Source organism: Streptopelia decaocto (assembly GCF_964273445.1).
Source record: "Streptopelia decaocto genome assembly, chromosome: 2".
Lineage (NCBI taxonomy): Eukaryota > Metazoa > Chordata > Aves > Columbiformes > Columbidae > Streptopelia > Streptopelia decaocto.
This window is the reverse complement of record NC_138655.1, coordinates 116,921,447-117,043,342: the sequence shown is the minus strand read 5'-3', so window position 1 is coordinate 117,043,342 and position 121,896 is coordinate 116,921,447. Positions and strand designations below refer to the sequence as shown.

Genomic DNA, 121,896 nt, shown 5'->3' with positions numbered 1-121,896 from the left:
CTGCTTAGAATCTGTTGGACTTATTTACTGTTAACAGGGAGATTTTTGTTGGTTTCCTTTGCATATAATACAGATGACTGCTGGGCTCGGGGGTTAATACTCCCTCTCCATTTACCTACCTAGTTCTTCTTGCCACCTTCTTCACTGGCTCATAAATGGCTGGTTTATGGGACTACTTAGTTTAATGGCTGTTAAAGAAAAGACATTCTTACACAATGAACCCTGTAATTGTCTCTTTGGAAACCCTTTTTCAGGCATTTGCTAAATACAATAAACATTTCCATGTGGATATAGCAGCAAGGCAGAGCACAAATAAAATGGCTGAAATTAGGCACGAGAATGGCTGTGTTTTATCAAAGTCTAATTAATTTTTCAGAAACATGCTGGCTATTTCCACTTAATGAAGCCCCCCAGAAAAATAAATAAAGGAATTTCAATTCAAGTTTTACAATCTAGGCATTACAAGAACTAGCAGCAGAGGCAAAAGCACACTGTCTGCCCTCCCCGCTGCTGCATTTCTAGCAGCCGACTCATCCCTGTCTTGAATCCCCCCGCGAGTCTCTGAGATGGTTCACGCGTGGGAAGTAATGTCAGTTTGGTTCTGTGCAGCAACAACCGCCAGCACTTTGCTGAAGTTGGATCTCTCATGCATGAGCCGACAGAAATATGCCAGCGAGGAAGGAGGATTCTGGCTAAAGCGGGGCTTGGCAAAATGATCTGACCTTTTTCTTGGCTTGGCTCTGAAACATCTGTGAAATGTATCAAACCACCCCATTCTGGCTACCTGCTGTGTGCCCAAGGCCAGTGATGAACAAATCCTTTTTAAACTAAAGCTCTGTAGTAACATTTTCTTATCACTTCAAACGTTAGTTAATGGTAGGCTACCCAAATAAGAGATATGGGGAGCAAAGACTGACTGCACCTAACATTTGGTATAGCACATACTCAAGGCAGTTGTTTAGTCCTGGAATTATATTTGTGCCTCTGCATTTAGCCAAGCCAACTTTCCAATAGGATATATTCCTGACACTAAAACCCGTGTGCTTCGTATCATTTAAATTCTGTTACAATCATTTAGTCCTGTGCTTCCTTATCATTCTCCTGGAGAATATGGACAAACAGCATCTCTCTGTGACCTGATAAGAAACTTTAATTCCATGCATTTCTCCACACTGAAATGAAGATTTAGCAGCAACCTGATTTTAACAACACGTCTTTCCCCATCGTTACATAACCATATCTGGTATTTTTGAATTGGTTTCATCTCTAAAGATTCCAGTTCCCTTTTATAGTCCAGCAGATTCTTTGCTATTCTTGCACTAAGAAGTTGATAAGGGCAGTCCTTGGAGACAGAAAGGCCTTTTTAATGGTTCTTCCTTGGAGATGCTTGGCTCCAAGTTCACTTTGAAGAACTAGCTCGTGGACTTCTTCAAAATTGCGGGCCGCTTGCTGAGGCACAGGAACTTTGCCACAAGCTTTGTTATTGATCTGAAAAAGAGGGACATGCAAGCACGAAAAACAGAAGTTACTAGATTGATTTGCACAATTTCCTGAATCCAATCCAAAGCATGCATCAAACTCTTTGTTCTCCAACACCAGACTTTCCAAGTAGAAGATAAAATGCTCCATACCTCCTGTCCCTCTACTATAAAATAAGAAAACGAAACTCTGACTCATAAAACTCAAGGAAAAATGAAGAAGTGGCCATAAGAAGTCTTAGTTTTGAAGACAGCAAGCAGCATGCGACTATGCAATGCGGCGATCTAAGTTTAAAAACGTGATAGTTACACACGAGCTGAACAATGAGGGTGAACACAATGGTTTGTCACGTGGGAATCCTGGTTTGTACATACTTTCAGGCTGCAATTTGGATTCTTTACAGCTAAGCAATTTCTTACAGATATTCAAATGCAAGATTCATTAAAATAAAAATATTTGTGGCTGAAAAGATATCTGAAAGATTCACCATCGCTCATTTTTAGAAAAATAGGCTTTAAGTCATTATAGGTTGCATTCATACTAAACACATGACTCGTTAAACCAACACCAACCACAAAGATGACAACCACTTACAAGTTAACGCTTTCCTGTGTGTAGCTGGTGTTCAGAGCTGCTTCCATGCTGGTTTTGCGTCAGCAGGGCAGAATCATGTAAGTAAAACTGTGTAAGGCCTTCAGTAGGAAGCACCTTAATTTATAAAATTGTCTTAAAAATATATTCTGTTGTCCAGTAAGAGCAGATAACAGAGACTACAGAGCCTTACTGTGTACCTTTCTGGAACTGGCATAAAATTCATTATTACAAAAGCTTTCAGATTTATATGGAGTACTTTCAGTGGATGAATGGAAAGAATATCAATCCCACACTTTAGTAAATTAAATAATTCAAATTTTTTAATCAAGTTTAGTCAAATTACTTGCATAAAAATCTGCTGCAGGTACTACAGATCTTTGACCTTCAGACAGCATTTTAACGAGTTTTCAATTATCTAAAAGGAGCATATGTTGCTGTATACAACTTGGACATAAAAATGCGCACAGCTTGGTTTTCATCTGGATTTTATCCAGGATACATGTAAGCAATGCACCACAAATGAGACAGACCCACTCCACATACCTAGTTTGTACTTTATTGAAAATAAAATAATCTGTGCAACTCTCAGAGAGAGGAAGTTGGGACAGATTTTTAAGGAACAAGATCAACTCTCACATCATAGAGTTATAAAATCATAGCAGCTGGATGAAATGCAGCTTGGATGAGTAATTTCTGGGTTTTTTTACAAGGCTTTACATGAATTTTCAGTGATAATGTAGGTAGGCTTTTAACTGTTCCTACACACATCCATAATGTGGTCTCATAAAAGGCTGGCTGTGTTAAACTTGCCTTTAGCACCTTGTGCAAAGTAAATCCCTTGAAAAACAAAGAAGAGTTCATTTTTAAAGCTTTTGTGAAAAATAAATACAAGTAGTTCTTTTTGACAGGGCACTTCAGAGAAGAAATACATTCCCCAGGAGAAAAAAAAAAAGCAAACAGTAAAATCCAAACAGATAGGGTTTTAGTGAGACTATAAAGCAAGCTTGTGAGCTCGCTGCTAGGACACCCAGCCTGTAGTTCAAAACTATGCTTGCTTAGTTAAAATGTCATTCACGGTCCTCCACGATGCAAATTAATATGTCCCAGTGGATGGAGGTTGGCAGGGGGAACCTTGCCACAACCAGCCTGCTTGGTGCTGTTCTCCACAGAAAAGCCGAGCGGTCTCACTCAGCTCAGTAAATAACTGACTGCCAGCAGTCGTGTTTTCCTAGAAAGGTCGAGGAGCCCGGGCGACCTGACACTGTGTACCTTCCCACAGCGTCTCTCCTGATCTTCCCACACCACGCTGCGAGCCGAGTCCAAAAGCCCCCTCCAACGGGTGATGATTTCAGCACACGTTTGCAGCATGGCTGTCATTATGTCGTAGCTATCCCAATGGAAAGCTAAATGCACTAATGCCATTCTTAAAATAAGCATCTGTGTAATAAGCATCCTATTCACATATTCTTTTAGTCGAGGGGTTAGATTCTCAGCAGGACAAATATCTTCTGCTGTGCTTCTGTCTCCCTCCAGATCAGCATAACCCTTGGCAGCTCCAGGTAAAAGTGCCAGTACAAGAAACTGGCAGCTTTGTTGCTCTGCAAAACCACAGCAAACTGCAGGAGGAGAAACAAGTGAGGCTTGGGTCCTTTGCTTCACTAAGGAAGAAAGCTGGTTTTTTTAATTTTGTTTTTCCTTTTTCTTTTTTAACATTTGACATTTTATACTATTTTGGATATAGAGGGAGCTAGAGGGAACTGGAGAGGTTATGAAGGATTAAATGAAGTTGCAGAAGACTGAAAAATAAGCACCTGGAGGCTGCAGAGAGGAATTTTCAGTTCAACTGAAATATTTTTTTTACCATTGATGCATAAGTCTTCTGAGAAGTAAAAAGGAAAATAAATATCTGTGAACTTTTAGGCCTTCCTCATACGCCAAAGCAAGAAAAATGACACCAACTTTTTTTCTTATTTTATAAAAACATTATACGACCATAGCTGCTAACAGTTCTGCACCACCTACAAAATGTGAGAAATGCTAGTCAGAAGGGTGTTTATAGGATGAAATGCACACTACGTGCAGGTCAGATTTTTCACAGCATTAACAACATAGGGTATGATTAAAAATATTCAACTTTGCAGTAAGATCTAGAATAACAGATACTATGCACATTTAGTGAATCTAAGTGTCTTTGTTGCAGGCAAGATACAGATCTGTGTTGTATCAGCCAAGCACGCAGTGAGTTGGTTGATTCTGCTGCTTTGGGTTAAATATGGAAAGACATAACTCCAGCACAGACAGGAAATAATGAGGTATTTTGTGTCAAGAGAAATGAAACCATAATGTCTCAGCAGGCAAATCCCTGGCAGCCTGAGGCAGTTTGATGTCTTGAGAAGAACAGGGTTGTGGCCCGAAGACTCAGAGTGACTGTGCAGCCTTGTGAAGAGACACGGCCTCTTCACAACCAACTAATTCCTCCATGTGTCGAGTGTTTCTTGGCTTAATGAGACCCATTCTGTTTTACAGCCATACAAAAACTTACAGTGTCCACAAGATTTTAAAATATTCACATTTTTGATGATTTCTCTCTGCTCCTCTGTATTGCCCTTTGCTCTCTTACAGTAGAAAGCCAGTCACACCCTCCAGGCACTGTTTTTAAGAATGATTCGCAGTTTAAAAAAGGAACCTGTCTCTCTGGTCTTCCAGTCACTTGCTTTCTCAAAACTCAGGAAGGTGTTTACATACATCATATTCTTCCATGAATATATGACTGAGAACATAGGGGTTGCTTTTTTTCTTATTACAAGATTTCTACACGAAGCTATGTCTTTGACAAAGTAAAACAGGAAAGGAAACAAAAATAATTTTCATAATGGTTGTTTCAACGAAAATTAATTTTTATTCTTCTGTTTTCTTTTTTTTTTTAGAAGGAAGTTTTAATGTCAGCAGAAAAATATCAGTGAAATATTTAAGCATTTTTGTGTTCAGTTGTAGTCTTAAAAACATTAAAACACTGAGTTCAGAGTTTTCCCTGTACTGCTGAAGCTTTTATTTTAAATATATATTTAATAACATGTTTGCTTTAACCACAACTGCAATGAAGTTTCTCTAATTACACTATTTCTCATTCATGACTTCCTTATAAACTGAACACTGGAATTTAAGATGTTTGCTAGCTGCGCTTGAAGGTGGAGGTTTATTTTAGGCTGAAGCAAAGTGATTATACCAAAGCAAAGCTTTTTGTGGATATATGACCTTTTTATTGGTATAAATAAATACTTAATCACTTAAGAAAGGAAGAAAGAAAAAAAGGCAATAAACCCACAGTGAATATTAGGCTAAGTCTGCTATCAACCCCAGGCTGGCACTTCAGTCCTTCTCCTTGGTTTGGGAAAAGATGCCAATTGAATTTTAGAAAAAATAGGTTTTTAGCAGCATTCCTCCCTCTGTTCAAGTGACTGTGGCTGAGAGATCTGGCAAGATATGACATTATTTGCAAAGATACTTGGATTAAGGAAATCTACAGCAACATAACTTCCCCTAAAGCCAGCCAGTCTCTTCCCTGTTCAAAAAAAACTAGCTGAACAAAAGTAACTGAACTTAATCCTCATACCCAAAGGAGCTAACATAAAAAAGTATATAAAATACAGATGAAATGCACTGCTTCCGCTTCCCTTACACACACACGTGCGGGCACACGCACAGAGGATGAAGTTTTACATGACCAAATGACATTTTTTCCAGAGGTGCCATCCCCTTCAATGCCCAGAAACACAAAAAAGTGTTGAAGTTGAAACATTTAATTTAAAACATTTAAGTTTACAACGTCTGCATGGTATATTCAAGGTTATTCTTTGGTGAACAGTCAAAAAGGCAGGAGCCCTGCAGATCCAGTAGGATGCAGCTACGTAATTCCAGGCTGCCACAATGCCTGAGCATGAAGCACTAGAACGCAGGTTGACCAGGAGCCAGTTGATGGAAGAGCTGGTGGATCCCACCCCCTGGCTCCAGGCCCCACAGCCTCTCCACGGCCTGCAGTGGCACTTACTGCTACTGTGCTCCATGTAACGATAAAGCTTAATGATGCTGAATACAGACTAGTTAATTAGAGATGTAGGGGAAAAAAAGACACTGCACTGTGCATGTGCACATACACATTTTGGAAAATTACAGATTAACTAAATGTAGTTTTATGCCCACTCTTCTACTGAACCGCCAGCTCTTTCCCTAGACCACAAAGGTGTTAGAGCTCAAAGAGAAACTGGAATGCAGTTCTAACATTAGGACAGACACCTGTTTTTTCTCAGCCTCAATCTGCAAATATGCTGTGCTGAGATGTGCCAGAAGTTCAGCCCGAGGCAGACAGGAAATGTCATTTGGCAAAAATCACAGCAACCCAACCCAGCTTATGATAAGTTGTATTAGGCAACCATAGCACTACAGGTACCACAAGAAATGTCACCTAATTAAACATTTTTGTACAGGGCCAAGATCATAAATTCACTCACTGTCAGGCAAAAAAATCTGGAGGGACCTGTATCTGGATCACAGTTTTGACTGTACTGTCCTTGCCCACAGGTTTTCCTTGGTCAAATCTCTGCAGAGACTAATATACATCACTCCAAAAGATTTATATTGCCTCCCTTCCAGACTTGCTGCATTTTTTAATTTAGGAAACCATTTTAATTACTCAGCACAACAGTAATTACAGCTTCTATCTGACCTGTCACTGAGCCACCTCAGAAGGGAACTGACTTCCACAAGAGCAAAAGTTTTGCCATCTTCTGAGCTCGTAATGCATTAATTGACGACCACTGAAAAGAAATTAAAACGCTCTTACCAGAACAGACATCTCCACAACATCTGATGGCTGAAGGTACTCTGGGTCTACTTTGGGCCAGGACTGATGCAGCACATCAGCATCCCAGTGATGATCAGTACAAAGTTTATTCTGCATATGTGCCAAACCTGGAAAATTAAACCAGTCAAACATTTAGCTGTACTATAACCGGAACATTTGATCTTTGGAATTTGTTTGATAAATAACAATAAAATAAAGTTGGCTTTAAAAGTACGTCCCTTAGGAGGAAATAACATTGTTTAGATTACCACACAGCACATCATAAACAGAAATATATACATTGTGAGCACATTCTAGATTTGGATTAGCATTCCAAAACTTTGCCAAAAGCACAGAAGACCACTGTCTATTATTTTAAATTGTAACTGCAACACAAGCTGATCTCTACTTCTAGAAGCCAACCATAATACTGAGGTTTTTTCCAATAACACCACCAGCTTGATTAAAATTTTACTAACAACTCAATCAAAATGACACACAATTTTGGCTTATTATTTTACCATCTGTAATATCCTAGTAGTTTCTGAATTTGCAAGTCAAGCTACTTGCAAGATTTTATCATATTAAGTATCTGTTTTTTCAGAAATTAAAGGTGCTATGTAAGAATACCTTGCATGGCTTGATCTCCTTCTTATGATACGAATGTTCCGAAATGCTTTATCCTTTATTTTAAAAAGCTCCTAAAGTGGCTACAAGTGATCTTTTATTAAACGGGCTTTGCTCTCCCTAAGACAATTAATTCATGATTTGTTTAAGTAATAAGAGAATGGGATGCAATTCATTCTGAAGCTGCATTCTTTAACTGAATAAAAGCTTCTGAGTCAGACTTATGTTGGTATTTACTCCAGCTGTAGGACAAAATAAAAAGATTTCACTTAAAAAGAGGCTGTCAAATATGATCAAGATTGATGATGATTGCTCTTGTGATTCTCATAAAGCCAGGGGATTTTTAAATTAAAACCATTCACTGTGTATGAATAAGAATACTGACTAAAACTGTTTTTAAGCACATGTTTCATTCAGAACTGCAAAATGTATTTCAAATCTCTTCTGGTTTAGGGAAACTCCAGCAAAAGCATAAAGAAAACCCATTAACACAAGATTTGCTGTTGAGACTGAGGTACCTGAAGCTGTTCGAAACACAGCACAGCAGCAGACATAGGAGCTAAACCAGCCCATCGAGAATACATACTTTAATTTACCTAGCTGGATTGTTTAGACTAGAACATTAAATTACAGCAAACAGAGACATAAAGGGAATGCAACTTCCTCCAGAAAAATCTGCCAGATTTTTGTCAGCACTTTTTCAGACAAAGCACTTGGGTAAAATGACACACAGCCCTGCTATTTGCTGAATGATTCAGAAAGGGGCAGTGGGGTGGACTGGTGAGAACTGTTTCTAACGGCAAGCAGGAATGTGCACATTTCCTAAGAATAACAACTAAGCCGCAATCTCATTAGGTAAATAATTGATTAAAACACTTTCATGGATCTGGATTTGTGTATTTTTTTTCTCCTGTGACAGCAGCTCTGAAACTGAAAGAGCAAGAGATAGGAACTCAATCAGAAAAAAAATCTTTGCATTGGTGATTCATTATCACGTTGTCTTTAAAGACAACAGCTGCTAAATTTTTCCCTTATTGGCTTTTAAAGATCCAGATGAGCTCATTCCTTTCACATGCCTTGTGGCAGAGGCATGCACACAGGCCACTCCTTATTCTTCTGTTGAAGTGGATTCTTCAAACTATTTAAAAAACACTTTCTGATAGAAGTCAAGAGCTTCTACCTATGAAAGGAAAACCAGGGTCACTTTTAATCCATGTGGAGGCTGTCAGTCCTAATAAACCTACTTCTAAAAACAAGTGTATTCTGAAGCAGATAAAGCATGACCAAGCACAATGTTGATCTTCTGTTTCATTCTCTTGCCACAAAATGATCTATGAGCTTATCCATAATAGTAAAAAAGTGCAAAAGTCAACAGAACCAGTTTCAGAAAACGGTTTAACAGGAAACCGAAATGAAGGTTTTAGTTATGTTGCCTCTTTGGCTTCCTGCCTTAATTCATATTTTGTGAGCTGTAGAACACAGAAAACGCAATGATTTGGTTTGCATTTCCAAATTACAACACACACAAAACCAGAAACTTGATTGTTGTGATCCAGAATGGCGATGGTCCACTTGTCAGGACCAGGCAGAAGCCGCCTCCAGCCTTCCCACCTGATTCTGAGATGTTACACAAAAGTGTTGTTTGAGAAATTAAGAACCGACCATTTAATAGATGTTTATTGAAAAAACACTAAAAACCTGTTTTACTTTCTTACTGTATTGGAAAGTGCCTGTAAAGCGCATATGATGAAGCAACATGCATTTTGCTTCATATTTTTTTACTTTTTTTGCTACTATGGCTATACATTCTCTTGCAGACGTAGCACGAAAAGACAACTGAGTACCTTTTTACTTACTGTAAGCCATATACTTATACGTACAGTCATCTTTCAAGACAGATCCAGGACTACACTCATGCTTAATCTGAAACCCTGATTCTGCAACTGGATCTGCTGCAATGGATTTTTACTAACAAGCTAGTACTGAAACAAGGTTTCCTTAGCCAGTAACTCACATCATTAGAGTTCAAGTTAAAAAACTAAGTTAAATGCACACTGTCAGTGAGTGTGTTGAGAGAATCACTGAATAGTTTTGTTTGTAAGGGACCTTCAAAAGTCATCTAGTCCAACCCCCTGCCATCTTCAACTAGATCAGGTTGCTCAGAGCCCCATCCAGCCCAGCCTTGAATGTTTCCAGGGATGGGGCATCTACCACCTCCCTGGGCAAAGGAAGGGACAGAACAAGTCTAGCAATGTTTCAGCTCATGGCAATGTTTTATAGCATTACCTGAGTATTTAGAAAACGTAATACTTCCCCTGAGGTGCTCTCTGGGGGACAGAGCAGGTTCTTATTTCAAAGAGACTTAAGAAGGAAGATGTGGAAGCAACTGTGTAGCAGCAAGGTAAGTTAGGACACCAGGGTAATCGGAATCTTACAGAAATAAAAAAGCACTAGAAAAAATTATCTGTAAAATTCCAGCAGTACTGGAGCTAGTTTGACACAAAATTATGCAGGCAAGAGAAAAATATGTGAATATGGAGTAAACTGAGTAATTTAGCAACATCAAAACAGTGGCAGTATGTGCTAAGTACAAATCCACCACACTAGCAGATGAGCAGTGTGGCAGGATGCAAAACTCCCTCTCTCCCCCTCCCTCCTTCAGTATGGAAGGAGTAGGCACATCTCCCTCTCTCTGGTACTTGAGGCTGACAGCTTCTTTTGTTTGGCCCCAGAGCACCCTGGCCAGGGCCATTAGGAGAAGGGAGTGCCGAGGCACCAGTGAGTCGCTGGGCACCTGTGGCCAGCGTGGGGGATGTTTGGAGGCTTCAGGAGCACCCACAGCCAGTGTGGGGGTGCAGAGAAGCTTCTAGAATGCCTACAGTCAGATCTGATCAGCCAATAAGAAACGGGATTCTCATCGAGACTCCGCCCATTGTCGCGGGTCTCTCCAAGCACGAGCGAGATGCTGCCGCTGAGAGCCCCGCTCCCCGGGATGGAGACTCCGCTTGCCTTGCCGCCACAGGTGTGAGTAAAACTTCTCGCAGGATTGTGAGTATATTTATACTTTGCGTGCACATATGCACGTGTAACTTTCCGTGCTCAATATGAGCACGTGTAAAATTAATCCTCGCATAATCGCGGGTGTATTTTCCTGCCGTGCTTCCACATAAGCACGTGTAACTTTCCGTGCACATTTGCACGCGTACTTTTTGTGCTTAATACAAGCACGTGTACTTTCCGTGCTCAATACGAGCACGTGTATAAATTATTTCCTCGCACAATCGCGAGTGTATTTTACTTCCCGTGTTTCCACATAAGCACGTGTGATATTCCATGCACATTTGCACGTGTATTATAAATTTACCCTCACAGGATTGCGAGTGTATTATAAATTTACCCTCGCAGAATCGCGAGTGTACTAACTTTCCGTACTCACTATGAGTACGTGTATCTCTTTTAAAATAATCCCACACCGTGTTTAGGCAAGTGTGTATTTCTCCGGGACTCAGGGACGGCTCCGGCATTGTTTTGGTGAAGCCACGTGCATGCACTCTGTGGACCGCCTGTTGTATTAGTTGCTGCCTCTTAATAATTTTCCTCAACTGATATCCGAACCTGTATTCAAGTCACTTTTGGAGTGCTAAAAGCCTGTTTCTCACCGGTTTAATAAAAGCTGTTTTGGACCATGTTGTCCCTTAAACTAACCTCGGGGTGCCCCCGTGACAAGCAGGTAAAGTATTTTAAAAGCTCAGGGCAGGATCAGGTAATAGTAAGCGGAGATGCACTCCGGGTCAGCATCTTACTTGCCTCTGCAGCCTCTTCCAAGGACAGGACTGTTACCATGTTACTTTGTTCTTGATGTGTTTTTTTCTATTTAATGAATCTTCCTATTTGACACATTCAGGCAAGTTGCATATCTGAAATACCCTTCTGCAGCCCGGGAGGAATATGTCTGTCAGTGTTATGTGAAACGATCTGCAATCTCAAATAAATAAGAGCAATACAGTAACAGCTGTTTCCAGACAGCTCTGAGAAAAACTGTGTTATACTATCGGCATAGTAGTACAGAACCGCGTAAAGTCAGAAAAACTTACATTTACCCAATACAGTACTAGGGGATCATTTTATGTGTTCCCTAGTGACAGATGCAGAGCACCAAGTAGGGGTGTGAAAAGCCCAGGTTACTAAAAGCTGGCTCTAGAATATGCTTCCAATCCAGCAAACTCCACATGAATCCTTTTAACCTTCTGAAAATGATCTATCTTCCTCCAGTTGGATGGACTTGCTGTCCTTCACTTTGGGTTATTACTCTTGGAGGGAAAAAAAAAAATTCCAAAGTGTGTTCCTTCTCAGATTTGTGAAGGGGGACTTCTGCATTCAGATTTTCAATTAAAATCAGCAACATCAATTAGCTTCTACTCAGCTCTATATTCTTTACAAAAGCTTTCTGGAGCAAGGAATGAATTTAGACAAAGAAATTCTTCAACAGAGCTATTGCAATGATAGTTAAAATGCTGCTAAGACAATTATACCATTATGAATCCCAATAATTATATTTCATTTCAATTCATCTTCAGATGTGTTTATCATCAGTGTATATCTTTCATGCGCTATCTCTAATAAAAAATGTAACAACTCACAATAAGCAGTTTCATATCCTTGTGAGGACAGCAAAATACTGTACTACTACAAACAAACTAAACCAAAAACCATGTCTCAGATGGTGTCTGTATATTCCTCAGATACAAGGTTTCAGGAAGGAAACAGATTTCCTCATCCTGTTAGTGTTCATAAACTGCCAAGATATCAGCCGGATGAACTCTTCCCACAACCGAGGGGCTGCAGTCGTTATTAAGTGATAAACCAGTGTAGCCCCTGCACAGCTAAGGCCAGTAGGCTGATGCACCAAAATACTGAAAACTGTTCTTCCTCTCAGCAGGAGAAAGAACTCCTTCACACTCAAAATATCAAAGCACTGGGTTACTGTTGTTCAGCTGCTGAAAGGTGAGGCGCTTCTCAAACAGCGTTCAAGCAGCTTTTCCCTTCGCTCACACTGGAAATATTTACTGCCCATACTGAAGTATGCTCTTCATCCGGCTCACAAGGGGACCAAACTCTTCATTCCTGCCTGATGCATGAAAACAAGACGGTCACATATAAACTAAGCCCCATGGCAGAATAAGTCTTCAGCTGCACAACAACAAAAATTGCTGTATCTTGAATCTACCTGATTTTACTTCAATTGTATTTAACAGCTGAACATTACATCAGAAGCATCCTTGGGGTATCAAACTGAGGTTCTCAGTTTGCAAAGCTTATTGATAAACCAACAAAGGAAACATAGTGAACTAAAAATCTAAAATTTCATATGAACTCTGATGCAACCCCTACCGAACAAGATAGCATTCTTACAATCAAAATTACTTATACCGCTGATGCTAGTCATTACTTAAAATGTCAAGCAAAGTATATTTAATTAACAATCTAAAATAGTCTTTGCAATTTTCCTAATATTTTCATTAGTTGGTAATCATTAAGATGGACTGATTTGCAGTTAAATCCGGCTGTAAAGAAATATTGCTAACCAAGAGGATACCTACATACATATTTATACACTCAGACAAGTTTTAATTTTTACAAGCTACTGTATTAGAAGACACTGAGTAGCATTTTTTTTTTACATTTCATTGTCTCAAATAGCTTTCAGATTGAAGTAGAAATAAATTAAAATGCAAAAAAGCATTTTTTACTATTTATATATAGATGAATTCAGAATGAAAGTATTTAAGAAAATTCGTTATATACTTAAAATGTTTCATATAACATTTTGCAGTTAAATGTTATTTTTTTCAAGCAAAGGGGAATATTTTATGTAATTACTAAATATAACAGATGTTTTTGGACATCAGATCCTTCAAGATGTTAATATTTACAGATGCTAGCCTCCTTTGCCTAGCTTTTTATTGCAAAACTAGAAAAGGAAAAAAGGTTTGTTCATTTTTTTCAGTTTCCAGCACACCTGTCATTTAAACTGGAAAAAAATACTATTTGCACCTGCAAAAGAGCTTTTGGTTGTCAAAGGTTATTTTATTACCTCCACAAAGTTTCATTCCAGGTGCTTAGCCAGAAAGTACTATAGTTCTGTGGTTGTCTTCAAATCTTTGGCAGAATTAGTATAATAAAATACATTGTCAAGGTCTTATTGTAGGTTGCCATTATTTCTCGTTTAGTTCTAAATTCTACTGTAATTTCTTCTTAAATGATCATAATCAGTGATCAGCAAAGCATAAAAAGAGAGATTATAATGCAACAGTAAAAGCATTATTCATCCTGTGAAGCACAAAGCAAATAGTGAAAATGAATGAGATTGCTCTTCTCTCTTTTTTTTAAGGTTGTAGTAAAATTATTATTCGGCATATCTGACTATGTAATCAACTTTATAATGAGAAACATTAATAAGAAAGCAAATTATTTTTCTTCAAAAAAAGCTTCAATATATAAGGCAGCATAATGTGGTTCAGAGTTAACACAGCAAGTCACTCTTCCTACCAGCATTCTTCCTCAACTGCAAAATTGTGTTTGATATTAACCACAGGGCTTCCAAATTTCCCAGTTTCCCTTTCCCCTGGAGAAAGAAAAATGCTCCTTGTTTTCATCACTAAACTAAACAAAACGTAAAGGCTGCATACGAGCTATTTTAGAATGAAATGTCGGTATTTAATTATAAATAAGTTGCTTATGCGTTCTTTATTGTTGGCATTACAACAGCAGACAGAGGCTTCCATCAAAGTGTGGGGGTCCACTGCTATATGTGCTATATTTATAGAGCTAATAATATACAAAGTCCTCTTCCTGACTAGTTTATGAGAGAGGAAATAGCACTATCCCTATTTTTTAGATGCAAAGCCAAGGTACAAAAAGAGAAACTCTGAGTGTGTATGGAGAATTAAAGCACACAGAAAACTAAAGAGGATTTAGAAAGCTTAATTTTTATATTGAAATTATTTAAAATAAGAAAGCATCATCACCTTTATATAATAAAGTTTAAGAAATTGCTTACCTCAGAAGGGCACCAAGACTTGGTGGAACCAGAGTGCAATTCAGAACATGAACTTGGGAAAATGTGTCTCTAGAATATAGTTGGATATTTTTCACCAGAAATCCCAGGACAGAATTGCTAGATGTTTGCTATTTCAAAAAACTATAGGCTTCTTACCACAACACAGTAGTTCAATGTACATATGTTTTCCTGATAAAATTGTTTTATAATTTGGATGTAATTTAACAATGACTACACTAAAAGAGATTGTGTTTTTTATGTTCAGTCATAAAATTCTTCAGGTAATAATCAATGCACAATGTTTTCATATGCTAGTTGCACTGAATTACAATGCAGAGTCTTTGGACCACACAAGCAACATTTTATCTTTAAATGCAGACAGAAGATGAGGACAATACACTCCCAGTTTTTTATTATGCTTCCTTTTCATTCTTACATCAGAGAGAGATCCAGAAAATGTTTATCATTCTCATTCTACAGTGATTTTAGTAGTAAGAAAAGATTTCCTTCTTTAACATTCAAAACGTGACAGGACAAAGCTTTACATTTGACAAGTTATGTTAATTAAGACATCCAAGTGTTCTTTGTAATTTTATCAAACATATTTGATATTTCTGCATTCTATTCACATTTATTAGAATTTCGAGTTCACAGAGCACTGTAGGTGTAGGAAATTAGGCTGGACCTCTTCTGCCTACATCCCAACCAATGCGGAAAACAAAGTTGCGGCAATTACTTCAATTTAAGTGTAATTTTAATTGGATGGTACTTCATATTTTAAGAGAATATTGACCAGAAGTAGCTTTCTCCAGATGGATCTTGTCTGATGCTCTTATTAAGATATCTTTAAAATATTGGAAATGAAAACACAGAAAAAACCCACCACTCTCCCTAATATATCTTGCTCTTTCCAGAATCTCTGCCCTTATGTTATTGCTTTGACCAAGAACAGTCTTTCTTTGGCAGTTGTTATTACAGGACCATGCACAGCTCTGGCTATTAAGTGGCTCTGCTCTGTAAACACTTGAATTCACAATGTTTTAGGATGACTGTTGCAAATAAAACTGTTAAAACAGCATCCAAAAGCTAAAATTAGGTCCAAAACCACAGAGCAATTTGTGGCCCGTCTTAATGCAGAATATATTCGTATCTTCCCACATACATCTTAGGACTTCTCCCAATAAACCTTAAAAGCAACTACTGAACTCCAGCATGCACATCCCTTATTTGACAGGCTTTAACTGTAGCAGCACCATGCACCTTAGCCCACTTGGGACTGAGACCTCAAGGGTTTACTACTAACAGATCTTAAAAAAGATTTCCTGCCTACCATTCCTGCTCTCCGAGAGCGGTTAATTTGCACCATAACATCCCACAGTCTCTGGAGAATTTTATAAGAGTAGGATTTTATTGAATACTCCTTTAGCCTTTTTAGTACTGACGTGGTCTACTGACGTGTCTGAATTCCTGAAAGAACATATCTGTAGTCCAAAGACTCTGAAATGGTTGTTTGAAAAAGGGCTATTTCTATCCTCATGTTCAGCTTTTACTACTGCTGTACAGATACAGGAGCAGCTAGCAGCTGACATATGAATTCCTCATGCAAGTCCCGTCTTGTATTTCTTTCCTTCTTCCTTTGTCTGCCTAGTCTCAAGAAATCCACCCTTGTATGCAAGAGGAAAGAAACTAAAAACAGAAAGAGAGATCTGGGAACACCACAAGTTTCAAGTTTGTTTAGGAATTATGACAGAAGGTGACAAGAGAGATGAAGAATTCAGGGATAAGTGACACGTGTACTATCTTAAAGATGTTTCTGCATTTTTTTTGGCCTTTTTTCCTGGAACATAAATAAAAAGTTTATTTCTTGAAATACCTTTCCACATTTCCGATGCAATGTGCGGAGCCATGGGTGCAACCATGATGCAGAGTGTAGCCAAAGCATCTTCAAATTCTGCACTGTGGAGAATTAGAGGCCGAGAAGCTTGCTAAGTGTAAAGACAACAGGAAAAGAAAACAAATTATTAATATAAATACTGGTGGCAGGAAGTAGTTTAAATAAGAAGAAAATGCAGTAATAAAACCTAAAATCAATGTCTATGCTCAGGACAGCGTAATTTCACGATAAGTTAGAAACTTATGAAAAGTTCTGGAGAATTAAAGTTGCAGCTCTTGGTCACAGAGTGCTCTCTAATACTTGGGAGCTGATGCAGCAAAGAGGCTGATGGAGACCCTTGGGGAGCTGCTCTGGTCCAGGATTCTGAACACAGACCCATGTGGGAAAATGTGGCCCTCAAAAATATTCTGTGTGCTACCATTTCTAGAAGTGCAATCTTAGATAAAATCAGTGCTATCTGAGAAGAGGTGAAGTACTTGTATAAAAGAGCCTAACTGCAATGGATGCAGCATGGTTTTTCTTGGGACAAGATCCAGCTGTACAGGATCCTAGTGTGGCTTAAGTAAAGCTGAATTTAGTGACGGAGTGAAGTTTTAGAGTGGAAGGAAGGTTTGGGAATGAAAAGTGCAGCACAGTCTTTTACAGTTTGATGTTCAGATTGCTTTAGTAAAGTGTTCACAGCCTCTCCAGTACAGAACATTTTCAATTTCTTGCAAAAGGTGCTAGATTGACAAAATTTGAACCTTCATTCCTCTGTTTATTGTGTCTTAATAGAAAAGATATTGCACTAAAAATAGCTGGATAATCTTTTTCTCTCTTTGCCTGTTCTGATTCAGAGACATTACATCCCATGGTAAGTTCAGATCCTGTGTTTACTTTGTAATTCAACCCTCTAATGAAACAGCACAGAAAAATGTCAATACACATCAGCTTATGAGAATTATCTGGTGGGTGTGATCAACACCCGTTCCCATCTAAGTAGAAAATTGTCCGAACCCAGTTCTTTGTTTTACACAGACCACAAACTTTGTCAGATAGCATCTTCTTATCACTGATACTAATGAAGTCAGTGCAAACTAGATTTGAGTAAGTTTTTGTAACTACTCTGTGTTTTCTGTATTTAATCTTCATCCACCTCCCTACTTCCTCCTTTCAAATGAGACCGAAAGAGGAAGTGTCAGCATGAATACGGAAACTTGTTCTTCAAAGATACTGACTTCTTTGGTCTTCTGCACTGACTTCTTTGGTCAAAAAATATGTCAGTGTTCAAACATCTGGCTGTTTGTAGGACACTGCTTGCTTCTTTTTTTGTTATTTTTTAACATTCACTATCATCCATGAGCCCAAAATGCATGTGAATCACTGAGCTGGAGATAAAGAACTGTGTGTCACCTTCCCAGCACCACACAGTATCCCAGACTTAAGTTATCTCAGTACAGCACTTGTGCACACCCTACTTAACTTTTTGTTAAGTTCCTTGGCTTTGCCAATAATTTCCTTGGAATCCATAAGGTATAAGATGCTATTTCAATAAAGAAGTTGAAAAATCCCAATTTTTATTTGATTTCTGGTCTAGATCAGGTTACCATTATATGCCTGAAGAATTGCTCAACCAGATCTAAGGAATCCAAAAATAATGAAAATAGTTTATTGTATTTAATCTATTGTCATTAGTAATAAACAACAATCTAAATAAAAAATGCTCAAGACTTAAGTTATTTTCACATTTGTTTTAAAAAGGGGAACTCTGTTCCCAGCAGCCAGCTCAGTAGTGAAAGCAGTCTTTGAGGAATGTAACACTATAAGGGTTTTTCTTTGCAAATAATAACCCTTTTCTTTAAATCAGAATGTTTGGTAATCCTATAGTTTACCACTATACCCAGATACTATGCAACTTGGTTAAAAACAAAAGAGAACAAAGAACAGAGCTAAACAAATGCATCCTTTTGAAATTACAGGATGTAGACATAAGCATCAGAACCTGGTGGCTCTAATACCATCAAGCTCTTTCTGCAAAACCCTGTATTTCAGGGTTACAGTGATACCAGAACATGCTGCTTTTGAACTGAATAAGTCAATGAGACTCTTGACTTAGTAGCAACGTTTATGATAGTAAACGACTTATGGAAAGCTGGACCTATAGTTCAGGCAGCTCCTGCTTTGTATAAAGACTTATAGGAACAGGATCTGAGAGGAAAAATAGCTTAGTTATCATGTACTTACATGAAGTATGTTAGTGAGGCTCATCAACCGGGAAATAGCAGCATTGAACAAATGATCCTTTGTGAAGCACTCTGTTACCTTGTATTGGAAGAAAAGGTCTATCAGCAACTACTTAAAATTCTCAAACATGGAATATTTTGTTTTTAAATGAAAAAGAATTATTGATAATCAATTTCAATCTGTGAAATATGCCCACCTTACCTCTTATGTGAAAATCACTTCGGCATGCTAACACATAATGTATGCAATCACGTGTGTATGGGAAAATAATAATCATATAAATACGCTGTAGAGATGCTTCTCCTCTGTCTCAGGATTTTAAAAGCTTCAATCAATGCCAATGAGAACTGTGTATTAGTAATCGCCCTCTATTTCCTTTAATAAAATATCTTCCCTTTGCCAAACAAGAGGCATCCATACTTGTAAATCCGATCATGCTGGTGAAAGCTTGTCCATAGATCGCAGAATTATAATTTCAAAGTCTGTTAAAAGACCTGGAAGGTCCCTCACCACAGGGTTTAATTCAGGACAAGTTCTTATCCATAGAAAAACATTTTAAGCTAATTTTGCAGGTATTTATGTCTCCTTCTGAGTCTTGGATAATTGAATTGACACTAATCACAGCATGAGACAACACATAGAAGGGATGAACAATCATTTCAGTAATTTTTTTGCAGGATAAGGTAATATATTTTCATCAACTTTTTTCATTCGGTATGAAACAGCAGGCATGATAATGAAGTGTGAAGCAAACGGATCAAAAGCTTTTGTTAGGGATAACCTGCATAACTCACTTATAGCTTTGCTACTGGAAATCGAGTTACTTGAAACCCAGACAGATAACATTTTAATGCCATAACATTTGACCCTTTAAATGAGGCGCACGGCAGAGATGTTTTGCCAATCCAAATCTTACAACTTGGAGAAAAATTCTGCCCTGTAGAATTTGCAGGTAAATAAAGTTACTTATACAAGGAATAATTCACTTAGAATTATGAGCTACTCATCTAGGGAAAATACTTATGGCATATGGTTTTACCATCAGCGGTAAATTATTTAATCATTTACAAAATATGTAAGTGCTTCTTTTAACCTCAGAAATCACCAAATTCTTCTGCTCCCAGATCTTTCTGGCTTCAGCCTTCTCTTTCTTATTCAGAAGCTCTCGATTGGGCATCGTTCCAGAAGTTCTTGCTTCAATAAGTTTGGTTACAAGCATCCAGAGGCGGGTCTGCCATCTCTGAACGCCTGGCATAGCATCAGCTGAGATTAACAAAAGATGGCAGAAATAAATTTCAGTTACAATTAATAAATCCAGAACTTTAAAGAAAAGCAGAACAGAAACCGAATGCTGAACATATTAAAAAAAAAACCAACCCTGTATTTTAAATAAAAAATGTCAACACAATGAAAAATGTCTTTACAAATAATGCTGGGATGCCTTAATGGAAAAAAAAAATCAATAAGATAAAAATATTTTTCTTCAATGGCTCTAAAACATATATTCAGCAAGAATATTTGCTAAATCTGTAAAATAACCAAATGTTATGTCAATATTAGAATGCTCATCTCATGTTTTAACAACTCAACAAAATAGTTCTACGTGCTCTCATTTTTCCAACTCATGGAGAAATACAAACATACATATATAAACATACGTGTATGCACATACGTATTTTTAAAATAGAGAGTATTCTTCTAGAATTTGATTTTAGAAATTATATATACTTCTGTTGCTACGGAGATGTTACTGTGCAAATGCGTATAGGCATTGATCCTTAGTACTGTCTTTTGACACAGCTTAGTTTGGGATGGGGATGTTATAAAGCTGTTCACCCCGACCTTTCAGTCATCTGTCTTGCTCCATGGCTGCTCCAAGAGTGTGTTTCTGTGACTCAGGGACCGCACTATAGAAAGGCCCCAGGCTACTGCTGCTCATAGCCAGTTCCTCCATGTGGTGCAGTGCAGAGCCACTCGTGAAGGTATGGCTTGAGGTGTGGCACTGATATGACTTTAGCTCTCTCTTCCAGACACGCTGTGTTTCTACTAGACTATATCACACTACACTGCACAGTATCATCTCCTAAGGCACTCCAGCTGGCAAGAGATTCCAGTTTTGCTCCAGGAACTGCACTTGAAAAGACCACCATAGCTACTACTAAACAGGGAGAAGTAAAAGACATGTGACTGTAATATGCGTGGATTATCTGTTTGATTGCACTAGATGAAAGACTTCTTCTGTATTTGGGAACAGTAAAATACAACCTGATTGACTATGTCTACATGATCCTCATGAACTCTCACGGGTGGGACTGGGAGTACAATGCTCTCCCGAAACTTTCCATCCCCTGTTCATATCCGAAGCATGTAGATCATCTAGACATGGTACTACTTTTGTGTTTAAAATATAACACACTGGAAAAACAAACAAGAAACAATCTGACTTACTTTTAGTATCCCACAAAATATCCTGTTCTGGAGGAGCAGCAAACAGAATGTAAAGACGTAGGGTGTCAATGCCATATTCTTTCACTAACTCTTCAGGGTCTATTCCATTGTGCTTAGATTTGCTCATTTTTTCCCAAGCAACTTGGAGCTTCTCACCAGTTTTTAGGTGAACTGGCTCAGTTCCTAAATATTAAGACATATGCAAAATATTAAAACAAATTTTGCTCATTTGTAACAGCAATTAATTTTGTTGCCTAAGCATAAGAAGAAACAACTATTCATAGTGATGTTTTTTGGTTTCCAAACAGCTTATAGAGGAAAAACACCCATTGTAAACACCCTCTTCCCTCCCAAGTTTTTCCTGCTTTAATTTTCTAACACAAGTAATATCCCAATGCTTCCATTATGTTGTGACAGAAAGGCTCCTTCTGCCATTTGGAAGCTGTATCTGGCATTCATCCTGTGTGCTGCCTTGACAGCCCCTGAGTCTTAAGCGTTGTTCTAACCATGACATTTAAAGCCTCCTAGATAGGTGTACTGCTTTGGTACAATTCTGACCTGCACTTAGCTTTTACAAACATCAGATTTATAGGTTTCAGTTGCAATAAGTTACCCTGACAAGAAGAAGGTAGGTTTTTTTTGTTTTGGTTTGTTTTTTTTTTAATCCAGGAGAACAGTGAATAAACAAGGTTGCATGAGGGGAGTGCTTAAAGGAGGTAAATATGACCAAACCACTCTTGTTGTTGCAGGTCCCCAAACCAGGACTTGCTGCTCCAGCTTATGCAGCAAAGGCATTGGACAGAACTTGAGAAACAGCACTTTTTTGTATACACATTTTACATTCCCAATATCTGCTGAAGACAGCAACATCTGTGTTAGCTTTGCCACAGTGTTTTTGTAGGTTATCTGTTTGCTGGGGCTGCTGGCACCATTCAGCAAGCTGCTGAGCAGTGTCTTAACAAAACTGACTTCTGATCTTTTGGACTATACTGGAACTAAAATAATACCATAGCACTTTTTCTGTGTTTGGATGCAATTAAAAACTGCTGGATTAGTAGGGTCTCTGTGCACTCAGCAGTGCATATGAATCCAAAACTCACAGAAGTTGCTCTCCAGTTTAAATATTACAAGGATTAATTTTCTATTCCAAATTTTCCCAGCACTGAGCCTTGTACAGCAAAGCAATCCCTGAATTTCTGGATGTACCTATGCTGATTTTCCCATGCAGTCTCTCTTACCAGTGAGATCAACCTCCTCTCTCTTCAAACACTGGCCTGTTGTTGTTAGTCTGAATGTCTGATTCTTGATAAGACCTTGAACCAAGAGTTTATGGAAAGGCTCCCTAAGGAGGAAAGAAAAAAGAAACTTGCCTGTTGAAAAGAGCTGTCAAAAGTGTACTTTATGATAAGCCTCAGGTGTCAAGCCAATCAGGCACAATTATTTAATAAAACAAGAATTTCAAGTTGACTGTACAGAAATAGTTGTCACCTTAGAAAGAGTACTTTGTGCATTTATTGATGGTGTCTGGCTCACAAGTATAAGTATTTATTTGTATTCTGCACACATTCGTGCATGCTGATTTAGTACTGAGTTATTCTAACATCACTTTTCAAATCGGCAAATGGATTATACACCAAAATTACTTGGCCAACAGTGCAATTTCACTAAATTCAAGCTAAATCTCTATGCATAAAAGCATTCAAGTACCTGGCCTCACTGTCTTACAAATATTTAGCACTAGCTTCTCTCTGAGGAGCACAGTATTTTGAACGAATCAAAATCTTGCTGCATGTTTCTTTCTATAAACAGAGAAGACAGTTTCTCTAATATAAGCACTTGCATGCCTTGTGCCTTTGCAGAACTAGTCATGAAGACCTAGCTGTAAGAAAAAAGTACACTAGAAAAATGGCAATGCTGGAAAATTCATATGTTTGTGGATCACTTTTTTAGCATCTTGAACATTAAAACTTCACTTCTATGGCAAAATTCACATCAGGAAGAATAACATCCCATCAAATGTGTGAATGATAGACCTAAGGAGAGCCTTAAAAGCACAAAAGCTAAGGGTAGTAGTGCACTCAGCAAGAAGAAAGTGCTCAGTAAACACTGCTCTGGTTGACAGATACATTATTGTGGCCACCTCCTTTAATAACCTTGCATTTCTAATTCTTCAAGTCAGACGTTTGTCGCTGTTTTCTCTCCTAAAAAAATGGCAACAAAGTTAATCTCTAGATGTTTTGGCCCCCATTCAATAGGCCAGGAAAGCAAGTCAGTTCTACCAGCAACTCTAAGAAGAGTAGAGGCCTAGGAGGAGGTGTGAAGCCAGGCCCAGCCAGCATACACGATCTGGAGAGTCTTCTCCTGGGATCCTCCAACACAAAGACATTGGTGACCATCATGTGCTAAGCAGCGCTGGTTACTATTGACTTGTGCCTCCTAATGCCCACACGTGTGCTCGACATCAGCACATTCATGTGCTTCCATCTAATGAAGCCTCACACATCTACCAAATCAACTTGTGTAAAAGGGATGCATTCCTCCTACTTACATATTTTTTCATAAAGCTGAAATAAAACCATCTAAAGAAGAAAGAGTAAACACAGACTTCCACATTTTACCTCACATGTACAAAGAAGTCATAATCTAAAACACTACTCACTTTTAAGGAGTTCATTTAGTATTTTACATTATTAGGAAATATAAATTATACGGCAATTTATCTCATGATTTAAAACACCATAATTTATTTAATAATACAGTTAAAGTATTATTAAATTCTATAACAATTATGCATGTTTTCGCTTATTAAAGCGAGTATCTTCCAAATACTAGTCTTTAAACCTTTTGGTGACTCTGAAGTAAGAAGATATTTGAAAGAAAAGCCTTAAACTGGGCATGTGACAGGCTTCATACTTTATCTTCAACATATTCATGTTTCAACATGAGTTTCCTTCCTTGCATATTTTGTATACTTCTAAATACTGTGTAAGTACCGGCACATAGTGGTGTATCACTCAGTCACCAGGCAGCACTAATCTCTGCCATGCCACCTGGTTTTATCAATGATATTAAATGAGAGTAGCAATTCAAGCATCTCTATAAACATTTCCTAGACAATATTTCACAGACTGTCTAAAAAATCCTGTTGCTTAGAAATAAATCAAAGGAACTTAAGGAGGTGAGAACTGAAGCCAAATTTAGACAGGACAAGCAAGAAAAAGTATTTTAAAAATAGGCAATAATTATCTCAAAATATGCAAGTGAATTAGAAGATTAAAATCAGGAACAAAACCCTTGTAATTCTGTCATCAACAAATGGTGGAAAAATGCTTCAGGAGATAACTGTTCAGGATAAGTTTCTTATACAAACTAAAGTTATTGCACCAAGGAAAAATAAAAATATTTTTCCCCCTGTCACTGCATATTTCAGTCTCTTTAAGGTCTCACACCATTATTAAAATAGCTACACTTGCTGCTATGTAAAATAAAGCTAATGAAGTAGCCAGGAAATCCAAATCAGATAGGGCTCTCCATTAGAAGTGACTTTCCAAGGAAGACTTGTTTTTAATGACAAAGAGTAAGCGCAGATCATACGCCAAGTTAGTAAAAGCTGAACGCAGGAATAAGCATTTCCTATTTTTGTTTATGCTGACAGAGGCTACAAAAATGCAATACAAAATACATTACCAAGTATGGGGAAAAAAACCCCTACGTATTCCTAGTGGGAGACCGCAGGAGAATGGAGACATGCCCAAAATGAGCAAGCCAGAGCCCATCTAACAAACACAGGACTCAGAAACAGATCGAGCCCCGTATTGTATTTCTCCTGCAGTGTACAGATTTTGCCAGTGTTGTGGTGGCTCCATCTCATGGTCACACTCAGAGTTACACTTTAATTTACATTGATAAAACCAAACACCTAAAAACCTTCCTCTTTGAAGAAAGCGACATGTTTCTTGGCTGCAGAAGGGAACTGCCAAGACACGGCAGCACATCAGGTGTGATGTGATTCTGATCTAAATATTGCAGCACCAGTCATGGTCTGGTGTCATAAACGCCTCCTGAGCCACACCACTGCGCACACCTGAAGTGAAGCTGTGTTCAAACAGACATTTCTGGCACAGAAAATGAAGAGGTGGCTTGAGTTCTTTGAACATTTGATTACACTTCAGATTGTAAGGGTGCTGGAACAGGATCCGCCTTCACCTGCCTGTGAAATTGGTCTGTGCCCACGCTGGAGTACGGGCACTGTGGCCTGAGTTGTTGCAGCTTTTGAACATGTACGTCAGATGGGACCCCACCTGTTAAGTCTGCTTGACACCTCCCAGAAGGATCAGCTGTGCTAGCCATGAAGCGTGTAATCCATCTTTTTCTTTTTCAGTAATGTTCATGTACAGGTTCATTTCTACAACAGAATAAGTTCTCTATATAGAAGCATGCAATGGATGGAGGGGCAAGCATGACTGACAGATCAGGAACTCCTGCTCACTGCCAAGTCCTCAGGCTACTTGTTCTCCTCCACACACCGTGAGTAGGACTTTCAATCCAATTACAAACGACCTGCTTGGAAGGACTCTGTGGAGCCTGCCACAGTGACAAAGAGCAGAGTCAGAAGAAAGGATGGCTCTGGCAAGGGAGCTCACTGCTTGTATCTGCATCCCACACTTCTTGAGAGGCTGAGAGCACTCGACAGTGTGTTCTGGGGCCAAGACAAGACCTTGGTCAGTCACTGCCACCTGAGTTCAGGTGCTTGTGAAACCTGCAGTCAGACCTACCTGCAACAACCTGGCAATCCTGTAGAAAGCCAGAAATGACTGGGGGATGTGGGAACTCATCATTTTAGGCAGAAAAAAGATCAAACAATATCGAACGTTCAGATTTTACACAGCCAATAGCTGAGTGCTTTTACTTACAATCAACACTATTGACAAAGTCCCTAATGAGTACAGAGAAGCTCTAACATCCTGCCTTTACAGGATAAGTTACTTCTGTCACACTCTTATCTTCTTTTATTCTGTAATGTAGCTATGTGAAAACAGTGCTTTCTCTGTCAGAGCCAAATCTGCTGACTTAATGGCAACAATAAACTTTTTTATTGCTTTATAATCCTCTGGGGACAATGTGCTAGATCCCATTTCCAATTATTCATCAGGCAGAACCAATTACTAAAGTCTAGGGAAAAGTCAAATTCTGTGTAACTTGTACTTGCAATAATCCAGTTGAGCAGGTGTAAGCGAGTGTGTCAGCACATGCTCACCATGGTGGATCAGGCTGGAACCGATGAGGAGGCTGCTGGCCCCAGCTGCATACCTGGCCCCTCTCCCAGTGGTGGTCACAGCTGGGAAGGCTGACAGGCTTGTGAATTAATCCCAGAACCAATACACTTTACAGACCAGATTTCTAAAAGAAAATGACATCAATTTGGGCTTAATCTGTTGTCACATGTACCAATACCCAGAGGGTGCTATTTATTCTGCCTTGTTATTCCTGAGGAAATGAGCAACACTTCCCAACATCTCCAGTTCGATCATTAAAAATATAAAAGATCATGCCACATCATCAGGGAATATTTAAACTATATTCACACCTTTACAATTTCAGATGCCTAGAAACATTGCATTTTTTATGAAAGCGTGTGTGACATTTGCAAATTAATGGCCTATAATATTTCTATTGTAATAATGTACATAATATTTGAAGAGATTGCTTTGAAAATCTGAACTACGAAATGTTAAACTTTAGGTTTCAGCTTCCTGATTATATTAATAGCCATTAATACAGAATTTAAGACTATCAGAAAATATTTCCATGGATTTGAAAGTCAGAGGATAGGGGACAAACAATGAAAATTTCCCTGAAGAAAAACAATCAAAATGAAAAATTCCTACAGATTAATAGGGTAATAATAAAAACTTGTCAGGATACTAGATAACACTTTAAATGGTGGCAGCTCTCATTAACTGAGATGTAGCAGAATTTTACTAATTTAATCTGTGAACAAGATCTGAGCAGCTAGAGAAAGACTGAAAATGCACAAGAGGGCAGTGTTTTTTAACATTTTAATGTCTTCCCTCGAAGCTGTGGGCTTCAACACCATGACTTTAAACTTCCTAACAATAAGCTTGTTGTTTCTAATCACTCTTTTCAGATCTCTCATACCAACCCTTGAGCTGTCCTAAGAGAAGACTGAGCAAAAGTGGCTTCTGACCAATGCTAAAACATATTTTAAACACGTGGTCATATTTATAAAGGAGTTGAGATTTCCATATCAAAACAAAATCCTAATTTAACTTCATGACTTAAAAGCGCCTAATGCTTCAAGTGCATAGAGCTAAAGGAAGCAAACAATTTTGCGCATAATGATGAATTTGTTACAGTCATCTTGTGTTCTGAGCACACATATAAGCAGTACGTACAGTATATCCTAGGGGCAATGCTGTAACATATCTTCATGTGTGCAACAAACAGTCCTTGAGATTGTGTATGGTCTCAAAGGAATTCTCCACAGTCTTGCAAATTACTTGTACAGAAAGAAATTTTCTTTGCTATTGTCACTAGACATAGTCAAGTGCTTTTTGAGCATTTTTTTAATTGAAGTTAAGAGGTTTTTTTCTGCAATTTACCATATGTAGATCAATCTAGGCACAGTGCTTTGGTATTACTGCTCTGTCACAGCAGAGTATGAAAAAAAACACATTTCAAATTCATACAGGTACAGAATCACGGACTCTTAAAATAACACAGGCTAGAAGGGACCTTTGGAAGTCATTTGGTCCAAACCCTTTCTCACAGAAGACCTAACTTCAGGTTGCTCAGGGTCTCATCCAGCTGAGTTTTGAAAATACCCAATGATGGAGATCCTACAATTTCTCTGGTCAAACTGTTCCAGTCTGACCACCTTCACTGTCAAAATTATTTTCCTTCTATCCAGTTGGATCTTGCTGCAATCTGTGACTGGTTATCTCTTCCTTTCTCTGTACACCTCTGAGAAGAGTCTGGTTCTGTCTGCTCTATAATCCTCCTGTAGCAGACTGCAACTAGGCATGCTTGTCTGTTCTTGAAGATGAGGTTTTTGTCTGCCTTCCTCCACTCAACAGGGACATTCCATGATAAGCATGACCTTTCAAAAACACTTGACAACAGTCTCACAATGGTAAAAGCCAGTTCCTTCAGAAAGCCAGCTCCTTCAGCACCCTTGGATACATTCCATTTTGGTCCCAGGGACCTATATGTGTCCGGATTACTTAAGTGACCCCTAACTCAATCCTGCTCTAAAGTGGGTAGTGCCTCTCTCCCTCAAACTCTCATACTAAGCACAAACCTTGACAGTAAAGGCCAAAGCAAAGACCGTCCTTTACTACTAGGCTCTTTGATTTTGCACCATGCCAACACTTGCCTTGATGTTCCTGTCAGTGTATCTGCAGAAGCCCTTCTTAATGCCTTCACATTCTTCACCAGTTTCAATTGTACCAGTTTCAAAACTACGGCCTTCTCTAATTTCACGCTGCCTACCCAGTTCATGCTTTCACATTCTTCCAGGGGTAGCCCATCCTCACTTCTCATTTCCATACATTTCTTTAGTGCTTGATCTCGCTCAGGAGGTCCCTTTTCAGCCAAGCTGGCCTCTTCCCATACCTCATAATTTTCTTGCACACCGGAGTGAACCGCCTACTTTGCAAGCAAACCTCCGCTTCCTTGTGGTCTCAGTTTACAGTGACAATACTTCAGCCACCATAGTTAATGTTGTTTTAGGAGGTGAAAGAATTTGACTAGCAAAAGAACATTTTGCTGCTGTGTGTTATAGCTCCACTAGGTGGCTGAAACATTAGGACTGTGAAGTCTTTTGTAGAACCTATAAGCCTGAAATTGCTAGCAAGGAAAAGCTCTGAAATTCTCTGCTTAAGGGAACAGTGCCTATAACAGAAATCATCTGCTTTGAGAGGTCCACTCCCTTGGAATAGGAACAGCCTTCCTGCTGTAGTTGCGCAAGCTGGAGACAACAGGGTGAAACGCAGGTACACAAATCATCCACATCCAAAATCCCAAATACAGTTTTCACTAAAAACTGTTTTGCAGGCAAGAATGAGTGACGAAAACACATCTCCTGTTTTCATCAAATTATTATGAAGTAACTCAGGGAAATATTCTGCTGTCTCCACTAACTAGTGCATCATTTTCTGGCATACAGCTACTTCAGTTGTAGTTTTGTAGGAAAATTGCTTCATTCAAGAGAGTTCAGTGCCAGGTATATGTACATTCCTCATTCCATCAAGTTTTTAGAGTGGATACTAGTAAAGAATGAATGCATACAAGTTGCCAGCTGGGAAATTGCTAAGCAGTTGTTGTCATGGGATCACCCATTCTGACTCAATATATTCAAACATCTCTGCTAATGGGAGAACTGGATAGGGCATTGGACAGTATGTCACTATTCTGACACTAGCATTCTCGCTGTTAAGGCATTCTTGAGATGGCATTTTAGGTCAAAAAGAGGGCAGAATTTCAGTAGTAATGGGGACGTCAAGCTGTGAACCTGATAGGACGAAGAACAGAACACCAGATGACTCATCTTCCTGCCTTAAAGTTTACCTCTAATCAAAACAGAGGGTAATGAATTAGGCTATAGCAGGATCATCAACAAGAGTAGTTAGAAGTAATTTATATAAAAGTCATTAAATACAAAATAAATTATCGGCTGACACATACATTGCTTTTGCTTACAAAAAATTATTTTGCACTGTTCAGCTCCAATACTGCAGTGAATTACAGAAGTGCTCATTTTTCCACGTATGCATGGTTCCACTGAAATTAGTGGTATTACTGTGCATGAAGTTACCTAATTTGAAATAATAGCACTACTGAGAATGCCTGAAGTTACTAGTTTATGCAAGCTGAAAATCTAGAGCAACATTTTATCACTTGCTCTGAGCCAGCTAATAGTCATGTAATAAAAATGCCATGTATGTGTGCACACAGAAAATGCAACTGAGAAACCAAGTAATTAGCCAAGACAGACAAGCAGGAAAATTCAGGCTTATTCAATGTAATGTTCTATCATCATAACAATGTCCACTGGCACTGTTGCTAGTCAAATGAAATATGAAAGATTTTTATAGAAATATGAGGCTTACTTGTGTTTTATCATCTTTAAGTCACGGCAAAAATGGTTGAAAAACCTTGCATAGAATAAGTGCATAACTGCATGCTCCTTTCCTCCGATGTACAAATCCACAGGCATCCAATAATCTGCTAAGTCGCTATTAAAGGGCCTGAAAAAACACAATTATAGAAAAAATACAGTGTGGAAAAGAAAGATCAGCTCTACTAAAGTAGCTCAACATACTTGACTAGACAGTATTATTTAATGAGAGCTATACACGTGTAATAAAACTTTTATTATGCTATCAGAGCTCTCTAATTTTTAAGAAGTTACATGCTTATTAAATTATAGAAAAAAATCAATTGCCTCTGAAAAGCAGATTCACAAAAGCATTATTTTAATATATTTTAGGGAAGCAAGTAAGATTTCACATACATTACCTGAGAAAGTGATGAAAACATTTGCTTGCTCTTGAAATGATTTTTTTCTTAAATACCTTGTGGCTTTAATTTTTTTAGTGTTTATCAAGTCTTACATACAAATATATTACAGTGAAAAAGACATGCCCACTCGAAACCATATTTTTTTTTTTTTTTAAACATAGGTTTGCATTGTTGCCATTAGGGGGCAATGAAGCAGTTAACTATAAGGTTGCAAAACATTTTGAAGAGTCAGATGGTTCACCATACTCCAACTGAAGTATGTACTATGAATCTACAGCAAATTTGTAATTTAGAGCATATTTACTATGTTGTTGGACGTCACCTGCATGGTTTACTAGCATTGCTTATTGCTTCATTAAATATGATGTCTCCTGCCTTCAAAATACCATTTGTATGTATGTTCTTCTTTAGTGTAAGCTTTATGGCCTGGTTCTAAGAAATTTACTTGTTTTGACACCTTGTTCAATTATTCCATCAGTAATTTTTGTTATAACAACACTTTTTTTCCCTCACAGATGAGCCCAGAAGCAAATTGTGTATCTGGGATTCTTGCCTTCAGAGGAACAAAGCAAAACTAACTTGTTCACAGGGTTCCAAAATCAACAGAGTATTTATCTCAAATTCTAGACCTGTGAAATACAACTTGTAGAAATAAAGGGTTCATGTATACGCAGCTTCGTTAAAAAACCCCAAATAAATAAATCAAATGGAGGTAGTGATCTAGTCCAGAAGACCATAAAAATGGTATTTCGATATAAACCAGATTTAGCTACAGTAACTTTGACAGCTGGATGTTACATTGGACTTATTTCACCTTCAGCTTCTAGAAAAGTCCCTCTCGTCCATGCACAAAAAATATTTTAAACTGTCACTGGAGAGGAATAATTTAATCATATTAATAATAAATCCACAGTATCACTAGAAAATTATTAAAATTAATGTGAAATAAAAGTGTTCACAGAAGATATTTCTCTAGTTTAACTGGTGCTGCCAATATATAAAACAAGTTTAATTTGCCCAGCTATACTAGATCACATGGTATGTAGGATGTACCCACACCCTGCTCTGGACAACAAATAAGTAATAGAATCAAATAACAGTTTGGATTGGAAGGGACCTTCAAAGCTCAACTAGTCCAGCCCCGCTGCCATGAGCAGGGACATCTTCAACTAGATCAGGTTGCTCAGAGCCCCGTCCAGCCTGGCCTTGAATGTCTCCAGGGATGGGGCATCTACTGCCTCTCTGGGCAACCCGGGCCAGTATTTTATCACCCTCATTGTAAAAAAAAATGTCTTCCTCATGTCTAGCCTGAATCTCCTCTCTTTTCGTTTAAAACCATTACCCCTTGTCCTATTGTAACAGGCCCTGCTGAAAAGTCTGTCCCCACCTTTCTTACAGGCCCCTTTTAAGTACTGAAAGGCTGCAATAGGGTCTCCCTGGAGCCTTCTCTTCTCCAGCTGAACAACCCCAACTCTCTCAGCCTGTCCTCACAGCAGAGGTGTTCCATCAAATCCCCAAACAGCCCTACATCTTGGTATCAATATCTAAAAAATGCAACTCTTTCTGTCTTCCTCAAACTACATAGTGAAGCTGTTCCCCTAATTTCTCTTTAGAAAAACCAGGGCTATCTGCAGCAGTACTACAGGCAGGCTATGAAGCAGAAAAACAACTAAATAACTACATCTGTCTTCCCACACTCTCCATGCTGCAGCCACTAAAACGCAGCACATGAAAAATCTCCTTTCATTAATTATGCATATAGTCGAAGTGCCAACACAGCAGGAGCTTGCTGAGATGCCACTTCACTTTAGGTCTGCGGACGAGGAAATAGCAACAGTTACAGGAATTCCAAAAGAGAGAAATGAAGGTGCTGTTTTTGGCTGTGGATGTTACACCAGACTATTCCTCTTCTTACCAGTGGAAAAGCACTGTCTGTCCACACACTGAAATACTCAGTGTATTGTCAGGGAGGGTACACTCCATGCAACTTGCCACCATCTCAGAGAGTCATGGTAGCAGTGGAACAGGCTGCTCAGGGAAGTGGTGGAGTCACCATCCCTGGAGGTGTTTAAAAGGCGTATAGGCAAGGTTCTTAGGAACATGGTTTAGTGCTAGAGTAAGGTTACAGCTGGACTCAATGATCCTGAGGGTCTCTTTCAACCAAAACGATTCTATGATTCTGTAGCAGGCTGCCATTCTTGATGGCATCTTCCACTAAGGACTATCTTCAGCCCCTCAGCTGAACATTTCCTCTGCCCCATAATGCCCTTTCATGCAAACTTCTGCTCCTTGCCTGCTTACATAGTTTTGTCTACACATTCCGCTCTTGTAGAACTCCTGACATGGGCACAATGAAATGCCACAATTTTAGAGCAATTCCTAGTCTGTCCTGTGCTGTGCTCACATCAGAGCATGGGGACAAAATCAGGGCAGCCCAGGGGTTTACACAGCCTCCACAAAAGGCAGTTAGAAGCAAGAACAAGAGTGTTTGGGCTCTTTCCTCTTTCTTCCTTCCCTTCAATTCTGTCAAGGGGGCTGTCCCACCCGATGGCCCTGTGCCCGCAGCTCTCACCTGTCCGTGTTGTGAGGGTCAGTGTACCTCAGGTAGTACCAAGCAGAATCGACAAATGTATCCATGGTATCGACTTCCCGCCGTGCTGCTGCCTTACACCTGAGGAAGAGAAGAGAAAAGTTATTTTCAGAGAAGTGACAAGGTTAGAAGAAAACAACCATGGAGGTATAGAGTGGCCGTGAAGACATTTAGACTGAAAACTTAACGGGTCTGGACAGTCTGAAGAACGGTATGTTCAAAAGCCCAACAGAAGTAACAAGGCCCACTCTCCTTCCCCCTCCTGCCCAAACCAAACAAAATGAAAATGAGCAAGAAGCCTGAACAGCTATAGCATCCAGCAATAGTGGGAGATGGCACCGCACCAGACAGCCCTCTCCATAATTCCTGGAAATTTTTAGAATTGCCATTTTAAAAGAAATGAAGCACAGACAAGTGTACTTTGCAATATTGTTAATGGGAACTCAAAATATATCACACTCATTAGGTACCAGCAGACAAATCATGTTATAAACATTCAGCAGACGGAGCAGGTCTTTGCCTCTCTGAGTGTCTGTACAAAAAGGTGTTTGTGGGTTCCATTTATCATCTCCAGAAAAAAACAAGTTAGTTCAATTTCAGTTTTTACCGAGATGTAACAAATCTCTTGTAGATCTTGTAGCTTAATTTTAATTTGTGATTGCTGCAAATCACTTTCTGCCACTTTCTACATTGGTAGACCTAAGAAACAGTTTTAAAACAAATTTTAGAAGCTGAGGTTACTTTATGTTAGTTTCTCCCTGGATATAAATTATATGTTTGCAGGAGCCAATAATCACATTTCATAAATTTCCACTTGTTGTAAATGATCCCTCTTAAAACTATTACTGTTAAAACAATGGGATTATTCTAGTATAAATAAAACTTTGCAACCTGTAACAAACTTGCACACAAATACCACTGGCTCTATGTAGCAAATGTATGAAATTTATGAAGGTATCTACATTTAAATGTATGTATATGTGTAATAAATATATGTAATAAGTGGGCACTGGCTATTTAATGTTCTTCAACTGCATATTTACTCTGTGATCAGGCTTGATAACTGAGCTGCAACATGTATCTGCCTGTCTGCATGATACTCTGGCTTGGCTTGCTGAGGCAAGTTCAGGAGAGTGCCACCAATTAACATTTTCCTTTTCTCTGTCTCTGCCCCAGGTCCTTCTCCGCCAGCAAGTTTTTCTTTCAGTGGGAATAATGTAGCAAAGAAATTTTACTTCTAAGTGCTTTTTTTAATGTAGAGTAACTGCTTTTCAGTATAGAGTAACCATTTTATTAAATTGTACATGGCCAATGTAAACTAATACTGTATTACATTGAAAGAGAATGGCTTTTCAGTCAAAATCAAGAATACTTTACAGTCATTGAACCATAATTATACCTGCTTCATGCCTCTGATGTTGCCTGTATTCTAAATGGACATGGATCACTAAGACACAGATGGCATGAGCATAATTCAAAATTTATACAACAGGCACAACACTGTTATCTCATTAGATGACCTTGAGACAACTACCACAATTACCTGGACTTGTGTAACGATGAATATCTTGGGCATCTCCTCCCAATTATGATTGCCTACATTATTGTCACTCAAATACTCACAGACTTCTGTATCTTTCCATCTTGCTTTCCTTATTAATTCTAGATATTAAACGCAACTAATGAAAAAAAACCCTATTACTGGAGAGAAGGATTAAAGGAAGGGATTACGTAATTTCTCAGAGCAAGGAAAACCAAGCACTACACACACAAAGGCAACAGCTCAAAGGATTTGAAACTGTAGCAGACATATGGATGAGCAGTACTGAAGTTAGCTGTCAAATAGGTGAGAATTAAGCCAAATAAAGGTGTGAATTTAAAAAAAAAAAGTTAATTTCAGCAAATTACCATATTTTAAGCTAAGAAACTAATCCTGTATGCCTTTGTTTCTGACTAAACAAATGCCCTTGATAAACTTCTAAGTAGGTGAGCCACAATAACTATCTAAAAGCCATAAGGATTTTTATACATCAAAAGTACCTTGTTGCCTGGTAAACAACAAAATCATTTTTGAATTAAGGTCAGGAGGAAGCCAGGATTGCAGACAGGGACTTACAGTAACTTCAGAAAAATTTTTCACTTTAAATTAGGATTTGTAGACCAAGGCCTTTCTAGGGCTTTTACTAAACCTGTGGATTGTGTTAGTAAGGCTTCCCTGCAAGTGTTACACTTTAAAATACGCTAACTGTATGCAATTTAAATAGGCACATCTGAGAAGAAATTTTCTTAGCAGAAACATGTAAGTAAATGTGTATTTCACATAAAATGCATGTTATCAACAAAGGTCAAAATATATGGTCCCAGAGAACCACAGAACTGCTGTGCATGAGCTACCTAATTAGAAATGAAAACCACACTGATATTCTATCCTGCAAATGTTAAAATACAGTGAGATACTAAAACTGCTGCATTATCAATGAGAGCCCTAATGTCATTTATATGTCTGATTCTCCTTCCCATTTGGTCAGTCTGTTAGCAGCAGCATTGCACTGCACTGCTGGTTAAAAACTTCTCTTGGATACCTCATGTTCTATCAGTTCTTCTGCAGAACCTGTGTGAAAACTCCAGTGTAGAGAGTATCTCAGCAGCCCTCAAGATTAGACAACTGATTTTCATGACATATCACTCAATTTAGGCTGTTTTCTTTCTTAAACAGTTGGACTACAAAAATAAAGATTATGACACTGACAAGATGCATATACTTACTGTCTCTTTCAACCTGAATTACATGCTGTTGCCTCTAATACACAGTGAAAGTGATTCTTCATGATAAAGAATTATACAGCTGAGGAAACATTTTATTGTTGGACTGTTACTAAGAAAATTAATATGATGTTAGTTTCCTTAACAAAAGGAAATAATTCAATGATCATTATAAGCTTTATATGAGCTCTGCTGGTGAAAGATAATGAAAATTCTTGTAATAAATGAAGTGAGAAATACTGTTAAGAAATGGAGGGCAGAGAGAAATCATTCTCTTTTCCCTTTTTATTTCCCCACCTTAAAAACAGTGAGCTTTGCTTCGGCTTGTTTATAAAGAAATATCAGTGCATGTCATGCTGCAAAAATAACGGAGTTTTACAGAGTATGTAAGAAAAAAAAAAACACAACTATTCTGGGTGAGACTAAGCATAATTCTGGAGTAGCATCCCATCTCAGAGTGGTCAGTTATCAACAGTCATGGAAAGAGCACAAGAAAAAGGCACGTACGAAGTGATCTCTCCCAGTCTGCAGTAAATGCAGCATTGGCTCACCTGGGACAGGGACAGTTCACCCATTCTGGAGCACTCTCCAAAGGGGAGGCTCCCTTTCCCGTGAAGGTGGTCACGTTTGGCAACACCACAGGCAAGTCTTCATAAGGTACGGGGACAGTGCCACATGTCTGGCAGTGAATGACAGGAATAGGTGTTCCCCAGTACCGCTGTCGAGATATTAACCAGTCTCTTAATTTGTCACTCGTTAGGTCTCCACCTATTCCTTTATTTTTGGCTTGCTGGGTAATAGCTTTTAAAGCCTCCTGACGAGTCATGCCTGTGATCTGATTAAAAAAAAAGAAGAAGAAAGGAAAATGTGTATTTGCCATCAGCAAAAATGCAAGAACAGACAAAAAAGTCACAAATGCAATTTCTGAGGGTCAAAGTTTATGAGCCTCATATTAATTTTCCCCTTCCCACTGCTTAACATCCTTCAATCCAAGAGACTATTCACATACCAGTTGCTTGATTCACTTAAACCCTCTTACTCAAAGGGTAATTTTCTGGATGGGCTGAACAGAACAAGGCTGAGAAAGAGCACTGTAGATCCCTTCAGCCTTGATTGGCAGATATTTGCATTTACTGCTGATGTTTTATTCAACTGCTGTATGCTGAAACTTCCAGAATATCATCAACACAAGGTAGAGACTGAGGAAATATGGATGGTAAACCAGCTTCCCTTCTCCTGCGTGCATTTGAGGTTTTTCTATTCTTGATTTTACAAACATCTGAACTACTTAGACCCTACCTGCCATGCAACAGAATATGAGCTTTTTGTCTGCTATGAAATGCATTTTTTTCAAGAGCTATAACACAATATAGATTTTATTTAAATATAATATTCTATGTCACTTCAAGCAGATGTTACCATAAATGTTTATATCACATTTCAGTAAATATGTGGAAAAATTTATTGAGATGATGAAATAAGAATCAACTTTTAATATGAGTTTAATGATTAAGTTTCTATTATAAAACTCAGATCAATACTGTACCTTCCTCTCATATGCAAAAGGAAAAAACTCATTTTATTGCTACAGAAGAGCCAACATATTTCATCATTAAATCATTCCTAGAAATTTGGAAGCATAAGCCCAGTTTGATTTAAAAAAAAAAAAAAAAAATCCCTTTAATCTTACAAAGTATTTGGCACTCTTGAGAGAACAGATTTAGTTTGCATTGTTATCGTAAGTTGGAAAGAACTCCATACTTGTATACCCACCTCCCCAGAATTAATGACTTTCTCCAAACCATTTGGCAATGTCTCAATGACTTCAGTAAAAGAAATGCCCAGATCCTTTGCTACTGCAGCATCTTCTGCACTTGTACTAGGTATTCCTAGGGGAGGAGACAAAAAAATGTCAGGGATTGACTAACATGGCTATCAGTCATCAGTTTCAAGATAAAACATTTTATTTCTATGATACCCTCATTATAATGACTTATATTTGCCCAAAGGAGCTTAAAAATTTAAGAACAATAAAAATGGTTTCATGTTCTCTAAGCAGTGAAATTCAAGCAGTTTGCAATAATTGCAAACACATTTTCTTGATTTCTCTGTAATCCGAATGTTCATCAATGTCCTACCTCAGAAAATGCAGAAAATTAGATGGTTCAAAAAAAGTCTAAAAGTAAAGCTATAAAATTTGGATAAAAATTTCAATTACATTATATTACCTAAATATAATATATTTTAATAATAAGGATTTAAATTCTATTTGCTAATATGAGAAAGAAATACTAAACAATTGAAGTAGTCCTCTCATTTCAACACTAAATTTAATATCTAATTTTATAGTTTATTGAAATGTACCACATCACACAGTCTCTAACATTACTACCCCTTTAACTTCTTATTAGGAACACCACGATTTGTTTATAATCTCAGGAGAGCAACTCAAATAACATCATTTTCTATTCAGAATATAGCTACTGAGAGCACTTCCTACTGCTGTTTAAATCAGTCATAGAAGTCATAGTATTTAAGGCCCCTGGTGTTTTCTTTCCCTTTGCATCTTATTATTTGGGTCACTCATACATCTTTAATACAAGTTCCTCTCCTAAGCCACGTAGATTTTTTATTATAGCAATTTACTAGCAACATAGCAGGACACATTATTTTAAAATATTTCTTATTCATATTGAGAGATGATGACATCTTCCCTCTGATTTTGCTGCATGTATTTTGAAAGATACGTTGTTCTGTGTTGGAAAACTGCCTTCCAGGGTGAGTTAAGAGATTTTTTTAACCTTGTTATCAGCTGTATTCTGAAATAACACTGAGATACTAATGGATTTATTATTTCCACAGGGAGATACATCTTCCTAAGTATTTTTTCCTTTCAGTCACAATTTATTTAATATTTTGAGCAATCTTGCACAACTGCCTCTTTAAAAGGCAATGAAAGTTATTTCAACAAGCCAATGCTAACATCAGGTTGGTGAAAACTACAGACAAAACCACTCAAAATATTCCTCAGCACATTGGAATTATTAACATGCAAACTACTTTACTCAAAACCAGTTTTACAACCGTGTTTGCTCAAGCAATTAAATGCGTGCTACGGTAAATACATGAACTCTGTCAGTATATGGAAGTTTGGAAGCAGAGAACTGAAGAAAACCAAGCAAAACTCCCCTGGGGCAAATAACTCTCTAACTAGCAAAATAAGGAATTGCTATTTTATCTTTCCAGCAGATGTACGCTCTTGCCATTTCAAGGCCCTGCTACAGAATAATGTATGTATCTTAATTTGTCAGAGAGCCCTGCAGTCTGCAACAGGTGGCTTCACAATATGCTCCACACATGGAAAAAAGCGGGCCCCATTTTTTTATCTTCTTTCTTTTGCAAAGATGATGCTATTAATGTACATTCACAAAGCTCAGCAGCTGGCATCCAGGACTTCCTGGGAAGACCTGAGCTGTTTCCAACAGACATAAGGCCTAAGTACGTGTCAGTGAGCAAGCTGGAGGCTTTTAAAGAAAAATAAGATTAGGTATCTCAGTTATTTGGCTGCTCTTGCACAAGGGAAGTTTCTGGTTCTTGAAAACAGATTCATTCCTAAAGAGTAAGACGAAGGCATATGTAAGGTATACAGTCCAAGTGGATCATTTCCATCAGCCTGGTGACACTCTTTCAAGACATTTTTGCACAGTCGGCTGGTTTTATTCTGTCCAGTTGTTGTGCAGGAGTAGCTAACATTGGCAGTGATGTAGAAAAGAAAAGTAGTAGCTCCAGGGCAGGAAAGAAGTATCAGCATCAGGGAAACAACAAATGGGAGTTTAAGGGATAAGGATGCAGTGGAAAGGGGGAAGAAGAGATAAAGAACTGTTTCCCATTAGGACTGGCAAACAACATTGCCTATTGCTTGCCACTGAGGTGAGACCACAGCAAAGCACAACAGTAAAAAGAGAGTGTGGTGGGTGCTATTGATGAAGACACACTTTGCAGATTTAAATGGACATCGCTTCTAAAAGTCAGTACAATTTATAGTCTTACCGTCACATCATCTAACCATATGAACTTAGCTGCCGAAGTTGAGGGGCTAAGCTCCCTGTGCAGGAAAGGAGTAAGAGAGGCTGCTTCATTGATGACTTTGCAAAGCCCATGCCAGGCAACTCAAGAGTATCCTCTACCAACACCCTTCCCCCTCCCTTAATGAAGCCTCAATCCTAATTTAGGTGCCTAAATTATGGAAATGCTTCCTTTGGAGATAAAGGGTCTAAGATAACAGTCAAACAGAAATTCTGATTTATTTTACTGAACTTAACACAAACACGATGAGATAAAAGTCAAACCTGGAAGTTGTGTACATTTACTGTCTGAAAAACTTCTCTATAAGGATACACATAATTTAAACATAAGACAAAGAAAGCTAAACGTTTGGGTTGTTTGCAAAATGTTTATGTCAAACAATGGTACAGTTCTGTTTTGATTAAGGATGGTGAGAGGCAGCCAAATACACACGCACTGTAGGTAATCAATCTTTTTAAGATATGCAGATCCTCAAATTTAGCTCATTAAATGTACTAATTTTATAATATTTCCATTAAAATTTATCATCCTGTAAATCTCTTCCCCAGACAGATCCCACATAGTTACTTTCCCCTTCCTTCTTCACTAATGAAGAACAGTAACAAAGAACAGAGTTCCAAAGGCCAGAAGAGAATTTCTGTGTTCTAAGATTTACCACAACAATATCTGGTGCTCCAACACAGCAGTTGAAAACTCTACTACTTCACACATTAAATGTTACATACCTATTTTAGTAGTGAGAAAATTCTCAAAATTGTTTTTTGCTGAAATGACTACAGGAATCTCCTGATTGGTAAGCAAATTCACAGCTGTCACTGAAGTAAGGGAGTCTGAAAACAAATGTAATGATCACAGTAAGTAAAATACACTAAGAACATTATCTACTATTGAAACTCAGTTTATCTTGAACATACATGAAATTTAAATTAGAATTTTGTATAATAAGAAAGAAAATTAAAAGCCTAATCACATTTCTAAAATGTTCAGCCATTAAAACCTTCAGCAAGTCTAGCTGATAAACGTTCACGGTTAGAAAACATTCTTATAACAAACACCTGAATAAAAACAGAGTAAGATTTGAACCATAATGAAAAAAAAACCAAACCCAAAACCAGTGAGTCCTTGACTAGTATTCGTGTGCTCCAGAGTTGTCATAAATTGGGTCTAAAAAGCCCTAAATGATATACTAGCAGACATTATAAACTTAAGCACAAAAAAATACAGTTATTCTGATGAAACTGAAGGGAAGCATATGTACTACACTTACAACTTGCTTTCTTACTGAAGAGCTACAAAGCAAGAGAAATATTGACCAGTGTAAAAAAGAGATCTAAATAACCAATTGATTTCCAAACAGAATATTCATATTAGAGATGAGGAAGCCAGTGTCCACAGGAAAGGGGAGAGAGGAGAGAATCAAGGATGATAAATTGAAACTGATTTACAATGTGCAAATTTGTGGCTCAGCAAGAAGAAAATCAAACCTGAATACTCTGAGTTCTGAGGATTCAAACCCCACATCTCAATTTGGACCTGTTTCCAGCTTTTTCAGTGCCTTTAAGTTGATGATAATTAACATAATTAAATAATTAAAATAAATAATATATAGACTACTAAGAGCTTCATTTCAACTGCCTTCATAGCTAAGCTGAGGAAAGTTTCAGTCTTGTATTACTATGCATAAAATCTGCTTGAAATAAAATAACAGCATTTTACAGAATAGGGTTACTATATCTCATCAGTCTTGTTAATACAAATAATATAATTATGTATTTCTGGTTACTACTTTTTCAAATTTCAGGTCTCTGAGACACTCATATTCTAGACAAAATTTCTCACGTTCTAACCACTGCACATAGTTTTCCTCCTCTCTTTAAAAAAATGTATAAAAGGAATCATTTCACTCTTTAAAACAACTAAGCAAAAAGCCTTGTGAACAGGATGTTGAGTGGGTAGGACAGTCTGCTTTTAAAAATAATTTCTCTCTTCCATCCAGCAATAATTTTGATTTTATGCTGGAACCCGAAATAATAACTCCAGTTTATGAAGGCACTCTTTCTTTTGCTCATTTGCTCACATTATTATTATAATAGCTGTAAAGAGACGATATTAAAGTTAGAAATGTAAAAGAATGCATGCATAGTATTATAATGAGATAATGAACAATATAAGGGTCAAATCTTTATCTCAGATACCTCACACCAACAAAACTAGAAGACTTATCAGATTGTAAATTAACACCAATTTTGCTAACTGTGAAGGTATTAGAACTTCAAGCTACTCTGTCATACAATGTCTTTTTTTCCTCTCCTATAAAACTCAAAAACACACCCTCCTAATTATTTAAATGAGAATACAGTGAAGAAAGGGAGTCACAAGACTATTTCTGCTGAAAAAAAAAGTAAAATTTCAATGTTACTGCTGAATGTTTAAAAAATATATTGGTTATTGTGAAAATATTGTCTATCCAAGGTCACCAAAAATTTCATTTTACTTAAATGCCATTGTTGGCCCTTCATATGTACCACGGCTGAAATGCAAATCTGAAAGTCCATGTAGAAATTATTCTCCTTTATCTTCTCTTCTTTAGAAAATACCCGTCTGTGCCTTTGAAATTCTCAAGAAACAGTAAGAAATATCAGCCAGTTGCAACTGAAGAATGCAGATAAGTATATTTACAAACAGCAGGACTATGCGGTAATAGCATAGTTATGATTCTGGAATTGTGTCCATTTTAAAGCCTCTTTTTCAGGGAATTATGGCTGTCATTATTCCAGATCAGAGTTTCTTGACTTAGCTCAAACAAAATGCAAAGTATATTGTCAACAGACACACAAAAAAAGCTTTTCAACTATTTTCACATAAAAATAATATTAAAAATATACTGTTGTCTTTATTAAAACCAAGTTTTGCACCTGTGTGGTTTGGTTTAACATGCAAGGGCCAAAGATACGGGCATGTACATAGATGTGCATTTTTGGGGTTAGTGCTTTCATTTAGCTGAACTGTGAGAATGGCAAATTTGTTTCTTAATAAAAATTCTCCAAACTTTGCTCAGCTCTGAGACAAGGTCCCCACATACTCAACACATTCAGGCTCCATTTTTGCTGCTAGCAAGAAAACTCTTCTAAAGCTATAGAAGTGAAGCACTCAAAAATAAGGCAGGTCCTGTGCAATCATCACAATTTCCCACAAGATTCCTGCTTCACTGCTGTTGACATCAGATATTATATAGACATGAAGCCTCATCTTTACCAGTGAGGACAAAAATAACTATTGAACACCAGCCGGAAGTAGAAAAAAGAAATAATCAGTAGAAATTGTATTTAGTCTTGTAATTTTCAGGTTTTCCAAACAACGAGAAAATAGTAGATGCTAAATACAGGCAGAATTGGTGATAGGAGCCCTCAGGAAACCAGTTATCACCAATTAAAGAATTACCGCTTATTTGTATCCTCTGTACAAATCACAATCTGCCATGGGGATACTCTGATTTTTGTATTAACTAAGGATCTGCACAGCAGAGGATTATTTTGCTATCTATCAATGATCCACTTTGCTATGTATTAGTGATCTATCGCCCTCTTCATAATCCCTGTGACAAGGGAAGATCATCGCTGGTGCATGAGTTGGTTCTGCTGTCTTTGTGCTAACAACAAAACACCATTTAGCCGTGAGATTTTTCCAATGGGCCGACACAGTCAGAGTTGGACTATTCACTTCTGGTACACTAAGAAACAAGAATCTGTTCCGTTGCTTTTATATGCTATGAAGTGTCACAGCCATTATAAAAGTAAGAATTCTAACATAGCTGCTCTTACCACATCTGAAGCCAGGACAGGCTGATGTGCTCCTGTTTGACATGTACAAAGAATCAAAAGACCTGTTCCCTCTCAACAGGAACAGCTCCTGCTCAGCTTGACACGTATTCTCTGAAGATCATTCTCTAAAATTGTTACCCTTTCAGAACACAATGCAGTATGAGAAAAATATCACCTTTCCCTGGGATGAACTCCCTCTGAAAGACTTCCTTGAGACTGCCATTCCCATGCAGCAGGCTGTGACTTGGTAAGATGTATATATGGGAAGCTCCATAAACAGCTTCAGGGGTATAGGTGTAAGCTGCCAGCTTCTCTCCTGTTACTTGACCATTAACCTGAAAAAGAGCAGAAAATATCCCCGATTATTTTTTTTTCTCCATTTGAAGCGCAGGGGTTTTACATTCCCCTTCATTTTTATGGAAATAACCAATCTGTGTAGAAAATACACAGTTCCGAATAACAAAGCCTGATGCATTCCCACTAGGGAAATTTCACATTCAAATATTTTCAAAATTTACTTTGAGACCTTGACAAAGTGCTTTACGGTCTTGCTTCAGTTTATCTAAATATATATTAAAAATTCTATTATAAAATAATATGTAATATTACATTGTGCTACTGAGTTATATTCAATCCCTAATTCAGTAAACTGGAACCCTTCTATTCCCTTTTACTGTGCATTCCCTGTTTCCAAGAACAGAAATGAGATGTTACCTCTGAAATCTAAAGGGAATTCAAAATTTTTCTCAGCTACCAGGTTTTCCACTACACTTCTCTGATGAAGTCAATGCTGCAACTTATGTACAGAAATAAATGAATAAAAGGTGGCACAACATTAAAACAACTCGATATAACATATGGGTAATAAACCCAGGAGACTGCCTAAGAATTACTACCTGGCACTATTAACAGGCTTTATATTTTAAGTCAATTAACTGTGAAGTATATGGGGGTCTTAGAAGGAGATTTTTCTGCAACCATTGATAAAAATAACTTTTAAAAGGCACCTTCTACCAGTGTGCAATTCAGAGGTATTAAGAAAGTTTAAGCTGTCACAAATTTGAGTTTTCCCCAACATTCAGTATTTTAAAATAAGAAGTCACTTTTTAAATATTAGACCAGAGTAAATGAGCACAATAAAGCTCTGAAGCACAAGGACTGAAATTCCACCATGGTCTCTGAAAATCTCTTCTGTCAGTATCATATTCAAGAAGCCTTTTGCATCTCTTGAGAAAAATGAGAAAATCTGAAGTACTTCTGTAGATAATTGCAATTTTCTTAAGGTTTCTCTTTCCCTCCTATCCTTTCTATCTATCCAGACTTCTCTGTAGGTCGATTGCTAACTACAATAATCATTTGGTTTTCATTATTTTAAATATTGTGTGTGGTAAATGAAATAATGGACAAACATAAATAAAGTGGCTTGCCTGAGGTCAGCCTGGGTCTGACAGAGAAGGGGCTGTGCAGAGAGGAGCTAAAGCCCAGCTAGATCCTGGCTCACTTGTACAGTGTCACTTGATACTGCTCTTCATCCTGCTCTCTTAAATGTCCTAAATTTCAAGAACGCTTACTAGCTGGCATGTACTTTGGCACAAATTTGGGCCAAATTGCATTCAGTGTTGCACTTGAACACATGAACCCTTTCTCAAGTATGACAAATGGGGTTCTTTAGGAATCTGTGCTGTTCTGGGCATGAATGTGCCCAACCTTTTAAATCTGAAAATCCGTTCCCATTATGCATTTCAGGGGTTGTGTTTAGCCCAACCAAGACAGCTGCATTGAAATTTCTGACTTACCTTTAGCAAGAAGTCAAGAGAGCATCCAACACAGTCACCAATCCAATTTGCTTGCATTTCTTTTATACCATACCACTCGGGGAGATCGGACAAAGCATCAAACATAGCCTGATGCAATAAAAGAAAGAATTAGGACATTCAGTTTTTGTAAGCATACAAACTAAGACTATGGGTTTAATTATAACTAACAGCAAAATGATAAGTTTTTAAATGAATTTTTATACTGCTGCTGCCTCAAATTCATCTCTTTCAGAAGAGAATTAACATGTTGCAAGCCAGAGGTATGATGTCTCCAACAGAGACCCTGTTATTAAAAGAAGAAGCCTTCCTTTTGTATGGACTAAGCCTTAAACATAGAACAAAACCCCTAGATGAATACAGACACAGAAAATATTCCCTATATGTGTAAACTGCAGGAAGTGTAAGTGACCCAATGAGCTGAACAAGATTACAGATACATAGGAGATGTTCTTGCAGATGTGAAGACTACTTTGGATTAGTTGTTCTAGACAATAGCCTGGAGATGGCAGTCAGACAAAGGACATTTACATATCTAAAAATTTTCAAGCTCTGACTTAAAATGGCAAAACAGAGTTTCCAGCTGCTTACCTATTTTTCATATTACATATTGGTATTTTACCAAACACAACAGTCTGTAATACTGAATGGGATCTTTAGCTGATATCTTGTACATAAAAACCCCCAAACAACAATCAACAAATCATAAGGGTTCATATCAAATTCAAAATATAGATAATAATATGATATAATAATACTTTATGCAGCAGAGAAGAAATAAAGGGTTGACTCCTCCATTAGCCATAATGTCCAGTAGTCAACCTGTAACTTCTATGTATACTTTTACGCTCAGCAAGAGATATATCCATATATTTAAGTGCTTTCTGATGTGTGGCATGGAAGCATAACAGACTATTCCAAGTCAACTTATATTTGCTTACACAATTTGAACAGTATGTTTCTAATAAAATAAATCTATAAAAAACTAAAGGAGATGATGTACAAAGGGATCAATAACTCAAAGCTCATCTCATTTCCACTTCATAATACTTCACGTTTTGATTATGAATACTCTATGACTGTCCAAATTCTTTACTTTGGCAGAAGTACAGCCAGAGGCATGAGTCATTCGGACTCAGATATGCTGAACAATTACAATTAGAATCTGAGAATAAGGCAACATGTTGAATAATTTTTCCTTCAGCTGTGATTCCCAAAATCAAATGTGCAAGCTCTTTACTATCTCATTAATTGCTAACAACCTTCAAGGATGGACAGTAGCTATTATGTGCTGCTCAAATTAAAAAGTGGGTAATTAGATAATTAGTGAATATACAACTACTTATTTTTCAACTCTTGAGTTTTAACTACGTTCTTAAATATTTTCAAAGTGAGAGGTATAAAAGATAACAGAAGGATTACTTTCTAGTTACTGCTCTGATGTATATCTATCATTCAAAATACAGCAAAGGCCATGTCTTTCATAAATCATCTTACATTACCACTTGGAATTATTACTGCTTTCTACATCTTTTAGAATCAGATTATTTTTTGGTAATTTATAAATAAAAGAATGGTGAGGTTTTGGAAGGCTTTAAATCATACTGTAACTTTAATCAGTTTTAGGTCACAATTGCAAGTATACTATATCACAGAGAATTCCCAGTTCTCATTATTCTCACTAATTTTAGTGTTCTAGAGACTACTGAGCTTTATCTGCAATGAACAGTCCATGTACATATACACCTACCAATGAATAATGAATAACTGGAGAGATATAGATACATACATAATACTTGGATACATGCCTTCTAAAAATTTCATGCGTTTTGGAAAGAATGAAATTGTGCCAATACACACAGAACTGGCTGGACACATTAGCAGATTTTTCTAAATCCTCCTGCTTGGATATCCATCCTGTTCTACATCACATTTTTCTGGCAGAAGCAGCTAAATGTGCATGTGCTCTGCTGAAATTGTACAGTCTGTAACTGCCTGCCAGCAAAACTTCCTAGATGATTTTTCACTGCAGGATTATATACAACAAGATTCTTAACACCAGTGTGATAATGATTTTAACTCTAGTTAGTTGGCCTTATTAGGAGCTATAGGCTACAGTCTGACCTAGCCAAATTATTCTCTTAATAATGCCATTGCTTCATGCAGCTAAATACAGTAACAGCCAACTTAGCGTCAACTAAACAAAGATAACAAAACTCACTCTGCCAGATGACACAGCCTAGCAGAGTTTGCAACCCCAAACTCTTCACATCTTAATATGCACAAGAACAGTGTTAAGGCATGTTAAAAAACCCAAACAAACAAAAACCAACAAGTAAAAACAAACAAACAAACAAACCACCATCACCACAAAAAAAAAAAAAAAAAAAAAACACACAAAAAAATTTCAGTATGGAATTATGATTCTCTGTTCTTTGTACTTAACACACTTTTGCTTTCTTGTCAAGGCTACAAAGGGCAAGTGAAGTAGAAAACAAACAACATGTAAACCACAGAAACTTTACATAGTGCTATAGAGGCAAAAATATACATTATGTATACCGCTAACATGTTAAGAGTGTTTCTGTATAGTAAATTAACTTAGGATACTCACAAACAGGAAAGTAGAAAAACACATTAATTATTACACACACAAATGCACTTGAACATTCAAAATTCATCTGTGCAAATTAGGAAGTTTTAAAAAATTGCTTAAGAGAAATCCTTTTAAAAAACCTACTATTTGAAAAGTTAAATAGTACCTCCATTCATTTTGCTTCCATGTTCTTTTTTAAAATCACTGCCATGTTTGATAAAACATCCTCTGAATCATTAAAGCAGTCGTACGAATTTTGCTCCAATTATTATTTTGCAATTACTGATATGATTCCTGAAACAAAAATCCTGACCCTTAAAGGTATGTACATAACTCCTAGTCATTGGTGCCACAAGTTTGTTAACCAGGGAACACAGAAAAGATAATCAACAAGAAGATTCCCAGCACACAAGCTAATAAACAAAAGTAAAACCATGCTGGATTCTGCAAGGGACAAAGAACAACAGCAGTATTACAATCCAGTAAGCAGTGAGTGATAATCTCATAGTGAGAAACTTGGAAAAATTAGATAGCAGAGTCTTTCTACTTTCATTTTTCACAGCTCAGGAAGAGACAAGAAAACTTCAAATGCAAATGTCTAATTACAGGAGAAATTACTCCCATCTTAATTAAACACAAGTCAAGGTAAAGCATAAGTATGTTTTGCCAGTCTTTGAGATCTGAAGACAGACAGACTCAGGAAAAAACTAAACAAATCAAAGCTATGTTTAGGGATGAGAATTACTTCAAGACTCTTACATCTTTTAGGAAAGTTTGATATAAGTGCTGGAGAAGCTGAAGATTCAAGATAAACTAATGTTTCACTGCTTTACTCTTTCAGAATACCTAGAAAATTCTGTCATACATAGAAGATGAAACTCAACTAGCTGAGCTGATCAGATAGTCACAAAATCAAGATGAGTTTGGTGAAAATTCACCACAGACAATGATGACCAAGTCTGAAACTAGAAGTAAAGCAAGTGGAAAACTCATCTCACATATCCAGGTGTTTAGTCTGTTCAAGATTCATACAGAAACATAACTTCAGTTCAGTAATCTTCAGACAGAAAAAGGTCCATCTAATCAAAGAAGAGAAGTGCTTTATAATTTACCAAGAGTATCTCAACTCCAAAAGTCTCCCTGCTTGTAGTTCAAAGAGGGAGGATTCTGCAAAGCACCTAAAAAATTCACACTCTCACTTTGGGAACTAAAATTTTTAGTATGATCAATGCCTGCCACTAATTTCATACTTAGTGAGAGTGTTTCAACTCTTCTATGACAGTAAATGAAATAAAGTGAAAAATCTAAATATAAGCTATAAAGCCAAATGTTTACTTTTATTTTCAATCAAGACACTTTAATGAAGTTTGACGAATTTTTACCATGACAAGAAGACTGAAATAAAAAGGTCAGCAAAAGGCTTCATTTCAAAAGCATTTAATTCATTAGCAAAATAAAATTGTCTTCTACTAAATTAACATACAATTTAAAAGCTTTGCTTCTGAGGAAGAATCAAATATATATTCAAGATCTGTTTGGATTCAAATTAAATTATTCACTTCATTTGATCAAGCTCCCAAAAAAGTAACCAAATATAAACTAAAGATTGCACAAAAATAATTTAATACAACTTAATATATTAATTAAAGTACAGGAAGTTAAAGTTACGCTGCCCACTGTTTTATTTTGCACTCTTCTGCACAGTTCCAACTGTGATTATGCAGTACAGCTTCTGATGGTATTTAATCTCTTCTTGTTTGTTGGGTTTTGTTTGTTTGTTTGTTTGTTTTACCTTCATTAGTTTCTGCCTGTACTATCCTAGGTCACTGTTGACTCATTTCCCACGTGTCAAGTGTACTGAAAATGTATGTTAAAAAGGAGCAATAGCATGGATACCGTGTATATGTCAAATTCTTTCTCTTACATGTCTGAACTGTCAGCAGTTTTCCCCTTTCTTTACCCTATAATTATATGGTCAAACACAAACCTCTGGTTTGATTACATAGAACAGGGGCAAAGAAATGATTCCTCAAAAGCAAAATGTAAAGCCAGTGCTCTTCTCCAGATTTGCTCTCCAGAGCTGTTCGCATTGTTTTCAGTTGCCCAAGAGAAGATATTCCCTTTCCAATATAATTAAGCCTATCTTTGGGATAAATAAGCAATTGATTTCATAAATATAAAAGCTCTTTAAAACATTTGTTATCACTTATATTAATAGTAGTACTGAGCATTCACTGTCCTGATTAATCTTATACCAACAGGAACGTCAATGTATATTGCTGTAGCACCAAATGAGATGCTGCATTTAAACTAAGGTGAAAATATCAGCCTGGTCTGAATACCCACAAACAATTTTCTGTCTTGCCAAGGTGATATTTCTTTATTAATGAAGCATTAAGCAAGCTGTGGAGTGTTCTTGGTTCCTGTCCAGGAGAAAGCTCTCAGCCTGACTTGAGAGGAAAAGTTTCAAAGTGAGGTTTATAAGGCCCATTCTGTTGGAAGACAACTGTGGGCAAGAGCCCAAGTGTGGGAAGTGAAAAAATCACACATAAAGCATGAAAAACAAAAGAGACAGAATTTCTATTTGCCTCAATGACGAGGCATTACCTTATGTTATGAAATCCAAAATACTGTCAAGATTCTTAACATCCTAAAATGCAGTACTTCAGTTTCATTACCATTCTGATTAATATCTCAGGAATAGAAAATTAAAAGAAAACAAGCAAAACACGATTATGTGAAATAATTCCAAATCTATTCAGACCAGACAAAGGGGCTGTCAGATGCAGTGCAAACCCAGAGAAAAGCTGTAGAAGAACTAGTAGATCATTTGCTGTTTTCCCTTCACAGGGTCAGCACCGTACTAAACATCTCAGTTCCTGCACCCCATGGAATAGGAGAAGAATTTTTCTCTAAATACCTGTACAAAAAAACCCTACAAACAAACAAAAAACCACAACAAACTAAGAAAAAGTACTACTTATCTGTATGGCAACTGTAAATTAGAGTGGTAGAATTTTCTAGGCCCTGTCACTTTCCTTAGTATTTAAATTAAACATACATATGCTATCTTATTGTTGTGCAAAAAAGGGAGATGATTTAAGTAAAAACTTGAAGTTTCAAAGTTGCTTCTACTTTATTTGGCTCAAATAAAGATTATTTTCTGGTTATTTAGGTCATTTCTGAAAAGTAAAATATGAAAAGATGTTGTATAAAATTAATTTAGGAAAAACATGGACTACGCAAAGACTAACCTTACAGATTCTGGTTTGAGGACTCAGTTGACCACGCATAAAAACCATAGGAGCAATTCACAGGTACACACAGAAAATAATCATATTTACAGCTAGATTTTTCCAGTGAATCTGCCTACAGATTCAGCTGGGTAGCCATAGCAACTAAATGTTTTAGCTTAAACATCTCAAATGCACAGACAACAATTTGAATAATAATGTCATCAGTTAAGGCATTATACTTTTATCAAAGAAATCTGTCAGAAGAAAAATGACATTTAAAATGTTCTTAAAACTCCATAAAGCTGCTAGACCATTTCATATGTACTTCACAGTTTAAAAAATAGGTCACAATTACTTTATTACTTTACATAACCAAAATGTTATTTGCTAAGTGTTTAAAGCATGGTCAGTATTTTTGCCCTTTGAAAAAAGTTCATTGCCAATGCTAAATTGCCACGTGAGCAAACACTCCTTTGTTAGCATTTTTTATTTCAAGAAAGGACAATGAGCTGGTGCAGTAACAATAAAGAAATCAAAGCAAATCCACAGATGATTCCTCTGGACACAACAGAAATCTAAAGAATAGAGTGTGCAGGAGAAAACATAAAATGATAAATGGGTGAAAGTGAGGAACACAGGTGTCTAGAAAGATCATTGATATGCAGTATAAATATGTTGAACAGTTACAATAAAATAATTTGTGGATTATTGCCAGCTGGTAATTTGCATGAAGAATTAAGGGATGGCAAATTCATTAATGTATTTTAAATGGAACCTTGCCGATGAACCATGGTTATGAAATAAAAACTCACATTTTCCTCTAAGCCACACAGGAAAGGAGTTAGTTACCAGAAATAAAGCTTTTTTTCAACATGCTTTCCAACTCTGTCAACTTAACTTCTGGAAGAATAGGAAATATATTTGCAGAGAGTCTTGTTGCAGAAAAAGGGCACAGAAGGTAGAGCTCTCTGATATTTGGTCTTGATTTTCTGTAAACTTTTGAGAAGAAATAAGTGACCGCTGAAGGTGCAAGCAAAAGGTGACCAAAATCAAATGGCTTCCCCCATGAGATACCAGAACTGGATAAAGGCCTCTCTGAAGAAAGCTGAGTGGGAGTAGAACATACTTAAAGAATATTAACCTTCTAAATCTAAAAGTACCCAAAGTGGGAAAAAAAATAAAAATCTTTCCCCAACTTAATATCAGACTATAACTTAGCACCTCCCATTTTTTAATTTTGAATTAAAAAGTAGCAAAAGTTTAGTGGATGAAAGAAATCCAGCCATACAACTCCCTGAGATCCCGATCCACCTGGCTCTCTACCTTTTCCCAAACTTATCATAGGAAGAACATCTAACACAAGGAAGGAATAAATCTGCTCTGTACCCATGAACTTGTGCAAGCTGTGGGATACAGGAAATAGAGGGCCAGGTGAGTTCCGATACGAATTCTGGCAGTATGGCTCAAAGACCTAAAAGCTGCTCTATAGTGACAGAAAACATACGTCTTCAGATCAGAATTATTTTGACCACACCAATCTGGCACCATCTTGCCTTAACTTTCTGGACACCTTCAAAAGAAGCAGAAGTAGACAAAAATGTTCAATGGGCAATTGACTCAGAAATGGGGAATAAAGACCTCAGGGCCAGACAAGGTCTGGAAGAGCGAAGTTCTATATCTGTTGCTTTCTTAACACAAAAAAAGTTGACCATAGATTTGAAATCCCCAGTGCCATTAAAGACAGTCTTTATAATGTCCTCCCAGATTTCCCATTTACAGGAATGTGGCATAGGGAGTATCATAAATAATCTCCACCATCTAAGCCTAGCTTGAATAAAAGTGTTCTCTATTGTGGTAGCATCCTGAGCCTTCAGGTGCCTGAAAATAACTGCAGAGAAGGTACTACACGCACATTCATGGCAAGCCCCAAACAACCGAAAAAGGGAAGTGATATAAATAACAAATCTAATTGTTGTACTCATTTATCATTAGAAGCACTGATATCCGAAATGTCTGAACAGCAAAGACTTTCGAGAAAAGGAAGTTTTGCTGGCAGTGGTTCTGGTCCACGATGTAAGCCAAGAAAATCTCTTTATGGAAATGGGTGTATTCAGGATCATGAGACATGACATAATCCCCCTTGCAGAAGTGAAGTTATTTGCACCACTAATGTTATCATCCTAAAATCATGTTAGTGATTAAAAATCTTTGGCTTCTTAAAGAGATGCCCCTATCCTCCACACCAATTAGGACTAGTCTGTAAAATCTAGACCCTCTGCTCTAAGATGCTCTGTAAATGAAAAAGTTAAATGAACGTCTCTCAATAAAGCCTGGTCTAGCAAGGCCTTTTGAAAAGAGGTGGGAAAGAAGGCTTGAGGAATAGGCTAGGAAGAGCGACTGCTGTAACCATGGTGTTCAACACTATGGTATTTAGGACAACATGGATTCAGATCAACTGTAAACAGCCTGGATCAAAAAAAAAAATTTACAAAAGAAACAGATAGAGAAGGAAGGACTCATGTCTCTTACCATTCCTTGAAAAGTACTGAAATGACTACTGTAAGGAATAAAGAAATGTTTACACAGTTGAGTTTCAAGGATAGTTCATCAAGATATTCAGAAACAGGAGCCAAAGTTTTAATTTGGCATCTGTCAAAATGCTTTTGTGAATCTTCCTGGTTGTGCCTGTGTGGGCACATAGTCTCTAAGAGATTCAAGTACTTGGGCCAGAGTTGGCTCAGAGACTGTCTCCCTCTGAAGGACAATCTTCAATTGTGGCTTGCAGTTCATTGACCATTCAGAGCTGTATGGCCAAGACAGTCTTCTTCAGAAGGTAAGACACAACATACTATGTTATCCAGCCTCTTGCACCTGGAAAGAAAAAATTAAGTACCAAAAAAGGGCATTTATTTGTCTTAATTTTCCAAAGCATGAAATCCATCTAATATCAGATAGCGGATTTGGAATAGCAGAGGTGATCTGCTACTCTTATTTGAATGCTGGGAAAAAAAAAAAAAAAAGTTATTTTTTGCCCCTCTACAACCAAATGTTTAAAGCCCTTGCCAAAAGAAGCAGAGTGAGACTCTTTAAAATGTGCCAGAACCACAGCAACAAAATCAGGAGTCAGTGGAGGGTGAGTAAAAAGGAAAATCCAAACCACCTGCTGATGCTTGGTAGCATCTGTCACTATACAAGAAGTGAGAGCACATGAAGGCAATGCTTGCCAAAGCACTTGAGCTGGGAGCAATATGGCATCATTTATCAGCCTGGTTGTATCAGCTAGCACAGACCCTATGATGTCAATCAAGTACAGAACAAACTATAGGGAAACTTTTACAGAGATCTGTAGAGTACGCAATCATCCTCTGTAGTAATGCTTAAAGGTTTTGTAGAGGTTGGTATAAATGAATATCCCCAAATAAAAAGTACAAGAAGCTCTCCTTCATGGTGCCATTAAGATGTTAAGAAACAAGGGTCATTTGCACTTTTGTCCTTCATGCAGGTAGGGGATGTGGCAGTTTCTTGAGGTGACATCTTTCGGGGGGAAGATGAGGGGTTGTTGTGAAGGCACAAGTTCCTTCTTGACATCAACTGAGCCGACTTAATGGAGAATGACAAGTGGGAGACCTGATCACCTCAAGAGCTGATGCCTTTCCTGCAATTACATGACAGGGACTAAAGACAAAGATTAATCCTACTCCCTAGAGAAGGGTGGATATTGACCAAGACGTAATAATACCATGAGTCAAGGGTGTTTTCAAGGTTACTGAAAAGCTCCTCAGTTTTGTCTTCTGGTCTTCATGAGTAAAACTTCAAGGCTGATTCACTCCTCTTAGAGGGAGATGAATGAACAGTGATTTGCTGCAAGCATGGATACAGCCCAGAAATACCAGTCATTATTTCCTATAACCTCTATAACAATAGACAAAAGGTGTATTAGTAAAGGTAGAAACTCTAGTGAACCTCCAGCCTCAAACTAAGAGAAACAGTGAGTTTGGGAAGACCCTGAAATATCCCAAAGGTCATTATGACATCTGGTGACAGGAGCACCAAGAAAAAGCTCAGAAGGTTGTGATCATTTTGTGATCATGCAGACACGCTCAATTTTTCCTTCAGCTCTAGCAAATGTTCCCTCCTTACTGTCAGAACAGGCAGCAGAATCAGAAAACACGCATCTCAAATATTGTCTTTAAATAAGAGGAATTAAAGCGTGAGACAGGACTAGATGATCTTTTGAGGTCCCTTCTAATCCCTAACATTCTGTGATTCTGTGATATCTAAGGTTTTTCTCTTTATTATCCTAGAGTGAAACCTAGAGTGAGACCTGGAATTTTTCTCCCTGGATGATGGTGGAAATTTGGTTTTCTGAGTCTGAGGCTCAGAAGGAGGGTCAAAGATGAATTTTTAATATTTTATTTGGAATAATTTTCTCAATCTGTATTTGAAGTCCAAATACACAGAGCACTTGGATGGAATAAAAAAAATCACTCAGAAAAAACAGGAATTCTATCCTTTAATTTTAGAGAGCATAAAGCCAATACAATTTTGTTGAAGAACTCCTAGTTGTGGAAGCTATGTTCTCCCATCCCAATCAAAATTTGAGCTTATAACAAAAAAAGATGTCTAAATAACTTGAAAATATTTTTAAAGTTGGAGATAGTCAAACACAGTAGAACATGAAGTAGAATCGAAGATACAGATGAATCTTCAGTAAAGAACAGTTAATCATAAAGAATGTCCATTTCAGACACATGTTGAAATGAATGCTAGGTGAGAGAATGTACTCCACTGCTTATACTCATGCCTGCTAGACCAACAGGTCGACAGACAAACAAGTTTTTAGTTCAAAAGATTGCATAGCTGTACACTCAAAATATGATGCAGAATTCATTAATTCACCTCTAATTTATGCTTTTAGATTTCTTCAAATGTTAATCCCACACCAAATACTTAAATTCTTATTCCCAAAGTCTTTCTTTTCACTTCTATAACAGCTTCTTATATGCACACATACACAGGTGTAGATCACGTATATTATTATCTTATTATGTATTACACAAGCATGCATACATAAAAGACCACATTCAGCTTGATGAATATTTCTGGATGAAAAGTTGCCTCTTTTAAGTGCTATCAAAGTTTCCAAAAACTGTATTCTCATACCTTTGCATAAGCAGTGGTTTTGATAAACCACTGTTTGAGGTATTTCTGTTCCACTTTAGCTCCTGAACGCCATGAACAACCATTGTCATCCACTTGTTCGTTAGCTAGAACGGTCTGATCCACTGGATCCCAATTAACCAAAGCCTAAAAAAAGTTTCAGGAAAAAAAAATATTTTCAGCAGCTATTTCAAAATCAGAATCTTACTTTTCAGACACCAAAAGAATTACCCAGAAACATTCCTGGGCCCCTGAGTTTTCTACATTTTGATGACACTCATTTGAACCAGTGGCATGGACTCTACTGAAGGTGTTTTGGATACTCATCTTCTCAGAACTCAAAAACCTGAAGAATGCGGTTGGGAGCATTTGCCTTGATTGATTATGCCAACTGTACAGGCTGACATTTATTATAATATTAAATAGGTACATCTTCCAACTGACTATATGGCAAACTACACAATCTGATGGTTAAAAGCTTGTCCACCACTATGCTCAAAAGTGTTGAGTCGGACTGAGGGGGATGGATAACCAAGGATCTCCAACTTCGGGGGACAGAATCACAAAGAAGTATTACAGTGGTCAACTACATTTCAAGTAAAATACTTGACATTTCTGCACACAGCTTGTCAACTGTGTGAATTGCTTTTGGAATCATTTTTCCTTATCAACACAAATACATTAGAGAAGATTTAAAGTGACATAAATGTTGGTGTTCAACTCTACAAACCTTGCTTTTGGGGGGCTAATTGAAATACCAGACATAACATACTGGGGAGAAAGTAAAAAAATAAATAAATAATCAAATTCTTCCCCTCCCACCCAGAATTGAACAATTTAGCTCATCAGTTTTCATAAAAGATATAAGTCCACAAAAGAATCTAGAGAGTCATTCCAGAAAGAAAAAAAGCAATAGAGTAATCCATTTTATGAGTGTTATTTAGTATTCAAGCGAAATCAAAGTTGAATCAGCCTGACTGAAAAAACAGTAGCTCCAGCTCTATAGTGTTCAGGTGGGACAGAGTTAATTTTCTTCCTAGTAGATGGTATAGCACTGCATTTTGGATTCAGTATGAGAAAGACATTGATAATACAGGGATGTTTTGGTTGTTGCTAAGTAATGTTTATACCAAGTCCAGGACTTTTCAGCCTGTCGGGGGTGGGGAGTGAACAAATGCCTGTGTGTGGTGTTTAGCTGGGTTGAACCACAACAACATTAAACATAATTTCAAAAACTGAAATGCATTCTCCGGGTACGGGTAGGACTTAGTATCTCTATCTAAAAACTAATCACTGTCCTTCTGTTACTCACTTTACATTTTATCTATCACTGATCACCTTCTGAAATGCCCCAGTCTCCAAACAACTGATGTTGTTTAGTTTTAAATAGGCTATATATTCTTAGAAATAGTAAATATCACAACCATTTTACAAATCTTACAGCGAGGACAGCAGAAAGGCAGATGCATTGATCTTCTTCCTTAGGAATACTGACACTGGTTTTGTTACCAGTGTGTGGTATGTCTGTGTGCATGGACAAAGTCTGATTACCTACATTGTTTTATACCACATTTATTGTATATAATGAATGAAAGTCATTCTTTGATAAAAAACAACTCCCTTTCAAATGAAGCTTGTGTGAATTCAGTGTGACACTGGAATTTAATGTTTTTTGTTTGCCTACCTTTTATTTGTTACCTACCAATAACACCACACTGGTTTTTATAAAAGGCTCCTGAAAATTCACTGGGAAACTAAAAGCAATCAATATATTCGACTATTGCAGATCTATTTTCTAAACTTTCAGAATACACAACTTCTTCAGTAATGATACAACACATTTTGAAGTTGGCTCTAAAGTAATTATCTTTTAAATGTTCTGAAAAAAACCTGCATCACTACAAAGTTAAAATAACAGTTAGAGAGAGATATGTCAGATAATATTAAGAAACAATAAAATTCCAGCTGCATAAGCAGTATTAGTGTATGCTTGTATTAAATTAGCTATGGCTCAAAGTTGAGAAAAAATACTGTTTCTCTTTTGATGATATTGGACCATATTTATGATTAAAATTTCAGAAGGTAACTAAACTGATCTATGTGAGTATAATTATTTAGCATAACATTCTTTATTTATTTAGATAAATCTTCCTGTTACAAATAATGAATGCAAACCAGAGCAAATATGCATTTAAGAAATCTGTAGCTGAAAGTTCTTGTCTGTGAATTTTTCGAGTTGCGGTTTGTTCCTCCTTCTCTCACAGACTTTTGACTAATATCCAGAATGTGGATAATAAATTAAATCCTTAGCTCCTACTTGTACCTCACAGAGGTAACTTCTTGACAATGACAGCCTCTGAAACTCTGGCCCCAGGAAGCTGCTAAATGTCATCTACACAAAGAGAGCTCAGCACAAAAGTGTATAGACACCACAAATTAGATCTCCTCACTACAACAATGTAGATCATATGCTTTTAAGATAGGACCCATCACATCTAACTTCAGGTATCTAAGTGTAAGTATCTATCTCCAGGTTTGGTGTCTATAGTTCCACTACAGTCTACAGATACCTAATAAAAATAATCAAGAGAGTCTAGATAGAAATTAATCTCAATCTAAATAAGACACCCACAACTGGCCAGGTCAATAACCTCTACAGTACATTAACTAGATCGGTATTGCAGGAAGAAGAGAGAGGATTTTGCTACTGTGAATAAAGATGTCCTCTGGGGATGCTGCAGCACCCAGACAGACATTGTTAATTCTCACTAATTTCAGCTCCAGGACATACTAAGTCTGTGTCTCCCTACCAGGGTAATTTCTGGCCAGACACACTCCTGGAACAGAGCATTAACTAGACTAACACTCTACATATATTACTATTCTCACCACTGTAAGACTATGAATCATCTCCTCGTACCCAAAATGAAATTGTAAGACAGGAGACTTCAAGCTGTGCAAAAGTACTGCCCAATATATACTGCAGATAGGCTGAAGACATGGGATAAATATATGCTTTAATTACACATGACTGTTTGAAGGGACCCCAGGTTATGGGCTATCTCTGCCATCTGTTTCCTGCCAAAAAGTAACCGGTTTATATCCATCAGAGATTACATCCCCTACAGGTTGACAGATGCTGATTTAAGTCCTCAAACTGATCCTTAACTTCTAAGAGAGAAGCAGATGCAATCACTGGTACCCAAACACCTCCAGGATCCCATAGTACTGGGATGCTGCATGCAAAATTTGTTTTGTATATCATTACTGCTTCTAACAAAATAGCAGGCCTTGTGCTTTTCAGATTCACCTGGGATCACTTGTCAAGCAAAATTACAGATAAAAATAAGTTTGTATGGCAAAGCTAGGGGTTCAATTTATTTATTACAAATACAGAAAATAATCACAGGAAAAAAAATCATAACCACTCCCCACCCACCCCCCCTCCACTCCCCAAACCCAGAATATTAGGACATATCAAATATTGAATCTTTTTGCTGGCTGTTGTTTGAGGTCTCTGAATACATCTTGCCTATGGAAACAGAAGCAGCTCAGTAACACCCTGCCATTCCAAATGCCACCTTTCACCATCAAACTCTTCCTCTGGGTTCAGAGAATAATTAGAGTTCATCCCTAATTACATCCTATGGGGTTTCCTGGTTTCTATAAAATACAAATGAAATATCAAAGCATATTTAAGAAATCTTAGTTTCCATTTTAAGCTAGAAACATTCACTAAATTGCAGCTTTGTTTAGGTGCAGGTGTTCAGGTATTTTGGAACTGTGTTGCTCTGGCTATACAGAGAGTTCTTTGGAATGCTCACTTAACACTTTCTTTTACCTCCTGCTTAAGAAGTTAACTGAATCCTTCCCTTTTCAGATAGCCTGATATACATTATTTACAATATATGATAAGGTCTATATTTTCTTAATGTACTCTAATAGAAAAGCAGCTGTGATAGTCTTATAGCATCTAATATTTCTGTAGTATTTTAGAGATCACAAACAGCGTCCAAGAACTGGATGGTTAGGCACATAATCTTCAACTATCTTATGCTACGTTATGTTACACAGTTAAGTGATCTTGTTGCTGAAGAGACTCCTCATGATCACATTATCTTACATGTTTTCACGAGAGGAAAGTTAAGAGCAAGAAAATTCTATACTAAAGCTATGAAGTAAACTAATAGCAGCTATATTCTGATCCTGCACTTCAATGAAAATCACTCACAACAAACCTTTCTGATTTGACTTACTACAATATCCATTCATGTTAGTTAGTTACATATAAAATTTACCTATATATAAAATTCAGTTATAGAAAAAGTTCATTACATTTTGCAGTGATTTAAGACCAACAGAGCACAATAAATACCCATCCACTTAATGAATGTGAATGGATGATCCAGAAATGTGCCACTGACATAACGAGTGACTTGAGTTAGTGCACTTGCAGAGTATTAAAGGTCAAAGTTTGTACCTACCTCTTTTTGATACACTAGCCCAGCTTCAAAAAGCTTAAGAAAGAGATATTGGGTCCATTTGTAGTACTCTGGTAAGCAAGTCATTATTTCCTGCAGAAATGAAAGAAAATAAAAATTCCTAAAGCTATTCTTAGTATTTTCTTATGGTGTTTTAACTTAAAACAATTAACTCAGGCATGTATAATATATGCCACAGAGAAAACATAAATGTAATTTTCGGTAATGTTTAGAATGGGGGATATTCACCAATACACGAAAACAGAGAACATGGGCTTTGTGTGGGTTTGATGTGCAAAGAAAAGCTTTCCTGTTAACATGGAATATAAAAGCCCTGTAAAATCAATACTGATAGACATAAGAACAGAAGATGAATGGAAATGACCACAGCTGCCTGCCCAGGGAAAGAGCCAAATTAGAAGAAAGCAGAACTCTATCAAAGAAGTCATCTTGGCCACGTTGCCTTTTCCTCTGTTGCTCAGCAATGAAAAGCAGGAGCAGAGACTGTCGAGTGTTGCAAGGCAGCAGGGAGCTGGCTGATGAGAAGCAGGCAGACCAGAGGAGCCCAGAGCTGAAGCAGAGATGGACAGACAGCAGAACACCACTGAGCAATCGAAGCTGTTGGCAGATAGAGCGTGGGGGGCAGACAGTAAAGAATATGGGGTAAAGACCCTAAACTTCATGAGGAAAGACCTGCAAAGGATATAATGCAATCAAAGGTCAAATAAGCAACTGTTTCAAAAGGCAGGTCAGCTCAAGGTAGGAGAATGCTCTGGGTTAATGTGTGGAGAAAAAGAGTTGTGAAAGAAGTCACAAATGGGGGACTGTTGAGAAGGAAATACAGACAGATAAAAATAAACAACATAAGAACAAGGAATGGGAGTTAGGAGAACAGCAGATAACAATATAGTGGATCATTTTTTTGAAACTTGCAAACATTTTAAAAGTTTTTAGTGGACTCTAATAATTAAAAACAACTTATCACCTGCTTACAAAGTTCCATATTTTACATGTTTGTTCTTAAAAAAAAAAAATCTGCATTTCAAATAAACATTTCAATATGTAGAGGACTACGGGATTACATGATTACTCAATTTTCTCTACGTAAACATCATGTTTTACAGGCACAATAAATACACATACTCTTTCAGTCATATATTATAAGGTCTGGCCAAAGTGAAAACTGTGTAATTCAGTATTAAAGCTCTAATTACAACATAAATATGTAACAATAAACAGATTCCATTTCCCTCCTCAGCTGCTTTCCTGTTTAACTTGCACATTTCTACAAACTTTGTCTGACCACATCTGAACTTATTGAAGTGGAAGATGACTCCGACATGAACTTCAAATCAACAAGAACTTTTCATGATTATACAGTTACATGGTTGACAGCAAGCCCCTGATAAAATTTGTTCCTTTTGCAAATAGTTACCAGCTACCTGAAATACATCAAAACGTGAAATGTCTTTCACCCAGGCTTTCCTATCATCTAGGCTTTCCACTACACACGACATCAGCAATACCATCTGCTACTCCAATGACATCTGAAAGACTCTAGCATAAAAATCTTATTCTTTTTCTACGACTTTATATTCCAGTGCTGAAACATTGCTTTGAACAATTAATATGACCTTTGAATAGATACGTCTCAGAAGTGCGTATAAGAGGCTTTCAAGACCAGAAGGAGACATTTAATGGCAAGTTTTCAGCACAGCATGTGAAGTCTTAGTAATGCAAAACAGTTGCTTGATTAAATTCCTGTGCACTGCATGGAAAAAAACACTTAATAAAAAGTCTGATTTCCATCTCTCCAACTAAACACTATCCATTTATTTCTTTTTTTTTTTAATTATTTTTTCTCTCTCTCTTTCTTTCTTTCCTTGTCCCTTCTTCTCCACAACATGGAGTTCTGCCAGTGTGATGGCACTACAGGCAACAGAGCTTCATCACTGTAATATGACAGACACAAAAGAAGAGAGACAATCCCTTTTGGTCTAATATAAGATTATGTGACCGACAGGCAAACAGGTTAAGGCAAATGGAGTGAGTTGTCAAATAAGAATAGTAAAATGGACTGAGATTTGTCGTACTGGTCCCGAACAGATATGTGTCAACTGAAACAAAAAGAGATGACATTTCTAAGTCTAAACAGGCAGGCTTAGGACACGATACAAGCTAACTGCTAGGAATGGATTCTCTCTCACAGGTTGTAAATTGACATTTTTTAGAAAGAAATGCAGCTGACTGTTATCACTGAAGAAAATGTGTTTTGTGTTCATTTAGCTTCAAAAAGACCACTCAAGCTCATTATTTAACTTTATAACCATGAAGGTTTGAAGCGACATCTACTCAGTGCTTGCCCGGTCACACCTGGAATACTATGTTCAGTTTTGGTCCCTGCTGTGCGAAAAAAGATGCGAACAGGTTGGAGAGGGTCCAGAGAACAGCCACAAAGATGATCCAAGGATTGGGAAGTTGCCATATGAGGAAAAGCTGAGGGAACTGGGTTTGTTCAGCCTTTAGAAAAGAAGGCTCAGGGGAGATCTCGTCACCATGTTCCAGCATTTAAAGGGTGGCTACAAAGAAGATGGAGAGTCCCTATTTACATGGCGTCACATGGAAAAGATGAGGGGCAATGGGTACAAGTTACTCCTGAGGAGACTCCAATTGGGCACAGAGGGAAATTTTGCATTATGAGAACAGTCAGTGATTGGAATAATCTCCCCAGGGAAGACACTTTTAACATTCAGCTGGACAGAGGTTGGACCAGATGATACTTGAGATCCCTTCCAGCCTGGGATTCTACAATTTGAAAATAACAAAGAAAGAGAAATTACATCACTACCAATGCTGATGACAAGCCAGCAACCTCTTGTCAATCTCAAAATGTGTTTTGTTTTCTTTTCTACCACTTAGCAGATTAAGATTTACGGTGAAAAATAATTTTCCATGTATGCCAGTTACTGATCTTGATTAAATAAATGAAGTCTGGTAAAAAGTTTCTATTAGGCTGCTATCATGCTTAAATTAAGGTGAATGTTAATGTTTCTATTTATACTTCATGAGCATGGCAAAGATTCGCAGTGCATTAACAGAACCGACTCAATTCAGAAATACAGAAAAGGGTTTATAAAAGGGCTTGCAAAAGAGCACAATAGAGCCCCTTCCACCCTGTCAAAAAGAGTAACTTTTCTGCTTCTAATTTGTGAGCTGAGCACTAGCATATCAGTGCACATACAGAACCACACATCACAAAGCAGTTCGGCGAAAATATATAAACAGGATATTGGCATATTTTCTCCAAAGATAAAATGTATGCTAAAAATGAGAACCCTTTTTACAAATATGAAATACTCTGCTCAGCTGTCCACTGCATGTGCTTTTCAGTGCTCTGTGAAGGATTCAGTGATAACCCATCACCCTAGCATTCCAGAAGGTAATATGAAATGAGAGGAACAGCATCTCTCTCTCCGTGCCCCCCCCCCCCCCCCCCCCCCCAGCATTTTCCCTTTTCTTTTGTCAGCTTGCTAGTTAAAAAGACTATCTGACACTGTCACCGTAATGCATCCTCATCATCAGTTACTGTTCCTTATTCCTACAGGAATGACATTCATTAAAACAATTAAAACAAACGACCTTTAAAAGTGGTTTGCTTTTAAAAAGAAGCAGATATAGTCAAGGTATATGAAAGATGCCTATTCTTACCAAAAGCTATCCTGCTTAATCCCTTTATCGCAGCACAGCAATCTGTTCCTTACAAATAGCATGATGGAGGGGTTAGTATCTTAGTTATTTCTGCAAATAAATTCTCAGTTACAAACTAAATAGTGGTATTACAGTTTAGATAAGAGAGCAGTGCTACTTGGGAAGCAACTGGTCCACCTTAAGGTTAAAGTGCTGTTCATTATTAAAAAATCTGATTAAAAAAATTCCAGTTAGCAAAAACATGGAAAAACCAACTGTAAAGAATCCTGGATAAACAAAACAAAACAGAAAACCACAAACAAACTGGATGGAATATTTTAGTCATTAATAAAGGAAAAACTAATTTTCAAATGCCTTGTTTTATAATTCATCATTTGTTATAAATCTGTTCCATTCTTACAACTTTCTATTATGCAGCTCTGAAGCTAAAACTGGTTTCTGTGTGTTGTTGGTGGCATTTTTTTAAGAAGGTTACACCTTCAAGCTACTTTCATGGTTGGTTTTGTTTGTTTGTTTTTAATAAAAGTAACATTTACAGGCTGCATGAAAGTGTTCATCTGTTGTAAGATCCAAGAGGCTTTGTGAATAACATTTAACTACACTAGAGAGAAGTAATTTCCTAGTTTATTACTAATAATTTTATTTCTAGCACAGTCTTACGCTAGCCTGAAGACTGCCATGTTGCACTTGATACTTATTAAAAAGGCAATAAGGAGAAAAAGTCTGAACGTATTTTTTCCAAATCTACTTGGGAAGAATAAAAAGTCTTATATCTATTATTTGCCTATTTTGGTATTAAAGGGCATGTATCACCTCATCTGGAAGTATAATTATTTGATTTTGAGAGGGTTAGAGCTAGCCCAAGCTACATTTCTAAATTCATTTGAATATTTGTATTTCAAAGGCCCTTAGTTTCATGCTTTATTAGCTGCAAATACAAACGTCATGCAGTGCCTACATTTTGGAGCTTGAATGTCTTTCCTGGAAAAAAGTAGCCTTGTATCAACAGTTTCCTTTTTATTTAATTACAAGTAGGGTGCCTGATTATCAGTGATAAAAAGAGAATTTAATAGGTAATGCTTTAGCTACTGCTACAGCTTCATGCATGCTCTGGCAGTGCACAAGAACGACAACTTCCACAGTAAACAGAAAAATATCTGCACAAAGAAAATCTAGCAAATATTTCACCTTTTTAATGTAGAGAGCAGAAGGGGAACATTACTCTCAGGCAAAAAAATACATTACTTGGCATGCATGAACTGAAAAGGCTAAAAAATGTTGGCAGTATGAGCCACCTTCTACAAGAAAGTTACAGATTGATATCATAATACAGTGGTGAACTGATGGCTTGCTGGGAACATGCATTCAGTCTGATGGCACTCTTGAGCAAAAGAAAAGAAAAATATTATACGGTCTCCATCCCTTGTTGCTGATTCTATGAATATTTGAAAATTAGATTGCCTAATTCCCCTGAAAATAATGTTTAAGTAAGTGGTAGGCAGTTTGTTATGCTGTCTGGGATGGTATTTTGGAGAAATTTGATCACCAGGAATGCCTAAATTGTTATTATCTTAAAACCAAAACATAACTAAAATGGGTTTTATTTTCTAGGTGTTTTTCTTGTATTTCAGAAGAATTTCTTCCATCCTCAAACTGCAGCTTTTCAACCCTGGATCTAACAAACATAAATGTTCAGAATAGAAATGTTCTCTCATTCATTATTTTTTAAAAATTTCTCTCCCAGATCACATCATTTTCAAAGAGATTTAAAAACATAACATTTAGTACTTGAGGCACTTAAAATACCTACATGTTTCAGGGAAAAAATACCAGATCACTATTAATATTCAAAACTACTCTAAAGCAAAGTACTTACAGAGCTATTTTATGTATTTAATTTCATTTTTAGTTTGCTTACATTTTCTGTTTAGGAGAATAATTTTCAAGTGTCTTTGTAAACTCGCTTTCTGAAATAAGCTAATTAGCTTTTAATAATGCCTTATCTGTGGTACCTTACTGGTTAAGTAATTTCACTGACTGCTACAACACAAAAACACTGTTGCATTTTGATTTGTAAGACAGAGGGAACAATGAAGAAAACCCAGATGAATAAAAGGAAACTTCTAGTATCTCAGGTGCACTGGGATTTGTTCATAATAATTTTAGCAAGCAATGAAACTACAACTAGTCTTCATATTCCTGGACAGGACTTTTTTGAACACCAGACATGACTTTATAAGCAGTCAGCTGCTTCAGCACAGCTACATGAACAAGGTGTTCAAATGTACTTTTTATTGATTTCACACTTTTTTTTTTTAACTTAACATTTGTAAAATGGTAAAATTTACTTAAGTTTCCTTCATATCATCTCGGCATATATTCTAAGCTGGCCACAGAGGACAGAGACAGTTAACATAAAAGGTTTGCACTTTGAAAAGGCAATTCACTGCACACTAAAATACGGATCTCAGGTACGGGAATGGGTTGCTTCCAGTACGTATTTGCTAGGTATTATGCTCTAGCACAATGAAGCAGCGCATTTAAGAAACACCAATGAAATGAAATTAAAAACAAACTCCTGTTTTGTACAATAGTCTTGGTTAATTAGACTAGCCCATGTAAAAAGTGTATTTCTTGCATTTTACATAGGACTCACACTAGTGGGTTTGTTTGCATTGCCACAGTATTTTGTAAGCCACTGATTTAGTGCCACACAAGTACAGAATAATTAAAAAAAATATATTGCTGATCCGAAAGAGCTCACTTTCAAGACAAGTACCCGCACAGTGCGGTGCATCACTGTGCAAAGATGCCCGAGCCAGCCCAGCAGCGACGCAGCTGAGGCGTGAGATGCTCTGCCCAAGACTCTTCAGCCACGCAGAGGAGCAGCCTCTACCAGACTGGAAAATACACCTGCCACAGCTCAGCAATGCTGCTTCCAAAGGGGGCTCTTTCACAGCTAGCTCAAGGATCCATGCATTTGGAGATCATGTAATGCACATATCCGTCAGGCGTCATACAATTTTTTGCGATGAATAAACATACCTATTTCTAATGGTGACCATTCAGGTCACTCTTACTCCAGTTAATAAGGCAAGCTTTCTAGGTAAAATAAAAACTAATAAGCTAAGAAGTGAAAATTCCAAAATTCATCATGTTTAAAGGAACACTTTTCAGTTGTTTTAAAAATCTTAACTTTGAAAACCACAAATTCAGTGCCCCTAGAGCATTCTAAATTATTTTAATTAAGCAAATGTTCAAATTAACTTAGTTGTGCAGCATCAAAGTCCTTTCCACAAGTATTCATTAACCAAAATGTGGTTTACTAGAAAAGTAAAGGTAAGCCTCAAGTAACAGGCACAGAGATGAGGAATTACTTTCCCCAGCACACTTACACTTCCTGCCATAGTTTTCAGTATTGCCAGTTCTCCATCCCTTCTTCAGAATTGAAGAGTTAAACAAAAGACCATATATAGAAGTGAATTTTCTCAATTTTCTTGAAAGGTCCTCTGCAACATTCAACTCTGGTGCGTTCCATAATACAATCTAGTCATATGATTTCACTGTTTTGAAGTACTGCTGTGGGTTACACACACAGAAAATCTCTGAGATACTAACAGTTTTCAATATAAGAAAATAATTGTCAAAAATGTGTACAGTAAACCTTCCACAACAAACTTTTTATTTTCAAAGCAACTTTTTGGCTACCAAGAAAACAAAAATCTTTCTAAAAAGGCTTATACTGAAAATCTTGGCATATATATGACACAACAAAATATGATTTTTAGATATAAGACATACAAATAAACAACTTCACCTTCAAGATTAAAGAAAACAGATGGCAGGTCTCAGACTGCCAGAAAACGAATCCTTTTCCTTTTCAGATCAACAATACTGCTATAAAATCCAAGATTAGCATCTCCATCACTCTATTCAGCTTCATATTAAGGTGATAAGCAACTGTTATTGCTGAGAATATAAAGTTAGTGACTGACTTTGATTCACTGGTAAATGCAATAGCCTTACAGTTGCTTCAAAAATTAATTCCTTTTTTATCTTGAAAAAGACATTAGCTTATGTCTGATTATGTTGGTAAGGTTTTTAAGGTGAACACCTGATTCTCAGGCATTAGTGTTTCAGATAAAATTTCTGTTTTCCAAAACAATCATGATATTAACACATAAGAAAATGCGGGCTTATACTTCAAATTTAGAATAACATAACCAAGCCACTCTTTCAAGTTACTAGCTTTAAACCCTTGAGTATATCATAAAAATACACACATTGAAAAAAGCACTCCTCAAAACACATATACCTTAATAAAAAGGCATGCTGCTTCATAAATATCTATTTGGATGACTGCCTAACTTTTAACACAGAAAATTGCTACTTTGAAAGAGCCAAAAAAGCAGAGGAAAAAACTGAATGCAAAATGGAAATTACTTTAAAGAAATATTCTCCTAAACCTTAAGATTATGAGATCATGATAGTATCTCAAAAATAAGAGAATTTTGATAAGAAGCTTGAGAGAAGCTCAATTTTCCACATTTTTTCAAGTGTTTACAAGTTTAACAACTGAAACTGGTTGCTTTCAAAGACTTCTATATATTTTGTAATAAAATGGTGAAATTCCATGTTTTTCTATGTTCTATAACACAATAAAGCAGCATCCCTTAAAAAAAGAAAATCTTACCCTTTCCCATGTAAAAGACAGACCTAGTGCATCAAACTGTTCCCTCATGTGTTGAATATTACTGCAAAAAATAAAAAATAAAAAGTATTTATTTCATGTGATCATATTTCAAATCAGGTGCTTATAAAGTAGTGAGAAATCATAAGCAGAAGTTAAACTCTAAACACTATTATCTCACTAACTCAAGAACTGTCAGAAATATAATAGTTTTAAAAGTCCCTAGTGCATTCTGGTTCCGTTTCAGTGGCTGTGTGTACAAGACAATGATTTTTCTTCTCTTGATTTGGACATAACAAAGGCAAATATGGCACTGCATTTTGAGAGAAACATTTCTGGAGTATCACTTCTCATTATTTTTAATTATCTTAATTGCAGTTGAGTAAAAGGGCACTCTCAGATCTTCACAATACACTAGTATTCACTTCCACAAGCAGTTTAATCCTGCTCTATCCAGGTAATGACATCCTGGCTGTATTTTGCTTTGGTTCTAGTGATTGTGTGGCTATAGGATGAGTTGAGTCAGCTCACCCATTCAACTAAAGACATGCCCTATAAAAACTTCTCCAAAAATCCCCTACCAGTTTTCTTGCTTCCCTCTGATCAACAGGGCGATTACACCAATATTGTGGTTGCAAAAGCAGCTGAACCAACACAAAGGAGGTGGTGGGAGACATATATATTGAGAGGTGACAAGGAACCCCTAAGCTTCTGGTGGTAGCAGAGCCATAGATAAACTTAAGTCAACTGTCAAACTGTAGGACTAGACCTTGCCCCAGATGGGTTATATTCCAAATGTAAAATAAGACAGATCAGAATATACAGCAAAGCTTTAGTTTGAAAATGTACTAAATACCATTTACAAAAATACTCACAACTACATAATATTAACTAGTAACCCAGTGTGGATTCATTCATTTACCTTAACATTGCTTGGAATTTCTTATGGACTTTAAACTTCCTACTAAAATGCATTATGTCAGATAAAGTATAATCTATCCTCCCACAGTGGTTAATTTGACAGCCATGAAACCAAGCATTTAATTCTGATCCAGAACAAGCTTGCACTGCTGAATAACTGTGTAATGCAAGTATCACAGAACCACACAGACTCACAGAATGTTAGGGATTGGAAGGGACCTTGAAAGATCATCTAGTACAATCCCGCCGCCGGAGCAGGAACACCTAGATGTGGTTACACAGGAAGCCGTCCAGGTGGGTTTTGAATGTCTCCAGAGTAGGAAACTCCACAACCTCCCTGGGCAGCCTGTCCAGTGCTCTGTCACCCTCACTGTGAAGAAGCTTCTTCTCATATTTAAGTGGAACCTCCGGTGTTCCAGTTTGTACCCATTGCCCCTTGTCCTATCATTGGTTGTCACCGAAAAGACCTTGGCTCCATCCTCGTGACACTCACCCTTTACATATTTATAAACATTAATGAGGTCACCCCTCAGTCTTCTCTTCTCCAGGCTAAAGAGACCCAGCTCCCTCAGCCTTTCCTCACAAGGGAAATGCTCCACTCCATCATCTTCGTTGCCCTGTGCTGGACTCTCTCCAGCAGTTCCCTGTCCTTCTTGAATTGAGGGGCCCAGAACTGGACACAATATTCCTGATGTGGTCTCACCAGGGTAGAGTAGAGGGGAAGGAGAACCTCTCTGGACCTACTAACCACCCCCCTTCTAATTCACCCCAGGATCCATTGGCCTTCCTGGCCACAAGGGCACAGTGCTGGCTCATGGTCATCCTGCTGTCCACCAGGATCCCCAGGTCCCTTTCCCCTACACTGCTCTCCAACAGGTTGTTCCCCAACTTATATTGGAACCTGGGGTTGCTCCTACCCAGATGCAAGACTCTACACTTGCCCTTCTTATATTTCATTAAATTTTTCCCTGCCCAACTCTCCAGTCTGTCCAGGTCCCGCTGGATGGCAGCACAGCCTTCTGGTGTGTCAGCCACTCCTCCCAGCTTGGTGTCATCAGCAAACTTGCTGATAGTGCACTCTATTCCCTCATCCAAGTCACTGATGAATATATTGAATAGTACTGGTGCCAGTATCGACCCTTGAGGCACTCCACTAGATACAGACCTCCAGCTAGACTCCGCCCCATTGACCACAACTCTCTGGCTTCTTCAGCCAGTTCACAGTCCACTTCACAACCTGATCATCCAGACCACACTTTCTCAGTTTAGCTGCAAGGATGCTGTGGGAGACTGTGTCAAATGCTTTACTGAAATCAAGATAGACCACATCCACCGCTTTACCATCATCTGTCCACCTGGTAAGTATCCCGTAGTAATAGCTGCAGAGCCCCAGATATACTAGAAAAGGCCTGTAAGCAGGGCCACATCAGTATGGGTAAACCAGGAAATTAATCGTAACTCTCCTAGGGACTAACAGCTTCCACTGGGAGAAGCCATACTTGCAGTAATACTGCTTTTATTAGTCCCACTCAACATGAACTGTACCAATAAAAAAATTTCAAATTTGAGTGTATTTTTATAAAGCTTTTTCCACTATACTAATTCCTACTAACAAACATTTATGTGTGTTTTGTATAAGTAATACTGTCTTCAGTTCATTTTATGTTTTTTTTCCTAACTTTGAGGATGTAAGATGTAATAGTTAATTGGAGCTTATTCTACATCATCTATTCAGAACATTATGATGCCCTGAAATTTGGTTGTTCACTCCTGAACCAACTAAGTTGAAATGCTTACAGTGTGCCCACTTTTACATGAGTGGCTGACTGTGCTCCAGGGATGACTAAAACACATCAGGTTGCTATCACACCACCACAGCTTAACGTTCAGTTCAGTCATCCCTGCTGCAGGCATGAGAAACATTCAGGACAGGGACAGTGGAGAAAACAGGAGACGGCAATTACGTCAGTGGTCAGAATTTAAACTGCTGGTATGATAAACCACCTGCTTTCCTTAGCATGATCCAAAAATTTGGGTAGGTAAATAATTTTCCTATTTGGCTGTCCTTATAATAAATCTCAATGATGATGTGCTAACTTGTCTGTTTGTCGTTATGATATTATTATTTAACTCTAAAAACTAGATGATCACTCTTTTCAAGACTAACAAAATTTTCAAAGCAGAATTTTCTTCCAGTGTAAAACATCTCATAATTACCAGATGAACTGCTTTCAGTGTATGCAATAACATGCACCTTTTTACAAGAGAAAAACAGGAGAGCACAGACAGAAGCAGAAGAGAATCAGCTCAGGCTGTGCCCTGTTACATGCTTTTTGATATGGTCCAGACAAACAGCTTAGATGAGACGGGCTGAGCCGATACAGCCCTTTGCTATGGCACAGTCTCTTTGCCCCACGTGCTCACTGCTTTTCTGTTGAGACAATTCAACTCAGCCAGCTGGCAGAACTGCTTTCTTCTAAGTTAGCATGCTGAGTCAGTGCAACAAGATGTTCTACCAGTGTCAATGCTAGTACAGTAGGTGAGGAGGGACCACATAGTAAAGAGGAGGGGGAAACACTGACCCTTTTGTAGTCAAAAGTACTTAATGTCAGCCTCATCTCAAAACTACAACCTTCACTTCTTTGTCCTCATTTATCATGTAGGTAAGGATCACAGTAACCCTCTATGTGGTGAAGTTTCCATCAAGATAACAGAGTTAAAACTGAGGCAGCCACATAAAACAGATACGGAGATTTGTTTTACAGCTGAGCTCCAGCAGGATTACTGAAGGAAGACAGAAATCATCGATTTACTGACCATCCTACAATGTAATTGATAGCCCACAACACACTGCACAGTGATGTTTCAGACTCACAAGAGAACAAAACCAGGTTTTTGTGTCTTGATGGTAACTGGTTGTCACACATATTCTCATCTAAACCATACATGAAAGAAATCTTTTAAAAATTAGTATAACTAACTCAGAATTTGTGTGCAGTGCACTCATGCATTCTCCCTAAGTGAAATCAGTTGTCATCATATTTTAGCTGGAAGAGTATCAATTATCTTAACATGGGACCAGAAGCAGGGGAAAAAAGAACCAGTATTACCAAAGAAGGAAACAGATGAAAGTCTGAAAAGATATCACAGCTAGATTACTGCACCCAGAGCACAACAAACAGCTTCACTTAAGAAGATTTGTTTCTGAGTCATTTATAGAAATTAAAGTTTACTTATATAACTTTCTAATCATTTCAAAGACTGTTAGGGGAACATAACACCCAATTCTGAGATTTAAAGCCCAAAACTTTCACAGAAATCATCAGCAATAATGGCTGCTTATCACTTTCCAAGACCTGGTCTCAAATGAAAAAACCTGTCTTCTTTGTCTGTCATGTTACTGAAAACTGCTAGTAAATCTAACCACATAGCTCATAATTTTCATCTGTGTGTTCTATACTAAGATATATATTCCCATAAGGAAATTCTGATTTATTTCTTACTCATTGATTTGGGTGTTTGGGAAATGTCACTCTATCTTTTCACAAGTTAAAAGTAATTGAGATGAAAACCTTGAAAATCATCCTGATCCATTTGTTTTTCAAAACTCAGTCATCTGCATAGTCCCATCAAACACTAGCAAATAATCCTGGTTCTTTCTGTACCATCTTTCTTCTATGCTGGTTTTGCTCCATTTTTTGTTGGTTTAAGGGACCACAGTACAGGTATTCACAGAGGCAATGTCATATTACTTAAATTCATTAAAAACTACCTTTGTGTCCAGCTTGCAGGGTGAAGCCCATGTTCAACGGCAGCATTTTCTGCTGGTAAACCAAATGCATCCCATCCCATTGGATTTATCACCTGTCAGCAAAAACAAAAACCACAATATTATGCAACTTTCTGGAATGGCATTAGCAACGCACACAAGCCTCTAAATAATGAACAGTGGTTTGCATCCAAATAATAAACGGTGGTTTGTATTTAAGCATTTGCTTTGTCTGAATTGAATCTCTTCAAAACATGCCCACTACAGCTATGCCTGGTTTACAAGATGGATATGAAGCACACTGGTGATCTACAGCGCAATATTAGAGGGAGGTTAAAGTTTTATGTAATAAATCCTCACAACCAGTTCCCAGTTGACAACAATAAAACTCAGTCCTTTGTAAATCTGTGTGGTGGTCAAAATTAGTGGCTGATGCTACCACCAAACAGAATCAAATATTCATCCTAAAGAAGGAGAAGAAAAAAGCAAACAAAACTAATTGAACCAATGGATTTATAACTGTACCTGATGTGTAGCCTACTTTTTTTGTTCTTGTTGTTGAAGACAAAAAAATACCCTATGATAACCTTGAATCCAGCAGATGAAATGAATGGAGAAAATTATTTTAGTCAAATTTTTTTAAAAATATCTTTTGTAAATACAGGCCGCAGACTGACAAATCGTATTTCATGACCACAAAGAAATAAAGATGGAAAAAATGTTTACTACAAAATATAATAGATAATTTATATTGAAACAGATATATGTATTTTCTATTAATGTGCAAATGACTTAGAAAAATAATCAAGCAATACAGTAAGTATTCATTAAAACTGTTTAATAACCAGGGAAAAAAAGGCCAGTACTCAAGATGCTACCTTTAAACACACTTGTATATTAGGTACCTGATAAAACCAATGCCATTTCTTACAAATGTGCTATACATTCAATGACTATGATTAAAGTTACACAAGTTTAACAACAGCATAATTGAGTAATGTTTTACAGGTTGTAAGAAATCAACATTTTTACCCCTAAAAATATAAAGCATTTGTTCTCTAGCGGCAAGTAAGCAAACAAGCAATAAAAAAGCAAGTCCAGCAATACTAAACACATAAACATATAAACTACTAAATACATAAACTATCTCCGTGCAAAAAAATCTGTTCGTTTCTGAAGCACAAGAGCTACTTATGTCACTGGTTTGAAATATTTTTATCCTTCGTTGCCACAACCTTCCAATCCTCTGTCTTCAATGGATTATTTCATAAAAAATATTTTACAGACATGTTTATAAAGGTGCCCTAGGCACCAAATCAGTGTAAAAAAACCCGCAGAATTTAACAGATGTGACTCCTCAATATTCTTGTTTTCAATAGTGATCTAAAACTAAACCTGCTGCATATCATTACTCTGCTGATACAGCAACAAAACCAAAGGTATTAACCTCTGGTCAACTGTAATTCAAGCCAGTACAGGAAGGGTCCATGTACTGCCCATTTTTTATGTATAAATCTACTAGAAATCGGAATGCTATGCTGTGTTAAAATTTTCCCTGTAATCAAGAGAGATTATTGTTCCTTGTATCACAGTTTCAGAAAATATGAGTCAGATTTCCTAACTCCCCACTTCCTCACATTATAAGCGTTACACGGAAATCTCATTTCGACTGTAAAACACTTGTCAACGCCTCTTCGAAGCACACCTCTCCCAAACCCTTCTCCTTCTCCCCCCAACAGTAATCAGAACTATTGGTGTAAAAGAGATAAAAGGTAGGTAAACTCTACATAAAATACAAATCTCAACAGAATTTTTTAAGGACACAGTAAAATATTAATTTCTGCAGCTGAGCTCTTTTGACCACTACTATTGCTGACCACCCATCTCTGGACAGAAATGACGAAATAAACCAGATTGTTTTTTTCACATATAATACATATTTTCTCTTATTTAAACCCTGTTTGTTTGGACAAATGCCCTACACTTGCATCCCTATGAATACCTTGTTTTCCTACAGGCTGATGCACATTGAGATTAAAAAAGCTACTCTTGATTGATTTTTGTAAAATTTGGCTTCTGAAAATCTCCTGCAGCCAAAAGCAAGGCACAATCTCATTCCTCACGCTCACAAGCAAAAGGATGTTGGAAGAACAGCTTCACTACTGGCTACAGGCTCCCCAAAAGGGCTGACTGATGCTCCAGACAGTTGATGTGCAGACATTTTATAACTGTACCATCAGCGCTAGCAGGAGTTATCTGCTTACACAGATCTTCCCAATTCTAGCATGTATATTAAAAATATCATACAGTGTATTCACTTATCACATTCAAAAGACAGTTCAATTTAACAGCCAATAGCATCCCTCAAATTAAAGGGCTGAAGAAATACACTAATTCAAGTTTCAATCAGAAACCTGAATTTAAAGAGACATTAAAAATATGCTCAAATTAATCTCCAGGATAGATCTATTTATGTAGTTGCTATAGAGATGAATGTAACATGCAGAGTGGTTTAGAAAATGATTTCAAGTTTATTGTCTCTTTTATTTCTCTACCGCAAAAGGCAGCTGTGTGTTTCTGATCTTCACCATGAAGTAGACAGGTAACGCTTGCTGGTTAAAACTACTAGGTTAGTCTTGAACACAGAGGGCTTAAGATCCTCACAAGTTCACATGATCTGGCAGGATCAGCTATGAAAGACTGGCATTTTTTATCACTCAACATACCACGTTTTGCACAGGAACATGAAGTTGCAAGGAAACCATTTATTAAGTGTGTGGGAAATTAAGGGCTTGGTAGCTACCACACTGAGCCACCTTTTCACAAGCAGATTATTAAAAAGGAAAACAGCTGCATCTTGAAACATTTTAGATCCCAAAGACTCTGACTTCGTATAAGCATCAGTGTAAGAATCATTTCACAGCATGGTCAAAAAATCTGTCCTTAACAATGGCTGGAGCTCTTAATGCAACTGTGGGATGAAGCAGAGGAAGACACAGTAACTCCATATATTAATTTCTGAGATCTCAGCTCTTCCTTTCAGAGGATTTTCATCTATTCACTGCCACAGCAATCAGCCCATCACACTGACATCAGTAGGCGAGATCAGCAGGTACTATATAACACAAAGCTGACAATGATCTCATAACACTCAGTTCTCTGCCTCCGTCAATATAACTAGGACAGACAATTCTCTGAATTTTCCTTAGTGTTTGTACAGAAAGAAAAAACTTGTTTGCTCTGCTGATGGGCTCAGTATGTCTCAAAACTATGGCCAGGGTGCTGATGGATCTTTCTTACATCCAGATCAATGCATTCTACATTTTAAGAAAGATGGCAGAATCACTGTCAAAAATGCCTGTAAATAAATGTATTTATCTCAGAGAGCGTGTGATAAGAGAAGACAATCGAAAATGAAGAGGCTTGCTGACAGACTAGTGATTTGAATCAATACAGCAAATTCCACATTCCTGTTCTGGTTATAGTCCCATGACATGTTTAACATGAACTAATCCCAAAATGCTGATAAAATGGGTCATCCATGGTTGCAAGCTCCACGTGCCAGAAAACACCCCTGGCCCCAGCAGCAACTTTCTGTCATCCTCCTTGCACTCGATCTCACAACCGTGTAACAACACACAAGTGAGATAGTAAGAACAGGGGGTTGCAGAGGGGAAAGTAAGGGATGGCTGCTTCTTCCACTGGCTGCCTACAATTAGACTGAACACATTGAAAATCTCAATTTTAAATTGACAGATTACAGATACAACACATTTTAAATACAAGACCTCCAGCTGAATGCAGCTAGATTGTGTTTTAAGTGCATAAGGCAATAAACACCATTACACAACAGCTAAAAATCACCACCACCACCACATAAAAAAAACCCAAACAGACAAAGCACACCTGGAAATAGATTAAAATAATGAATTTTTACTAGTGTGTATATTCTAGCAAGGACTATTTCAGTGCTCCTCTGCAACAGAATACTGCAATATTAGCATTCTAATAAGGCACTTTCAAATTAAAAAATAATCGACCCATACAGATTTCTATCAAAACATAACTCTGCTTATGAAACACTCTCATGTACTTCTTGCTCTCACAAGACACAAAATATGAAAAATCATTCTATGTCCACACACTACCACAACATTCAGAAAACAAAGGTGTCTCTTCTCCTTAATCTCATCCATTGTTGTCTAACATAATTGCATTTAAAATAATATCTCGTTTTCTCCTTTTCTTTCAAAATCAGAGTGAGCTCATTAACACCTTTGGTACTTCTTGCTGGAAAACTAAATTTAAATAAGATTCGATTCACATAGGATACTTGTAATACTTCCCAGTTAGTTCATACTACAGAAAACAACCTGGCAAAAGGGCATAACAGCCTCACACAAAAATAGGTAAAGATTAGCAGCTAATGACAATCGGAAAATGGAACTGTATTGAAATAATTTATCCTACTGATGAATTAAATTATAAAGTTTTAATTAAACTTGCCTTTCTTCAATGTCATTCATTTTTTGAATTTCAAGAGTATTAAGATTCACTGCTGAAAGGAAAAACAATTAATGAAAATATATCAAATTTAAAAAAATGTTCTAGATAAAATGAAAACACTCTTTAAATCAGTTGAGGATATTGTGGAAATATCACTGATTATATTCCAGTCCCATCTATCAGAAGCATTTTAAGTAGAAATTAAGAAATCTGATCCTAGTGTGCAGGAATTTCATCCTGAATTGTCCAATGATGATTCTCATTTCTGCACAACTCACACATATGACAGCTTCACTGTGGTATCAATTTCAATTCAAAATTTTATTAAAAAGATATCACAGGAACTATTGAACTGAATCACTCTCTGTTTACTGATTGCTAAGGGAATTATTCTCAGTCCTATGAGAGGCACAAATTATCCACTTCGGAATTTATCAAAGACATGAAAATAACAGTATGATAAAGCAGTGGTAAATCATTTTTTCATGAGCAGCAGCAGACTGGAAATCTGCCATGGTGAAAATTATCATTAATATCTCTATAATATGTCCATGGCACTCTCAAATAATGAATAAGAAATATCTTAACTTATTTCAAAACTATGACATTTGAATTCACAACATACATGTAAATTCATGGAGAAAAAAGCAACCAGAAACGGCACAAAATGGTTCTGGGTTGGTTTAATAATAGGTACAAATTTGCAATTTAAAATATATAAATTACTTTTTCATAGCATTTTTAAAGAAATATGCTTGTAATAAAATCTGTGACTAGAACCCTACCTGCATTAAAAATGTTTTAACTGCACTTCAAGAAAAATATTCTCCTTAACACATTTGGGAAAGAGACTAGCTCACTGCATTCATGCGAAGTAATCTGTATCATTTACAGTTCCCACGCAAAGTCTTCAAACTTCATCTTCAGTAACTAGAACGTAAACAAGTTATCTTACAACAGATGTACTCTACAAATCATTTACCCAGCAACCTAATCCAAGTGCATGAAAGAGTTTGTTTCCCACGCACTGCCCGCAGGCACTTGAGGGGTGTTGGAACAAGACAATGATCAATGCAACTCTGGTGATCCCCGCTGTACTGCAATACACACCTTCATGCACCCCCTACTGAAAACTCCGCTAAGCTGATCACTCACCACTCCACTGAAAAAGTAACTGCTTACTGTGGTTGCACTTGCATCAAATCCTGCCCGTGCACATCATTTAATAAATGCTCAGCCAGTCATGTATCACAGAAAAGGCTGCTGCTCATTAGGTAATCTGTTCGATTGCCCATTTTCACTGTCATTAGTCACCAATATCATCTACAGCTTTATGCTAAAGCAGTATTTCTTCCAAAAACAGAGGGGGGGGGGGGGGGAAGAGCAAACCATATTTATTTTCCGACTTAAAATGCTGGTGAAATACAGGTTTCTGGCAAATATCAGTAGATTTCAGTGTATATTACCTTTCTAGAACATTTTAATTGAAACTAAATCAGATCCTATGCAGCCATAAAAAATGAAATACTAACGTCCCAGTTTAGAAAAACAAAAATGAGCATCCAATTGATTTTACACTTTCACTGTTAAGATTTCAAACTACCTCCAATATGAAGAAATTACACAAATGCATTCCAAAGAATGGTTCCAATTGACTAAAGGAGCTCTAATCCCTCTGTAAAAGCATTCAAGTTTATCCTTATTTAAGTATTACAACAAAGAATCCAATCCTTGCCTGTTCGGATCAAATCAATATGAAACTAATTTACTATTTTCTCATGAAGGCATTTTCTAAGAAAAACATCTCTACCTTATTCAACATACATTACTTTCTTACTCAACCACATATACTTTCTCTGATACTTTCCCTCATTGCTTATTAGACAACAAATATACATTTTAGTCTAAAGTTCTCCCTGAACGTTTTTGCCTTTTTCATGGTAACAGCCCATCACTCCTCGTTGCCTTACAAACACTTTCAACCTGCTTCTAGCACAGTTTTATGACATTCAAACATGCACTATTTAAGCTGAATATCCAGAAAAAAATATAGAACAACTTCAAAATCATGCATAGTAATATTTTTTGTTTCGAAAGCATTCTTTGTTTTTTGTACTGAAGAATTCCAGTAATTCCCTGAATACAAGGGGAAAAAATTATTTGGTATATTAAATTTTATCTACAATAAGACATAACCATGTCATAGCCTATAAGCATCATAATAAAGAAATCTTCAACAGATTGGACAACTGTGACAATGGGCAGGGAAAATATCTAGAGGCTGATAAATTAGTTGCAAGGAGAAAATCAATTATAAAGACTTTTATTCTAAGTCATGGAGAAATTTGCATAAGTAATCAAGAAAAGGGTTTTTTAAGGTAAATATAAGTTCCAGCAAGTTAATGTACATCAGCAACACAACAGTTTTTAGTCTGACATACTCAGAAAATCATCTGAAAAATCTTTAATGTCTCTTAATAGTACATGAAGGTTAAATTATTCGGCTGCCCACCTTTAGCCATAAATAGATGTTCAAAGTGGTTAACACAACAGAAGAGACACATATTTATAGAAATTCAGCATGTTCTACAGGCACTCTAACATACTTTAAAGTAATTTTTTACATGTAATGTAAAAATAAGCTGAAATGCAAGATTTAAAAACTTTAAAAGACTTTCAAAACTTTTCTGGATAAAATAGGCAACTGTGGAAATAAAAACTTGCTTTCACAGTGGCTCTTGTATTTCATTGCAATTATATTAACTTTTCGTTTTTCCAAAGGTTTCTGTTAAAGGTGGTTACTTCCCTTGTATTCAAAAACTAACACCTACAGCATCCTACCAGATGTAGACAATTATTTTCACTTTATTTTAGCTAGTACAAGAAGCAGCCGGTTTTCATCTTTCTGAACAGAATTTTAGCGGATATCTCCACTGTTATTGATGAGAGATGAGCTATGTCCTGAAATGACATCTCCAGTGGTCTTAACATCAAGCAAGAATTAAAAGTCCTTTCAAGAACACAGTTGGCTTTTTTTTTTTTTTTTTTTTTTAGTGAGATCTAAGTTCTGGTCATTCAGAAGACTTAGGAAACATTAGTGTTACATTAGACATTGTTTGTGGGGGTTTTTCCTCATTTAAAGTCTAAGGTAGCTATTTCTTTTTTCTGTAATTTTAAAAGCATGACAATGCATTTCTGTAAAGCAGCAGCACATATTCAGTGCATGGTATGTTCATCATTGGCATAAAACACATAGTATATGGAAAGGCAGTACACTGAATAATTCAGTGACAATACCTTTAAGAATCTCATGGATGGTGATAAATCCAAAAAACGCTACACTTCTGCAGCATTTGCAGCAAGGAAATTGCATTTAGTACAACAATCAGCAATTAACATTTTTTCTTCATTTCATCATCTTTGTACTCCTTGGAAGTTCTGATTCTTATATTCTTGAGCTGCTCTTTCTCTCTTGGACATAAGAGTTTCATCCTGGATTCTTGCCTACTGCTATTTCTTTCCTTTTGTACCCTACTCCAAAACTGGGTCTTCTCTTTCCATAGTACTCCTTCCCAGTTTCTTAACATTTTCCCCCTATGAGATGTCTTCTTCCCCCTTAATACAGTTGTCACTCAGGCCACAATTCTCCCTTCCTCACATTCTTCAAACTTTATCCACCAGTCTTTACTGCAGAACTCTAACCAGGATCGCAGCTGTAGACTGCAGGGACTAGGCTCTCCGCTAGACCTTCTACTTACCAGAGAGAGAAAAGGGAGTGAGGGAAAAATGAGGGAGAAATTATGCCAGGCATAGGGCAGATTGGGAAAAAGAGGAACACAACAGAGAAATGTGGCAAGCAGTTAAATCTTAGCCGACCTTGTAGACTTAGAGCCAGCGTTTCATATGTATGAGCAAGGTTACAGTAGGGAAGCCAAGGGGTCAGCTGCTACTAAACATAAACTTCTACAGTTACAGTCACAAGATGTGACGTGTGATGTGATTCCGTTCATCTGACTTACAGTAGCCATGAGAAAGGGTTTCTCTCCAAGCTGGCCCAGAAGAGCAGGATGCCCCTCTGAGTCAGACAAAGGACATCGACCTTTAGTCAGGAGCAGAAGAGATCAAAGGAGTTAATTTCTGTGGTGTCTCAGTTTTCTCTTGCCAGCAATGCTTTTTTGTGCCCCATGGTCCACTGAGATGGCAGTAGGGTCTTGTCTCCTCTCACAGAAATGTTTGGGCCCACACATCTCATCAACACTGTGCCATACATCAACACACTCAGGTAGCTGATACAGCATCTGCAGTATCATTTGAGACAGCTTCTAATGATTTGTTATCAACCCTGAGTTCTGAGCACCACTTGTTTTAAAAGTCTAAAATTTCAATATTCAAAGCTCCACAGGTCATTATTTATCCATTTGTAGCATATATTCCAACTAAGCCTCCACTTCAATAGATTTTGGAAAATACCGATTTCCTGATCAGTTCTGACATTAAAACATTAAAAAAAAAATCACTCAGCCCTACTGCTGATCTTTTCTTACCTGCATCCCTCTCATTTTCTGGAACCGAGCTACGGTGTCACTTATGGTGTAGACACGAACATGGCCCATGTGAAGTTTTCCAGAAGGATATGGGAACATAGAAAGCACGTAAAACTTTGGTCTTGATTTCTAGGAAGAAATTTTTAGAACATTATGACTATGTGAGTTAGCATTTCACTTAAATAAACACATGCACACATTATCATCTACATAGCACCATGAAAAGACACAAGGTTCTGCTAGAACTGATCCAACTGATCCACTCACAGAGTTCCTAGGATCAAGTTATTCGGGGCTGTAAATGGAGATGTTTTACCAGACCTTGCTGCCATTTATATTTTTATTTATATGACACTTGAAAATTATTTTAATCCACTGTTACTCAATAAAAGATATATTAATGTAATTGCAGCTTAAGAAATCACCATTCCCTATCATAGCATCTGTCACTGATTATCTATGTGCTTCTAATCAGTCCCACCAAAAAATGAAAACACGGCAGATTAAATTATCCTCTTAAAAGATAAATCAGCATTTTACTTTGTATTTGCAGCAAACATCAAGCTCACGCAGGGCCAGTTGCTTTTTGTCAGCTGAACTGCTGTAGCTCACTGAGTGACTAAATCATTTGCAATCACATGAACAGCCACTGATGTGAAACTGTTCAGTTCCACTACGTATGCTCAGATTCAAAGACATCTTACAAGCAGTGTCTTGCATAGGGAAAAAATTTAATTTAGTTCATTTTGAATAAATTGACAAAAGTTGCAAAGAAATAAAACATTATCTCACATTGATTATTCCTTATTTACCGTTGAATTTATAATTAATATATGTTCAGTAAGTTCCTACGCTATTTTTCTTATGTTAATAATGAAAAAAAAAACATGGGCAGCTTTTACTGCTCTGAACCAAACTCTGTTCACATTTATCATATATTCCTCTTTATCACTTTTGTCCAATAATAGCAAAATTAGAAATAATCTGAATACTTGCAGCACTATACACTATTTCCCTCTTGAGATGTTATTCAATATATTTCAACAATAAGCATAAAGGATCATTAAAATATACTTTATAACTTAGCATCCATACCATATATGATACCTACATATACATGTATTGTCATATATTAAAGACACAAGCCAAAATTATTGTTCTCCCTGCTACGTGTATGCATACACACCATTTTCATCTCAATTTTATTCCTCAGAAAAAACAAGACTCTCTTCTCTCTCTGACACTTTAATAGAATCATTTTTTGGTTGGAGAGGGGGCACATTTTAGGAAAGACTAAACAAACATGAAGGGGCACAAAAACGGTTTTTATACCTATGTGAGTGAGCATGATTGTAAAGGCAAAAAGAGTCAGAGACTAGGATTACAATTGTTTTCAAGATCTTTTATTGCATGGGAAAACTTTTTTTTTTTCTGCAAGACACTCATTATTCCTAGGACACTGTAAATCAGAAAATACTTTTAAAAAAATCACCTTCCCTTAACACAGATTTTAATTAATCACAATATGCAGAGTAGTAGATTTGTCATAAACACTGGGAACAAGATCTTTAGAAAATTGTTTACAAAACTTATGAACATAGAAGATGTTTCTTTTAGTACTTTACATAATGAATTCCTAAATGAGTTATAATACACAAAGAAAGAATTGATTACTTAAATACTTCCTAAATTTACAAACTCATACCTTGCTGATTGTGTTTTTCCTAGAATTTCACTATTCTTTTTCCACCTATTTCACCAACTGTTTTTAATAACCTACTATCACATAAAAGTATTTTCCCCTGAAATGTAATATACATCTCATCATTATAAGCCAATTGTACTAAGTAATTCTCAGTTAATTTCATTGTGAAAAAAACAAAACTATTAATCATGTAATCTCCAAATTTCTCGTAATGCTTACATCAGTTTCTGAAATTTTGCAGAATTGATCCTTTATTCTTGGGAGCCACCAATTTTCAACTCTTTTTCTTGTCTGCAACCCATAGTTTTTTTCCCATTTCCCCGTCTCACTGTAAATAGTTCTGACACAAGCGGGAACCAGTCTTCTCTGCCATTTAATTAATCCCAGGAAGACATTTAGTTGTCTCTTCAAACATGAGGAACAAGTGCCAACTCTCTGACAAACCGACTGCATTCTTAAGGTTACGATATCTGAAAAAGACAAAAACATTTATTTCAGTCCTCAATATATACACAGAAATTCTGTGGTTGTTATTATTATTGTACAGAGATTTGCTAGCTATGAAACATATTATAGCTTGATTTAGATTACTTGGCTGTTTTCCATGGTACTTGCATTTTATTCCCATGTGTTCCGAGTTAGAAAAGCATTTATTTTTTAGCCAAGAGTACTAACTGTGGTCTTTGCACAGAACAAAACTGTTCTGTTAAGATTTCTCCTCTAATAAGATACAATTCTTGCATTCAGTCTCCCATAAAAGCAGGATTAGCCAAGTAAAGGTTTGAGAAACTCAGCTTACTGAAGATGGCCAACAGGGCATTAGAAAAAAATTATAATGAAATAGGGAGAAGCAGAAGTTGGATGAAATTATCCTGTAAAACTACTGAATTTGTCACCACTGAAAAGAGATAGGGGAGCAAGACTATATTTAGTAGATTTCAACTAGGTATTCTAAATCAACTATTTGCTAAAGGGCTTCCTCCTCAGTATAGTTTCCTATAGGAACTACATGAGAAACTTACACTGTTCAGACAAGATATAATTCAACAAATCAAGCAAGTAAAGCAACTCAGTTCTCTATCAACTAAATATCCAGTTAAAAGAACACCTTAGATGCTTTTGAGTGCATTTTCTAAAATAAAAATATTCAGATGTGACAAAGATCAGTCTGCAAATTTGTTATTGGTCTCCATAGACATTTACTGATTTTACACCCTACAGTAGGAAATATGGCATTAAAAAACCTTATGCTGAGAAAATTTCTTCCCCATCTTGATGCCTAATTCATTTTAAAAAGCTTATTTATATCAATATTTCCTATTCTCTGTGGTTGTATTTTTACCAAGTTCTGGCCTATACACTTGATTATTGTACCAAGCTAGCTATTTCAGTCAGCTCATAATTTTTCTTGCAAAAATTTACATCAGTAAAATCTGTGTGTAGAGAAACTCTGCATAAAGAACAGTTGTATTTATGTATTTCCCATATGATAGCAACATTACCAGTAGAAATAGTTGCTGTACCACCTAAATTGGGTCCCCAGTATAGCTAGTGCTTTGAATTTTTTGTTGCTAATCTCTAAAATCTCTCCCACTTGTAATAACAAATCCAGGGCTGAGCTCAGGATTCCCAGCGCAGGTGCACATAAGTTATTCAGGAGACACCTGATTGCTCTTCCTCTATAACCTCACATTTATTCAGTCAGCTCAAAATTAGCAAGCGCACTTCAGTACTTCATTGCTTGACTGTTTTTTATTATTTATGTCTTATTTCTATTATTTCAATTTATTTTACAAGAGAAGGACCACTTCCTTATAGCAGGCCACTTTTAGCATTGTTGATTTAAAAAAATATGCATTTTAAAATGCAAGAGTTACACACACATTGAAAAGAGACGGAAAGACACGAGCTAGATCCCACGCCTGCACACAGCTCAAGAGAAGCCAACCTGCCAATGTCACACCTGCCAGGGCACATTTGGGTGGCCTGAGGCCCTATAGGTCATGTGAGCAGGGTTCAAAGCAGTGGATGCGAGTGGTGAAGGGGCTGCTGTCTGGGTCACACAGCATTAGAGCAAAGCTCATTTAAACACATGGACACCCAGGATGAGAAAGAGATCTGTGGTCTCCTTCCCGCTCCCTGACCCCCTCATGCACAAGATGCGGATGATCAGCAAGTCAGATACTAGGCTGAACAAGGACATGTAGCACATAAATCATAGAATGTCCTGAGTTGGAAGGGACCCACAAGGATCACCATGTCCAACTTCTGTGCCAACATATGACAACCCCACAGTTCACACCATGTGTCTGAGGGCCTTGTCCAAATGCTTCTTGAACACTGTCAGGCTTGGGGCCGTGACACCTCCCTGGGGAGCCTGTTCCAGTCCTCCACCACCCTCTGGGGGAAGAACCTTTTCCTAATGTCCAACCTAAACCTCCCCTGGCACATCGTCCTGCCATTCCCTCGGGTTCTGCCATTGGTTACTAAAGAGTTCAGAGCAGGCCCTTCCTCCTCCCCTTGTGAGGAAGCTGTAGCTGCCAAAAGGTCTCCTCTTAGTCTCCTCTTCTTCAGGCTGAACAAACTAAGTGACTTTAGCTGCTCCTCATACAGCTTCCTCTCCAAACCCTTCACCAATTTCATAGCTCTCTGAGCGTGACCAAATGCAAGAGAAGTGGCATTAAGTGGTTTTGCCTTTCCAGGCTTGTGCGCATGGGACCAGAACAAGAAGGGCGACCCAGCCCAATGCTGTGTGTGTCTCTGAAGCAGCAGGTCACAATCTAAACCTGTCCACCTCAGGCAGGTGTGCCAAGAGGGGAGGAAGGGGCCGGGTTTGACAGAGGAACCAAGGTTGAGACCCTGCTCTGGAAGGATGCAATAAGCACACAAGAGAAAAGGCCTTTAATACATTAAGATACTGAAAACTGCTTGGTAAAGGCCAAAGCATTTCATTCACCCTGAAAGTGAAGCAGGCCGCCAAACTCCTTTCTTTTCACTGCTGCTCAAATTTGAATTAAAAAATAAAATTTAATTCTCCCAACCTTCCCCCGCCCCGCAGTTCATCAGCAAAAGCCCTGGGCTGGTGGCCCGTTGCTGAAAACCATGGGAGCAGGCAGCTCCGTCGGCGGGAAGGAGCGAGCGGGAGGGCAGTCCCGCGGGGCGGGAGGCTCGGGGAGGGGCGCTGCGGGGCACAGGGGCGCTCTGAGGGGCTGCAGAGCCGGCGGGGCAGCCAGCTAAGGGCGCGGGTAAGCGCGGAGAGCGCACGGCTGCACGGACCGGCGGCAAAGGCCGCCCAGGGGGTGAGCGTGAGGAGGAGAGGAAGCGGGCGACCATTAGAACCGTTGGGCTGACAGGAGGCGAGCCCCGCGCTCGCGCCCGCCGCTGGGGGACCGTTACCTGCGCGCGGGAACCCGCCGCTGCGCCTCAAGTACCCTCAACTTCCCCGCACCGCCCTGCGCGCCGCCATCTTGGTCTCGGGTTTTTGGGGGGTGCGGCAACACTGCGCCTGCGCCGCCTCCGCACGGCCTCTTGCACATGCGCTGAGGGGCGTTCTCCAGGGGCGGGGGCTGTGCCGTGGGGTGGGTTATCTGCCTGGACCAAAGGGTCTGAAAAAAAGGCGTGGGAAATGCGCCGCGTTTTTAGCCTTGGGCCTCCCGGTAGGCCGAATGGGGGGGAAGCGTGGTCCCTGCTGAAACAGCAGTCCTGCTGAAGGCCACCCGGGTGCGATGCCCGCTGAGGCGGGATTCACTCGGAGCCTGCATTTAAAACTTGACCTATGAACGTTTCAGGAGGTGTTTGGTGAGGAGGGAAGAGGATGAAGGAAGAGCAGGCTGCTCACCTGAGTAATGCAAAAGAACACTGCTGTGGGTCTGAAGGATCTTGTGCTGGGCAGCGTGAGGCTGAATTTATCACTGTATCTTTGTATTTCAGATATTTAAGATGTAAACCTAGGGAATCAACAGCAAATAAAAACATTAAATAAACTGGGGTTGAATCTATGCATAAGTTGCACAGTCTTTGATTAATTTGCTCACTTCTACAGCACATACAGATACTATGTAAGGTAACCATACAGTGCACGGCTAGATCTCAGTAGCATTTTGTCTTCAATAATTTTATTTCCCTTTTGTAATTTTTTTTTTTAATAGAGGCAGATTCTGCAATAAAGCAAATAGTTGTTCTGTGATGTTGTTTTGACTAATGAGGAAAAAAAAAAAAGCAGAAATCAATAAAGGCAATCTAGAGCAGCGTAATTAATTCTATCTATGGCTGGAAAACAACATTGTACCCAGTTGTCAACAGTGTGCAGCTCCGAGTTGTTTTTAATTACTGCAAGTAGCTTGTAGTAGCCTCCAAGGAGCAAGAATATTCTTCTTTTTTTTTTTTTTTTTTTTTTTTTCCTGTGGATTGTGCCCTTTTGCTGCCGGCAACTGTTGATTCTTTTCATTTTAGAACCTTTTCTCCACCGTGGGTTTCAAGCAGAGTTTAAACCAACACATTCTGTTTACGCAATGCAGTGCCTACAGTAAGGTGAACCTTTCTGTACTCTAGAGATAGGGGCTTCTTACTTGACTATTTACTGAGTATGTTTTCTGCTTGTTGTGTACCTGTCAAGTATGCTTAAATTATAAGCTTTTCATCACAAAAATGAACTGAGAGCTGCGCTGATGCTCACCCCGCTTATAACCTGATACAGTTTCACCACGACTGTGACAATGTGCTCTTGCAGTCAAGAAGGCCAACGGTATCTTGGGTTGCATTGAGAAGAGTGTGACTAGCAGGTCGAGGGAGGTTGTCCTCCCCCTCTACTCTGCCCTGGTGAGGCCGCATCTGGAGTACTGCATCCAGTTCTGGGCTCCCCAGTTTAAGAAGGATAAGGAATTACTGGAGGAAGTCCAGTGAAGGTCTACAAAGATGATTTGGGGTCTGAAGCATCTTTCTTACGAGGAGAGACTGAGAGAGCTGGGTCTGTCCAACCTGGAGAAGAGAAGGATGAGAGGAGATCTCATCAGTGTTTATAAATAGCTCAAGGGTGGGTGTCAAGAGGATGAGATCAGACTCCTTTCAGTGGTGCCCAGTGACAGGATGAGGAGCAATGGGCACAGAGGGAAATATTGGAGGTTCCATCTGAATATGAGGAAAAACTTCTTTACTTTGAGGGTGCCAGAGCACTGGAACAGGCTGCCCAGAGAGGCTGTGGAGTCTCCTTCTTTTTTACAATTGAACAATGGCAGCTCCTTGCTGTTGGGGTCATAAAGTAGGTAATGCTGCAAAGGACAGACTATTTTCTTGTGCCATTTTATACTGAAAGTAGTCAGATTGTGTGGGTCACTTTGTCCCTGGGCCAGTGAGGAGCTGCCTGTGGAACAGGCTGCCGAGAGGTTTTTGGAGTTTCCTTCTCCAGAGACATTCAAAACCCACCTGGACACATTCCTGTGTAATCTGCTCTAGGTGACCCTGCTTTAGTAGGTGGGTTGGACTAGATGATCTCCAGAGGTCCCTTCCAACCCCAGTCATTCTGTGATTCTGTGACTGTGCATAATTTTACTTTGCTTTCCTCTTGACCTCCCTCTCAGCAAGTGATAGTGACTTTGTTCTAACAGACCAACTCATCTCAAATTTGCTGCTGTGTGAGTTCCTGAGCTGGGGGAGGACAGGGAATTTTGCAGTGTGGGGGAACAGGCAGTGTGGTCCTCGGCTCAGGATCCTCAGTCCCAGGATAAACGAGAGCCCATGATCAGGTGGTACATGTTTTCACATCGAACGATGATTTCCCTCGCACCAGCCCTGAGCTCTGCTGACACACATGGGGTCGTTTGAGGGCTTGTGTCCCTGCTTGCTCTTTGCCCTTTGCTGTGGCTACTGCCTGTTAAGGAGTGACAGATGACCCAACAGCATATCCAACACCTGGCTGGCCTATTGAGATGCAGCCTTGTTGAATTTTATTTTCATTTTTTGGTTAGCTGTGAGCTGCCTTCATAATCCCTGTTGGATTCAGCTCAGGCACCTGAGAGGTTCCCACTTCCAAAGAGAAGTGACCTCATATGGGAGAGCAGGCTGTCCTTGTTTGCAAATGAAAAACTCTTTACTTTGTGTGTGTAGTGCCTTTCACCTTGACTGGGGACGGCATGGTAGGGCTCAGAATGAGTGGAGGTAGCAAAATAACGAGATAATTATTTTTTGTTGCCTTGAAAACATTTTAAAAGTCCAACCATTATCTCAAATTTAGAATTACGATTTTTTAAAATACATTTAAATCTTAGGGCTGTTGAAGTAGCTAACATTAAACATATTGACCTATATTTCTCAAGGCCTGCCATCAAGATTATCAAGATTATAGCTGATTGAGTAGTCAGACCTTTGTCTTATCTTTTTAATCCATTCATTTCACTAAAATATTGTGTTCTCATCCTGACAATCTTCTTATGTATTTCATTTGCTTAAAGCTGAGGATAATCCATTTAGAATAATACTAAATTAATCACAATCCTAAATGCCTCCAAAGAAGTTAGATGGATGCTATTCACAAATGCAAACCTGCCATACCTTGGAAACACTTATGTTTGGCCTATGTGGAGCCTCTAGCACATGTCTGTTCACCAAATTGTGCAACAACTCAAATAGCTCACATAAAAGTCAGACATAGTTTTTGATGCTGCTAAAACAGGTACGGCTAGAGAGGTTTATAAATGGGTGGAAGTTTTCTTAGAACCACAGTGTTGTGCAAAGTCTTGGCTATAGGTGCCATTTGGCACCCATTATTTCAAAAAAATAAACTCGAAAAATTAAAAATTAAGGCATATAGTTTTCTATTATTTCTTATTTACTTCTGGGAAGACTTGCTGGTATGATTCTGATTAGCTGTTAATAAAAATAAACCAAGCACATTTGACACAGGTTTTAATTGTGTGTTACTTGATGACATGCAGAAGATGCTATTGGGAACTTACTTCAAGAATATATTGAACTCTTCATTTGTGTCACTTTCCCATTTTATTGAAGCTTGTTCTATTGGCTGAATTCTGATAGTGACAAAGGCAGCCGATATCAGATGATCCTAAACGAGGTGCAAGTTTATCTGTAACAAAAATTTAAACTAGATGAGAAAAACTGAGACCAACTAGAGGTATACACAGAAAGAAAGAAGAGCAAAGGTATTTTGAGTCTGTGATTCTGTGTGTGATAATCTATGAGGATCAAAAATCATGCAGATACAGTTTGGCATTTAGGCTTGTTCACTGCTTATTCATGGTAGGAGTAGTAGTGAGTTGTCTGTCTATTAAGCACTAATTGTTTGGCATGGCCATTTTAAAAATACCAAGATCCAATGTCAGCAGTAAGTTTGAGAAATGGCAACGGATAGTCATCCCATGGTCTGAAAAGAACAGTGAAAAGCACACCAAACCTTTCCTCCAAAATCTGATACTGACTTTGTCTGTGGTCTTATCCAAGACTGCTAACCTCTCTGAGATATTTCCCTCATCCAGCAATGGGAGGTCAGATTTTCCTGTCTGCTGTGCCATCTGTGTGTGTTTGGATGTGTGAAAGGTTGGCCAAGTTGTGCAAGGAAGGTAATTCACCTGCCATATGTATGACAAACAGAAAAAGGGTTGGAGTAAATGACCTGGGGCAATTATGCTCTTTTTAAATGAGAGGGAGCTTGGGATGGTGCTGAAAAATACTGGAAGCTTACAGGGAACTGCTTTGTCCTTTAATTTTTATGTGAGTCGAATAAATGAAGCAGCAGAGTTTATACCAAGTACCTTCTTGCTACATTCAAGAGCATCCAGATGTGCCAGAGGCTCAAGACAAAATCTCAAACTATGAACCCCACAAATGGTGGGTTGTATCGTCATGGTACATGTACAAGAGACACTCAGACTTTTCCAAACCAGAGACCTACCCCACACTCCCATGATCCCCACCTTCCCCATGTGGGTATTGCTTATTAACCTGGGCTATTTGCTCAGTCTCCTTTCATTATGGAAAATTAATGATATAATGACATTTGTGTTTTTCTTCATAATAAACTTGGTAGTAAACTAATTTCCATGAGGCTGATATTCCCATTTTCTTTTTTAGAGTCTATACTAACTTGTTTGTTAGCATTTCTGTTAATAAACGCAAAACCTGGAGATGATTAAGTAGTTAGGCAATTCATTAGTTCCTGTACGGGAAATATGCAGAAGTGCCCCAGTTGTCTGTCACTTAAATAGACATGCTTCCCAGATATCCGGACAAGTATAATTTTGCTTTTGCTGATAATTATCAGAATTGATGCTTGTGTTTCCTGGCATTGCTCTTTCGCTCCTACATCAACAATATGACTAGTAGTTTTCCAGCCTCCTACAAAAAGAGGATTAAAAAAAGCAGTACTTGGAATACAAAGTTATTTTTATTGCCCACATACTTCAAATCCCAGTGCCATTTCATGTAATTAAAAAGTTTTCTTGTTTTTTCCATTAAACAACTTGAGAGTGGCTTTTCCTTCTGAGTTTCATTTTGCTCTTGTTTACATATACATGTATATAGTGTTTTTGCTTTAAAACACAGGGTCAGATAAAAAATGCAGGGATGTGAAAAGAAGCACTTGAGTTTATAAAAAAGCAATCAAATAATACACTAAATAAAAAAAGTAACCTCCCCAAGCCATGTCCACCATCTGAGGGAAGAATTCTGAGTGGCACCGTGAAGATGAATAGAAGCTTCATTTTTGCAACAGATTTTATTTTAAAAGCACTTAAATATTGTGGAAGAATAAACTCTTGAAACAGAGAGAAGAGGTAGAGTATAATTTAGGATGAATCCACGAACCTCTTGCCTGCCCGACTCATTAAACCACTGAATGATATGGAAGGATTTTGGACGTATGCTGCAAGAACTGACTGAGTGGAATTGTATTTACCAGTCTTGTTTTAACAGGCTGATTTTTTCCCTGAACCTGGAGCTGGAACATGGGTCTGGGTCCATTTCAAATCCTAGCTGAGCCTTATTCTGAGGGGATTTTGTGCAGCCCCGGTATTGTGTTGGGTGTTTGCAGAGGGGTGTATTTAACCCAAAATGCACACCCTCGGTGTTCCTCGCAAAGGTATCAGACCAGTGCTTGTGATGCTTACAGCATCTTACTGATTCAGACTAAAGTTTGTGAGTAGGTATGTGCAGGTAGGTGGGGAGAAGTTATGAAAATCAACATCCTTTTTCTTTTTTGCCTTTCATCAACAGTCCATTTTTCAAGCAAAGTAATCTGTGCTGTATTTTCATCTTTGCCATCTTCTTCTAATTCACTAGCACAATTTTGCTGTTGTTTGGTTCTAGTTACACACAGTGATGAGCAAAATTACCCTTTTGCAACATTCAAAGCTCTACTTGCATTTAATCTGGAAAAATACTGTAAAACTGCATAAAGTTTTGAATTTACAGTCACAGGACTGAGAGCCCAATCCTCACGAGCTGGTGGACTCTGGTTATGATGACACCATATTGTCATTAAGTTATGGACAATTCAGATGCATCTGGGAACATGAGGTCTCCTCTGTATAAATAGGAATGCAAATTCTTGAAATCTGGGGTTTCATTCTGTCTTTTTTTAAACCTGTCATTTGAGATAGCAAGTCAGTTGTGTGCCAAGAGGCTGGCAATTCCAGCTGCTTTAAGCTTTTAGCGAAGGCTCCCACGCTTATATGATATGTACCCTCTATACATACGTGTGGGAGAAGATCCCCCATCTCGACAGCCAGCTTATAGAGGGGTGCTGTGCCCCTCTTCTCCCACCTTCTTTCACAGTAAGTTTGTGTATTACAACAGTATGTGCTACCATGTCAGACAAGAAAGAATAACAAGACAGATACTCATTAATTAAACCCTTGTCATGTGGTGATGTTTCTTTCATTAAGATCCAGGCCCTCATATTTAAAATAGGTGGTGAAAGGGAATTTTTCCATTCACTGCGGCTATGAAAACGGCTTTTTATACTCATGGCTCAACTTCATCACTGCAATTATCCAACAACTAGATTGCACTTAAACTTTGTAATGATACCTGACAGCAGGAAACAGTTTGAGTTCTGGGTAAAATCATCCTGCACACTAGGTTTGTTTCCTTGGCTGTGGACTGGCTGCAGAAGTAGTACTGGAGTAGAATAGGAGGAAATATCTGCAGATCTTAAAATTAATGAGTATTAATTGATCTTTATTGTATGGGAAAGTTAAAATGCCAATATTTACTAAAAAGCTCAGTGCAGCTTAGAAGCTGTTGTATACATGTATTTACATGTGTATGTACATGTTGTCTGTGTATATATATAAACACATATATGCATGTTTTCTATCTACATACATATAAATATGCCCCAGACTGAAGTAAATGTGGTCTACTTTTTTATTTTTCTGTATTTCTACACACAGTGTAATTACCAAAGGAGAAAGTATTATTAAATTATTCTTTCTAGTTGAACAGAAAGCAAGATGAAAGGAGCCTGGGTTTACCAAAGGAACATGGTGCCAGAATAATCTGATAGCTTTCCTTAAATGACATAATGGATTTTCCAAAATAGAAAATGTGGTAAATCTCATTTGGACCTTAGCAAAGCACTTGATACACTCCCAAATGGGAAAATAGTAATGAAGCAAAAGAAGATGGAGGTTAACAGAGAACACAAAAGGTGGGGAAGAACTGACTGATGGAAAACAGCAGAGGAACAGGAAGAAAAGATAAGTGTAAAGAAGCAAGTTACTGTGAGTTCCTCAAGGGTCAATTTTAGGGCCAGTGCTGGTAATAGTTCCATTAACTGTATTAGCATAGGAAGTCAGTGTGCCCTTGAAATACAAAGACGAAGAGACATTGTTAACATGGAAGAAAACTGTCATATATTAAAACCTTGCTGACTCAGACAGGTAGATAAATGGGAAGAAGTGTTTGGTTACAGCAGAATGTCAGGGTGTGCACTTCAGAGTTAATGAGGAATTTCTTTAAGGAAGACGAGGGTTGACTCTCGCAGAGAGAACTCTGGGTGTCATAGATCATCACAGAGTTACTATGAATTGACCATGGGATGAAGCCATGAAGAAGGTGTACACGCTCGTAGCACACAACAGACAAGGTATTTCCAGCAGAAAGGGAAAGTTTCATTGTATAATGGAAGGCATGGATGAATGCACATCTGCAACACAGCTACTGTCACTTTTCTGTAAGAAAGATGAATTAATCTGCAACCAATGCAGAGATATACCACAGGGCACGTCATATGAGAGATGGCATAAAGTGCTAGTTGGTCTAAAAAATAAAGGCTATGATGGGATACTGATTTCTTTCTAAGGATTTATTGGTTGGCCTAATACCAGGAACAGAGCAGAGCTATTTAAGGAAAAGGATTAAAAAAAAAACAAAACAGGTAACCATATTACATTTAGACAGGGAAGCAATAGCAGGTTGTCACTATTGGATAAGAGAGATCCTCCAGTAACTCGAGAAACTTCGGGGATGAAAGTCAGCCTATTAACAGAAAAGATGACGTGGCATGATCTCTGTGAAGAGCCAGGGTCTGACCTAGGTCTGGCAATGCAGACTAACTGTAACTAGTCACTCAAGTCCTTATTTTTGCAGAAAAATTTGAAATTACCTTGTGAAGTAACACTTTAAAAGGGAGCCTTGCTCCCTTTTGAACGATGAAGTAAGGCAGATACAGGCATGTGCTATCCATCCTACAGTACAGTGGGAAACCTAAAGGTTTTATAGGTGTAATGCAAAGTTGGCATTTCGGTAAATCACTTTCTGCTCCCCCTTCAAAACTCATTATGCTTTAATAAAAATGAAGATTTAAGTTTCGAAAGGGAGAATGTTCTTTTGCACATTTTTCAGCAAAACTGCCTGCATGGCTTACAGGCGTTCAGATGTACCAGATAAGCTCACTCAGCACTCCTTACTCCCATCGAAATGACTTCCTAGAGAAATGCAGGAGAAGATGTTCTATGCCTGCCTGCCCCAAAAAGCAGATTCAAACAAAGGACGTACAATTTCAGCACAGTATATGCCTTGATTCATACTTTATTGACGTAAGGAAACCACTTGTTCACTCCAGAATGACCTAAGCCTGAATGATGGAAGAATGATGGTCATGGGTGGTGACTCAACGCTGTTTCCTATCAGCATTTTTTTACAATTGAACCATGGCAGCTCCTTGCTGCTGGGGTGATAAAGTAGGTAATGCTGCAAAGGACAGACTATTTTCTTGTGCCATTTTATACTGAAAGTAGTCAGATTGTGTGGGTCACTTTGTCCCTGGGCCAGTGAGGAGCTGCCTGTGGAACAGGCTGCCAAGAGGTTTTAAAGATTCCTTCTCCAGAGACATTCAAAACCCACCTGGACACATTCCTGTGTAATCTGCTCTAGGTGACCCTGCTTTAGCAGGTGGGTTAGACTAGATGGTCTCCAGAGGTCCCTTCCAACCCCAGTCATTCTGTGATTCTGTGTGGGAAGCCTACTTAGTGCCCTGTGTAGCCCACCCTGGGCTTGGGACTTGGGACAATGTTCACCAGGGCCTATTTTAGCTGAGGAAGGCTTAGCAATCAGGTGGAAAGTTCATGCAGTGACAATGTAGGGTACCTAAGTCAGACTCCTGCTCTCTCTGTTGCATACAGAAACCAAAATAAGGAGCTGGTCTCCCTTAGGATAGCTTCTGTCAACACATTGTTCAGCTGTGCCCTCTGGGCATGGTGGGCTGTTGTAAAGATGGGAAGGCTGCAGGACATCTCTGCATTTTAAAATCAATATTTTATGTCCCTTTACCAATCTGCTGCTTCTCATTATGCCAGGACAGGGAGGAAAATCTGCAGAAAAGCCAGCAGTGCATAAGAATAGCATGATAAATTGAGCATGCGAAATTTCACATAAAATTGAGTGTGATGTTTTGTCCAAACCTGTTTGCTGCACTGTGCTGATACAATAAGGACTCCATCATCAACCAAACCAAAGATGACAAATGGGAAAGTCCTAGGAGGAGCGACATTGCTCATAACCTGCTGTCAGAAGTCAGACCCTCAGCCACATAGCAAAGCCGAGGCAGGAAACAACTTAGGCTGGGAGCCCCAAGTCCCAGGGAAGGCTTGAACCAGATCAGGGAATGCTGAAGGATGTTGAGCTGGGGGACCCCAAGCAGGACCAGGACAAGGACAAGGAGCTACTGGATGTCATGCACAGGGGAGAGAGGACACCTGCTCACAGTCCAGCAGAGAGACTATTGTGCTGCTTTGGGATATTGCATGTATTACAGCTGGGAAAGTGATGATGCTGTTACAATCCCCTGCTGTCTTGTGCAATTGCAAATACCTTATATTCTTCCTTAGCATTATTTGCAGCTCTGAGTCCTGTTAAAGGAATTTTTAATTTAATTTTATTTGGAAAGGAAGAAAAACAGGATACTCTTTGAAATCTGGTAGTCTTACCTAACAACCATCTACTATAATTTAACTGTTGTATTTTTTTTAATTAATTTATTAATTTGACCGTCAGACAGATACAATTAATACCACACAGACTACAGAAATATTAAGTTCATTACTTAGAATGGTCTTGGCTGTTAACTATGATGCATATGCTATTCAAATCCATTGGTACTAGACAGAAATCCTCTTGCTTTCCAGTGATTAGATAACTAATGGCGTGATTGAATGGACTGCAATTCCTAAATACCAAATAACATTTCATTTTCAGGATCTGATGTTATAAAACCTGCCACTCATTTTCCTTTTATAGCTGAAATTATAGGAAAAGATGTCACAAAAACTGTATAACAAAATGTACTATATTGCTTCTTAATATAGGATGTTTGAGATACTATATCTCTAAAATAAGAAAATATATTTAAAATATTAAGTAGTTGTATTTCAACAAGGCAAGACTTTTTACATGAGTGCAACTTTTCTTTTAACAGTTGAGAGTGTCTCTTTGGAGAGTATGGCTCATTTTAGATTCTGCTGCCATAAATGAACTCAACAATGCCAAGTTATATTCAAGGTGAGTTTTGCTTCTAGCTATGTGGACCCACAGGGATGCTGAGGTGACTTGTCTGTGTGTCCTGGCGTTGTGTCCTCTCTAAAGTACAGGGTTGCTTCAGTAGCCAAATTCCACTTTTTTTTTTTTTAGTTCAGCTTGAGTTTGTGAAAAAGAATTTGCATTAAATGAACAAAATACCAAAACACCATGCAGATATTCTATATATACAGCCCGTGTAGTCAGATTCCTGCTTTTGATTCTTACTTCTAAAGAGTTTTTTGGACGTATTTTTTTCCTGTTTACATTCCCATGTCTAAGCAGAGTATGTAATATTTGCAATTTTCATGTATGTTTTGCAAGCCAAATACTTATACTGTTAACCTTATGCTAATTTTTATATATATATCGTTTGCTACTCATTAGCATTCAAAAGCCCACTAGAGGGTTAAGATTAGAAGATAGCTTGACACCTAGAATCCCCAGCCCACAATAGCACTTCTTTTACGTGAATGCAACGCTAAGATTTCTCAAGGCTTGGCCGAGATTTTTAGTGCCTGTTCTTTATTAACTGCTTTGCTGTATTTAAAAAAAGAAAACGCACAGGTGCTGGCTGCAGAGATGTGTTGAGAGATGGTTACCACAGGCTGTTATAAGTCTATGACTTACCAAATTGCTGGTGGGAAATTGAATGTCGGTGCTTTCTTGATAGAAGTCTACCAAGTGACTGTACTACAGCTTATTCACAGGTTGAAAGCTGGTTACTGGCTGCCTTTCTACCCATCTGAGCTTTGACAAAACTGGAGAATAACAACTAGGAAAAAAATTTACATACCAACAACTTTCCAAAAATCTGGAAGGAGTGATAGAGAATTAGGTGGCTGAAAAGGTGTATGAGAAATCTGCATCATGCCTTTAGACATGCCATTAGAGTGAAGAAAAGTAATTCAATTTTTTATAGAAGTTTAGAAACTCTAGGCATATACAATGCATATGCAAAAGCTAGTTCTTGGGCAGTGCTATGGCTCAGATCCTGAGCTCACTTAGGGTGCTTTTTGTTCCAGTCTCCTGTATATCACATGGTTAAAACTGACCACCAAGCTTTGTGGAACATTAGTCATTAAATTTCTGCTGTGAAGGATGTTGGCTTCTTCATCACTACGGAGTCATTTTCTATTTCCATTCTTTTCTCACAAAATTTGGAAGCAGCAGCAGGTTTTTTTGTAGTCTGAAATTGAGCAATTAAACAATAGTCCAGAATTTTCTGAATCACAAAGACCAAGAAATAGATAAAGAAGAGGCTTTTTTTTTTTTTTTTTTTCTGATTTAAAGTTCTTTATTTAGATGCTGAGAAGGAGTAGCACAGTACTCCATGCCTCAGAAACATGGATGCTTTCCCCAGCCCTGGTAGTAGTGTACAGGATGATCTCACATTGGTTATTTCACTTTTTGGTTTCAAACACTTGCTTCCTTCTGATCTCATTTTTAAGAGGTTCCTCATATCCAGTGACTTACAGCTGAAGAGTTGAGACTCTGTATAACTTAAGAATAGAGCAATCTATTCTAAATTTCAAACCTTTCCTTGAGTCTGGAGGAGCACATGAATGCCTTTACCAGCCAGGGATTTGCAAAAGCAGTCTAGACTTTGTAAAAGCAGTTATTAGGTCTCATCTAAAGTAATTTATTGGAAAACACTGTACACACAGCAAAGGTAATTCTCAGACATGACAGGATTTTGTTTACGCTTTGATCTTTGGGTTTAGAATCTGTAGGAACTAGTGTACAAATCAAAAAGCCAGTCAGTCTCTTCTGGAAATCTGGATTGTCACAAAGATGAGAATGCAATGACAGCTCTGCTTTTGCCCAAATTGGCAACTTTTCTGTCCCATTGTTTCCTACAGTCCCTCACATCCTCATTGAGCTGCTGCAGCTAAAACCCTTCTCCCCTTAACCATTTTGACGACTCCCTCCTTCTGATGTTTGTGACTAAAAAATGTGGTAGGAAGATGCCACCTTACAACAGAAGAGGCTCCCCCTTGAGTTTTCCTCTATAGCTATAAGCAAGTAGCGATAGTTTATTCCCAGAGATTATAACTAGGTGATGCAGTGGTTATGTGTTTCCCACTAATGAATCTGGAACTATGAGAGAGAGGATCTACCAGGTTTGCACAGAGAAGTAGCAGGCCTCAAAACTGAATCCAGATCCCCTGACAACCAGCTGTAACTGTACGGGCACCTCCACTGTCTCTTTGTGGTGGCCGACACAGGGGTGTAAATCCAAGCAAGCAGTGCAGAGCACTTTCAGCTCCCACCGAAGTAAGCAGGACTCCGAGGTGCTCAGCCCCATGCTGTCCTTGGCAGGAAGGTGGCACCCACCGGTTCTGCTCAAGGCCAGCACTGGTTCAACCTTCACCACCCCCAGGCTCTGCTACCTGCCTGCGTCAGCCGCCTTCTCCTGTTTCTCATATGTCTCTAATCCACCAAACACACATGTGGGAGTACCTAAATTAAAAATAGCAGCCCAGAAAAAAATGCTGTGCAGTCAGAAAGCTGATCTGCAGCTGAATTATTCATCCCCACGTACCCTTCTCATCCCAGGATGATGGTACTGGGGCTGCACAGGTGCAGCCTGGCTTGGGGACTGGCAATGCCAAGGTGGGACAACAACCTTGCAGGTGTCTGTCCCCTTGGTCCCTTGTCAGAAAGCTGAATTCCTCATCAGTCAGCTCATCTGTTTTTTTATATTAATACCAACCGCCACATGAAAACACCTTAAACCACCAGCCCCCTCCTCTCTGCGCCACCTCCCTTCGCTTATCACACAAAAACTGGACTAATGCAGCTTGGCTTTCGCAAGCCCAAACAACTGAATTAGTCTAACCTTTCAAAAGGTTATTGGAACATCCTGTTCCGCTAGCACCAAACCTTAGTGCAGAAACACATGGAAGACCTGTTCCTGTGCTTTTATTCCCCAGGCTTGAGCCAGGGTGCTTTGCTGGGTTGCCAGCATGTGAAATTGCAATTTGCAAGAGACCATGAGTGATTTTCCCCGTGTATCTGCAGGAGTGGCCCTTGGTTTTAATCAGCACTCTGGTATCTGTGATTGCAGTGTGCATTACAAAAATTGCTGGCAGTTAATTGTCACTTTTTCACAAGGAATTTTTCTAAATAACATTTTCATTCCCACAGAGAATCATTCAATTACCAGAGCAACCATAAAAACCTCAGAAGTCAGAACATCCTGAGACATGAAAGAAGGACAAATTAAAAAAAAAAAAAAAAATAATAATAATAATTAAAAAAAAAAAAATATATATATATATAAAAAAAAGGACTTAACTTCAAACTAGTCTTCACAGTTCCTGGCTGGCACCCTGCTTTCCTTACCCGGTACAGCGTGTTTGTCATGGCCACCCTCACCACCATGGTCCTGGGCTAGAACCTCACAGGACCCTGCTCAGGCATCCTCCCCAAGGATCCAGCTCGGCTGTGAAACTCATGGGTACATAAAATCCCAATGATAAAGTAATGAGAAAAAACTAGGTGTTTGGTAATGCCGCTTTGCTTCTGGCAGATAAAACCTCCCAGTTCAAAACCAATAATATAAGCGAGATGTTATAAGCTTCTATCGCACAAAACACTGCTCAGCCCTAGACTCTCCTGGGCAACGAGGGATGGTTTCCATGTCTGCGTGCTTCTCTCCATCGTTTTTCCTGCCCATGGGGTCCCGGCCCCAGTTCTTCATGGTTTCTGTAGGATACCTACATGGGTGTCACGTTCCACGTCTCATTCCTGCAACCTAGTTTCACATGCCACCAACTTATTGACAATCCAGCTGTGGCTGCCTTGGAGGTGTGCCAGTGTCTTAGCAAGCTAATCTTCCCCTACAAAACTGCAATAGCTTAATTCTGGATTACAGAAAATTGTGGTCCTCAAAAACATGTAATGGAGACATGAGTCTGTGGAAGCATGGTCCCACATCACTGTGTCATTGCACAGGTGGAGCAGGAGACCCAGTTTGGCTTTGGGTGTTGGCCAAAGCAAGCAAGGCACTGGTCTGACCAAGAGAAATGGAAAGACATTCAGCAGCTGTAGACTGGAGATCATCCAAGGAAGCACTTGCTACTCGGATAGAAACGCTACAATCTCTTAAGTTTCTGACCTACTTCTGCAACTCAGGGATACGGGAGACTGTGCCAGACATCAATCTGGGTGCTTGTCTCAGGGCTTCAGCTTTGCTTTTTTTCACTAGTTGGCATTCGGCAGCGTCATATCTTCACTTCAGGGGCCTATTTCTTCTCAGTGGGAGCTGCTGGGAACAGGTCTGCTACTCATACATAGCCGGGCATCCTTCACTGGGACATAAATGCCCAGGCTTAGATGCTTCCAGAGTACAGCCAGAAAAATGCCCTCAGTTTTTCACAGCTCTAGCACTTCTACTAGATTTTTGTATCACCTTGTCTTTAGCTGATAAATCCCAGCTGGGAGGTGGCTGTTCACTAACCGCTGAAATGGGGCCAAATTCTCCAAAAAGGGCCAGGCAGTGACAGTCCTGCTACTTTCTGTATTTGTGCATATCCTACATACACTTCATTTTTGCAGCTAAACATCAGCTTTATGTGGAGATTTGCTGAGCAGTGAAAGATAAAGCAGCCTGGAGAGAGGAGAAGAGAGCCAGAGAATGCTGTTTGCATTATGTCAAAAGAACACCAGATTTTACTGTTATGTCTGATGAAATGCTGAAGGGCAAGGTGAGAAAATGTGTATTTGTTAGCACTAATCATAGCTCTTCCCTGGATGGACTCGCAAAACAGCAAGCACCAGGGAAAAGAGAGACTTTTGAGTGGCATTTGGCTGTATATTTAAGCATGAATCATCCTCCATCTATTGCAAATCCTCCTGGTTTTTTTTTTAATGTAATTGAATTTTCATGAAGGAATAAGTGAACTTTGGCTACAACAGATGTCATCTTGGAGGATTTTTTTAATATCTCCAGTATAATAGGCAATATTGGACTTTCATCTTTCACCACTACTAGCCATAAAATCCAGAGCAGATGATCATTAGCATGCATTACTTGAGAGAGGCACAGCACTCAGTGAGTCAGTGTACAGACCAAGAATTAATTGTCGAAGAAATTAAAAAATAATCCATTGAGGAACAGACTCATTTGACAATACTGCAGTCTGTCCAGACTCCAAAGAGCCACAGTGAAGATACCTGTGGTAACCTGTTCTCCTAAGGCTTCTCTGAAGCAATGCAAGGAGAGTTTGCTGGGGATCATAGAATGGTTTGGGTTGGAAGGGACCTTCAAAGGCCATCTAGTCCAACCCCCTGCCATGAGCAGCAACATCTTCAACTAGATCAGGTTGCTCAGAGCCCCGTCCAGCCTGGCCTTGAATGTCTCCAGGGATGGGGCATCTACCACTTCTCTGGGCAGCCTGGGCCAGTGTTTCACCACCCTCATTGTAAAAAATTTCTTCCTTATGCCCAGCCTGAATTTCCCCTTCTTTAGTTTTAAACCATTACCCCTTGTCCTATCGTAACAGGCCTTGCTAAACAGGCTGTCCCCATCTTTCTTATAGGCCCCTTTTAAATACTGAAAGGCCACAATAAGTGGTCAGTGGGAACACGGCCAGGGTCTGCCAGGGAAGTTCCGGCAAAGCGCTGCAATGGGACTATGGAGAGTGAGTCTGGACAGTGGCAGCTTTCAGCTCCAGGTTTGAATTTCCATAGGAAAAGGATCCACTCACTGAGCTGAAAATGGCCGAGGTGGCTGCTGGAGAGGGGAACAAGAGCTGGCCAGAAGGCAGGTTGCTGGAGGCACCTTCTAACAGGCTGCAGAGGAGCGGGCTTTGGTTTTGACAGCCTTCCAGTATGGAGTGAAGCACCTGCAACAGGGCGGTGGCCTCTGGGACATACCTGCTTGGAGATGCATGGAGAAGTGCTGAAGAGGCTGTGCTCTGTGGCAGAATCCTTAGCCAGTTCTTAGCACCTGGGGGCTGCGGCTGAAATAGAGCCTTTTAGGAGCTCCCTGCATGACTGCCCTGCTGAGCTTTCCTTCCAAACATTCAAATCTCTCCTGAACAACTGGCTTGGTGGCAGAGCCAAACCTCTGCCGTGCTCTCTGGATGCTGGGAGTTCTTTGTTGCTATTATTATTCACCCTGCCCTTTATGCAATGTCGACACTGCTGCTGATTTATGTTCTACATTTCAGGGCCTATTTTCAAGACCCCAGTTTCCTGTAAGAATGTTTCTCGCTGATTTACATGGGCCATAGTGGAGCACGCCATTAGGGACAGAAACGGCCACACAACTGGCCTCAGCCTGCAGGGCCGCATAGCGAGCTGTGATGTAAAATATTTGTGGAAGAGCTGTCCCAGAGCTCTGGGTTTTGGGGGGAAGAATAACAGGTCCATCCAGTGCAGACTGTTTATCTCTTGACCCAGAGTAACTGTAGGATCCAAGCAGCTAGGATTTCTCACTGCTTTCTTTGATTAGATCATCACTTTGTAAAGAAATTATTTTCTTCTGCTAATTTTTCACAAAGTTCTCCCAACTCTCTCCTGTACTGCATCATGCCTGTGCTCCCCAGATTATGTTCTCCAGCTAAGTTCCTGTTGCTTTCATGCCTTTTGTAGCTTGGGCAAGTCACAAAAAGCAACTCAGACCAAAGCTACCTGAAATCAAACTAATCTAAAAGCTCAGATTCTACCATCTCTTGTTCATACCTAACAGAAAGTGCCCCTGAAGCCTGTTCATCAGTGGAATTGCCTGAAGGATGCTGTGCCTGGAGCAGAGCACAGGCAATGCACCAGGACAGTGCCCCTTGTCTGGCTCCGTGGTCGCCTCTGCTCAGCAGAATCCCCTCTGCTTTGTGCAGAGTCCTGGTATGAAAACTTTTCCCTTTTTGTTTACTAGATTGACCCTAGGAGATGCATATGGTTAAGAATGACAATTTGGAAGATGGTAATTGATTTGGTCTATATGTGTCCTGCTTGCAGAAAGCAGAGACCTGCCTCACATCATGTTTACCCTGTTAGCTAAGATGAGAAGAAGATTATTTTTCTTCTATGGACTTTGTAAAGTATGAGACGCCAGAAGTGCCCCACTGACTCCAGACCAAATGTGGATGACAGACTGTCCTTGAGCTCTTGCCAATAGTTCAGGGAGATGTAGGGCATGGGAAGACATTTTCTCTGTTTTCAGTGCCAGCAGTGATTATTTCTCCAATCTGGAAGTCTGAATTGCTAGATGTTTCTGGTGCCCCTGCTAGAAAGTCTTAATTTTTAGAGACAAGGTTGGCCCTGCCTTAATACCAAACAGGAGCCTTAAAAACCACCACCAACAACAAAACAAAAACAAAACTACTCTCAAGTTGTTTCCCTCAGACAAACCAGAAACTTGGCACTTCTGCAAATTAAGGGTTTAATTCATCACACAGAGACTTAATGACTAATACAGCAGTAGAAGTAGGGGGTTAAATGGTGGACTCTTTACTGGTTATTGTTTTCACAACCTATAGCTAGCTGACCTTTTTATTGCCTTTCCAAGATGTTCCTGCCCCATTTCTGCCCCCTGCCTCCTGGTCACAGGTGTCTGCCCTCTCATTTTTGCCAGAAGCTGAATCAGCAATCTTTTTATGGCCCATCTCTAACAAAAGTCTCCTTCCCTTATGGGTTGGTGGGAAAGGATGATAACTGGCAGTTACTGTTTGTACCTAATGCATTACTACCCAAGCAGCATTTACAAAGGTAACAGCTGTCTCTGAAGCTAAAGCAGTTAGGAGTCACAAAAGTCCTGTCATTAGAGCAAGTATATTAAGAGGTTGGTGTCAATTTCATTGTCTCTTGGTGGCACAAAAGACCCAGTGCTAAGAGAAAGACAAGAGGAGCTGTCATATATTACTTTGCTGATGATAAGCTCTGATTTATTCCCCTAGTTACCAATCTGCCAAAAAGGTCTGCTGTGCCATTTAGAGGACATATGGAGGCTTTGGTACCTGCCCAGGCTGGTCCTATAGGATAGGAGAAGATCTGATCCTACCCCTTAATCTGACCTGTGCTAGCTTTCCCTTTGCATCTCAGCAGCTTAGGTGTCCATGCCATTCCCCTGTCCATTGCTATTGCAGCTCCTCTCCACCATATGAACAGAAGAGAGATTCACACTCCCTCAGAGGTGAATGGAGCTGGGACCACTGGCTGGAAACCCTCAAATCCTTCTGAAGGATGGTCCCACCCGATGGTCCCAGCCAGTGGTCCCAGCACTGTTGTGGGAGAGGATGTTCAAAAGCTGCATTTGGGCTGGGAGGGGATTAGCACCCCGCTCCATGCCCATGGTATTTGCCTTACAAAATAGTCACATATTTGGTTTATTTTCTGCTACTAACTAGAAAATGCTTATTTTTAGGAGAAATTACTCACAAACAGTAGGTTTTCCTGGTCATATCTGCTGATAGAAATGTCTGTATTGCAGATGGCAGTATGTCTAATCCCCGTGAGACAAATTTCCTGGAACTGAACAGAAGACAAAGTGTGAATATCACAGCATCATTTAAATAACTGTGCCTGTTTAGTAGAAAATCAGTCAGCAATACAAAACAATAATTTTAAAAAGCAGTGTCTTGGACATCCATTTTAAGTTGCAAATAAACAGCTGAATCTTTCTCAAGCTAGTTGTGGCTGCAGAACCAAAACAGGGTAATGAAAACACGGGTTTGAACTGGGAATTAATGAACAAGTTACTTGCTAATAATGGAGGTGTTTCTTCACTGGCACAGCTAGATACCCTCTGGTTTCTTTTTGTTCTTGAACCACTGTAGTGATGAAACAAAATAAAAGCCATTACTTGTGGGGGGAATTACTAGCTCAGAACTGGATTGCAAGCCAGCAGAAGAATACGGTCTTGAAGGGCCTCCTGTCAGCTTTCTCCTTGTTCAGGCTGAGTGGACCAGCTACCAGCTTTCACAGACAGGCAACCAAACAAACAGAGAGAAACACTACAGCTCTAATAAGATGTGCTTACTAGTGAAAGGCAACGCCTGATGAACAAGTGTCTTTCAGATTAGCCTTTGCTATGTAAGGATATTGTAGAAAAAAATATATTCTACAAACAGGTTGAGAAAAAAAGTCAAAGAAAGAAAACTCATGTTTTGACTGTCCTGAGAGATCAGGACTATAATGCTGGTGTAAAAGGGTTTCATATTTATCTTTTAACATTGCTTGATAACTAGGAACTCAGGAAGAGTATGAGTCAGTGTGCTAGAACTTGTGAGACCTGCATTTTATGGGATGCTAGGATCTCCATCCTGTGGGCCTTCAACTCAAAAAAAAGGCACAGATAAGAAAAAAAAGCACGCATGAAAACAAAACATAAAAAACAAAAATAGGAAACAAAAACCCCTAAAGAGACTTCTATTAGCAGTACCACAAATCCTTATGACATAACAAAACAGGAGTACTCCCTGAACTAGATTCTAGGACCTCCCCCTCTCAGAACACAGTCCCTCTCCAGAACCATATGTTGACTCTGGAACCCAATCTAGAACTGGCAATACACTCTAGAACCACCAACTGATCTAGAACGCAATCTAGAACACGCTCAGGGAACCTCTTACGTGATCTAGAACAAAACAGGGAAACCACAATAAAGCGACCTAGAACACACTCTAGAAACACTGAGTGAGCTGGACACACACTGTCAAGTGACCATCAAGTGGACGGGGAAGTGAGCAACCTGATCTGGTCCCGGCAAGCAATCCAGAACACACCCTAGAACTCTCAAGTGGGCTAGAACAGAATCTAGAACATGATGTAGCGTGTGCTCTAGAACATACAAGTGATCAAGAACACATTCTAGAACCTTCAATTGTGAGTTAGAACCTTATCTAGACACATGTCCACTCACACCAAACCAAACAGCTCTAGAATTCATACCTGCTCTAAAAATGACTGCACCAACACCACTCTAGCTCTACAAACAACCAACCCCCATAATCAGCCTCTGGAATGGACTCAGACTCTGGGGCCCAGCCAGATACTGCTCAGAGCCAGGAAAGGACCTTTCATCCTCAGTCATGAAAACACTTAAAATATGGATGCCGTATCTTCATTGGCACAGTCTTCCATGTCTAGCTTGTTGCCTTGCTTTAGAGGACAGAGTGGTTATTTTTCAGTGAACGGTTTTCTGACATTTTTGTCATCAGAGCTGGCTGTGACAGTGGAGGGGAGTGTGTGTTTTACTGCAATCTCTTCTTTGAGTTTGAATTTTATTTAATTTAACTTCATTTTTTAGGTACTTGTTTTGTCTACACATCTGTCTCACTGAGACTGTCCAGAGGTTTCCAACTTTTAACATAACAACATTTTCAGACAGCTTTTTGTGGCTATTGTAGCCTTTGACATGGCATCCTACAGCATTCTCCTGGAGAAGCTGTCAGCTCATGGCCTGGATGGGCATACTCTGCGATGGAGAAAGAACTGGCTGGATGGCCGGGCCAAAAGAGTTGTGGTGACCAGAGCCAAATCCAGTTGGCGGCCGGTCACGAGTGGTGTTCCTGAGGGCTCAGTATTGGGGCCAGTTCTGTTTAATCTCCTCATCAATGATCTGGATGAAGGGATTGAGTGCACCCTCAGTAAGTTTGTAGATGACACCAAGTTGGGTGGGAGTGTTGATCTGCTGGAGGGTGGGAAGGCCATACAGAGGGATCTGGACTAGCTGGATCATTAGGCTGAGGCCAATTGTATGAGGTTTAACAAGGCCAAGTGCCGGATCCTGCACTTGGGTCACAACAACCCCAGGCAGCACTACAGGCTTGGGGAAGAGTGGCTGGAAAGCTGCATGGAGGAAAAAGACCTGGGGGTGCTGGTCAACAAGCAGCTGAACATGAGCCAGCAGTGTGCTCAGGTGGCCAAAAAGGCCAACAGCATCCTGGCTTGTATCAGGAACAGTGTGGCCAGCAGGACTAGAGAAGTGATTGTGTGGCTGTACTTGGCATTGGTAAGGCCCCACGAGGGGCCCCTCATCATAAGAAGGGCATTGAAATACTAGAGAGTGCAGAGGAGGGCGATGAAGCTGGTGGAGGGTCTGGAGCACAAGTCTGATGAGGAGCAGCTGAGAGAACTGGGGCTGTTCAGCCTGGAGAAAAGGAGGCTGAGGGGAGACCTTATCGCTGTCTACAACTACCTGAAAGGAGGTTGCAGCATGAAGGGGCTTGGTCTCTTCTCCCAAGTAGCAAGTGATAGGATGAGAGAAGATGGCCTCAAGTTGTGCTAGGGGAGGTTCAGATTGGATATTAGAAAATAATTCTTCACTGAAAGGGTTGTCAGGCACTGGAACAGGCTGCCCAGGGAAGTGTTGGAGTCACCATCCCTGGATGTGTTTAAAAGATGTATAGATGAGGTTCTTAGGGACATGGTTTAGTGCTACAGTTAGGTTAGGTAATGGTTGGACTCGATGATCCTGAGGGTCTCTTCCAACTGAAATGATTCTAGGATTCTATGAGTTATGCCCTCTGTCACTACAGCGAATTGCAAATGTTTGTAGATGTCTCCCTGTGTATGTCTGTGTATGTATTTGTTTATATAAAAGAACCATCCTCAAATGAATTGCTGGTGTTCAGCAGTTCTGGCTATGAGCTCAGACTAGGAAGCTGGTGATTCTAAGTCAGGAGAAGAATTCATATTTTTAAGCACAAATCCCTCTTCTTGATGTTTTCTGTCACTATGATATCTCACATTTAAACATACTGTATGCTCTGTGGGGTGAAGGTTGGGCGAGGGGACGCATGAGAATAATCCCTCTGTGTCTGAGCAAACCACAGTCAGGAACAGAGAGGAGAGAGGATGCCTGGTCTTTGTTCAGTATGCCAGCTTTCCTGGGAGATAAATATTAAAACAACAAACCACTAGTTCTGAAGGCACCTTTAGTACTTCTCTAGTCACTTTAACAGAAAATATTCCATCCAAACCTTCTGTGTTGCATAAGTGGAAAAGGACCTCTTCTGACCAATGCAATTCATCACCATCAGAAAGAATATCTATTAAATCTGATCTGGATGCAAGCCTTTTATAAAACTCCTTTGTGATAGAAAGAGCAAATAACCTCTTTACAATCTCTCCTGTTGCACTTGCTCTATGCTTTCGCCCTGTCACTTTCCCAGGCATTTGTTTGTGCTCCAAGGGGTTGGGTTTACTCAGTGTTGCCTCCACTGACCCACACAGAAGTATGTGGGAGTCAGGTTTTTGGAAGGAATTCATCATTTTCAGTAAAAGCTAGCAAAAAGAAGGGGAATGCCTTTTCATACTTAACTACCAATCTCAGGGAAGATGGAAATAATTTTTTTTCACGTGCATTGAGCTCCTCCCTGATCGACAGGGGCAAAGCTTCCACACATAATAGATTAGTTTCCACATTCTCACAGTCATTAGAAATGAAGGTCCCCTCTTTGCTTTCCAAAAGGCAGAAATTTACCAATGGGCTGGTATGCATGGAGAATATTTTCTTTGCCGGACCGGGTCTATGTACAGGCAGGGCAGACTGCCTGCCCGCAGTCTGCCTTCCACCAGGCTCATCCCTGGTGGGAAGAGCTGCATTTTGCCGACCCAGGCAAGAAGCCTCGTGCTCTCCCTCTGCATTTCTTATGGAAATGGTGAACTCAAACCATGGCACTTCTGAGGTCAGAGTCTCTCACTTCTCTTATATAAATGAGATATTACAAGGCATTCTTTCTGGAGGAATAGCAGCTCAGCTAGTCCACAGGTTACCTTACTATGCATTAGTCATCCGTGCTTAAATTCCCCTGGCAGTTTGCGTCACCGTGTGACAGTCTCTGGAAATTAAACCTTTAGTGTCAATGCAGCCCCGAACAACCCTCTGTGTGCCTCTGGTGACTGACTATGAGTGGAGTGACTGCAGAGTTTTTCTCTGACTCCCGAGCCCCAACTGCTACTGCAAAAATTAAACAGGCAGCAAAACAGACCCACAACTGATGCCATACATAGTTGCCATGAGGATAATAGCTGGCATTTGAGCCTCATTGGCCAGTTAAGGATAGCATCCACGAGGCTGGAGAGGTTGCCATACCAGGCCTGGGATTTAGAAGTGAGATTAAAGGCAGCTGTTCCTTTATCAGTGTAAAGATGAAAGCTCAGAGTATAAAAATAAAATGCAACTGATCATCACTTTCCTTGGAGGCCGCAGCCAACTTCAGCAGCAGCTCTTGCCTCGAGCAGCAGTGTCAGCATTGTGGTGTGCCCACACTGGCTTTGTGGAGGACAGAGGGAGCACATCCCTCAGCCCTGTGCAGGGGCTGACGGTGTCTTCAGGGGGACCTCCCAGTTGCCACAGCTTTGCAGCTCCCTGGAGTGATTTGAGCTGGGGAAACTGGGGAGGACAGCTGATCCTACAGCAAGGCTTTCTTTGGAAGAGCTTTACTATTGAATAAACAGCCGTTAACATTGTTTGGAGCTGAGATGAAGGGTGCTTGCTTTTGTTCTAATTTAATGGCTTCATTTTTTTCTGCAGTGAAAAGCATCCATGTAACTTGCAGGCTGGGGAGAAGCATCTTTCATCTCGCTTCCAGCCTCCTTGTCAGAGGTGAATAGACCAGGGCTGAATCGCTCCGCATCCAAGGTGATCTCACCTGAGTCCTCAGCACCAGGCGACAGCCACCACAGAAATGCTGAAAATTGTGCCGTATGGGCCGGGACAGAGATGGATTTTCCTGCAAAAATAAAAATGTGACTAGCTGTCACAATGCAAACACAAAGTGAACTATTAAAAGCCAGCCAATCCTAGTGTGCCTTCATCTGGGTAAGCTGTTTTCTTTAGAGCATAGTAAATCATAACTGTTTCTACAAACTGTCTCTGTACAGGGAGACAAGAACACTATACAAAACTTAGAAAAATTTCAAAACCTTAATCCCAAGAAAGGATACCCTTTAACCTTGCTTATAATTTCTGCAGTATTATATTAAACATTTATAAACATGTTGTTTGTTTAGAAAAATCAGATTATTCAACCCAACGTAGCTTAAAAATCCGTCTTCAATCAAAATGTTTTCCCTCTGTGAATATATTAGATTGCTATCGTCAAGTTGCCCAGTGAAGCCTTTATTGTTGGCCCTCAACATTTGAGATGAGTTATGTACCCTCTTAATTTTACCCCTTAGCCTGTGTCATACTTTTTTTCATCAGCAGATACCACTGTTAATCACATGAAACAGCATGCTGATATAATGCATTCTTCAAATATAGATATGAACCTAGAAAAATTATTAATACCTAAAAGGAATCCTCTTTAGGAAGGGACCAAGCAATGAAAAACTCATTCCCCAAAGTGATTGCATCAGAAGGTTATGAGCCCCTCAAAACTGTGGATTTTAATGACACCTTCCTAAACTACTGATGCCTGATTTGCTTTAAGTACAACCTGATTATCTGCCTTGAGAATGTATCACTGCTAGTCATAAGTCATAAATATTTCACTGCGTAACCGGGGAGTGCTGGTTTTTTAGACAACTCAATAAATGATTGCCAGATTTCTAGGCAATTGTCTTTCTTTTAACTGACACTTAAATACTTTATTAAAACAAAAATGGCAGGATTGTGTCAGGTAATTAAGAGAATGATACTTAAATCCTCATTTTGATTCAGTTCTTACACTGATCTTCATTTACTTCGCTTCTTTTGAAAAATCATCAGATCCTTAGTTCCCAGTTTTAATGATATGTGGACTGACATGGCTGAAGTTATATATTTGATCATTCTGTAAAGCTCTGGAGGCCTCTGCTCTGCTGATGTTGGACGGCTGTACAAAAACCTCAAGTACTTTCTATAAAATCACAGGAAGTTTTGTGGAGTGTGTGTTAATCTCTGCACTGAATATCAGAACAAGCCGGGAATCAAGCAGAACACAAAATGAAAGAGTAAGGAGTAAAGAGTAAGGAATCTCAGTCTCTTAGTTCTTCATAGACTCTTTCTTGCTTATAAATTAGATTTAGCAGAGTGTCTCAGTATGTAAAATATACATGAAAGAAAAGTCTCCTAATGGGATCAGCAATTGTAATTGTCCTCATTTACTTACTGCTTTCAAATGGTTAGAAAATACCAGGCAGAATAACAGGTCCCTTGCTAGAGCCCCAGCAGATCTGCTGTGCTCTTGGGCCATGACAGTAACTGTATTACATCCCAGGAGAGGTATCATACCAAGAAGTGGGGAATCAAAATGTGCCTTCCACTATTTTGGTCTCTGCTCAATTCAATGACCATGTGCAATTTAAACACACTGAAAATCTCTTCACTCTGTACGCACAACATGTAAAAAACAAACAAAAAAAAAGCAGTACCATAAACCAGCTGAACTCCCCAGGTTTGATTACCATTTGCATATTTATGCAAATCATTCCGATGATTTCTGTGGAAGTGACACAAAGGAGAGAGGTTTCCTACAGTTCCTCTTGGAGGGAGAGGAGTTCTTGTCTAATCACCCTAAAGAGGTGAAGATCCCAAGGCACTTGCTGGCAGTGGGCATTTCATCTTTCCCACTGGACTGTGCCCATTCTAATAAGAGCCTGCCTGCTCTCTCTGCAGAAAATGGTCTTCCATGTGCTGAAGAGCACATTTAACACTGGCACCCATCTGGAGCCTAGGGAACGTCAGCCTGAATGCTCTGTCTCAGCTCCTTTCCTGCCAGGCAGACCAGTAAGTGTGATGAAGACTGTGCATCTTCAAATACCATGCGGGAGACCCTGCTGCTCAGCGCCCTCCAAACATTCCCTAATTGCCGCAGCAGCCCAGCCCAGCACACGGCTGGGAGCTGCACTCTGTGCTGATGAGGAATTTGAACACAAGGGGAAGAATGTGGGGGAGAAGGACAGCAAGAAGCAGCAATACAGAAGATCAAATCAGGCAGGCAAACAGGGAGAGAGCAACCTGTAGATAGAGTTAGGAGTGTCAGGGATGAAGGCAGTAGCTCTCAGAGGATACATGAGTGTAACAAGCTGAAGAGCAGGAGACAGAGGGTTTGATGTCTCCATTCAGAACGCTGCTTGCACCAGCTGCTGCAGCAGCATGATGCTCCTGCTGATGTCTGTGTGCACGGTGGTCACTGAAGAAAAAGACCAGGAGACAACAAGACCAATCTGTTCAGAGATGACAGCACACCCTCCAACCGAAGAAAGGACCTCCAAGCAAAATTATGGCTTTCAGCAAAAACCAGATAGGTCAGGCTAGGGGAAGAAACAAGGAAAACTGACAAATACATCACCAGAGACTCGGTGGGAATCAAATCTGAACACACAGCCATGGACAGTTGCCTGCCTTCATGCCCTACCTTCTCATATGGGCAGAGAGCCACCTGGAAAGCCTTCAGGCACACCACACTTAGAGTATGCATCCCCTCTGGGCTCAGGAATGAGGACACATGCACCTTGCAGGCTTTGTTCAGCCCCGGTTTAGGGCTGAAGTCTCTCAAGACCAGGCTTGCTAGATCTCCCACAACTCTGTGACTTCCTGCTCATCCATCTCATACTCACCACAACATGTTCAAAGCATCTTGTTTGAGAAGGTTTCCTCATCTGCTTTGGCAAAGATGTACTGAACACACTCATAATGTCACACATTGGCATAACTAGACTCTTACTAATAAATATTAAATTTAGGCACATAGTATTGAAAGGAGCATAATTCCCAGCGTCAGTCCATCTCTGGCACATAATATTTGGATTTTTGTGTTATTGAAAAACATAATCACAAAACTCCTGTTATCTTTCTACTGAGTAAATTATCATTTTGTTCAGATGCAGGCAGCAGCATAGCCAGTGAAGATGCTTGTGTTTCAAAGGAGTTATCCTGTGAATTGGTGTCTAGAAGATAAAAGAGGCCTGAACAACTCTAAGTTCTTCCCTAAAATCACACTTTGAGAAGCCCTGGCCAATTTTACTTCGTTATACTGTTTTGCAAGAGTGAAATTAAGCTGTGTGAGCATGATGGAGCAGGGAAGTTCTGCCTCAGTGAAGAACTCCCCTATGCACCTGTTCTAGTAGAAACCAAGAGAAAACTCTTTTAAGAGATGAAATACGAACCTGAAGCATGACATCATCAGAAGTATCTCGCTATGAGCAGGTTACAGTTACCTAGCAACTCCTGCAAGCAGCTCACTTCAGTGGCAAAGCATTGCGGTTCAAGTGGCGGATGTGTACCTGGCACTAAAGCCTTGCTCTATTCATCGGCTGAACCCTGTGTTCAGTGCCAGAAATCAGAAAAAAAAAAAAGTTGGGAATATTATTAAAGACTTCCATTGCAGCCTCCAAAGATAACTTCTTGGGGGGCCCACCCTGCTGTGGTACTGCATGGGAGATGACAGGCTTTTTCTGCAACAGGGTCCACTCTGCAAGGGAAGCTGGAACATGCTGGTGAGATGAACAGGCAACAGAGTGTGCTGGGTGTCTCAGAGATCTGCAAGGGTTGCTTGTAGATGAGACTGGATGCCAACATCCAGAAATTTCCCCCTGCAACTCTGTATTGATCTTAATTGTGTGTCCAGCTAATGTACCTATTCTAGAAAGGCAGCTGATTTTAATTGGAAGGCACTGAGCATGGAGGAATTGACCGTCCCCCGCATTCTGCAGCGGGGTGTCTGCGAGCTTCCCTGGGAGCAGCTGTGCAGAGTTTCCAGGAAAAATGGTGTGGAAAAGCCTGAACAAACCAGCATAACCTTTCCACAGGCTTCATTGCCATCGCCACTGACTTGGATAAGTGAATTACATATTTATTTGTCTTCACATTTGCAAAGAAGACCTGCATGTCTACTTGCCCTTTCCAACCTATTTTGGCATATTTTAAACCATTCACGCAGTCAGGATTTCACTCAGGTTTGCCACATATATTGGCATCAGCAGAGAAACGAGACACCTCCTGTGTCTACATGTCAGTGTCTAAACTGTCGCATTGATAGGGGAACTAAGAGATTGCCAAAGTCTGCAGCAGATAAGGGGTGAACTGATAGCAGTCTATACTGAGTAGCTGAGGAAACCCAAATAGTGTGAGCATGATGTAATGCAACATATAATATTATTTATAATCTCACCAGGCTTTTCCTGTCTTCAACTGCTTCCTCTTCAGATTGACATAGATTTATTTCTACACTACAGTTACAGCTTCTATATAATATCAAGGTGATTTTCATTTTTCCTGTTAAAACACTGCAATTCTAGGAAATTCACCTATCACTTAGGTGTCTAGCCCTCTTGATGGACTGTTCTCAGTCAATCCTTTCATTAAAAAAGAGGTGAGTCGTGATGTTCCTTCTCGCAATATTTTCATCACACTCTCCTCTCCTGCAAGCCTGTCCCTCTACAGGATATTGCAGTCTTGATTAAGATAGGGCCTGTGATGGGGTGATAAATACAGATGTAGATAAAGTCCCCAGAGCAGGGCAGAGCAGCACAGAAGATGAGCCCTGTATGTGGTGGTCCAGGCCCACTGAGGACACACATTGACACCGCTCCTGCTTGCCCACAGATCTTGGTGGACCATGCATGGCTGGCGTACATGGGTGCAGCTCCCGGTAAGAGGAGGGCTTTTTAGTTTTATGCAGCATCTCTGTAAAGATCAACTGTATCATCAAGGGGCTCTGGTGGATGAGTTTGGAGTCATACAAAAGAGGTGGACAAAGAGGGAGGAAACCACCCCCAATCATGAAACCCAGTGGATTGCATTTGTTCTTCACCATAGTCAGCTCACAGCTGCATTGCTGCTCTTTGGATAACTTGCTTTGGGAAAAACAAAACCCAAACCAAAACCAAACAACAACAAAAAGAGGGATTTGCTCTGTATCTACAGATCTTACTTCTCTGTCTACTGCTGTGGCATTACTGTATCTGAAAAAGCCTAGTTGCACAAAAGAATGTTACACAGATTTATATGAACTGTCTGAGGCCCAGGAGTGAGGTGAGCTGCTAATGAACACACTGGCTAACCTTTACCAGTTCTCTTCTTGTTAGTAGCTTCATAGGCAAAAATGCAGGAACTGCTTTTAAGGAGCAGGTGAATGGTCCACCCGTTACCATATCACTGAGTCTTCCATTCCCCAACACTGTAGCGGAAGATGATGGAAAACCAAATGGCAAACAAATAGGAGATTTGTTTGCTAGTAGGAAGGAGACTACTTCTTATCCTTATGCTATAACTCTAGAGACACAGAAGCTTGTAGCCTTACATTAGATGGGATAGAGAAAATATGAAATGGATACTTTAATAATTTATACAAACATCTAATCCTTTTTATAACCTTGCTAAGTTCTTGGCTTCAATTGCTATTGTAGGAGGTTAACTGTACTCTCTACAAAATTGACTTCCTTTTATCAGATTTCATTTTGTTGCTTTTAAGTTAACATCTTATTCTTGTGTTATATGAAAGACTACCTTCTCCATGATGTGCGTGGGGGGATACAACCCTGTCATGTCCTTCTAATCCATGCCTTCTCCAGGTTCAGTGTTGCTAATTGTTCCAGCCCGTTTTCCTGCAATCACTATTCCTGGACACCAAGGCCATCTTTCAAAACATCAGCTTCTCTTCTGTCTGCCATGGTTCTTTCAGTGTGGTGGTCAGAGCTGCAGGGCACTGAGGGAGGATGTGCCATTCCAGTGTCACAGTTAAATGCCACTGGGGCATCTCGTTCTGCTCAGCTGTCTCGGGGAGGACTGACTTCACCTGGTGAGCCTGGCAGAAGTTTTGCTTCATTGGCGAGCCCATGGCTGGGTTTCCCTAGCAAAGAGTAAAGTCAAAATGAATGCCGCTGTCCTGTCTAAATCCTTCAGCAATCCTAGAGAGGAGGGGAACTGATTGTTCTTTAGCCTTTCCTTTTTCTTCTCAACAAACTGTTAGGAAAGTGTAGGAGCTGCTAGAGAGATAACGAGAATAACTAAAATCCCTGCAGTGCAAGATGTGTGGAGGCTCGGAGAGTCGTGGTACCATCTGTGCCTGTCTATTTACAGCCAGAACAACTAACGCCCGACTAATGGTGAGGAGAAGCAGAGCATCATGTCATGGAGACAGCTCTCTAATCTTACATAAAAGCAGCTTTCTGAAAAGCCTGAAGTGTTCAGATGGAGAGAGGCACGGTCACAATTTATACTTGGGAGGGTTTATTTATGGAGTGGTGGAAACACCTCTTTTGTTTCAGCCACGTCATTTGAACGATCTTCATCTGAGACTCCCTGGCAAGTTTGGTCAGAGCTTTTTCAGTAATGCATAGTTCACTACATGCAAAACATGGCATTACAGATAGATCCATGGTTACAGCAAGAGATCAGTAATGAGGGGAAAAGCAAGTAAGCTGTGAAAACCATCGGCTTGTTTTGGTTAAAAAAGAAAAGAAGAAAGAGTTTTTTTATTTGGTACAGCTGCTGTGTGGAAGGAATAGGTATTAGTCTAAGGCAATGAACAAGCCCTTCCCTTCATGCTTTTCAATGAAAATGTGTTTTGAAAACAAATATGTTTAGGCTGAAATTTTAAAAATCATCCTTGAAATATAAGGAAAACACAGGGTTAAATCCACAGTATTTACCTCTGTGGAGTTGTCCTCAGGGATAATTTTAGACCCTGTGACTCAATTTGGCTCCAGCAAGCATATGAGATTGGAAGGAAGAAAGTATTGTTTTCAGGTGAAATGGCTGCAGGCAATTATCCACCTAATTAATGGAGCTGGGCACACAGCGATGGGCCAGGGACATGGTGTATTCTGGAGCTGGAGACACATCTGGGAAAAGGAGAACCTGGGGACTGGAGAAAGTCCAAGATGAAGGAAATAAAACGTAGAAAGGAGGGAAAAAGCATTCAGATGGAGGAAGTCCCTGCACAAGGGAAGAAAAGTCCTATGTGGTTTAAAAAATAAAAAAAAAAGTACATAGAAAAACCAGTTTTCACTCAAACCTTTAGACACTGATGATAAATAAAAGTTCACCTAAGTAACATCTGAAGTGATAAACACTACCAGAAAGCATGCTGAATTGGCTGCTGTTCTGTCTCCATTGACTTCAGTGGAGCAGGGAATAACTCCCTCTGTCCCTTTATGTATTTTTTTATTTACTTATTTCAGAACATGTATCTAGACGTCTGAACACTCACAGAAGTGTAATAGAAAGCAATAAAACCCACAATACAAGAGAATGACAAATGGTCACAACTGAGACTGGGTATGCTCTCATACACTCACACCCCAGTGGATAGAGGCAGGATGCCATCACCATCATCTCATCAAAAGTCCTGGAAGAAAATATGAGCTTTTCAGTTATGTTTGCTCACAGAAATGGGCTTCTGCAAGAGGTTGGTCTTTTTCCCTTCTGACTGTCGAGTTTGAAGTGATGAAGGAAAAATTACTTATTTTGCTGATAAACTGTGAGGCTACATAAATGTTCTGTGACCATCCAAATTGCTGCCTCGAAGCATCTCTGGAGACTTCCATCAGCTCCTCAGTACTCTAATATGTACAGCCCAAACCTGCTAATTAACAAAAGTGCCTCTGAAGATTGTACCACCAAATAGATGCAAATTACTTCTCTAATTTCTTTCTTCACTACTTTCCTTGTTTCCTTTGATGCTGTAACGCCTTTTTCTCCCCATGACAACACACTAGCAACAGCTGATAACATCTTGAAAGCAATTTGAAATTTTAATTTTCAACTTTATTCTTGGAGGCACTTTTCTTTGGCCATGCCTGGGGTTTCTTCCTACTGCTTTTTCTTCAGCTTTCTCCCATCCTCCAAGGCTTGATTCCCCTTTTCTCTGGAATTCCAGGACTCTGTTTTTCTCTGCTTTCCCCCAACTTAAAAAAGTTATCAGACCAAATTATGCCATTTGTAAATGGAGGTACGCCACCCAATTTAGTGGAGTTGAAGCATGGCTACATGGCTTCATCCTACATGTTTGGTGAGGAGTTTATGCCCAGCTCCTCTGTGATATTTTAGGTAACAAATTCCCTTTGACATCAAGCTGCCTAAATGCCTTTGAGGAGTTGGACCTCTGACAAGGACATCAATGCAACTTGTCTGCACGGAATAAGAAAATGTATGTTTGTTATGAATGGAGATAGAATGAAATGTCCTAGCAGCTAGTAAAAAATAAGTTTATTCCTATGTATAATAAGGGTGTATATATATCAATATGTAGGTATGGATATTATAGGACAAGAGGAAACAGCCCCAAGATGTGCCAGGGGAGGTTTAGATTGCATATTAGGAAAAATTTCTTCACTGAAACAGTTGTCAGACATTGGAACCGGCTGCCCAGAGAAGTGGTGGGCTTACCATCCCTGGAGGTGTTTAAAAGACATGTAGATGAGTTTCTTAAGGAAATGGTTTAGGTGCCAGTGTTAGGTTAATGGTTGGACTCGATGATCTTAAGAGTATTTTCCAACCTAAATGATTCTATGATTACACGTTCTTGTCAAAATAATAAGATTTCTTAATCTTGATGTATGTCCTATAGTTGTGGAGTAGCAACATTTTTATCTCTTACACTATTTTACACAAACCAAGCTCCTAAAAATAGGAAATTTAAGACATTTGGAATAATTTGTTTTTCTGTGAGCTATGAAAATATGTCCTTGACTATCCAATTGTCTGCTTTTTACATATTTGGGTTCTTGGCAGTAATACATTTGGCATTCAGCAAATTTCTCTGGTTTTGGCATTTTGTGGTTGCTTCTCCTTTTGCAAGCCAAAGATAATGATAGTAAGGACAGAAAAAGATTTACACTTTTCACTTGTTAAAGTTCAAAATCAAGCTTGTTCCGTAGAGGAAGCACAGG

The 121,896-nt window shown here is 38.8% G+C and overlaps 1 protein-coding gene across 1 annotated transcript; it reads right to left on the bottom strand.

Annotated features, from left to right (window-relative positions):
* Positions 1 to 221: 221 nt before the first annotated feature.
* Positions 222 to 88,618, bottom strand: LARS2 (leucyl-tRNA synthetase 2, mitochondrial). Its single transcript, XM_082044819.1, has 21 exons — positions 88,495 to 88,618; positions 85,318 to 85,568; positions 83,394 to 83,522; positions 74,347 to 74,438; positions 69,657 to 69,717; positions 61,259 to 61,348; positions 56,778 to 56,921; positions 45,765 to 45,872; positions 44,144 to 44,303; positions 40,873 to 40,977; positions 37,835 to 37,950; positions 36,613 to 36,896; positions 33,281 to 33,379; positions 30,297 to 30,434; positions 22,404 to 22,507; positions 21,166 to 21,348; positions 19,811 to 19,980; positions 18,718 to 18,795; positions 16,474 to 16,585; positions 6,914 to 7,041; positions 222 to 1,488 (listed from the first exon to the last, which is right to left on the bottom strand). Exons 2-21 carry the CDS (start codon positions 85,549 to 85,551, stop codon positions 1,309 to 1,311), a joined length of 2,715 nt encoding a protein of 904 aa, XP_081900945.1. The 5' UTR covers positions 85,552 to 85,568; positions 88,495 to 88,618; the 3' UTR covers positions 222 to 1,308.
* Between the last annotated feature and the right edge of the window lie 33,278 nt (positions 88,619 to 121,896).

What these genes read in the sequence shown, in the direction of transcription:
- LARS2 (XM_082044819.1), bottom strand. Translation starts at nt 85,551, where the DNA reads ATGCAGTCGGTTTGTCAGAGAGTTGGCACTTGTTCCTCATGTTTGAAG. An exon ending in GCAAAATTTCAGAAACTGAT is followed by an intron (nt 83,523 to 85,317) that starts GTAAGCATTACG and finishes ATTTCTTCCTAG; the next exon opens with AAATCAAGACCAAAGTTTTA. An exon ending in GGCTAGTGTATCAAAAAGAG is followed by an intron (nt 56,922 to 61,258) that starts GTAGGTACAAAC and finishes AACTTTTTTTAG; the next exon opens with GCTTTGGTTAATTGGGATCC.